The sequence below is a fragment of the Topomyia yanbarensis genome, chromosome 2 (genome assembly GCF_030247195.1).
Source record: "Topomyia yanbarensis strain Yona2022 chromosome 2, ASM3024719v1, whole genome shotgun sequence".
Classification (NCBI taxonomy): Eukaryota; Metazoa; Arthropoda; class Insecta; order Diptera; family Culicidae; genus Topomyia; species Topomyia yanbarensis.
In genome coordinates, this window is record NC_080671.1 from 72,803,660 (window position 1) to 72,947,838 (window position 144,179).

General features: G+C 39.2%; 2 protein-coding genes across 3 annotated transcripts; both read left to right on the forward strand.

Moving 5' to 3' along the window:
* The first annotated feature begins 9,042 nt into the window (after positions 1 to 9,042).
* Positions 9,043 to 14,160, forward strand: LOC131679525 (uncharacterized). Its single transcript, XM_058960265.1, has one exon. It carries the CDS (start codon positions 9,043 to 9,045, stop codon positions 14,158 to 14,160), a length of 5,118 nt encoding a protein of 1,705 aa, XP_058816248.1.
* Positions 14,161 to 14,805: 645 nt separating this feature from the next.
* Positions 14,806 to 110,637, forward strand: LOC131678428 (titin-like). 2 transcript variants are annotated; one of them, XM_058958582.1, is made up of 5 exons: positions 14,806 to 15,152; positions 108,589 to 109,146; positions 109,204 to 109,323; positions 109,385 to 109,679; positions 109,880 to 110,637. In XM_058958582.1, exons 1-5 carry the CDS (start codon positions 15,060 to 15,062, stop codon positions 110,329 to 110,331), a joined length of 1,518 nt encoding a protein of 505 aa, XP_058814565.1. In that variant the 5' UTR covers positions 14,806 to 15,059; the 3' UTR covers positions 110,332 to 110,637. The 2 variants fall into 2 exon arrangements, with proteins under 2 accessions (XP_058814565.1, XP_058814566.1); XM_058958583.1 differs by lacking the exon at positions 14,806 to 15,152 and adding an exon at positions 91,774 to 91,869.
* The last annotated feature ends 33,542 nt before the right edge of the window (positions 110,638 to 144,179 follow it).

The window sequence follows — 144,179 nt, forward strand, 5'->3', positions numbered from 1 at the left end:
CCTCAAACATTGCATCCAAGCAATCAGAGCACAGTTATACAAAGCTCGACTCAAACAGCTGTGTGAGTACATTGCACAATACACGTGTCTAATTCGAATTATTGCGTTTTAAATTGTACATAGAAGTGTGCTTGAAACGAGTACAACACAAGATAAAGCATGGTGTTTGATCGGGCAAGCTCAGTTGCCTGTTGAACGGCTCTGCGTAGCGTACTTAAACAGACTTATCAGTATGGTACACTGGCTGTGGAGGCAAACAGAGAAGTTATCTTCTCTGCTTGTCGTTCAACAGGCAACTGAGCTTGTCCCACCAATTCTGTTCTTTAAGTAGTCGACGATGACGTCATTCATAGAAGCGTAGCGGGGTTGGTATATGAATCTGTCGGACAGACTTGGAAAGCGCTAATGCTGTGATATCAAAAATCTACAGGTTTATCCATTGGAATCTGTTTTTAGAATTATTTCTGAACGGTTTGTTCAAAAATTTCGAAAATGTACTTTAAAATGGCTGAATTAAAAGCATTTAAAACCTAGCCACTTTTCGTTACATACCAACTTTGTTGAATTTGCAAAGTATAATGAGGGGAGGGCACTGGCATGAACCTTGTCCTAAAGTCCTAAAGATTTTTTGGAATATCATTCGCATAAATTCGTTCTTGTGGCTTATAGATATAGACCCTATTCGTATCGTTCCGGATGATCCGGAACTGGCTCTGGAAGTATATGGTTTCTTCGGAAGTATTTTTTTGAATTATTATTGCATAGAAATTGTATGCGTGACCGGAACAAAGACCCTATTTGTGAACTGGCCAATTCTATTCCGAAAGGTCTCTGTCTCAGTCACAAGTACGAATTTTTGCGAATGATGTACCTTTATATGTTTTCGAAAATATCTCAGAGCTCTAGGATAAGTTTCATTAGTAGACCAGCTGCGCGGATGTTCCAGAATTTCCGGAAAGTCATTAAATGGCCAATTGTAACTACGAAGTTATGCCAACGCAACAAATATTTTCGAAAAAAATTCAGAGCTCTAGAACTAGATTTATGAATTGACCAATTATACGGATGTTGCGGATTTTCCGGATGATTTTCACGTAGAATCCAGGGTCAATAGTTGAGTCACAGTGTTAATATAATTTTGGACGAGATTTTATATAATTTATGGGATCAGTTTCATTGATTGACCACATTTTTTTTATTTCGTTTATTTGACACGGCTCATAGCGGTAGCTTAACGGAGCCGTGGATCTTTTGTGTGTTTATAATATGTAAAAAATAAAAATAAAACAAATATTATTGATTGTCTGTTGGATCTCGTGCGCGCAACTTTTCATTGCGAGCGGAGACCTTCTTTCGCAGCTCGCCTACTGCGTCATTGGGACCATTTAATTCTCTCCTGTCCTCCACATCAAGGTCATCATCGTTAAAAGAGCCTTGGAGCTCGCGTCCAGATGTTCTTTCCTGCTTCTTGCACTTACGGGTGACCAATGTAAATCCGTCGTCATTGCTATTATCTTCATCACCGATGTTGCTTACAGTGGTTTCTGGGGTCAATATGGACTGAACAGCTGCCACAAATTTGGCAACCGTTTGTGGTTCAGGTATTGGTATTGAAAACTCTTTTTTGGGTTGGTTTACCGTGGATTTGTTGGCAATCGGTAGAGATGCATTCTCCTCTGTATCTTCCGCGCAAGGTTGTCCGTGGTGTGCTGTTTGATTACAATACTTGCACGTGGGAGTTTGCCCCTCATGCGTGCATAACGTAGTTTGATTAATAGTAGCTTCGTGGGTTTTGAGTTTTATAGTCAAGTGGGAGGGGATAGGTTTTTCGATCCGCATCCTCACCACAAGAACACCGTTAGGTGTACCCGGGAAGAAATTTCTCCACGTATCACGGGTAACTGATTCTACTTCGCCGTATTGCGACATGTGTTTTGCGATTAGATCAGGAGGGGGACGTGGTGATAGGTCATGTAACTTTACATCTACATAGTCTTTTTCTATATACACGGGAATCTTAATTCCAACTTTATCACTTTGAGCCACGTGCTTTAAGTTGTTCTGCAAAACGAAACGTTCGGCTTATGCTAACGTGTTGAATGATATGAGTACGATGTAGATACATAACCTCCTTGAGCTTAAACTTCATCTTCACCTTCAGCAGGTATTCCACTTCACGAAAACTCAATCTTATTGAACAGAATTTAAAGTCAACGACCGCTGCGTTGGGTTGGAGCAGAGATTTTTCGTCAACTTTACTCATGATGGCAAGAATAAATTAAAAGTTTCCTTTGTTCTCGAGACAATGCACACAAGACCGAGAGGTTGCTAGTTTTTGTTCACTTGGTTCGATTGTACGTCTGACTTGGGCAGAAGTAGAAAGTAGACTGATTGACCACATTGTCACTCATTCAACATTATGGGATATACTATTATTCCGCCGGAATCGAAATCCGTAACATCCAAGGTCAGTCGTATCATGTACAAATTTGGTACATATATTCTTATTTTTGCTTTGTTTGTTTTTATTGTCAGTATTTTGTCACTAAACCTGTGATTGATGATGACTGTTCTGCATACATCTATGTATGCCAAACATGACCTATTTTGGCACCGATTCCCACTGGCCAACCTGGTCAAAAACGGTAATATTTACCAGAAACTGAAAATTGAAACTCTACCACACAATTTCGGTACAGGTTCAAATAGATTTGACTGAAAATGAAATGAAAAAAAAAACTGAGTTCGAAATCGGGGTCAATATGACCCGCTAACACCTTATTCGTTACAAAAAGTTAACACCTAAAGAAGGTTAATGTAATGTACACTTATTACAGCTCTTCTGAACACAATTGCTTGCATTCCGAAATTTTCACATGTTGACGTGAGAGGTCGTGAAGCAGCTGTCCCCGCTCTTCAGACAGGTGTTCGCGCTTCAAACCCGGTTCAGAGACAACGCCATCGATCTCCACTGTTTTTGAAGGCACGTATACCACATGCTATTATAACACGTATCTTATTTGCGTGTTACTGTTCGTATTCGAACACGTATTATCTGAGTTACAGCCGGGTAGTGAGCAGTCAACTGCCGTCGGATCTCTAAATGCATGAAAATGTATAACCTCACTTTTTTGACAGTTCAGAGAGCTTGTTTACGTGGACTTGGAAATTTTTTGTTTTTTGTTTTTTGTTTTTTTTTTGAATCTTGACTCGAATTCTAACACCATGTAAACAAGCTCGGTGAACTGTCATTTTTCAGGCATTTTTACTCATATGACGTCATCTTGCAATATCCCATGTCCCATCTGTTGAAAACGAACCTAAATCGTGGAATAGCAAAATTGGAAACTTCTCACCGCGTATATCAATTGATCCACCAAACTGTGTGTAAATATGTGATCGTTTATTGAAGCATCTTGATTATAGAATTACAAACAATGATTCAAAATCTTTGTGAAGCTTGTTTCTCTGAATTCCACTTAACTACTTAACCCCCTCGAATTATACGTGTTCGAATTACAAGTGGTTTTTTTCATCAATTTAAATCGAAATCGTTTCAAACCTCAATACGTGTCGTATTACTTTAAAATGAACAAACAATAGTGAGTTTTTATTTTCAATATTAAAAATGAAAAAATACGAGCGTTTTTTTTTGTCCTCCTGTAAAAATTGCAAACGGCGGTTATACGACTTTGAATATTCACCCTTCATTTGTAGTGTCAGTAATCAAAAAACACATTTTTGCTGAGCCATCGGTCATACAGCCCGCTAACAAAGGGTGTTTCCAAACAGGCACCAGCTATTATTTTCATTTTCACTCACACGCACGCAATGTTTGAACTTTCGTCACTAGGGGTAGAAATCATTTTGAATCTTACTATCCACTTGGGGAAAAAAGTGTGCCGCCAACCCTGCTGCCGTTAAGGCTTTACCGCCCGTCTTTGCTTCAATGGGCACTGGCTAGATTTGGTTAAAACGTAACTTTACCATCATGTGACTAAATTAAGAACGAAATTTGTTTGTTATAACAAACAATTTTTAACACTTGCAAATTCGAAAACTCAAAAACGCTGGTTTACTTGTTCTAGAAGCAGATCTCAAACTTGAATCTGCCACGAAACTTGTCGCGAACAAGAATCTCGTAGAATTTAGGCTACAAGATTTTTTTTCAATCGGCTTTCACCAATGGTGCATCGTCGACAAGGACAAATCCATTGAGCTTCATGAGCACCTAGGCCTAAGTGCTCAGATTTTTACCACTCTTTATTGTTTAGGGCTTTGGTTGGGTTGTTTATTTTCTCGGTAACATGGACGTAACGCATTCGTTTCCCACAATCATGGGAAAATCGCATTGTGAACGGTTCGTTCTCGATTCACCAGAAATTGTTCTTCACCTACACAGAAAAAAATATTTTGTAATTTTAAATTTATTTTCATGCACATATTTGGAGCATGAATATAAATGTAAAATTAAGTTCCACCAAAAATCCACACGACTTGTCGTGCTTTCTTCAACGAATTTTATTATTATTCTACACGTCGATTGAAAATTACAGTTTCATCAAACGGAGAACCATTGCACTTCAATGTATTTTTTACACGTTTATTGCTGTAAAATGAATGACATGTAATATTACACGAATGAAAGTGTAAAATTGTATGCTTTTTGATGCTCCAATTGAGTGCATTAATTTTAATGTAATTTTCAATCAAAATTTTGATTCAATCTTTGTATGTTTACATGTCGTTTAAATTTCATTATTTTTTTGTGTGTATGAAGCATTCCACTTGCATAGAATATGAAGCAAAGCAACTTGGCGCAGCGAACGTACCCTAGCCGAAGCTGGACGAACAAATAAAAAAGCAAATAAATTGCTGTTTTGTTCAATCACATTCCAACAAGGATGGCTATTCTCGAATGGCTTGCGTTTAGCATTGGGTTTTCATCAAACAATTATATTCTATTTTGTTATCATTTTCCCACATACAAGAAATTATTGGATATTCATGTATCGTTTATTGAATATCTGATAATTGTAGAGAGGAATGATGTCCACTAGGAGGGTTATGTCACTATTATCTTGCTCAGTACAAACCCAATCGAAAGGCCGTGTGGCATCCGATGAAAAAAGGGAATAGAAAAGATCCACTGGTTTCCTGCTTACATGTCATAAGAGCAGGTATTATAATTCTCTCTAACTCACGCGAGAAGAAGCTTATCCGATGTCCAACTTTTCCGAGATAAGATGAGTCGCAAAATTCTCCGTCTTCCCAAATAGCGTGAGAATAATTTTCCGGATAAAATTTATTTGCTTTTTTGCTTCTCACCGGAGAAGGTGATAATATTTTAATTTCGTGGAAATCAATAAAAGCGTCAAAATGTACACTTAATTTCAAAGAAAAGCGGCAAAGAAATACGATAGACTTTTATTTTCGTGTTTTGGAATAGCGACAGCAAGGCAGCGAGCGCAAAAAGGATACCGTGATAAACTCATTCGCTCATTCTCCGGCGGTTTTATTTATCCGGAGAAATAACACGTATTTATCTGGAGAAGTGCCAATAACTTTTCGTGTGAAAATGTGAGTTTTTATTGTCACAGTAGCAAATTATCCGGACGCATTTACTCATATGAGCGATAAATGCAATGCCTGCATAAGAGGCAACAAAAATAGGACCCTGTATTTTTTATCTGCAGGAATTTATTGGGCATATTTTTTCATTTATTCTTTCGGATCCTGCACCTCCAAATGTAGTACCGTCTTCTCAGTAAATCAGTCTGTTTTACAGTCCCGGAGCTGATACTTTGTCGTATTCAAATTGCTAGATCAAGGTATAGACATACACGGATCCGCATAAAAACCGCATAACTGTTCACAAGGTCACCAAAATTTCGCATAAAATCGTATAAAAAACGTTTCACTGTGTATCGAACCATCGTTTCTGCTAGATGTTTTGAAAATCGATATTTCACTTCAAAACGCTTGGGCTTCTCCCGAATTTTTTTTCTAACTACGCACGTAGTTAGAAATTTTTTTTGCACATGTTACTAAAAAAGATCGAATGCCTTAAGAAGGGCGTCTGGTGTAAATTGCTCAAACCGAAAGTTATTTTGGTTTACGGTTTTGAAGGCAAGGCAATAATAAATCTTTTTGTAATGTTAAGATCTTTTTATACATTCATTGTGCCCGAAAAAAAAATATTTTCAGTTACGCTGAGACACACATACGAGCAGTGGCGGATCCATGGGGAGGGTCCTGGGGGTCCGGACCCCCTCCGAATTTTTTTAACTTGTTAGGAAATGTTAAAATAATTTCAATTTTAAATTCGTTCTAAGCTCAAAATCATTCTAAGTCAGATTTAACCACCAAAACTTACTTGAGGTTATTATATATTACGTATTGTACACTGAACATTTCAAAATCGAAATTTCAGACCCCCTCCGAAATTTTTTTCTGGTTCCGCCGGTGCATACGAGCGTTCCAAGAACAGACGTCTAACCATTTCCACGTCGAGGAGCGCCGCGGCGAACACAATAACTCTCGGGAAATTCAATAAGTTTTGTAAAGCTTAGACTTGTAGTTGGTCGACGAACCACAAAAAAAAGAAAAAAAAATCGAGTTTCGGAAAATGGCTTCTTGAAAACTGAAAAATCTCATATTTTACTGTAAAATTCTTCAAAATAATAGGGAATTTTTTTTTATTAGGTTTTCTGTGGTTCACCGACAGGCTACACATATTGTGCATTCTCTTAACAAAAAATCAAGTCAATTCGTTGATTAGTTTTTCAGTTATCATGTTCGCCAATTTGAAAAACGTGGTTTGAGCTCAAAGAAATATACATCTACTGATCGTGTTCGCGAGGAAGAATACCCCTAGCCTACAACCCTGGATAATAATCCTCTCAACATGTGATGATCATCTCTCCTGTACCATCAGCATGTGGATACCGATCATCATGATAATCCGAAACAGAACGAGAGACTGGAGTGAGAGATTACTGCACATCACGCGAAGGAAGATCACCGTCAGCACCATCTGTATCGTTGCCCGTGCTACTACCCCGGTGGGGTGATAAGGAAGGCTGATAAGAGCGTGATCGATACTCAACCCGAGATAAAACATCGCAGGAGAGCGATCCCGATCGTGCTACACTGGTCTGCTGATGACGTGCTCGGATCAGTTGCGGCAGTTGGAATTAAACCAGGTCACGGACTAGCACGGTTCACTCCGCTCGTCGGAATTTTAAATTGTATAGTCTTAAGTGTAATTTAGTCATAAGAATAAATTGCATGGAGTTTGTGTTCGTATAAATATATTGTTATTAAGAATAAAAGTGTTGTTCGGAAAGTAATCCGGTGGCCGTTTTAAAAGTGCGTTTGGTGTGGTTCCTGCGGAGAAACTCTTGTCCCTTTGGAAGGATTTGGCACTTGGAGTGACACAATTGGTTTTGCATGCTGGATGCATGCCCCTTTTCCCATCCGCCTGAAGCTTCACCCGCTCGATGTTGGTTTTGGTGATTGCCTGCGCACCCGCTATCGAAGACCCTGCCAGGTAAGGGACTAGAACCCAACATTTTGGTCCTTCGAGCCGGATGCTGGACCATATTCGCATCCCGGTATTCCCAATCGTTAGCACAGGGCTGACGCTACTGGGTGACCCGACGCTTCAGGACGCCATCGCACTTTCAACAATAGGCTATTGAAACACTCCTTCGCGCTTTGGGTTAGGCGTCGCTTGGGTTTGATACGCCATCGCGGTAGAGGTTGGCTTGGACTTTGCCACCTGCTGCTCGGAATTTGGTCGTCATTTCTGCATGCTAAATCGCCAGTGGGTTATTGCATGATACTTACTGCATCGCCAGGATTACTTTTGGATCATCAATATTCGGATTTTCCTGGAACTGGAAAGGACCTTTCTCATCATATCCCTGGATCGCTGGACCGGCGCAACATTTTCCTTCCGAGGTAAATATTAAAAGTTCAGTGTATGTCCAGTCGAAGCAACCCCCCAATATACTAACGCAAACATTCCGACGTTTCTCTGGCTACGTGACCAACATTTAAACGGCAAGGGAAGCCGATTCGCTAATCCTGGTTTGGCGCCATTGTCATCTGCTTTCGCCATTGTGCTGGTGGCAACCGAGGATCATCGAATTTCACGGAGATAATTCGCTGTTACACCATACTGCCCTGCTGATGTGCTGGAGGGATTTTTCGCTTGCATATCGTTTTCCCAAGGATCATCACAGCACTTAGTGACTTTCGACGCATTACGCTGCTGTACCAGCTGCAGTTTGCTGGGCAAACCATTCATCGGATGATTGCTGGCAAGAAGAGGGAGCTTCACAACAGTTTTGCTTTGGTGAGTGAACATTTTAGTATACTGCCGAAGCTAGGATTACAGAAAATACACATTTTAATTGGAATTCCATCCTCTTCGACTTTGCCACCAATTTTACTGAGCCCTGATTGCCCGTTGGGCTATTCATATCTTCGATTGATTTCGGTTATTGGATCGATTGTCGGCGCCGGGTCTTTGGTGCCGCTGTTGGTTTCTCTGGGTGAGTTGCCACAGTATATGCCCGGCCGAAGTCGACCATATTTGGTTATTACACCACATCCTTTTCCTCTTCGCTGTTTTATATTTTGTTGTTCGAGCCTTTCCTGCATTTGGATCGCTTTGCTGAGCTTATATCGCCTGTTAAGCAACAATTATCATTATTCTGAGAATTTTGAGGTGTCTTCGCTGGGATTTCTCGCCGCTGCTGGTTTCTCTGGGTGAGTTGCCACAGTATATGCCCGGCCGAAGCCGACATTTTGGATATTACACCAATCGCTTTCCTCTTTGCTTGCTGCCTAAACTTTCAATCGAGCTTACCAGCTTTGGACAGTTTGCTGAACACCGCGAGGATTAATCACTGTACTGGAGTACAGTTACCTTTCTGTCGGGTAAAATAATACAGTATATGCCTAGCGAAGCTAGGTCACCTTGCAGAGCACTACACCGCCTCTCTTTCTTCCAATTTACTGTGACGAAATACCATGCCTGCTGCCGGCACTACAACTTCCAAGAAGCCACCGTCGATGAGGGCATTGACGGCCAGGATGAAGGAGATCCAATTGTCCTTCAATGACATCTGGCGGTTTGTGCAGGTGTTTAAGGAATCCCATACCGCTACTGATGTCGATGTACGCCTGTGTAAGTTAGACGAGCTTTGGGAAGGTTTCAGTGAAACTTTGGTTGAAATCTTTTCCCATGACGACTACAATGCTGAAGGGAACTCGTGGGAAAAGGAGCGTATGGAGTTCAGTGACCGGTACTACGAGGTCAAGTCCTTCCTTATGGACAAGGCCAAGGAGCTGCAGGAGCCGAACCTGCTGGAGCAGTCCCTCCGAGCTGGTGATCCGTCAATGCGGGGCGGTATCGATCATGTCCGTCTACCACAGATTAAGCTGCAGACATTTAACGGCGATATAGACGAATGGCTGAGTTTTCGGGATCTGTTTACCTCGCTCATCCACTGGAAACCGGATCTTCCTGAAGTGGAGAAGTTCCACTACCTAAAGGGATGCTTACAAGGAGAACCCAAGAATCTGATCGATCCGCTTCAGATTACTAAGGCCAACTATCAGGTGGCATGGGACTTGCTGTTGAAGCGGTACAACAACAGTAAGCAGCTGAAGAAACGGCAGGTGCAAGCCCTCTTCAACCTTCCCACCCTTCCTAAGGAATCCGTTACCGATCTGCATGTTCTCATTGAAGGTTTTGAGAGAATTGTGCAGACTCTTGACCAGATCATTCAATCAGCCGACTACAAGGATCTTCTGCTGGTTAACATCCTCACTACACGATTGGATCCGGTCACTCGGAGGGGTTGGGAAGAGTTCTCAGCTATGAAGGAGACAGATACACTTGCAGATCTGTTTGACTTCTTGCGGCGTAGACTCCAGGTTTTGGATTGCTTGCCAACCAAGTCTGCTGACACTAGGGGTGCTCAGCAGCAGCAGCAAATTCAAGCGAAGCAAAAGCTTCCACCAGTGAAGACAAGTTATAGTTCAACCCATATGTCTGGAGGACGCTGTGTAGCTTGCTCATCAAATCATCCGCTTTACCAGTGCAGTGCATTCCAGCGCATGGAAGTTACGGAGAGGGACGGCCTTTTGAAAACTCATTCCCTCTGCCGGAATTGCTTCAGAACGGGACACCAAGCAAAAGAGTGCCAATCCAAATACTCTTGCCGGAGCTGCAAGGGTCGGCATCATACTCTTGTGTGCTTCAAGTCAGAAAGGGATACGGATAAGGACACGAAGGTTGCGGCAGTTGCTAGGGGCAACAAGCCTTCTCTTCCCACTGAATCATCAAATACTTCATCCCAAGTGGCTAACGTGGCAGCCACAGAAGTTTTGGTTGCTGGTGCGGCTCACCAGTATTCATCCCAGGTTCTTCTGGCTACAGCAGTCGTCGTGATCGAGGACGACGATGGCAATCGGTTTCCGGCGCGTGCGCTGTTAGATTCGGGATCGGAAAGCAACTTCGTGACTGAGCGATTAAGTCAGCGCATGAAGGTTACTCGAAATCGAGTGGATATTTCTGTCGTCGGAATTGGACAAGCAGCTACCAAGGTCAAACACAGGATACAAGCGGTTTTACGGTCTCGAGTGTCTCAATACTCACGAGAATTGAGCTTCCTAATCCTTCCTAAGGTAACGGTAAACCTTCCAACCACCACTATCAACACCGATAAGTGGGCAATTCCGGACAATATCCAGTTGGCAGATCCTGCATTTTTCGAATCTAAGGTGGTGGATCTTGTACTCGGGATCGAAGCGTTTTTCGATTTCTTCGAAACCGGAAAGAGAATTTCCCTGGGGGAACAATTACCGACTCTTAATGATTCCGTATTCGGCTGGGTCGTATGCGGAGGATTTTCGGTTCCTAGTCGATTACTGCACATCAACTGCAATATGTCGACAACGAAGGATTTGGACACGTTGATGTCTCGATTTTGGTCATGTGAGGAAGTCGAGTCTGGCAACACATTTTCTCTGGAAGAGAAACGCTGCGAAGAGTTGTTTCTGAACACTGTTAAAAGGGATGAAACCGGTCGGTACACAGTCTCCCTACCTAAGGATGAAGACGCTATCTCAAGGTTGGGCGAGTCAAGGGACATCGCACTCCGACGTCTTCAAGGAACCGAGCGTAGGTTGGCTAGGGACGAAAATCTACGGAAGCAGTACACTGATTTTATGGAGGAGTACCTGCATCTAGGTCATATGCGGAAGGTCGAAGAAGTTGCTACAGATTCGGTTAAACGGTGCTATTTGCCACACCATCCAGTGGTAAAGGATTCCAGTACCACCACCAAGGTACGGGTGGTATTCGACGCTTCCTGCAAGACTTCTTCCGGACTATCATTAAACGACGTGTTACTGGTGGGGCCGGTGATACAGGAGGACCTCCGTTCCATTATCCTACGCAGTCGGACAAAACAAATCATGCTCGTGTCCGACGTGGAAAAGATGTTCCGACAAATCAATGTTTGCCCAGAAGATCGACCGTTGCAGTGCATTCTCTGGCGAAACTCGTCTGCCGAGGAGATATCCACCTACGAGCTCAACACGGTAACATACGGTACTAAGCCAGCGCCATTTTTGGCCACCAGAACGCTAAAACAATTGGCGCTAGATGAGGAAAGCCGGTATCCACTAGCGGCCAAGGCAGCCATCGAGGATACCTATATGGATGACGTCATCACAGGAGCAGACGAGGTAAAAACTGCAATTGATCTGCGAGTGCAGCTAGAAGCAATGACGTCAAATGGAGGATTTCGTCTACGGAAGTGGGCGTCGAACTGTCCCGACGTACTGAACGGAATCGAGGAGGAAGAGCTTGCCATCCGATCACCTGAAGGCATTGTTTTGGATCCAGATCCTTCGATAAAAACCTTGGGACTGACCTGGATGCCAGTAACCGACACACTTAGGTTTCAGTTCACCATCCCCAATTTGAACACAGAAGTTCCTCTTACCAAACGGTGCGTGCTTTCGGTGATTGCTACACTGTTCGACCCATTAGGCCTGTTGGGCGCTGCTATCACTACAGCGAAGATCTTCATGCAGCTGCTGTGGACGTTGCGAGACGAAAATGACCAACGACTAGATTGGGACCAGCCGTTACCTCCAACGGTGGGTGAGGCCTGGAAAAAGTATCACGAGCAACTTCCACTGTTGAATGAAATCCGTATCGACCGCTGTGTTATCATCATAGACACGGTATCTGTGGAGATCCATTGTTTTTCGGATGCCTCGGAGAAGGCATACGGAGCATGTCTGTATCTCAGGAGTGAGAATGCGGTCGGGGAGGTAAAGGTTAGGCTTTTGACCTCAAAATCAAGGGTTGCCCCCTTAAAATGTCAGACGATTCCTCGGCTGGAGTTGTGTGGTGCACTTTTAGCAGCACAACTCTACGAAAAGGTGGACAAGTCAATAAAAATCACGGTAAAATCATTTTTCTGGACGGATTCAACCTGCGTCCTGCGTTGGCTTGCGGCTAATCCAACGACCTGGACCACCTTCGTCGCCAACCGAGTGGCAAAAATACAGTCCATTACACAAGGATCAAGATGGAGTCACGTACCTGGTATCCAGAATCCGGCAGATCTTGTTTCGAGAGGGATTTCGCCAAATGACATCGTTCTGAATACGTTTTGGTGGCAAGGACCGAGCTGGTTGGAGAAGACGGAAGAGCATAGGCCTCTCTTACCAGATAATCTACTGACAGATGAGGGAGACGAGGAGAAACGACACACGGTTCTAGCTGGAACGGTTTCAACAATCGCCGAATTCAACCAATTATACCTTGGCAAATTTTCGTCGTACAGTGACCTTCTTCGTCGAACTGCCTACTGGCTGCGTCTGATTAAACTTCTACGAACCCCGCGGAAGGATAGAAAAGCCCCTACGTTCCTGTCTACTGAAGAGCTAAAGGAGGCGGAAAACACTCTGGTTCGATTGGTTCAGAGGGAGGTGTTCGTTGAGGAATGGAAAGCGCTTTCCAAGGAAAATGCGGTTTCCAAGAGCTCGCCGCTTCGATGGTTTAATCCGTTTGTCTCCCAAGACCAGTTGATCAGACTTGGCGATCGTTTAAAGCATTCGATGGAGTCTGAAAACACCAAACATCCGGCCGTTTTACCCCCTCGGCACATATTTACACGCTTGCTGTTACGGTATTACCATGAACGACTTCTGCACGCTGGACCACAGTTGCTGTTGGGAGTTGTTAGGCTTCGATTTTGGCCGCTGGGAGGCAGGAGTGTAGTTCGGCACATTATCCATCAGTGTCATATATGCTTCCGATCGAAACCATCGACCGTACAGCAGTTTATGGGGGATCTACCAGCTTCACGGGTCACCGTATCCCGTCCATTTTCTCGCACAGGTGTCGACTACTTTGGACCCCTCTATGTGAGACCAGCTCCAAGGCGTACGGCAGTTAAGGCTTACGTTGCTATATTCGTGTGTCTGTGTACCAAGGCAGTGCATCTCGAATTGGTCACAGATTTATCCACAGATCGATTTCTACAGGCACTACGGCGTTTTGTTGCCAGAAGAGGACGATGTACGGATATATATTCCGACAACGGCACTAATTTTGTCGGCGTTCGCAATAAACTGCAAGAATTCCTGAGATTGCTTAAAGATAGCCATCATAACGACATTGTGTCCAAGCAATTAGCCAAGGAAGGGATCCAATGGCACTTTAGCCCGCCGAGTGCGCCACATTTTGGCGGTATTTGGGAGGCCGCAGTCCGATCAGCAAAAATTCATCTGCTAAAGGTGGTAGGCGAAACTCCTGTGTCCCCAGAGGACATGAACACGCTATTAGTCCAAGTTGAAGGATGCCTGAATTCTCGCCCGCTCACACCCATGTCTGATGATCCGAATGATCTGCAGCCACTAACCCCCGCACATTTTCTGATTGGAGAATCTCTCCACGCTGTTCCCGATCCAGATTTATCAAGCATTCCAATGAATCGTCTCACCCAACCCAACAAAGACTGCAGAACTTCTGGAAAAGGTGGCGCAGAGAATATCTGTGTCAACTTCAAAGCAGAACCAAACGATGGAAACCGGCTGTTCGTATCGAGATTGGAAAACTAGTCGTCATTCAAGATGATAATCAACCTCCAATGCGATGGAAGATGGGTAGAATCGTGCAAACTCACCCTGGTGACGATGGAACCGTGCGAGTAGTCACACTGAAAACCGCTACTGGAATGCTAACTCGTCCGGTCGAAAAGCTTTGCCTGCTACCCACTTCGGATGACAACGATGACACACAGCCAACAGAAGTTGACAATCAGCAATCCTAGCTCCCTTCCCTATCCCTATCCTACCGAAGAGGATTTTCTTTTATTTTCAGAAATATACGGTATTTCTGGGTGGGTGAGGATGTTCGCGAGGAAGAATACCCCTAGCCTACAACCCTGGATAATAATCCTCTCAACATGTGATGATCATCTCTCCTGTACCATCAGCATGTGGATACCGATCATCATGATAATCCGAAACAGAACGAGAGACTGGAGTGAGAGATTACTGCACATCACGCGAAGGAAGATCACCGTCAGCACCATCTGTATCGTTGCCCGTGCTACTACCCCGGTGGGGTGATAAGGAAGGCTGATAAGAGCGTGATCGATACTCAACCCGAGATAAAACATCGCAGGAGAGCGATCCCGATCGTGCTACACTGGTCTGCTGATGACGTGCTCGGATCAGTTGCGGCAGTTGGAATTAAACCAGGTCACGGACTAGCACGGTTCACTCCGCTCGTCGGAATTTTAAATTGTATAGTCTTAAGTGTAATTTAGTCATAAGAATAAATTGCATGGAGTTTGTGTTCGTATAAATATATTGTTATTAAGAATAAAAGTGTTGTTCGGAAAGTAATCCGGTGGCCGTTTTAAAAGTGCGTTTGGTGTGGTTCCTGCGGAGAAACTCTTGTCCCTTTGGAAGGATTTGGCACTTGGAGTGACACAATTGGTTTTGCATGCTGGATGCATGCCCCTTTTCCCATCCGCCTGAAGCTTCACCCGCTCGATGTTGGTTTTGGTGATTGCCTGCGCACCCGCTATCGAAGACCCTGCCAGGTAAGGGACTAGAACCCAACAGATCGCTTGATATCAGTTAATTATTAAACGTTATGTTTGGATTCGGTAAATTCGTCTGATTTTAACCATTTTTGACGCCTTTCGTTGAATGTACTAACCCCGGTTGCGGGCTTCTGCACAAACTGTGTACTGTAAGCAAACATACTCACCTTCACTGCACCTGACCGTAGAGATAGGTAGGAGGGCAACTGTTTCCCTGTTTAGATGCAACTTTGCTACGGCACAGATAACCATTCCCGAACACTGTTGCTGTCCGTTGAACGCCAGCAACACCTTTCGATGTGGTTCAACTTTCCGGGAGGGATCTCACCATCCAGGGGCAACTACAGTATGTAGAAAAAGTTTATCCACCTCCGTAGAAAATTCAGTATTTTTAGATATTTTTGATATAATCGTTCAAAGGAACAATTTTATTAGCATAAATGAATGTGTCTGCATCATATAATTAAATACGTTACAAAATTGCTTGCATTGTTCTTTTTGTGAAAATAGTTTTTGGTAATAATACGACGCAAAAAAGTATATCTACTACGTTTTAGCGTACATATTCAAGTTGCTATTACTTTCTTAAATGTAAACATTGTATCATCACAGGAATTGTATAAACACAAAAAATTACTATGAATTCGGCAAAGAATCCATATAAAGTCCAATTTTTTGAGTATTCTAAAACAATATTATAGAAAACGGAAACGAAATTTCAAAGGTGGTTCTATTTCATAAGGATTCTATTGCAAAAGTTATGCATGATATGACTGTTTTATACAGTGATTATATTGAATAAATTCCAATTTATTTGGTACGCTAAAACATAACTAGGTACATTAGGGTGGACGCCGTTTCATCACGTACTACTATTTCCAGTTGTACAGAGTCTCACAAAAAAGAAAATGCAAATATTTCTGTTATAAAATTGATGAACAAACATGCAAATTAAAAAGAACCTTTTAACAATTTTGTCAAAAATATTGAACAAATCCAGGGTGGATAAACTTTTTCTACTTACTGTAGAGTGCGCCCTGAATGGAAAGCAGTTGCCGTTTGGACCAACCGCCACTATATTGCTCCTATGCACAAGGGGGTATCGAACCGAACTGCAGAAACTAGCAAATTAGTTTGTTTTTCTCCGACGAGGAAACCATACAAATTTTGTATATTGAATGCGTTTTGTAGTTCAGCGGTTTGACAAACATGTGCATTAATTTCTCTGCATCGTTCGCAGAAAGTGAATAGCTGGGACAGGGCTTTGTTGGTGCTCGACAATGGAGAAACCTTCGCATCAAACATGCTTTTGAAATTATTACATGGTTCTAGATTCAATTTGGATAACTTTTTATGTGAGATTAATTCAAATGTGAACAAACTGGATGCGATATTCAGGAAATCTAGATCTTTTAAAACCTTTGGAATTCTTTGAATCTTCTCAGTCCCATGAGCTTCCGGAAACTTTATTTTCTTCGCAATTCTTCCTGAACTTCCCGAAATACGATAAAGTCAATCGTTTCGTTTATGTATGCGATTCAAACTGATGGCCAAACAAAAGAAACCTCCGCGGGGTGGCGGGTGCGTTGTTTAGTATGCACAAGAAATCGCAGCATTATAAGCACTTCGAAAGCAACGAGCTGTGAACATCCCGAATTAATTACAACTTTTTCTTTGAGTTTCGGTTTTGCTTTTGCATCCCCGTGCAGGGTTACCACTGCTCCTTTCCCGCGTGTTGCCATTGCACATTCAAGCATCAACGTTCCTGTCGGCGCACAGCGAGCGAGTGAAGATGCTCCCCTATCGCACGCCAAGAGCAAGTTTCCTGGAAAATCCGTGCCAACGTCACTCAGCACGTTGTGGATTATTTTTAATAGAAAATAATTTACTTTCCCCGGACGAACTTTCGTACTATTTCCGGTTTGGTGGTTTAATTTTTTTTGTCTCCACGACTTTTCGTTCACTCGATGCATTCCCAACCTGAGAGCGTGGGGTGGGGGGGTGCGAATGTCGCGGAAAAAGAAACAGCAGCGTACAGTTTCAGAAAATTTTCATTTATTCATGTTGCATGTGGGATAACTCATTATGACTACTTCTCCGACCCTAGCGTTTTCCGAGAGTTGTTACTACTTTATTTTAAATGCATTGACAAGTAAACCGAATGGAATGCAAATTTAACCCTTTAGGGACATGAGCTGGAACGTAGAATCTGGCAGAAATAGAGCGCAGTGTTTTTCCGTGACTAACGTGGCTTTTCAATATTTAAAAACGCTTTTAATCCACCTAACAGTGTGATGAGACATTTCTTATAACTCATCACTCTCTTCGGATATTATATCGTTTGAGAACATTTAGAACTTGATGCTTTGCGATGTTTTTGATAACACATACTACATGGGATAGTGGCAGGACTCAGAGAATCACTCAAATCAGCATAGGACAACATCAGTGCTAGAAATCTCAAACCAAATCAATGGGAAGGCGAAAAAATGGCCCATAAAATAGACATACAAACGAATTATTGCTAATGCTCTGTTAATAAAATATCTAAATTCCTCAATCAATGCATTGTGGTGGGAAAACTGATTTTTCTAAAGGGGTTATGTATATTGTACTGAGCCAAAAAAAATCGATTTTTTTTTAATCGATTTGAAGTTTATACTTTACTCAAATTTCCAACGCGACTGAGAATTAAGAAATCAACGCTTTTTCTTTAAAAAACCCACCATTCCACTATGGGCCACAAGGGCGGTTTTTCGGTACAAAAATCAATAACTTCCAAACCGTTCATTTTAGAGAAATTATGCCTGAGAGAATATTTTTGGAAATTAAATTTTCTTACTTTTAAAGCAAAATGTAGCTAGGGTGGTCCTCTCAAACATTATTTTCGAAAAATTATGTTTAGAACTAAATGGTGTAGCAAGGTACTTACTTCAGCAAAGTTGTAGAAAAATGTTTTTCAAGTAACATTTTCAAATGCATCAAAGTTATAGCATTATAGCATTATCGGTTTTCATGTTATAATTATTTTTCTTCTTTATCTTAGGGTGTCATTTTAGTGTTTCTGAAAAAGTCAGTTTTTTAACTATAACTTTTTAAATAGTTAGTCTATCTTCATACTCTCTATGAAGCAATTTTAGTACTTTTCATTGTGCATATTTCTGCTGAAGAATGTGAATCGATATCATTTTTCGTTATCGAATTACGATCATTTTTTTAAATAAAAATGATAGTTTTCAATGACCTCTAACTCAGAAGGTTGCAAAAACTAGCAGCTAAATTTGTACTCTTTCGAAAGTGCATCAAAAATACTGTAAAATATCTCAAAATCAACTTTTGCTTTTTTGTCATTCAGCGAAAAATGTTGACATCAACATTATGATTAAATGACATCAGCATACGGCTGTTTTTAAGGGTCTGGTCATTGCCATTTAGAACCTGCTTTACTAGATCAAAAAGTCGAGTTGTTAAATGATTTTTTGAGCTTGTCAAATATATGTACACAAATATTGAAAACGTTAGGCTCAGACAGATATTTATTTTACTATTCTACGTAACTACTTTATTATCAACGTCATCCTCATAATTATTATAATCACAATCATCAACATCATCAGCATCGTCGTCGTTATAGTTATCTGAATCGTGTCTCTTTTCTCAAAGTGCTAACTCATTTAATATTGAACTTATTTCAGTGCGTTTACTGTATCGGGATCTTCTAACTGCAAGAACCGGATTAGACGAGTCCATTGCTCTAAAGAAAACATCTTCCATGTTCGCGACTCTTGAACAATTTCTACCGTGACTCAGTCGATCGTTCCGAGCCTCAGCTCCTTGTTCGCTCATGAAACTTGTTGGTAATGGAAGTGTTGACATAATATAAAATGTAGCGCATTTTGCCTTAAAAAGCAAATGAATTAAGGATTACCCTTCATTCTGTTCTAAGTAAGTGACGAACTTCTGTGAATGCTGGTTTGGGAGGAAGTGCAGTTTGAATCTTTTGTAGGAACTGTTAACGGCTTCTCAAAATATTTCGAATTTTTATCGAGCACTTTCGTCTCAATCGATTACTGTCTTTCCAAAATTGATCAAACCTTTTACATGTTTTAATTGTTACAGCTTTTGCATTCTGAGTGAACTTATTTTTTTCATTTTGTCCCACATCAAATTATCTCATTATTACCTCAAACACAACTTTTATTTTATTTTTATTTTCACCTTTGGCCACTTTCCAGAGATCGAACAACTTTATTTTATCCATTTTAACAGCACTAATAATACAAAGCACTACACGCGTTGATCAAAGCAGTCGGCGGCTACTGCGATTCGATTCATGAATGAGATTGATACCAATTAAACTGTCACGACTCGTGGTGTTGTTGTTTATATTTGACATCGAAGGGCAAAAATGCTGACTTTGATTTTGAAATATTTTATAGTATTTTTGATGCACTTTCAAAAGAGTACAAATTTAGCTGCTAGTTTTTGCAACCTTCTGAGTTAGAGGACATTGAAAACTATCATTTTTATTTAAAAAAAAATGATCGTAACTCGATAACGAAAAATGATAGCGATTCACATTCTTCAGCAGAAATATGCGCAATGAAAAGTACTAAAATTGCTTCATAGAGAGTATGAAGATAGACTAACTATTTAAAAAGTTATAGTTAAAAAACTGAATTTTTCAGAAACACCCTAAGTTAAAGAATAAAAATAATTATAACATAAAAACCGATAGTGCTATAACTTTAATTCATTTGAAAATGTTAACTGAAAAACATTTTTCTACAACTTTGCTGAAGTAAGTACCTTGCTATACCATTTTGTTCGAAAAATAATTTTTCGAAAAGAATGTTTTGAGAGGACCACCCTAGCTACATTTTACTTTAAAAGAAAGCGAAGTTAATCCCCAAAAATATTCTCTCAGACATAATTTCTCTAAAATGAACGGTTTGGGAGTTATTGATTTTTGTACCGAAAAATCGCCCTTGTGACTCATAGTGCATTCAAAGAAAATCAACAGTGCATATTTCCGAACTTGGTTTTATTTCCAATTTAGAACTATTGTGTTTTTACATCCTAGATTGCATGATTCAGTGATCGAAACCCAAAACTTCATGAAGTATTTGAAATTATTAAATTAAAATTTGTGTTTGCTATTGAAATTGACAAAATGATTGTATATATAGTATATAGTCCCTTTGGCGATTGTTTACTTTTTCGGTCCCACCTATCAGCATTGAAGTATCGCCCTTACGTTTTTTTACAATACCAATTTTACAATTGGTGGGGGTTTGGTGAAAATCGATCTTAATGTCTAAACGGCATAATTCCGAAAGCGTAATTTTTGAAGTTTTAAAATTATGCAGAATTAATTTTTCAGAAAATAGTAACAGAGCAAATAAGTAGGGGAACTGGGGGGAAGCCCGACACCCTGGGTAAGCCCGACACCCCACGACTTTTCCCAGATATCAAATTTTAAATCATACAATAATGACAGGATATTATTAGTACGATTATTTTTGGCATTTCGATACATATCGATGCCATATGGGTTCATAAACGTCAACAAAATAAACAAAACAAGCGAAAGCAAAGTTGATGCGCTTTTGGATGTTATTTTTAGTTGATACATTTTAAGGTTTTAATAACACAAAAGCTTTGAAAATGAACAGTTTTTTTGTCACACATTCTATTCTACTCCCCATATCGTTATTTGTATGTATTGAAGATAAGTTTGAGTATTTCAATACTGTTAATTGAGCATTTAACAAAAATGGGCACTGTTGGGGTAAGACCGACAGTTTTTGGGTGGGGTAAGACCGACACGGTGTTTAGATAATTGGGTTCGTTTATGATTCGATACAAACAACTGGGTATATTTGTTGTGTTCAATTATACTATAATTACGTCATGTTAATAATTGAAATACACGGAAACTATGTTTTTTGCATTTATTTATCAGTATTGTCTCCAGCCGACCAAAAAAATTAAAAATTCATTGAACGTGACTCATAATAATATTACAAAAAGAAACGAAAAGTATAATCTAATATGAGATTTTGAAATGACATTGATGAAAAATTTCATTGACCGTCGGATTGTTGATCAACAATGTTCCGAAAAATCACAACACGAACCGGATAGCTTTCTACGAAGCGTGCGTCACTTCTAAGTGAATTAGTCCTAGTAACAGCGTATATAATCTGCTTGCAGAACAGCTTTTCCTCGTTAGAATGGCTATACAAGTGGTAATAAAGTTCGAAAGAATTACTTGAGAAAACCTGTACCATAATATAAACCATGCGTTAAACATTATTTATTCATAACACCACGCATTCGAATGCTCTTCCTCTTGCTACGCGATGAAACTACAGAAAGTATGCGTTTGCATCACACATACTCATATACACATAATTTCACGTTATCACACATACACAATACAATTTTAATGGAAAAAATTGGACAAAAAGAAAGTTCAAAAGGGGGTCGCTCTTGCCCCTTTAGGGTGTCGGTCTTACCCGCAGCGTTTTTAAAATGACGTTTTTCTCCATTTTTTGGCAACCAACAATTTTTAATGAATTCAATTTTTTGAAACGCTGAAAAAATTATATTTTGTTAAGAACCACCTAAACAAGGATTATGCACAGAATATACAATTTTAGGAACTTTGTGGAATTTTAGAAAAATTATTGCGCTTAAGGTGTCGGACTTGCCCCGCGTTCCCCTACCAAAGTCCAAAAAAATCAATTTTTGTCAAACGTTATTTTTTCGAGTTTACATCAAATCTCAATGTTTCATGCATTATAATGTCATTTGGCATCAAAAATACAAATTTGAGTTTGAAAATTTTTCATTTCAGTTTATATGGGAATTTGTTGTGTGATTGCACTCTTCAACTCGTAACTCCGGAACCGGAAGTCCAATCAATAAAAAAATCAATAGCAGCCGATGGGAAGATTGTACCTTTCATTTGAGACTAACTTTGTGCAAATCGATCCAGCCATCTCTGATTAACAGAGGTCACATTTTTTCCACATACACACACATACACACACATACATACATTCACACAGACATTTTCCGATCTCGACGAACTGAGTCGATTGGCATATGACACTCGGTCCTCCCGGTCGGGATTAGATCGACGAATTTTAGAGTGAATGAGAAAGGCAAAAACATTTTAAGCAATTGTTGAAATTTATGCATTTTTTGTTGAGCAGTTCTATGTTTCATAGAATTAAATCAATTTTAACTTCGCTTCCTATTAAATAAAGACCCTTATTACAGTACATCTCTACAAAAACGAGATCAATTTGAAAATAAATCTGAGGATTATGATTGATTACAGAACTCTGGAATTTTCTATTGGAATGTTTTCAGACAGGAATTTGATATTGATGCTATTAGACAACTGTGAAATCAAGACCAAGAGATCAGTTACATATCAGGACCCCATTCCGACAATTTATCAAAAGTCCTCATGATGTTTACAACAACAGGTTATCAATCTACGGATCAGATAATTGTTATTGTAATATTGAATTAAATCAGTCTGCATCAATAAATTTTCAACTTCAATCCAATTTTGTTTGGGTGTTGTGGGGGGGGGGGGGTTGTATGGTGTTAAACCCCAAAACCTTCTCTTGGCTACGCCGTTGCTTGGAGTTATTTATTTCGCTTCTCATTTCCCGATATGTTTCAGATCGATCCGATGGTTATAAGTTAGCAAAATTGCAGTCAGAAAGTTCGCACAAATGAACATTTTTGTACTGATAAGTTATCAAGTTCCTTCCAGATAACTTGGAAGTGTTCGGTGATTATTTCTAGCGGTTGTAGATAGTAAAATGAAATACAAAATTCGTTTTATCGAAATAATGTTTGGCTTATTTCAATGGATTATTACTATATTGAACAATTAATAAGCGACAAAGAGTAATCAACAAACAACAAGCCATAACTTTTAAAGTATTCAAAATAGATATTTGAAGTCTTCAGTAAAGTTATTCGCAAAAGTAAGAGCTACAAATTTTCTGAAGGCATCATTTCGATATAATCACTTTCAAAAAAATTTGTAAAAATATCTCACTCATAGGGGGATTAATCAGCAAAAGCACAATACCAAAAGAAAGGGCATATTGCCTCCATTAAATTCTCCGAAGATACTATTGACCTAAAATAAGCCGTTTTGGCGTTAATAATAGATTACATGTTTTTGGTCATATTTCTGGCTATGGGAAATGATAAAAATCTTTCGTCCGCATTTAATGTTAAATATCTCTTTTGATAATAGTACGATTTCAACAATCTATAGCTTGTTCGAAAGGTATTCGTTAAAGCTGACTAAAAACATATAAATTGTTAATCTACATTGTCAATTTCGGCAGATAATTTAAAAAAAACTGCAAAAAACGCCATTTTTGCGCATTCAAACATTCATATCTTGGAAACTAAACATCAGAATCAAAAACAAATTAATAGCGTTAATACTGTTTTTTAGTTCTTTCATTTAAAATTGGTTTGGATAAGATCGGTTCAGCCATTGCTGAGAAACACGAATGAGAATTTGTCCGTTACATACACACACACACACACAGACACACACACACAGACATTGTCCCAAATCGTCGAGCTGAGTCGATTGGTATATAAGACTCGGCCCTCCGGGCCTCGGAAAAAATCTTGAAAGTTTGAGCGAATTCTATACATTTCTTTTATAAGAAATGTAAAAAAACAGAAGTGTGAGCTTTCCAACGTTTATATGTTTAATTTTTTTATTTTGATTATAGAGGTTTTAACCTTAGGGTCATTCACCTCTTTTCGGCTTAGAAAAATCTGTTTGGAAAAATTTCTAACCCTATGTGCGGGATTGGGAATCGAACCCAGGTGAGCTGCGTACAAGGCAATCGATTTTTTTTTGTTTGCGTTGCCAAAGTGACGGCTAAGACCGTGTGGTCCATCTTGCCGGACAATCGATTTACCAACAACGCCATGCCCGTCCCCACCATTATATATTTTATCGTACTGAACGCAATTAATCAATTTATTCGATTAAAATTACTGAAAAACTCGATTTTCAAAAGAGTCGACCGGGGATTATTCCTGTTTGTCTGTCGCTCATTTTAAGTTAATTACAGTCGCAAACCTTAAGCTCTAGAATCCTGAAATCAGTCGAAGCAAGGTGTTTGAAGACAACGGATGGAGCATCTATTCAAAAAACTAAGAACGTTTAACACGCCCACCGGGGCGCAATGCCCCACTTCTACTTCCAGAACTACTGAATTATCTGAAAAGTAAAACACGGTGTGTTTGGTAGAACAAGTTAATTCGAAAAAAATCGGCATCTGTAAAACTTCAGTATGTGATATAATGGATTTTCCCCTTTCATTTACAATCAAAAGTAAAATATTCTGTAGGGGGCGCCAGAAAAACTTTATTTTAAAGATTTTTTGTTTGAAAACGTCGGTTTTACAATGGAATTGTTTCACATTTTTGCCACTAGGTATTGCTATAGACATTCAAATATTACTAAAAGTTAAAATCGGATGGGAAATTTAATTGTCTACAAATATGTAGAGAACTATAAATCGATCTAAAATCGGTTGGTAGAGTTATTAAATTTTGCAAAAGTTTTAAATTCTCACGGGGCCCGTTCGTTGGTTAATAAGCCAATTTCAAAAAATATTTTCATTTGTGAAAAATGGTTTGCTTTCATTTAACCGTGTATTCATAGGAATCTGAGTGCTGACAAAGTCCCACCTGAAAGCAAAAAAAAAATGATAATTCCAAATTCCACCAGTTCTTACGTACAAATGATATCTTATGATTAAGGAGGTACATATATAGAAGATAAGATAACATTTGTATTAAAATGAGACTCTTTTCACAGATGCTAGTAAAAAGGAACAGTTTTTTCTGTCAAAACTATATTATTTCCTTTATTTTCAATTCTTTCCTCGTTCTGGAGGATGGCTGGTATAATCTTGAACCAACCTCCTTTTCCATCAATATCCTGCAAGGTACATTTGGCTTAAATTTAAACATTTATATTTCAACAAACTCGATAAGATATGTAGTCATTTGAAAATCCTGATTGACCGTTTCAAAATTAGTATAAAAATGTTGAAAGCAATATAATTTGATAAGATTTAGGCTCAACTTTGTTAACTTTTAGGAAAAATTGGAGGATTTCTATTAATCCAACGATATACCTACAAAGCTTTTCTTGTACTCCAATCACACTTCGACTTTAAAAGGAACACATTTCACATAACCTAGTAGAAAGATATCAAAGCATACTGTAATAATTCTCTTTAAGAAGAAATTGCGGAATCGTTATACGTTGAACGCAAATCGCAAAAGTCAATGATAAATAAAAATTTTGCCTATTGTAAAATAAACAAAATAGAAAATAGGGAGTTCCAGTTTTGGTGGTATACGGTATTCGCTCTTATCTCATATTATGCGAGAAATATTCAATAAAAAAACATAAATTACTAGAAGAATTTACTGAACGTATGTTTCAGCGAGATGCTTTCTTGTTCGTTTACTGTTTTGATCCGTGTTCTGCGAGTAACGTTTTCGGAATTTCTTCATAAAATAAATTATGTAACTTGTGTTTGATATCTTTTCCTAAGACTTCGTGAAATATGTTTCTTTTGGAAATAAAATGCAATTTGAGCGCAGGCGAAAACCTACCTTTTTACATTCTGATGAATGGAATCTTCCCCCAAAAATTATCAAACATATAAAACTCATTTTTTTTTCTCTCGTTTTTCTTTTGATATTGAAAAGGACTAACATAATTTTCAATCAAAATCTTATATTCATCTGAATACACTCATCAACAAAACCCAACAATTTTTTATGAGTCCCTGCAAAACGTTTTTAACCAGTTGGCCCTGTGCAAATCTAAAAACTGATAAAATGTTAATAACTTTCTCGGAAGATTTTATATCAATTTATATTCCTCTACAAAGTTGTAGACAATAGAATTTTTTATCATTTTCTTAATTTTAGTATTATTTGAATGTCCATAGTACTACCTAGTGGTAAACATGTGAATATATTTCATACCCTGAAGTTTCGCGGATGCCGATTTTTTTTGAATAAAGTTGTTCGACAAAGACACCGTGAAAAATAACTGATAACTGTAGGGTAAACGGTCTTATGTTGGAAAATTTGTCGTTTTTTATGCAGTATCGTCGACACATTTCTCGATTTAGGCATAAAATTAGACAAATATTTTAGCAAACACGTATTTGATATTTTGTTGGTTGAAATTTATATTAAACTGTGATTGGAACCAGAATATCAGTTTTACTGACTGAAGAATATTGATCATGATTGGACAATGTCCAAAAAAATCGTCATGGTGCTCAACCCTATAATGAAAGATAAGCACATTTTAAGCACTTTTGTAGAACAAATCAAGTTTCTAAAAAATCATCTAGAGGTTCCGCAAATGCGATTTATGAAAAATGGTCATTTTTGAGCAATATTGTGGTTTTCGCAACTTTTTCAAAGCCCAATTATTTTTAATATATTTTTTAATTTTTCTGTGGACCTCATTGAATAAATCCCATTTAAAAGTTTTTTACAAAAAGTCCTTATATTAATTACAGAACCTCTTAATCATGGCGAAAAAAATATTTTTTTGGTTAATGGAAAGTACTGTTCATTGCAAAAAAAAATTTTGGGACAGCCTATTGGACATGTGCTTATCTTCAACGGAACCAAAAATAATTTGGATAAGGACCACAATTTCTACCATCTTTAAAAGCTTTAACATGTTTCAAATGAATTACTGGTATCCCACATGGATGAAAAATATGTTTGGAAATGATTATATAGGTTTTTATGCTCAAATTTCTATGAAACATTTTAGCAAAAGCAAATTAGAATTTCTTACCCACATTGCATTTATTACCCCCGAATATAGATTTTCTTCATAACAAAATGCTACCAAAAATAGCTCCTCTAGGAGTGAATAGCTGAAACTGGTGGTCTCCATCACGATTATTTGTAGTGCGATTTACTATCAAAAAACCATAAATTATACTTTATTTAAAATTCAATTCTTGACATGTCGAGCGTTTTGTCTTACGCAAGCTTGTTCAACAAAGCTCACTCAAAACGACATAATGTATCAGAAAAAGAAGTAATTTCTAGCTATATGGAATCATGGAATTGGAATGGATGGAATGGAATGATTGATTAAAATATGTTAAATTTTGCAGTATATAATGGTTCTGGCGCAATACTTTATTTTAATATGTCTTGTTGCATATTTTTCAAATAGTCCCAATCTTGATCAGTTTCTCTATACTCCTACTATCATTTACCCTATCATTTCATGAAGTCAACGTACTAAGTTAGTTTGGTATTTTTAATATGCTGCACAAGTTTCAAAAGAGCTATTTCGATGCAATTTCCCACATTGTTTCTATAAGCATTTCAACCAATTAAAAAAAGTCGAATTTGATAGAACTATTTCGAGTAGCTTATTGGAATATTAAAGTTCCTATCTTAGATCTAAGAATGGCCTGAAACTATGTGTGCATGTCGAATCATACATCACAACAGCTCATCTCTGTACAGAACGCGTTCTGGATGGGATGTCTCATTATTAGCACAACTGAAAAGTAACTATTTAAACAATTTTGTATTTAAATAACAATAATACTGATCTTTTTCAAGTAAATCGAGGTTTTATACATAGTGTGACCTTTTTTCAGCATGACAAAAATTGCAATAATTCGATTGAGGCATTTAACTACATTGTTGTGTGGCATGACTTTTGTTGCCGGGCATATTACACTAAAACTGGGTGCATTCAGCCCTGGTCGAGCGAAGAAACTAGAATTTGAGCATCTTTCAAAATCTTTTAATAATACTTGTATTAGGATGTTGTTCATACGGCATGAAGCAGGAATTAATTTCTAACTAATAAAACAATAAATTAGAATAGTTGATGCGGATATCATAATGTCCCACGTTGAAATAAAGTTATTTTTGCTTAAAGGGGGCGTATTAGACATGTTTACCGTATCAAAACTGGTATACTGAGGAGATTATTTTTGAGGCACTGGTTGATAGATTGTTGAAAACGGTGCAAATCATTCGATTTGAATTTCCAGCACAAGTTCTCGGACAAGCTAGTGAAACGAAGATGCTTTTATGATCTGTTGCTATTAAAGGTTTGGTTTTTTGTCATCTACTAAGCACATTGGCAGCATCTAGTAAAGATAGGTGACCACACTTTTGCTTTACCATCCTCTACCTCATTTTTCAATTTCTTATATCTTAGTTTTTATTTTGCGCCCAACTATTGTCGAATTCGGCATCGGAGACTCTTACTTCCTGCTTAAAATCAAATACATTGAACTCAGTCGAATCATACCTGATCTTCTTTCAGATTACAGTTAATCAGTATTCTAAAGATTTCGAATGAACTGACAAAGAAATATTCATACGTGATATATATCTCGAAAGTCCAGATGAGCTCAGATTATGATAGTCTATCGAAAGAAAGCGAATTACATTACTGGCGTTAAGCATTTCATGAAGCACTACTGCGGCTACATACCCACCTACAAAGTTGTGATCGACGGAGTGGTCACCGATTTGAGTTTGTTATGCACGAATCTACTGTAGCATGGGGTCGACTGTTTCAAGGACTCCTTGCCTCTGTGGGCGAAGATTTTGATCGGCGATCGCAAAGGACGAGACAAAGTTATATGTCCCTTCCAACTCGTATCGACTATTCGTATTTATATAATATTTTTTTATTTATCATCTGATTTATTGAGAATTTATTGTTTCAAACACCATGGAGACTTTTGGTAAATTGTGGGAATGGGATCTTGTAACTGATCTCTTAGTGAGAAATCATGTCAATATCAAATAAAATACCTGCATGGAAACATCCACATAGAAACTAATGAAAAATGGCTTTTCCGTTGGCCTCTAGTAGGTAAGGATCAATTTTTATGAGCATTTGATTTTCTTTTGTGCTATCAATTTGAATAGCCACTAAGTAGGATTGGAAAGGAAGAAAATTAAAAAAAAAATGTCATGTTAGTGGCTATTTATGATATGCATTTGAGTACTGAATTACATGGCGCAATACAATTTCGTATACAAGGACTCGTTCTTAATTTATGAACTTTGATAGCGAAGAAAAGTAAAATAAATGCCCGAAAACAGTTTTTCGGTCACTATCACATAGCTTCGAAACCGTCAGAAATTTAGAAGAGTTTTACAACATAAAACATCTTCTGATAAAATAATTTTGGTGAATAATCTTCCAAGATAGATTCACTAATTCTTCAAATTTAATCTCCAAAAACTTGGTGTCTTCAGTAACCCTGCCCCTCTCCCTCTCCCCACATTACACAACACCCTTCCCTAAACCCCCCCCCCCCCTTAAGTCCCCCCCCCCCAATCAAGCCACCCCATCAAAGCTCTACAACAAATATCCCTCAAACGGCCACCTCATTCATCCTCTTCAGACCCACCCCTCTCTCATCCCAATCACCTTCTCCCAGTAGGCATACCAAGATAGGCTATAGGTTCGGCTATGGGTTATTCATCCCCTTCACACACACTAGGGTGTCCCAAAATGACATCATGTTAAAAAAGTCATCGAGCTCACTTCTTAAATGAAAGGTTAGGGTATTAGGAGCACTTTCTTCTTCGGAGTGAATTTGCTAAAATGCTCCCTACTGGTGGCGAATTTTAATCTTTTAAAAAATGGGCCGATTTTGGATAAAATTTCAAATGCATGCGTCTTGAAGCGCTCCTGAACGACCTTAGATTTTTTTCAGCTTTTTTTTTTATTTTCTGAAGGATGGAGAAATTTGGTTAGTTATTTTGTACAAATTTTGAATTGAAAGAGCGGCAGAGCCATTAAAACTTATTAAAAAGTGAAATTTTTGGTGTTTTCCAGTAGTTTTTCTTCAAAACTGGGTATCTGCAAAATTTTAAAAGTATAGAAAACACTTTATATAGTTGAGCCGAATACAGGGGCGTAATTTTGTTGAAGAAGGTGTATAACTACGGCCAATGGGGTATGAGTTATTTAAGTTTTTGTTAAATAACCTTTTGACATTTTATGATATTCATAAAAAATAACACTGTTCTACAAAATAAAACAACTTAAGTGTGCTCAGTCCGCATATTATTTTTCGAAAAATATAAAGAAAATGATGAAAAATGGCGTTTTTCGCTTGTCTCTAGTACATAAGAATCGGTTTTTATGAGCATCTGACGATTTTTTTTAAATTTTTTTGTATACTAATAGCCACCAGCGGGTTTGAACATCACTAAAATTAAAAAAATATGTCGAATTAATGGCAAGTTATGGCGTATATTTGAAGGCTGAATTGATTGGCGTATTCACATTTTATATATAAGGTCTTATTTCCATGTTAGGAACTTTAAAGTGGAGAAAAATGCAGAAGAGTGAGCTGAGTGTTGAAAAACTGATATTTACTGTTTAGATCAGATAATTCCGAAATAGTCAAATTTGGGGCAAATATCCTCGAAGAAGTTTTACAACAGATAACTGCGCATTTTCTGACACAATTATTTTGTTGAAGATTCCTCCTAGAAGTAATTATGGAGAATTAACTCTTCAAAAAAATAATTAGAGACTTGGCGTCATTAGCAAAGTTATCATTATTTTTATAATTTAATTTACAAAAAAATCCTCAGATGTTCATTAAACCTCGTCCGGACATACTAAAGACGTACAGAAAACGTCATTTTTCATCATTTTCTTTCTATTTTCTGAAAAACAATGAATGGTCAAAGCACATTTGAACTGATTTACTTTTTGGAACAGCATTATTTTTGATGAATTGCTAAAAATGTCAAAGATTATATAAAGTGTTTTCTATGCTTTTAAAATTTTGCAGATACCCAGTTTTGAAGAAAAACTACTGGAAAATACCAAAAATTTCACTTTTTAATAAGTTTTAATGACTCTGCCGCTCTTATAATTAAAAATTTGTACAAACTAACTAACTAAACTTCTCCATTTGGAAGACCAGAAAAATAAAAAATGCTGAAAAAAATCTAAGACAGTTCAGGACCACTTCAACAGGCATAAATTTGAAATTTTATCAAAAATCGGCCTATTTTTCAAAAAATCAAAATTCTCCACCAGTAGGAAGCGTTTTAGCAAATTCACTCCGAAGGGGAAAGTGGTCCTAATACCCTAACCTTTCATTTAAGAAGTGAACCCGATGACTTTTTAACATGATGTCATTTTGGGACACCCTAACACACACCCCCTCATGATAAAATAAGTTAGCCGAAAGACGACATTGAATTAATGCTGATTAAGCTAATTAAATATTATATATTTTTGTTTCCAGCTCGGGCGGATCCAGAATAAAATTTCGTATTGGGTTTGAAATTTCGATTTTGAAATGAGCACATTACGTAATACGCAATAACCGCATTTATTAAAAACCAATGAAAAATTTAGTTTGAAATGATTTTGAGGTTGAAACTACTTTAAAATTGAAACTAGTTTAAAATTTCTTAACAAGTTCTCCTCCTGAATCCGCCTCTAGTTTCAAGTGTTTCAGCGTCGACACATAGCATCTCAAGTTCGTGGCTGTCGATCCATTGTATGTATGTGAATATTCAATATACATTTCCACCATTATATTAAACATAACCAGCCAGGGAATCATAGTTTGGACAAATGAGAAAGGCACAATTGCACCACTAGGTGGATTAAAACAGGTTTTACATATTGTAAGTTTATGAAAGACAGTAGTCGCGGATATATTCTTGGGAGTAACAAGTTTTAAAATTGCGAAAAGCTTTCATACCGGTTTTAAAACTTTTGCTACGCATAAAACTTCATGATCTTGTAAAACAAATGCATTGGAAAATATTCTGAGGGCTTTCGGTCGGATTGGCCCGAAGTATTCCGCGAACCTTGTTTCGTCCAGCACTTTTCGGCCGGTTATAAAACCCGTTTTGTTTTAGTGTAGCAACAAAGTTGGCGAAATTGTTGAATGTGGCCAAATCAACTGTCACAATCGTAATAAAAGTGTTCGGAAAATATTTGTCGACAGCCAGAAAGATGGGATCGGAGGGAAATCGACAACCGGCGTAGCCTGTGGTTTCAAGCGAAACCCCAATCTTTCCGTCCGAGATGTCGCAAGAAAACTGGAAGTGTCGTCTATAGTCGTACGTCGAGCTAAAATACTAGTCGGACTGCCGACTTACAAGAAAGTTGTCGCGATACGCAGAACAAGTTGGTCAGAGAACTATTACGGAAACTGTACATGAAAATGCTGACGAAGTTTGATTTCGTGGTATAGGAAGGCAAAACCGACGACAAGACATACGTCGAACAGTTTCCTGGATAGGAATATTATACGTCAACTGGAAAGGGAATGGCGGCAGAGATTTCCAAACACATTAAATTGTCGAAGTTCGCAATGAAAGATCTCGTATTACAGGCCATCTGTTACTGTGGCTTGAAGAGCGACGTTTACGTTGCAACCGGGACCATCAACTAGGAATTTTATGTTATAGACGAAACGATTCCGTAAAAGTCCAAAAATTTAACATTTATTGCATTTTCTGTAGGCAAACAGGTTAAATTGACAATAACTTGTTTTTGGAACAATTTTGCATCTATCCACCTATCAGTGCAGAGGTCAATTTTCTATACTCATTCGAAAACTAGTTATCTCGAAAAGATCTTTGTGAATATATTTGTTTTTCTAGTTGCATAAACAAATGATCAGTGGAAAAGGAAGAGGGGAAGGGACGTATGAGTACGTATTCGTAGAGATACATTTTTCCAAACATAGTATTTGGCCCTACAGCATTTCGGTGTACCCCAAATAAGCAAAAAAAAATTCAAAATTTTCAAATCGCTTGAAATTTGTGGATCGGACAAGTCCGGAAGAGTTCTTATGTCTTTTGGATAGCTGGAATCTTGTTTTGTAATACTGTTTCAGCAACTTTGCCGGATCTAGCCGTTTAATGTAACTTTTTTATCATTCAAGTTTGGAATACACCAAATTCTTTTTTTGCACGGGGGATGCGTTCCGTGAAACAAAAAAAAACGTGTAAAAAAATCCGTGTTATTTCGAGAAACCGTGCAAATAATCCGTGTTATTTTGAGAAACCGTGTAAAAAAATCCGTGCTATTTTGAGAAACGTAAAAAAATCTGAAATTTTTTTTTAATTAACAGCTATTTTCTTATGGTATTTAACAATGAATACTGTTGGACATTTTAAATGCACAAGGGGGCTGTCAATGTGCCCAGTAGAAGTTTTTTAATTTTTCGAGGAGGTTTTTTTTTAGAAAAATGTAAGTTTTTTTTATTCGTTGTCCTTTGAAAAGCTATAGTTAAAATGGTAAAATGTTTCAATATTTAGAGTTTGTTAACTTTTTGTAGATTCCACTGTGCTACAGTGATTTTAAACTTTTAAATTGAACTAGTATAGCAAATGCGATACAAAGTAATGTACACACGAAATTTTGAAGCAAAAAACATTTTTTGGGACCTTAGCTACGTTGTCATTTTCAGCCGATTTTCGGTTTTGTAACATTTTTTGAACGAAGAAAACTAGACCTTTCGAACAGTATGCGGTCATATACAGTTTAGTAAGAAACATTGTTCGATTCTGGGACAACAATATCAAAATTGTTTTTGCGATTTTTTCATGTAAATGGTTACCTTCTCATTAAAAGAATTTTCATGAAAAGTAAAAAAAAATCATTTTGATGCAAAGACTCTCTTGCGCATTTGAAATGTCAGAAATTGTCAATTTTCAACGGCCTATTGATTGGCTTTTACTTAATTAAATAGTCTTTCCTGAAAAGAGGCAGCATTTGCTATTTTCCAATGTTTGATTAAAAATTCTTTCCTGAAAAGTTGAAAAATTCGCTATTTTTCACTTAGCGAATCTAGTTTTTTCAACGACTGCAACCTATGCCTTGGTGGATATCGGTCCGTCCCGCGAGGCAAACTTTGCGAAATCGTACGAAAAAATGCGACTATCTGCCAATTAAACACCGATCTTCAGGAGGACGATAAAGTTTTGTGCGTGTGTGCCTCAAAAAGTGTGATGTCCTCTAATTTGTCTACTTCTAAAAAATATTCTCCTGGCAGTGCGTTTGAGTCGTCTATATCTATAATAAACCAATTTAGAATTAGAACCGCCTTTTGTCTTGTTCCTATTCTTTTCTTTCGTCTCCTAGGTCTGAAGCGGATCAATCGACTATTAATAAATATGATAAAAGATGCCAGCAGTATTGGCCCTTATTCGCAAATACTTTATTCACTACAACTGTGCTATATTTCTTCTCGATCTTATAACAGAATTTGAAAATCTCTGTTCTAAATAGTCGATATTGGTAGTTGTTATGATGTACAATACATTAGGAAAATATGCTAGAGTAGTGACAATATTTTTCAGTTCCACAGATACAATCTCCCTTTATTGGATACTTCAGAGTTATTAGCATCTGATCTCGGAGACCACCAATCCTCCAAACACATTTCAACCACTGAGCATTCAACTCGAGCATATCACACCGAGGAAGCGATTTATTATTTCCAAGAACCAAAGCTCGAGTGAAACAATCAACATTCTCGTAGGTGCCAGTCCGGCACATCTTCTTGGAACCAGCTAACATATCCAAGCTCGACAGCTAGCAGAAGTCACATATATCTCCATTCAAGCGAAGAGATCAATTCACTTGTAAGTAGGACCAGTCATCCACAAACCAGTCATGAACACATCCGTACCAACGAGAATTGATCATACCAGACGAAGGCCACAGGTCAAGCACCAACTTGTCCCATCTCAGTAAAAAAAATAGACTTGTGCCTGTCCCTAACTCTTTGAATGTTCTATTTAATCAGAGATCACTAATTGGTTGATAAAAAGAAACATAAGTCGTTATCTACTCAGACCAAACAATACGTATTGCGTATCCCTGCATATTAAAATCTCCGCTATCAGTTTCTAGCGTATCAAACTGAACGAGCAAAATTAATATACTTTGTGTAGTGGCACTACCCGGGGGAACTTGGCCATATACCAATTGCTCCATTGCCAATGCGATGTGATATATGAACCGGAATATTATTCGATGATATCTAAAAAGCATACAATCTTATAAAAACCATTGCCCAACATTATTGATTTTCAACTACCATAACTTGGATTTTGAATAACAACTCATTTCCTAAAATTGAAAAATACGCGATTTTTACACATTGGCAGATCATCCCCATTTGCGTTGCAAATATCCAATGCCATTTATTTTCAGCTGCCGTTACTAAATGCCTATTAAAAATATTTTTTTGCACGGTTTCTCGAAATAACACGGATTTTTTTGCACGGTTTCTCGACATAGCACGGATTTTTTTTGCACGGTTTTTTTTCACGGGATGATCAAATCATTAAACTAGTATATCGAAATAGGTATTTTAAACATAAAAATCGTGTTATTTTGCAAAACCGTGCAAAAAAAAGTCGTGCAAAAAAACCGTGCAAAAAAGTGCGTGCAAAAACAGAATCCGGTGTAAAATATTTAAAAAACGTATTTTTAGAGTTGGTGCAATGCACAGCAACACTACTATTTTCAGTTAATTTTAGGCTGAAGTTATACAAATGGTTGTGTTCAACTACGTTTGTAATAATATTGTCTTATTTGATACAGTCATCATCACAAGAAAGCGATATTGCTGGATAAATGAAAATGAATAAAAAAAACCCTTAACCCATTCATGCCCATGTTTTTTGTGGACAGCAACGTTTTTAAGCAGCTATAACTTTTGATTGAGGTAATATTTGCGCACAAAAACAAGTAAGGCTAATAAATGTGACTGTTTTCTTTCATTTGAGTAATAACAGTTACAAAAGTCAGCTCTAGAATTGAAGTTATTGCAATTGGTCTGATTGGACTCCGATGGAGAAGTTCTACCAGAAACAACGGAAAATGAATTTTTCATATATCTTCGTTATGTTGCAATAATATTGAAAACTGATAAAATTTATCAACTAAGACCGTCTTTGGCTACGTTTTCCACGCAAGTGGACTATTGTAAATATTCTAGGAGAACTGCATTGAGCATTGGAAGGTAAAAATTGAACAGCTTCTAGCACTGCGAGGGAAGCACCTATCTTTATAAAAAAGGCTTTATGTGTTTCTTAGCCCCACCGTTGTCAAAGAAAAATAGTTTTGAAATCCTACATGCACTAGAAAAAAGTTGGGCATGAATGGGTTAAAATATCACAATTTTGCATCAATGCAAAAATTCTTTAACAATTTTCGACATATTCATAATTTTGCCACAGTAGGCTTCTAGGTATGTAAAAAAAATCTAACGAAATAAAAAAATCGAAAAAAAAATATTTCGGTTATTGGCCAGGAATTTGTTCTAGTTACTCCTCTGTACACCGGATAAAATCCCACCCGTCAGGTAAGGGATATGTCTTGGAAGGGACACCAACATAGATAAGTAAATGAAAGGATTCAGCTTGCGAGCGAGAAGTTACGTGCTGTACCGAAGTTCCACTTACGATTGAGAGAGTTTAATAATTATACTCAACTTTTCGTTACGCTAGCAGAAAGTTTTGTGTATATTTCAAACGTAATAATAATAATAAGCAAAATAGAAAAGCAGACGGACAGGGAGTCTCACTGCTGCAAAGCTGTTCCGCTCCAAACAGTGAAAAGATAACATCATTAAAGCTTTCCCGGAAGTTTAGCAACTTTCCGGTTGGATTCAATTTTCACAAACATACCGTCCTCGGTACATTAATGAACAACATTCCATGACTATTTGTCGTATAGTAATGTGGGGAAAAGTCTTGAAAAAACTTATCCAGTTCCATTATAACATGTGTTCACCCTTTTAATCTGATATTCCCATGACAAACTATCACAAAGTTTACTGCGTATCGAAATGCAGCTGATTTAGTCGAATTCTAGCCATTCGGTATATTTGTTCACCTGGAATTACTATCGTCAATTACCGAGTAAATCCCATTTTCCAGCCGAGCTTAATATTCCGGGACACGTTCGTGAATCGCCGCACACTCTGGGGAGGGTGTGGTTTCTGTTTGCATGCTCGATCTGGCTCACTGGCGCTTGCTGGCCGGTCGCCGCCGTTTGTGGCACTGACTGCCAGCGCTCTCTCTCCCTCTGTAAACCAGTGCCAATGATGAAGGCAATAATGACAACGACTATTAGGTTAATGTATATCATATTATTGCTTGTGTTACGGCTGTTGCCTGTGTGCTGAGGACGGCGTTAATTTATCGTCAACACACCGACCGGCCAGTACAAATACAAAGTCCGTTTATACAAAGTATAGCTCGGTTTTGCTGCGGGGTGGGTGGGTATTCGGCTTTGCGATGGTGCCAGCGGGGTTGCCAGGGAGGGAAGTCTGGGCAATGTTGCGATTGTGCATGAGCTTTGGAAAACAAATATTATTGAACCTGGGTATTATAGGAGAGCACTAGTTTTCACAAATTTTCAGATTTTCGGATTGAAACCCGATCGGACGATGTTGGCGCTTTGATAACGATATACATTCCAATCAAATATTGTGTGTTTTGAATTCGATACAGGGGGTTTACGCTAATGCTATATCTTTAGTCAGATTATACTAAACTAGAATTTGATCGATCCCCGTAGTTCAATGTGAAACTGATACGAAAATATATTGTGATATAAATTTCCTATTCATAGCAATAAACCGTCCGAACGAATGGTTTATTAAGTTGTCTTAACTTATGTGAGTGATTGATTTTAGTTATTGATTTACGTATAACGTACCTTAACTAAGATTAAGTTTTCCACCACTTTACATAAAATGACCACAGATATACGAATTTAGAAGCAATCGCTATGTCTGTGAGTCTTTACAGGTAGATCCGATTTTATACTCGCATTGTCCTACTGATTACAGTAAGACACTACTCAAAACAAAAAAAATACTAGTAACCGTAAAGCTCAAACCACATTTCCATCGCAGACTTGAACTTGATCCCTGCTGAAACCCAGATCCGCTCCATTATTCAACATCCCTCGCCCTAATAGTTCGTCAAAACCAGCCAACAGCTCGGCCACAACAAAACTGCCAACCTTTCCGAAAGTGGTGACACCGAATAACTCATTTCCACCATAGCCAACGGTCCCAGCAGGACGACTCTTTCCTGGGCTTGGGAGAAAATTTCACCACTAATACGTACCCTTCAGCCTCAGCCTTCAGCTTTCAGCCAGCAGCCGCAGCCTGCAGCCACCGCCCGCCGTCCTCCAGTTTTAGCCATTTGGAAAATTATGGCAGGCATTATATGCTAGCAAAATTATTAAATAATAAACCGGTCTCATGTGAAACGTGAACACGCTCAGCAGTTTTCCCGGCTGGTCGAACTGGGCCCTTTTTGTTGTAGCCGTGCCAACTAAGCCGAAAGAGCTGAAAACTATACTAACTCTTGACTCGAAAGCCCCAAGCTCCGATGGGTCACACTGTTCCCGAGGACAACAACCATGGATGCATACATTCCTATATATAGAAGCTTGGCCAAGGTATTCACCGTACAGCCGAAAATATGATAACAGCTCTCCGAACGAGTAAAGTGGAAATCGCTGTTTCTGGGCTAATAAAAATGGATAGAATGTGACTTTTAGAGGGAAATTAAAAGTTTTATTTTAAGTTTCCTGCCAAAGTTTAGCATGCCTCGCTGGGAATGGATGTTCCTGGCAGAGGGACAAAAATTAAGGCAGACACTATTGGCTTACTGGAAGTGAGTTTCGAATTTTTTTTTCTGTGTGTGTGTGTTTGTTAGAATTTCGCCACCGGTTGTCTAGGGCACTAAAAGCTGGTGTCGAAAATTGTAAAATATTCCAAGCAATTTGCCATTTTATGTCAGTCAGCGTAAAGAGCGATTTTAATTAAACTCGAAGCGGGCTGCAATAGTCGCCATTCCGGCTGCAAATGGGATCGAGCGGTGTTGGGTATTGCTTGTACAACATCGATCTCAGCATGGGGGTGGGCGCGCACTATTGACTAGAGATGGTCGGGTTCGGGTTTTTATACCCGAAACCCGGACCCGACCCGAACCCGACGGGTTTCGGGTCGGGTTCGGGTTCTATAAATTTAAGCTTCTCGGGTTCGGGTCGGGTTCCGGGTTTTGAAATTCTCGGGCTCGGGTCGGGTCTGGGTTTTTAAAATTTTGAACTTTCGGGCTCGGGTCGGGTTCGGGTTTTTCAAATTAGAAATTGTCGGGGTCGGGTCGGGTTCGGGTTTTGAACAAAACAACCCAACCATTTCTTGACGCTGTCCATACACAAAACCAGGCTGGGTTTTTTATACTTCGTGATACGAATGGAAGACACATATAACCGTACCAAATGGTAGCACCATTAAATCGCTAGAATTCGTCGTATTTTCTGGTTTCTCAAATATAGTATTTTTTCATTCTTGTATAAAATTCTGTCTCTTCAGATTCGCAAACTGATAGAATTATTTTATGTTTTAGAATAACATTCATGAGAGAGCATTCAACAATACGTGTCTCACATCTTAAATCTCTTTGCGATTTATTTTTAATGATAATTAGTAATAAATCAAGTCAACAGGAATTTATCGGAAAATATTGGTTCAACTTTCTGTTTTAAAATATTAATTTCGACAGGTATTTTAAAACCGATACGTAGGCCGCGGTCAGAGTAAACGCGTAAAACTCAGTTAAAGCGTACAGCAAATAGTGTCCAAAGAAAAGCGAGTAGAAATCTACGGAAAGTAGAAACAATAAAAACCAATCTATTGATCCGAAATCAAACAGTGGGTGTTGCGAGTGCACTTAATGGTAGTACTTTTTGCTACATATTGAATAATAATTGTCCATTAACCCTACAACGGTTTCGTGACTTTTTCTCTAAGTAAACGGTTTTTTGGGATACATTCGTAGTCAAGAACTAAAATCGCTCTAATATGTCTAATTTTTATTAACTTTATAATTAAATTGGATAGTTTTATTCTAAAACATACAATTTTTCACAAGTTTTTCGCTTACTGTGTATCGATGTTTTGCTTTTAAAAAAAGATAGAATAATGTCTTCGGAATTATGCAAACATGACAAAATATTAACGTAAATGGTTTTGTTGGGTACATTTGTACCCCAAACAAACTTTAAGCGGGCACTGTTAAGTTGGTCAAATGCAACAAATAGGTTGTACCTGCTTTAATAGAAGTTTAATAATAATCAAATTGGTTTATGATAAAGAATGCTTGCAGTTAAAATAAACTGTAACCATTGACTAAAAAGGACGTTGTAGCCCGGGGACGATTTCACAATTCCCATATTTTGAAACCACAAATTTGGTGGTGCTGCTCTGGTAAATTACCATAGCTAACATGTGATAAATTATACAAAACTGCCTTGCCGGAATGGTTTTACATTTCCTAGAAAAGAAATGTATAGAATTCGCTTTTGATACAAAATTAGAAATTTTGGTTAAGTACAACGGGTAAGGTTGTTTGAAACTGTCACCATTAAGTTTTTTGTTTCCCCATGAGTTTGTGACCGATTTATTCTACATTTCAGTTAATATATCGACAATTTGTAAGTTTCTCATAACATTACATATTCGACGTTCAATAATAGCAAATAAAAATGCGGATTTTACTCGCCAGTAATTCATTTCGCCATAGGCAGATATCACTCAACGCGTATGGTGCTACTTCAGATTCGAATGATTCTACTATTCTAGGATGAGCCTAGGGTGCCTAAAATTAAAAAACTTCGAGATCTCTGGTGGATTCTCCATATTAGCAAGTTGGGTTCGGATCGGGCTTCTCAAATTAAAAATTTTCGGGTTCGGGTCGGGTTCGGGTTTTCAAATTTTAAAATTCTCGGGGTCGGGTCGGGTTCGGGTTTTACAAAATTTTCATTCTCGGGTACGGGTCGGGTCCGGGTTTTCTTATTTTAAAATTTTCGGGCTCGGGTCGGGTGCGGGTTTTTCAAATTTTATAATTTCGGGCTTGGGTCGGGTTCGGGTTTTTCAATTTTCAAGCTCTCGGGTTCGGGTCGGGTTCGGGTTCGAAAAAAATGAAACCCGACCATCTCTACTATTGACCGTTCGACTAAACGATGACTCAAATTTTACGATATTAATTTAAAACATTAACCAAGCGTGTGGGATACACAGACGGTACTGGCACAAATCAAATATATTAATAATACCGGAAAGTGCGATTTAATTAATTTTGACTCCTAGCAATTGATTACCATCCGGAAAATTTTCACTCATATGAAATTTCAGAATCATATGAATAATCATATCCGATCTCCGAATAAATGAAAAGCAATATCATTAACTCCAACTGAGAATTAATAAATGGTAATATCACACACTTTCCTCCTTTTATAATTGCGGCATTTCCGGCATTCAAGGTGTTCAAACCAAAACCGAGATCATTTATATTCGTTGCTGTAATTTATGTCAATGGAATGGAAGATTTTTTATATGTATCGGAAAAACCGACTTAATCCACCTAGTTGTGAGATAAGGCATTTCCTTCACATATCACTGTCGAACCATTTATTAGTTTGCATGCGAAGCCGAATGGGATGAACGCAGTTTATAGTCCTGCATGAATAAAGCCACGAATAAACTGAATGAATTATAGAAAATTAATAACACAAATGAAATTAAAAAAAAATAAAGCAAAAAAATTAGCATGAGCCTGATGACCGAACAATTCGTAGTTGCTACTCCGTGATTGACCAGAACAAGCGAAATTGCACAGAGAATCAACGAATGGGACCTTGGAGTAGCTATGTATACAGAATGTGCACGTTTCAAGAGCATTATACTTTGAAATGCCAATAACGGCACCGGCCACGTCCTTACTGCCATCGGGGATGGAAAGGAATGTTAGTTTTTACCAACGTTGTTATGGATACCGTGTATACCTATGTATCTCCACGTTTGCCACGGGAAGGAGTTTTTTAGTAGGATGGGGTAGAATTACGAAAATCTGGATTCACCTTGATGAGTGATTCGATCTATGCAACTCTCAGAAGTGTTATCATGTGTTTATTGCAGCCGGCTGCTGAGAATTTACGATAGATTTATCGTTTATTGAATTGATTTTGAAATGCTCTGTTTGTAAAAGAGTAACTTTAGCTCCGGACAGCCGACAGTTGTTGACAGTGTTGCATATGTTTAATTGAATCAAACAGCAGGTGAAGGATTTTATTATTCCTTGCTTCATTCCGGAGAAAAACAAGGCATTCCTAAAACAATACAATATAATGAAAAGTGATTAGTGTCTTGAGACATTTGTAGATATATTTATGTTATTAAAAGTTTAGTAATACGCGAATTATTTATCGTGTATAAATTTTGGAATTATTGTTAATGACAATCATGTATTGACTTCTTTTTCCGCGGACGATTGATTCTTATGTTATAATTATTAGCACGCGTTTATATGCTATCTAAGGCACATTTTAAACGGTATAAAATAAGCCCTGCCGAAATACCTGAAACGACTAACTTTGTATGTCGGATATTACTAAGACGCTAATTACTAGTACATGATTGAAAACAAATAAGAACGCAAAAACTAACTTTTCACCTTTTGCGCCAATAATCAAGCTACAATATTTTTATACTCATGAAAAAATATGGCTAGCGTGACAGCAATATAGTGCATGTACTACTCCAAAGCATATGAAAGTACTCAATACAATAAGCACAATTAATATAATTTATTGATGATACTATGGTCTAAAAGTAAACAAATGAAGATGACAATAAAACATTTATTCTTCGTGCTGATATGACTGCCGAAAATTGGTAACTGGTTTTGAATTCTTCTTGCAAATTGTTAATTCTCAAGCTTCATACATATTTCAAAAGCCATCATTCTCTCAGACAAGACCATGCGTATTCCCCACGCGCATTAAATACCCAGTGGACTAGTCTCCTAGTCTGTTAAATAAACACTAAACAAACAAAGATTTCAGTTTGCTCAGTCTAAAGAAATGTTTACTCGAATGGGATTAACCGACAAATTCGCGCTCCCTTACAGTGTCAACAAATCAAAGAACAATATGCAATTCAGAATATAACGACATGAAGAATGCCTAATTAGTTGCATTAAAATAAGATTAAAAAAAATAGTTGCATTACCGAGGTAGATCATTTGAAAAGATAACACTGCTAATGAATCGCTTTATAAAAATAAGTGATAGGGGACGCGGACGAAAATAGCTGACAACCGCCTTTAAAAAATATAAATCAAAAAACTAAAGAAAAGAGTTACCAAATCCATAAAATGGGTATAATTAATCATATAAATTAAATCACATTAGATCATTGAATGAAAAATAAGGCAATACTTGAAAATAGTTATAAAACTAATAGAATTAATAAAATAGACTGCACATGATATGAATAAAATGAATCAGATTAATCAAATTAATCAAAATAATCAAATTATTCAAATTAATCAAATAAATCAAATGAATCAATTGGATCAAATGAATCAAAAGAATCAAATAAATCAAATGAATCAAATGCGAAAAACGAAAAATTAAAATAAAATACCTGATTCAATCTACCAATTGGATCAATTGTGCCTTTCTCATTTATCCAAAATATGATTTAATAACTGGTTTCGTTCAAAATAACATTGGGAAAATATCTATTACATTCTCATTACACTTGATAAGTACATAAGATCACGACTGCCACGAAACTGATCAGCAACATCAACTTGAAACAAACGAAAATATAATATATAATTATCTTAATCAGTGTGAGTTCAATGTTGTCTTCGTATTAAAATTTTTGGTAAGGCAGGGTGGTGGGGAGGAACTGAATAGTTGCTGGGAGGGGGACGATGCGCCGGGAATCACCTAACTCATTTTGGTATATGAGGTGGATGTAGGAAATGTGGCTGTGAGATTAGTTTGAGAGAGGGGGAGAGTGTGTGGGCGAGGAAAGTGAGAGAGCGGGGGGTGAGAGAAAGAATGAAAAAAATTTGGGTGGGAGGTGCAACACTTAACTGTATACTATACCTTCCATTCGAGACTTGGTTAGTGAAAATAGGTTCATCATCACCGAAGTGGCTTTAATTATGGAATGTGCGCGGAACCCGGACTTCCAGAATTATGGTTAGTGGGCAATGTATTTCATGAATCTTTGATTGGCCAGCAGTGATGTAGGCCTGCGAATCGAAATATTTTGCTGTTTTTTCAAAAGATTTTGAACCTATGAGTTATTACGATTGTAACGGTATATATTTGAAATTCCTATGTGACCGTACTAACCAATCTATAACTCCGGAAACAAAATTCAGATCTGAACAAAATTCAATAGCAGTTAATGGGAGTGTCATATCTTTCATTTGAAATCGGTAAAAAATTCTCTGAGAAATAGATATGAAATTAACTTAGACGTTTGGCAAGTTCGCCGGGGACATCAAGAACCGTCATAGGCGGGCAATGTGTTCATAGCTACTTCGATTGGTAATTAGTGATCTAGACCCGCAAATCCAAATAATTTTTCATACATTTTAATGTGTATTGCATCATTTGGTCACCATGGTGGTATCAGTTTATATGCGCATTTACTATGTCACCGCACTCTTCAACGCGTAACTAACACCAATCCAAATAAAATTCGATAGCAACCTATGGCGATGCTGCACTTTTCATTTGAATATAATATTGTTGAAATCAGCTCAGCCATCTTGGATAAAAATGAGTGAGTTTATTTGAAACATACATACAACCATACCTCTATATAAAGCAGCTCAAAAAATTCGTTGCTTTCTATCGAGTTAAGTTAATATAAAAAAAACCTGTTTTAATCCACCTAGTGGTGCAATTGTGCCTTTCTCATTTGACCTGTGTTAAACCAAAGAGGACCAAGCGCCATTTGGAGGGAGCTACCTAAAAATCGCTATCGCATCCAATGTAGCAGTATAAACACCTACATAAATTTATTTCTGAGAATTCAAATAGTAATCGAAAGCGAATAAGTACCCCTAAACTTTCTATGATAATGGTAAATTACCGAAAAATGAATGTTTCCATTGAAAATACTAGGAAAAAATCATGGCGCTCAGTTCGCTTTGGCTTAACGCAGGTCATTTGTCCAAACTATGATTTCATGGCTGGTTATGTTCAATACAATGATGGAAATGTATATTACATATTTAGTACGATTTGCACATCATTGCATGCATGATCGACAGCAACAAACTTGAGATGCTATGTGTCGACGCTGAAACACTTGAAACCAGTGGCGGATCTAGAAGAGGGTTCGAGGGGTCCGGACCTCGCCAAAAATATTCATCTTGTTAAGAAATTTTAAATTAGTTTCAATTTTGAAATAGTTTCAATCTCAAAATCATTTCAAACTAAAATTTTCACTGGTTTTTATTAAATGCGGTTATTGCCCATTACGTAATGTGTTCATTTCAAAATTCAAGTTTATTCTAGAGGCACTAGTAAATTATAACGGGAGCGGCTTGATGAGAGGGAACTTGTTTGGTGAGTAGGGACTTAGGAAATGGTGGTATGTGATGTGTGGGGGAGGGGGGGGGGGGTGCTAACCTCTCACCGCATACCCCTAGCTACGCCGCTGTAAAAATACAGAAAACCTATATAAGTCAAAAAAATAACCGGGTAAGTTTGACGATGTTCAGAGTGATTGCATAACCTTTCTATAGGAGAAAAGCAAAAATGTGAATTTGCTGTGTGGCTACACTCTTCAACCCATGACTCCGGAACCAGAAGTCGGAATTAAATGAAATTCAATAGCAGTCTATGGGAGCGTTGTATCTTTTATTTAAGACTAAGTTTGTGAAAATCGGTTTAGCCATCTCCGGGTAGCTGATGTGCATTTTGTTGGTCACATACATACATACACACACATACGCACACACAGACATTTGCCGAATTCGACGAACTGAGTTGAATGGTATATGACACACGACCCTCCGGGCCGAGATTAAGCTGGCGATGTTCAGAGTGATAGCATCACCGTTCTATAGGAGAAAGGCAAAACGCTTTTAATCCACCTAACAGTGTAATTATACATTTCTTATAACTCTTATCGCTTTCTTCGGGTATTATATCAATTGAGAACATTTAGAGCTTGATGCTTCGCGATGTTTTTGACAACACATACTACATGGGATAGTGGCAGGAATCAGAGAATCGTTCAAATTAACAAAAACAACACCAATGCAAGAAATCTCAAAGGCTAAACCAATTTAATGGAAAAGCAGAAAAATGGCCCATGAAATATACATACAAACGAATTATTGCTAATGCTCCGTTAATAAATTATCTAAATTCTTCAATCAATGCATTGTGTAGGGAAAACTGAATTTTCCTAAGGGGTTATATATGTTGTGCTGAGTCAAAAACTTTACTTCGATATCGACTTTTTCTAAAAATTACTTCCCAGTAGCATCTTTGATCAAAACTATTATCCCTAATCCTAATGCCAAAGAACAAATAAAAAAAATCTCGTAAATCATTATCATTATCATTACTGAAATTTTCTTTTTCACGAAACTTTCCGATAACCTTCCGTCACTTCTAATAAAAAATTTAAAATACTTTATAATTTTCACAATCTTATTAGGGAAGGTTGTATAAGAAGCTTTTGTAATATTGTGTAGGAAAAAGCTAAAAATTTATGAATCTATCTGCAACATATAAACCAAATGCAAATATATGCAAATTAATTAAGGATACCCTTTTAACATAAACTATCGCTTGAATAGGAATAGGTTCGCCAAATTTTAGAAGAAATCGATAAAATAAACCCTTGAAAACTGCCTAAAAATTGGTGTAGTTCGATGCAATTGAAAGAAAATATCCTCAGAAAATGCGATGTACCTCCGTTTTTATCAGCTCCATGGTGTATTTTAGGCTGACAAAATGGGGACAAAATTGACTAAATCGGGACATTTTCTTCTTCATAATAAACTGAAACTGTTAAAATATTCTTCCCTTCTCTTGATGTAGTCTAATAACTATTTTTGATTATTTAATATAGCCTTCTAACGCAAAAATTAAAAAAAGATTTATTTTTTATTTTTGCTTATTTGCATCTAAGGAAAACATGCTCAAGAAAGTATTTACTCGAATTCAGCCTTGTTCGTCTGCTAGAGCTCATCAAACATATTTTCATATGAGGCTGACAAAATTAAGGGCTGACCAAATCGGGTCTTCAATGTATTATAATAGATAGGCAGTATTTGAAGAAGTTTCTTGTGGACGAGTGTAAAACGACATTATGCCTACTGACTTGGAGTCAGCGGCGTAGTAAAAAATTCGTTTTGGTGGGAGTTTGGTAAAAATCTAACTTACTGTCCCAATGGCATAATTACGAAACCGCCATCTTTGCAGTTTTAAAATTATTGAGAATCAGTTTTTCAAAGAAATGTTACAGAGTTCCTATCTATAGCGAATTTGTTGAGACTTTCATTTAAAACAACTTTATTGTAGGCATTATATTACGTATATGGAGTATATCGAGTTATAAAACTATATTTACGAAGTATTCCAATCTAGTTTTTTTCTAAAATAACACAATAGAGAGCTTCACAAACTCAAGCTTTGGATAAAATGTAAATTTTATTGTTCATAAACAATAGAAGAGATGTATTATAAATAGTAACATCATAATAATTTATTTCAAAATTAAACACACAGAGCTTAAAATATTTTAATACCTTAAACACATGGAGCCTTCATGTCTTCAACTAAGTAGTTTGTAGTAGCACTCCCCAAAAGCTTTTAATACATGATAGATTGTAATTATTCAGTCTTCCCAAATGAACATCGAACACCATGTTCGCTCTAGTTCTGTGCTCATCCTACACCATCATTTCGTGTGCAAACTTGAACGCGCTAATGCGTACCAAAACACGAGCACATGTTCGTCTGCACAACCGAACCCCATGTACGTACGCGGTGTTCGTACACACAAGTTCTTGATACTAGTTTTCTCTTTCTCTCACCCATCATCACTAGCATTGACTCATTCTGTTTTTGTGTGTGCCTTCCTTATGTACGTACACGGTGTACGTACACGGTGTACGTCACGGTGTTTAAACCGAAGTTTGCACATCGTTCGCTTGGATTCGTTGTTCGATGCGAACCTGTACACAAAGGCAACGTATGTTTGAGGTTGAACGCGTTCACGAAATTTTGTACACGGGTGCAAACTTGTCGATGTTCATGGGAAGACTGGTAATTATAATTGATAATTTAGAAAGCTGTTTTAACAAAATTATTGAGGAAGTGTAGAGCTACCCGGTGCTTGTGAGCTAGTAAAAAATTGATAGTTAAAATAGAAAAAATTTCAACAATATGGCAATACGTTTTTTTTTTGAAGAGCATTTTGTTGGCAGATGAAAACTAATTGTTTTGGACTTTTCAAATGCACAGGGGGCCGGTGTACGTCAATGTGTCAAAAAAGAAGATTTTTCGACTTTTGGAAATGAATTTCGCATTGCAAGTCAAATTGTTGGCAGTTGAAAATCTATAGTTTCGGACATTTTCAATGCATAAGGGAGTTCGCCAATGCGTCAAAACGGATAAATTTTCGCCAAAGTGATGAAAAAGAATTTTGTTCAACATTTTGAGAAAGTTTTATATTAAAATGCTGATATTGCTGCTACCACATGAAAAAGCATCCATTTGGACACATTGGCGTACCCCCATGTGCATTGAAAATGTCCAAAACTATTGATTTTCATCTGCCAACAACTTTCGCTTTAATATGAAACGCAGTGCTAGAAATTTTCCATTTTGGCACATTGACGGACCCGCATTAAAAATGTTCAAAACTATTGATTTTCAACTGCCTTGAAATATAAAGTTCATTATCAAAATATTGAAAAATTTTCTTTTCTGATACATGAGCGGACCCATCTGCGCATTACCCTTCACAATAAAACTCATTGCTCAACTCATTTGAATATAATTTTTTTTACTAGCTTACAAGCGCCGAGTATCTCTGCACCTCCTCAATAATTTTGTTAAAACCACCTTTCTAAATTATCAATTTTTTGGCCTATATTACAATCTACCATGTATTAAAAGCTTGTAGGCTTACTAGCGCCGCATAGTGAGAGTACCATAAACTAATCTTTCCCCATCAGGCAGTCCTTAATATCTCGAGCAACTTTACTGAAGACATCACCCTTCTAAATTGCCATCATTTGGAGATACTGAAATAAAAAGATGTATGTTCACTAGCGCCGCCTAGCGGACGATATCCACGCCATTAAATTATCAAACAGCCATTATTAAACTTTCGTGACAAAATATCACCTAACATGTACTGGAAGTTGTATTTTCCCTAGCGCCGCCTAGAAGCTGAGTTCTGAAATTATCTATTCGCCTTCGGGCAGCACTCGACCCGTTGATGCATATTGCCGAAGACACCACACTACTAAAAAGTATATGCTCACTAGCGCCGCCTGGAGGATCTATTTCAATTTTATTTGTCCATAATTGTGCGTAGCCCTTGACCTCCTCTAGAACTTTGCCGAAAACGTAATCCTTCTCAGTTATTAGACTTTTGATATGTATCATATTTTATAATGTGCTGAAAGGTAGTAAGCTCACTAGTGCCACAAAGTGAGAGTATTCCAAACTAACCAACCACCATCTGGTAGTCTTTGATTTTTTAGGCATCTTTACTGAAGACAGTACCCCTCTAAATATTCTCGTTATTGAGATAAAGAATGCTTTTGATATTAATTGAATATTTTCATTCACACAAGCACCGCCTGGTGGGACAATTCCGAGTTATTTCCACCATCCAGAACTGACTTTCTGACACTTGACTTTCTGTACAAATCTTCTCAAAACACTACCTTTCAAAATAATCAGTGTTTCGATATATTCCATGTTGAACCCATTCAATGCTAGTTACATTCACCATGAGAAGTTCGATTTATTTACTCACTTTTGAAACACCCCTGGCGGCACAGTTCTCAACTAATTGGATATCCAATTGCGCTTAATTATAGGTCTAAGTAAGCACAATAACTTTTCCAAAAAAAAAGGATGGCGCTAAATGTTAAGGCAGACGAAATATTCAACCACAGCCCCAATTGGTCAAAATCCCATAATCTATGCGATTCCTATTACGCGAATTCCTTTTTCGCATTCCCAGTTATTCGCGTAGTAGGAGACCCGATTGTAAATGAGTAATTCACTCTGGCACACGATGTACGATATCGGTAATATGCACTGAAAATGTAAATTCGTAAAAATAATGAAATTGCAATGCACGAGTTCATTGGTCGTTTCCTGCAACGAAATATTTTCGTGCATTGTAAACAGTTGGTTTCGTTTATTTCATGAACTAAAGAATGGCCGCTTGCTAAACGAAAGTTTTCGTAAATTTTACTTATTTAGTGTACATTGCACGAATGTCATCGTTGATAACGACACTACTTTTCGTGAATGAAACGAAATGTTTCGTTTATTTTAATAAACGTTTGCGTATATTACGTTTTGATTTCGTTGATCGCACGAATTCATTTCGTTTATCTTAGAAAAGTTTTCGTAATTAATAGCATATTATTTTGACATTGCTCCAGCAGCATATGGAACGAGCCCGGTTTCTCAAACTTATTCATACAAAACCAACGAACAGTTCGCGATGGCTCAACTGAATCCGACCGAATCCGCACTGCTCCGGATTCTGGATCAACTGGAAGCGAAACAGGTTCAGAAAATGTTCCTGAAACCGGCGGACACGGATACGGTTATTAAATAGTCAGACCGAGACCGTCGTGATGATCAACAATTGGCTGACGTATAGTGACAAGGACACCATATTCTACCTCTATTGCAGCTCATTTAACGTTGACGGTTTGACAAATGGTACTCGTAAATATTATGAAGACTTTCGTATATAGCAGCGAACAATTTGTTTGCCTAATGAAGCCGTTTCGTAGTAAGCCAACGAAAGTCGCTTCGTGGTTTTTACGAAAAACTCGTAAAAAATGTAAAAGTGTTTCAATAGAACTACGAATGATTCATAATATGTACAAATTCGTAGCGATTTACGAACAAATTCTATCAGTGTGGTCTAACTACTGAACGTGTGCTGGGTCGGCATAAAAGTTCTACCACCAAGTAAAAAAACACACGCAAACACATACAGATATTGTCCCAATTTGTCGAGTTGAGTCGATTGGTATATACGACTCTACCCACCTTACCTTGGAAAAAGATTTCAAAGCAAGCGAGCGAATCTTAAACATTTCTTTTGTAAGAAATGCGAAAACGACTGTTTATCCATTATTAGTTTGTAGAACATTGCCTATATTTTATCATATTTTCTACTGAAGCCGACGAGTTCAAACATGTTGATGGTTTTCTCCGCTGATACAACTACCATGAGACCAAAAACTAATTAGACCGTATTCGCGTGCTCTACCGGAATTGCAGCCACCGCAATAGATAGGAATACTTTCACTTGATCCCAAATTCTAACATAAGTACACAATCCGCCAAAACAGAGGCTCACGAGTGCTGCCATTTGCAGCTGCTTTCATTGTTCGACCGGTGGCATTCGGTCTCCATGATACCTACAAATTCACGTTACAATTGATTTTCCAAAATGGTCACAGCACAATCGCTCGCCACAGCCAGGCAGGATTGCAACCCCCGTCACCCGCCGGTCGTGAGTATTTAGCGACTACCATTAGAGTGTCATCGACAGTATCCAACCCCTAGCGCACGCCACCACACCGTGTCATTCAGTCATCCGTAAATTCGTGAACACTTCGAAACCAGCACTCACTGCTCCGTTGCTCACGGGCAGACTGCAATTTCCTTTGGTTCCCGTCGTCCCATGTTCAGCTGAAGGTGTGCTGTGCTGTGATATGTGTACCGGCAGTCAGCAGAGTAGATTGCTAAGCAGCTTTGGCTTAAATATGTGGTAAATGCAGCGAGTCGGAATATTTCCAGCAATTTGATTAAAACTAGAGTTTTGCTATTATTAGTAAACATGGGAACTGGTTTGTGTTCAGCTACGTGCATTGGATCGCGATTGATACCTATACCTACGATTGGTAATATGTAGTCTGATGGCGCAATTATTATAGGATGATGTTAATAAATTTCGTATCCTTCATCATCCGCTAAACATTGAGGTACACTAACTTGGACATACAACTTGTCGATAAGTCTAGTTATATTTGCAGTGACAAACAGCGTAGAAATGTTTTCAATTAAAGTTATTCTTTTCTGATTCCCAGTTGAACTTGATGAATGTCATCAATTTTAAACTGACATTCTTGCGGAATCGAATGTACGAGATGAAAATTAAACAAAATTATATTTGAAACTGACAAATATCCAATGCATTTGATCAAGCTCTATCCGCAGGTATCCAGGTTGAAATGAATACAAAAGTAGCTATACCAACTCAATATTGACCTATTTTAGTTATTTGCAATTCGCCGAACTGAATTCATTAAATTTCAGCGATATCGTTCGAAAGTATCCTGCCTCTGGCTGTGTGAAAAAGTTACGAAATGACATCGTTGCTATGGAGCAATTATTTCATGCCAGTGCCATTGACTCTTGCATCATTTATGTCGCTCACACGCACGGCACACAGAACAAAACAACACTCCGAGTCTGGTTGGCGCTAAAATTTAATGAGCTCCGATCCGTGTGCACTCATATGGCTCATAATGAACTGCTCATAGTTAGTTGTAGCTTGGGTACGTATACAAACCAGGGAACCTCTCCCCCACCTCCACCCCCTGCTCGCTAGGAGGATGAGGTCCTCCTACACCCTATGTGCAATATGCATCGAGTCTGCTCAGTTGCTTCTGCGATGATGAGTGAAGAGATGGTTTTGATTGTTCTATGCACCACTCATCGGCAGAGCTTAAGTAGCACAGCCGGAGTAACAGTGTGATAGCAGCGTCAACTATGCTGTGGAAATGCTGCTGCAACATATCGGCTGACTGGCAGCCCATATGGAATCAAAACCAAGGAATACGGTGATGGCTGTAACAAATACCCCATATGTATATACGATACAGAATCGACGATAATAGTTGCAGCATACAATCAAACGGCAAAACATGCTCACAGTCAGTCAATGTTTTAAGAGAGATGGTCGTTAATGAAGATGCGATTCTCGCTTCACTGGGCTGCTACTGCTGATGCTGTTTCTGCTACTGCAGGAGAACCGCTGGAGCCTTGTTTACCGCGATGTGTACGGCTAATGGTAATGACACTCTGACATGGTGCGCAGGATATTGAGTGGATTTGAAATCAATCCCTTATGGAAACTGTAAATAAATGAAGGCACGAGTTATTTACATCGTTGCACTGATGATGCTTGGTAGGAAAGGTAGAGAATTGCTATTATTCACATCAGCTTTTGATTAGGGGAAAACTGTTCCATTTATTTGTATTAGTATTACAAGTATAGTATTAATGCGAAAACGCCTTGTCAGATACATATTTGACAAGCGGAACTGGTTCTCTAGTCTAGACAACGCAGATCGTATCTCATCCCGATCAGAAGGGCATAACTGATTTATATCACCTGAAGTTATTTATTTCAAAAATATTTTGAAACAGAACCTGTTATAAATCCGGCTGGTTAGTTGTTAAAATAACAAAAAATAAAACAAAAAATTGGCTAATGATAACAAAATTGTAACAAAATTTGATATGATTTTATTAAAGTTAAAACTAAATGAGATATATATTTTTTTTTTCAAAAGTAGAAACGTCCTCTGTAAAAGAACTGTATTAGATATAACCATCTAATGACAGCGACCTAGTAACAAACCATAAATTCTTAAATTGATCGTTTCATAATAGATTATGTTATAATATTGATAGTATGTATAGAAAACTGTCCGCAATCCATTTTACATTCCGTTATCCGAATATAACTCCAGTTGTTATAAATATCAACCATAGTTTTAATAGTATTATTGTTTTGTTATGCTCTTCTGATCGGGATCGCTTATTACATTTTTCTTATAAAAGAAATGTATAGAATTCGCTTAAGATTTTTTCCGAGGCCCGGAGGGCCGAGTCTTATATACCAATCGACTCAGCTCGAGGATTGGGGACAATGTCTGTGCGTGTTTTTAATTGTTGTTTTTTTAACGTCTGTGTGTGTTTTTTAACTTGTCTCAGGCAACGGGTTTGGGCTGCCATCAACCGACCCGCTAAAACAAGTGCTCTTGCCCAGAACCTGATTCCTCCCCGGCACTACCTTACGGCCTTACTTCGGGGAGGGATTTTTATGTGCGTAGCACCCACTCTAATTCAACTATATAGTAGTAGTCCCCTACGAAGACAATCTGGGCGGCAAACTTCACCAAACTCTTGGGCTCCCTTATACCATTCAGCACCACGACCCGGCTCCCTTGTGCCAGTTAACACCGCAACTCCCTTCTCGTACAATTCAGCGCCATTTACTCGTTGAGCTCCCGACTTGTTTGCGAACTACTCGGTATAGTCCCCGACGGTGGTCTTAGCCTACTCCGACGGAGAATTCCCCGGCGAGTAAAGTTCTCCCGAAACCGAGCCGACCAGCCAGGTGTCGAGGTTAGTTCGACGATTCCGGTGGAGCAGAGCGTCCGGTTCGCTAGTGCCCTGACGACCCGCAACTGGTGGTGTCTAGTCGCGGTCTACTCAGTCTAGTCCCCGGCGGTGAATCTAGCTTACGCCGACGGAGAGTTCCCCGGCGAAGGAAGTTCTCCCGATACTGATTCTTCTTTGGTTTTAGCACCACAATTTCTTGAGCCCTTTCGCTCCATCTCGTTCCATTTCGCTCTACTTTACCGATGAGCTATTCAGCTCCCGCCCCCACTTGTTCGCGACTTACTCGGTCTAGCCCCCAACAATGGATGCAGCCTATTCCGACGAAGAATTCCCCGGCGAGGGAGGTTCTCCTGAAACCGAGTGGTAGATTTCTCCTGATACCTACTCACGAGCTACCTGGTAGGGTGTCGACGTCGGTCGGGCGATTCAGGCGAAGATTGACGTCCAGTTCACTGGCGTCCCGACGACACAAACCCGGCGCTACTTCGCGTACTATTCCACTGGTCCCCGGCGGTTGGCCTACTTTACACCGTCGGAGACTTCTTCTGTGGCGGAATTTCTCTCGAGACCCGATTTGTCGCTTCTTGTTGGTCCCTTCGCGACTTCCTCTGCAGCTCGGAGAGTATGCTCGTGACCACTCTGTTGACAGCGTCACAAGTATGTTCGTCGTGGCACATTTTGTCGACGATATTGTCAACTGTCACACCAGGTATACCCCAACGAACTTCTTCGAACCTGGGGCATTCGAAGACCACGTATTCCGGTGTCTCCTGCACAGTCGCACACTCCGGGCAAAGGGGTGACGAAGCATGTCCCAACCCATACAAATTCTTCCGGAAACATCCGTGCAAAAACTGCGTTAAATGGAAGTTCACCTCTGCATGCTTCCTTTGCACCCAAGCCGACACATTTGGGATGAGTCGGTGGGTCCACCTTCTTTTCTCCGCTTTGTCCCACTCCTGCTGCCATTTAGCCAACGAGTCCGTTCCTTGCGTTACGTGCATTTCTCTTCTGGTAGCATTCCACATCCCCGCCAGGGCGATGCAGATGGGGATCATCCCGGCGATAACGCATACTGCCTCTGACGATATTGTTCTGTAGGCATTCGCTACTCGTACGGCCATCAGCCGGAATGTTCTGTTCAGCTTTTCACGGCTCCGTTTGGTTTTCAGCGCAGCACCCCAGGCAAGAACCCCACATCGGGCCCTCGATGACGAAACAGTACATAGCAGACATTAGTGACACGTCGTCCGCGAAACCCACGATTTTCACTTTCCTGGGCAGCTGCAGCGTTAAGACCCCATCGTGCATCCCGTTCCAAAGAGTTGGACTGAGAATGGAGCCCTGAGGAACGCCCGCCGTGTGTGTGTGTTTTTATTTATTTTTATAGTAAGGTTTAAAAATGCTTCGAAAGCCTGCACCTGACCCTCTTGTCTTTATATATTACAGCTGCTTAGGTGCTGATTCCTTGAGCCATTTAGGTCAAGTTTCGTGAGTCATTCAGCTCCCGGTCTTATTACGATCTACATGGATAGTCTTCAACGGTGAACTCACCCTACTCCGACCGATAGTTCCGCGACGGAGGAATTTCCCCCGACACCGATACTCGCTTCCTTGAGCCATTTGGCTCCCAGCTTTATCGAGATCAACTCGGATATTACCGTGACTTCCCAGGCGGTAGATTGCTCCCGATACCGATATATCTTTCTGTGAGCCATTTAGCTCCTCGCTCCGTCTACTCGGTCTAGTCCCCAGCGGTGGACCTAGCCTACTCAACGGGCTAGCCAGTAGGTGCTGAGGCGATTCCGGGTTGAGTGTAGCTTCCAGTCTGGCGCCCCAACGACCTCGGTGGGTCCACCTTCCTTTCTCTGTATTGTCCCACTCTTGTTGCCACTTAGCCAACGAGTCCGCTGGTAGCATGGGAATCATTCCGACAATTACGCATGCTGCCTCCATAGATACCGTTCTGTACGAACTCGCGACACGAACAGCCATTAAACGAAACGTGCTTGTCAACTTCGTCCGGTCCCGCTTTGAGTTCAGTGCAGCAGCCCAGGCCGGTACGCCATACCTCAGTATTGGGGATGAGACACCCCCAGGAGACGTTTCGTGCTGCATCTTGCTCCCCTGTTATTCAACTTGATCCTTGCCAATGCGTTAGTTGTCCTCGCAGCCTTCTCACATACATAGTCGACATGGCTGTTGTAATTTAACCGATCGTTGATCATTACACTCAGGTGCTTCAGTGCACGCATCGATGGGATGGATTGTCCCCCCGACGCTGATCTCGACACGCTGGATTTTTTACAGTTGCTGACCAGCACTACCTCGGTCTTGGAGTGAGCCAGCTGCAACTTGACGTCAGCCATCCAGGTTTCCAACGATGCCTATTGTCTCTGCTGTCAACATCTCAACCTCCTCAAGGGTCTCGCCGGTTATCGTCAGGACAACATCATCTGCAAAGCCGATCTCAACTCCCCTGGGCAGTTCCAGTGTTAACACTCTGTTGTACATTATATTCCAGTGTGTTGGGCCGAGTACGGAGCCCTGAGGTACTCCCACTGTGACCCTAATCGACATCTACCCCACGTTCGTTTCGCAGACCAGTACTGGGCTCTGGAAGTAATTTTTCGGGACCTTGCATAGATAGTCCGTGTTGGGGCAGGATTTCTGGTTGGGACGGGATTACCTTCTTATTTTGCAGATCTCGTTTTCGGGAACAGAGAATCATCGGCGGGACGGGAGCACTCAACTTTCTTCTACCTTTAGCAGCCTATTTATTTCAGGAACAACGGATCATCAACAGTAGCTATCACTGAGTAAGTAACCTTTCTTCTTTCAGGAACAGCGGTCAATGACGGGACGGGATTAACCAACTTTCTTCGTTTAGCAGCACTTCTTTTCAGGAACAACGGATCATCAACAGGAGCAGAGCAGCAAACGGGTAAGTAACATTACGGTCTTCCAGCGCGGAGCACTGGCACGGGTAAGTATGCAGTATGGGGCGATAAATATTACTACAAATTTATCTTTAGGGATTTCTGCACTTATTTCGATTCGGTACGATTACTACCACTTGACTGAATGTCTCAAAATTACTTTATTACGTACGGGTTTAAAACTAAACTTGCAAGAATCGGTACAAAACGTTGTGATGTTCGTCTAGCGGGTTTATTAAATTTGAACTGTGAAAATGTACTGTGCTGGGATTCTTCTTCCCACTACTATTTATGCACTTATTACTCGGAAACAGTCGAAATATAATAATTTTACTTAGCAAGAAAGCGAACTGTTTCCGTAATGTAAACAAAGCAGCATAAATTATGCTGCGCAAGATTTATATACTGCAGGCGACACTGGTGGGAAATAAAATATGTATGGCTGCCATGCTGTCTAAAAATTACACCAGGGCAGACACTGTGCTGTTTCTACACTGAACCAAACATAACCGGCCACCTTGAAAAACTATTTTTCAACTAAACTGCCTAAAACTACTTTGACTGCCTTTATCGTGATGGTTTACAATATTGTTTAATTTAATTTTCTGCTGCGTCTGACTTGATTTCTGCTCTAAGATGAATTCATCAATCTACTTGGTACATGGTAGCGGGCAAATTTTGGATACAGATCGCTTCAACGTGCCAGATGAAGTGCGTAAAGTTGCAACGCGGGTGACGCCGTCAGGTCCAGGATGAATTTCTACGATGCGGGCTAACGGCCAACGCGCCGGCGGGAGCGATTCGTCTTTGAGGATTACTACAGAGCCGATGTCCAGGTTGTACAAGTGGGGGTTGGTTGTATACTGCGACTGAAGCTGCTTCAAATACTCGTTCCTCCATCTATGCCAAAATCGCTGCGAGTAGGCTTGGATACGCTGATATTGGCTAAGGCGATTAAGCGGTACGTTTCTGATGTCTGGTTCTGGCAGCGGACGGATCATGTTCTTGACGAGGAAGTGCGCTGGAGTAAGAGCTGACAGATCGTTGGGGTCATCTGATAACGGTGTGAGCGGGCGAGAATTCATACAGCCTTCGATAGTTGTTAGTACGGTGGTAAGTTCCTCATAGGAAAGTGACGAACTGCCCAATTGGCGAACCAGATGCGTTTTGGCCACCTTAACTGCTGCTTCCCACAGCCCACCGAAGTTTGGAGAACGGGGAGGAATTAGATGCCATTGAATACCGTCCTCAGCAAGCTGCCTGCAGATTCTGTCTTGGTCGGGTCCGGACTGAAGCATAGTGTATAACTGATGTAACGCATTCTTGGCTCCGATGAAGTTGGTACCGTTATCAGAATACATGTGGGACGGTTTGTTCCTTCGCCAGATGAAACGGTTGAGGGCCATGAGAAAGGTGTTCGTGGACAGATCGCCCACCAATTCTAAGTGTACTGCTTTCGTTGCGAGGCAAACGAACACAGCGACGTAACATTTCCGTGCTGCTGCTCTTCGGTGCGTTGGTTTCAAATAAAGAGGACCGCAATAATCAACACCGGTGTGGGTAAAAGCTTCATTTGCGGTAACTCTTCCAATTGGTAGTTGTCCTACGGGTTGTTGGATGGGACGGGGGTTGACTCTGTTGCACCTGAAACATTTACGGATGACACTTCGAACTGCTCTTCGTCCATTGAGCGGCCAGAATTCATCACGAACGACGGCTAGCGTCATGACAATGCCTCCATGAATTATTTTGCGATGGTGAAAGTTTATAAGCAGCTTGGTGAAAGGATGGAAACCAGGGATGACGATTTGATGCTTGACATCATAGGATTCGTCGGAAAGCCGTAGCCGGCCACCAAGGCGAATTATTCCTTGTGTGTCCATGAACGGGTTAAGTAGACGAAGTTGGGATTTCGTGGACACACATACCTCCCGATGCAGCGATTTTAGTTCTTCGGGAAACGATTCTGCTTGCACCAATTTTACTAAACCGAATTTTGCTGCTTGTAGTTCTACCACGGAGAGTACTCGATCAGTTATTCTGTTATTCTTACTGCGAGCGTTTTGAACGAATCTTAGACAGTATCCGACGACATTCAGAAGACGTTGGTACGATGAAAATCTCAGGAACAAGGGATCGGGTGATTTCTGCTGGGCGACAAGGACGGTGACAGATTTCATCTCCATTTCTTCTGCAGGGGGTGGGATTTCAGATAACACTTGCTTCGGCCATTCCTGTTTCAGTTTTGATAACCAAATTGGTCCGCCTTTCCATTTTTCGCTTACTATCAATTGATCAGGTGATAGTCCGCGAGAAACCAAATCCGCAGGGTTGTCAGCACCAGCTACATGAAGCCAACTTGAACCGTGAGTATTTGACTGAATCTCCGAAACACGATTTGCGACGAATGTTTTCCAGGTTCGGGGAGGCGACTTGAGCCACTGCAGTACCACAGTTGAATCAGTCCAGAAAAAACATGCGTCGAACTTCATGTCTAAAGCTGTTACAATCTTGGTATACAAACGGGAACTGATCAGTGCAGCACACAACTCCAATCGAGGGATGGTTATTCGCTTTAACGGGGCAACTTTGGACTTTGAAGCCAACAGAATTACTTTGACTCTACCATCTGTTGTCTCCGAACGCACATAAATGCAGGCTCCATAAGCTGCTTCTGATGCATGTAGATTAGGTAGCTGCTCACAAAACTGGAACCATTGTTGTCGAAAGTCAGGGGTTACTTCGTCATCCCAATCCAGGGAAAGCAACCATAAATGCTGCAACAGTATTTTTGCTTGAACAATGACGGGAGCGATTAGACCCAAAGGGTCATACAGCTGAGCTATGATTGAAAGAACACTGCGTTTGGTTACAGGCTCATCCCTCAGGATTACGGAAACGTCGAAACGGAACATGTCGGATGCTGGTTCCCAACTGATACCAAGAGTCTTTATTGTCTCTTCGGGTTCAAACTTTCGGACTGTTTGTGTCCCAAGAAGCTCTTGCGGGAGGTCAGCCAAAACCTCTAATGAATTGGAGCTCCACTTTCGAAGACAAAAGCCGCCCATACTTAACAGAACGTTCAGTTCATTACGAAGCTGGATTGCTTGCTCGACGGAGAATTCGCCGCAGATCAAATCGTCGACATACAAACATTTTTTCATTGCTTTGCAAGCATTGGGATACGGTGCGCCTTCATCATCTGCCTGCTGTTGCAATGCCCTTGTCGCCAAAAACGAGGATGGCGCTAGTCCGTAGGTAACGGTCGACAGTTCACAGGTGGTAACGGGTTGCGTGCTGTTGAATCTCCAGAAGATTCGTTGTAGACGGCGGTCTTCGGGATGCATCGAAACTTGGCGGTACATTTTTTCGATGTCTGCCACCAAGGCGATCGGAAATTTACGGAACCGCAGAATGTTGCTGAGCAGCTGATCTTGCACGACGGGTCCAACTAATAAGGCTTCGTTCAGCGAATGTCCGGTGCTTGTTTTCGCCGAACCATCGAAAACGACGCGCACCTTTGTGGTTGAACTTGAAGTTTTTACAACGAGATGGTGGGGAAGGTAGCAGGCGTCTGGACCATCCAGACCGTCTTCTGGGATGGCATTCATATGGCCCAATGCAATATACTCTGCCATGAACTCGTGGTATTGCTGCTTGAGGTCGTTGTCTTTCTCCAGCCTTTTCTCCAACCACTTGAATCGTCGTAGAGCGTTCACCTTCGAAGTTCCAAGCAGTTGCTGAAAATTTGGCTCCTTTGGTAGGTGCACAATATAACGTCCTTCGGGATCACGTGAAGTACTTTCACTGAAAAGGTTCTCACACTGCTGTTCTGTCATAGAATAGTTGGACGTGCTGACTTCCTCTATGGCCCAAAAACGTTCTAGCAACTCATCGACAAGAGTAACTGTCGCCACATGACAAGCTACAGGGGGTTGACGGTTGTCTTCGTTGGTTACTAATTGCCCGGTGACTAGCCAACCGAACACAGTATCGACTAGCAGAGTATTATTGGCTAAACGAAATCGGCCTTCAAGCAGGAACGTGTAGAAGTGACCTGCTCCGATGATCATATCTACCTTTCGAGACACGTTAAACTCGGGATCAGCGAACTGCAGATTTTCGGGAATTTCCCACTTAGGGACGACGAATGAAGATGGTGGTGTATCACTGGTAACCTTCCGCAACACAAGAAAATCTAACACTTCCTTAAAGCGGGAAACTCTGGAGCGAACTTCAGCACGGACTTGATACTTCGAATTGGTAATAGTACCATCTACACCTGCGATGGGAACGTTGACTATTTTTCGAGGAAGGTGCAGTTGCTGACATAGGCGCTCACTGATGGCATTCGGTTGTGAGCCAGTATCCAACAGTGCTCGTGCAATATGCTCCTGACCATATGCATCGACTATCAATAAAACGACGGTCGACAAAATGACGCCTCCACTTCTCACTTTCACAGCTGCATTTGATGGGACGGGATCACAAGAGCGCGGGGAAATAACAGCTGAGATAATCTGAGATGTGCTGGGAGCGAGATTAGCACCGTTTGTACGATTGTCTGTAGAAGACTGATTTGCTGAGAATGGTCCGGGATGAATCATCGAATGATGACGCTTGTTACAGTGTTTACAATGGTATTTGGACCGACAGGCACGAGCGAAATGATCGCTACGAAAACAGTTACTGCAAAGACCTTTATCAGCTACGACCTTCAAACGTCCTTTAACATCGAATCCATTGAATACAGAACAATCCAAAATTGAATGCTTCTCTTTCTCACAAGCAGGGCATAACGGGAACGGTTTTTGCAAAGCTTCGGTCATGGCATTTGAATTCACACGAGTTTGAAACGGCTTCTTGTTTCCGGAACTGTGGCTTGCAGATTTTTGATGGGCATGTTGCGGGCGGTTAATGAGAATAGTTTCCAGCACACGGGTCCTTTTCTGGAGGAATTCTATCATCTTGGTGTATGTGGGTTGTTCATCTGACGAGACTGATTCTTCCCAAGCATGCAGTGAAGCATCGTCCAATTTGTCTTCCAGTAGCTCCATCAAAATACAACTGAAATGTTCGACGGGTTCACCTAGTTGCTGTAATACCTTTGTATGACGCTGGAAATCATCCACTATCTTATGCAGAGCATCGACGGAATTGTTGGGGATTTTCGGGTATTTCAGCAGCGCGCGAATATGTTTCTTCCGAAGAATAGACCTATTGGAGTAGCGTTTGACGAGCGTGTCCCAAGCTACGGAATAATTAGCAGCAGTAATTGTAATCGACTGGATCAAGTTTGCAGCTTCTCCCTTCAGTGCTGCACGAAGATAATGAAATTTCTGCACGCAGGAAATCTCTGTCGATGAATGTATCATGGAGACGAAAGTGTCGTGAAACGTCAGCCAATTGTTGAAATCTCCATCAAACTCTGGCAGCGTGATAGTCGGTAGTTTCACATTAGCCAAACCAGATGGGCCGGGATGGATTTCAGCAGTCGATGTATGAGCAATCGGAACGGGAACGGGTTGCGACATCTTCGACAGTAAACCAGCTTTGATATGAAAGTACTGCTCTTCTACGGCTGCTCTGCATTCCAAGTTAGCGGTCACAAACTTTTCACTATCGTCGAATTCTTCATATTCCGATTGAATCATCTCGAAGGTCTCGATCAGCTTGTCCAAACGTTCGAGACGAAGGGGGACTTCGTGTTGATGCTGAACAGGATCAAAAATTCCCAAAAATTCGTTCATCCTCTTCAATGCTTCCACGACATTTCTCCGCTTCAACTCCTTTGCCTTCATTTTCCTCTCACTAGGCATTTTTGTTGCTTGCATCTCGGGAACAAATAAAACACGTGCGACTGGAATCAAAAAAGACCCAGGAAGTACCGCAAAAAGGGGTTTAACGTTATTGGAATGGTACTCACCTGGTACCTCTTCCAAAAGAGGCCTTGTATTTTTATATGTTTCAGCAGCACAGGAATAGCGATTGAAATTATTGTCCAAGCAACAGCAGCAACGATGTTCAGCCAGGGGTTGATAACGTGGTTTGAGGTTATGTCAACTCAATCTGCCTTTCGATGAATGTGTGACGGGACGGGCGGTACAGAAATCCTGGTCACGGCACCAAAATGTTGGGGCAGGATTTCTGGTTGGGACGGGATTACCTTCTTATTTTGCAGATCTCGTTTTCGGGAACAGAGAATCATCGGCGGGACGGGAGCACTCAACTTTCTTCTACCTTTAGCAGCCTATTTATTTCAGGAACAACGGATCATCAACAGTAGCTATCACTGAGTAAGTAACCTTTCTTCTTTCAGGAACAGCGGTCAATGACGGGACGGGATTAACCAACTTTCTTCGTTTAGCAGCACTTCTTTTCAGGAACAACGGATCATCAACAGGAGCAGAGCAGCAAACGGGTAAGTAACATTACGGTCTTCCAGCGCGGAGCACTGGCACGGGTAAGTATGCAGTATGGGGCGATAAATATTACTACAAATTTATCTTTAGGGATTTCTGCACTTATTTCGATTCGGTACGATTACTACCACTTGACTGAATGTCTCAAAATTACTTTATTACGTACGGGTTTAAAACTAAACTTGCAAGAATCGGTACAAAACGTTGTGATGTTCGTCTAGCGGGTTTATTAAATTTGAACTGTGAAAATGTACTGTGCTGGGATTCTTCTTCCCACTACTATTTATGCACTTATTACTCGGAAACAGTCGAAATATAATAATTTTACTTAGCAAGAAAGCGAACTGTTTCCGTAATGTAAACAAAGCAGCATAAATTATGCTGCGCAAGATTTATATACTGCAGGCGACACTGGTGGGAAATAAAATATATATGGCTGCCATGCTGTCTAAAAATTACACCAGGGCAGACACTGTGCTGTTTCTACACTGAACCAAGCAGTCCGGAAACCGCATTCTGTGCAGCGCTACGGCGATAGCCCCCCAGCTATTACCCCTTCTCTTTTGCTTCAATGCTTTCTCCGCGCTCGCGATGACTGTGCGGATGGCGTCCACTGTCGATATCCTTTTCCGGAACCCGAACTGCCTCTGCGATAATCCTTTCTCACTATCAGCGTTGGTCGTCAGCCTGTTGAAGATGACCCTTTCCAGAATCTTGCCAAGAGTATCCATCAGGCATATAGGCCGATACGCTGCTGGATCTCCTGGTCATTTCCATGGTTTTAGCAGCAACACCAGCATCTGGATCTTCCACCTGTCCGGGAAGTAGCAATCATCCAGGTATTTCTGTAGGACTAGGCTTTCTTCGCTTTCAGCCCTTTTGCCACAATAAGGAGATCCTCGTTGGAAACTCGATTGTTGCCAGCATTTCCACCATCTGCATCAACGTAGACAGTGTAGACGGCCATGCGGTTGGGTCGTGCTTCGGGAAAAGACCCTCCACGGTAATTTTCAGTTTGTCGGCGCACGTTTCGACTGGCGTCATTGGACCCTTGATCCTGGCCATAACGACACGGTAAGCATTGCCCTAGGGGTTGGCGTCTACTTCTCTGACAGCTCCTTGTAGCAAATGGGCTTGCTTAGCACTATCTCATGTTTAAAAGCGGCCCCAGCCGCACGGAATGATACCTTACACACTTCTCTGACTGCCTCAGATCTTGCTCTCTGAACGCATCTTCTGGCTTTTGGCAGGCAGCTCGGAGGAAGCCAAGACAATCGCTCCACCAGTACGCCGGACGCCGGTAGTTACTCGGCTCCATTTTCCTCCGCATTGTAACATCACATGCCCTCGCTACGGTTTCCGACAGCTCATTTGCACTCGGAACTGGAGTGACGCTGTCAGCGCGAAGTGGTTCCACAAAAAATTCCTTGTCGATGTTCTTTATTTTCCACATCAGCTCGCCAGTCCTCAGTCTCGGTGTTACCGTACAATTTCGCCGACCAATGGTGTAGTGGATCGCTTGTTGGTCACTATGTGTGTACTGCTCACTAATTCACCAATTCATGTTATCTATCAGCGAAGGGCTGCAGAATGTTAGGTAGATGATGGATTCTCGACCGTCTTTAAGAAATGTCGTAGCGGAACCTTCGTTGCACAGTCTCACATCCAGCTTCGCCAAGGCTGTTACGTTGGTCAGCCTGCTACTCTATTCCACGACCCAAGCGTTAAAGTCTCCTCCTATAACAACCAGCGTTCGTTCTACTAACAAGTCGGTTAGTGCTTCCAGCATCCGATAGTACTGCTTTGGTGTTAATCTCGAGGGAGCATAGCAGCTACAGACAAATACGGATCCTGGCGATTACGAAGCCTTCGTGTGTGTTATCCACCACCTCTTGGACAGGAAAACCGCCCATTACTTGTATTCCAGCCATCCCTGCACTTTCCACCACCCAGTTACCGTTATAAGGAGGCACACGATACGGCTCTGCAATAATTGTTGCGTCGCATTTCGTTTCTGTTGTCGACTGCCACAACAGTTGCTGTGCAATGTCGCAATGATTGAGATTAAGCTGGGTTATCTCCATCATCATTGGCCTGCTTTCGCTTTTATGTACGCAGGGTATTTGAAGCCACCCGTCATGTGGTCGTTTCCGTCCTTCGGTTTGCAGATCATGAATCTTGATTGCTTCGTACAGTCTCTAGCAATGTGCCATTTTTCTCTGCATTTTCTACACAATGCAGACCTGTTCGGGCCCTTGAAGTTCCTCGTCGGGTGTCCGAGGTCAAAGTATCTGAAGCATTGCTCCAACTGCTTGGAAGCTCGCGGAGTGATTCTCAGCGAGCATACCGACCATCCAACTTTTATCTTACCGGTCTCCGTCAGTTTGTTGGCAGCGGCCACCGGTAGTCGAATCACCGCCGTTTGAGTTCCTCCATAAGATTTCCAAGTCCGGATAGCCGCCGGTACATCCAGTTTGCACTGCTCGATCAGTGCACCATTCAGTTCCTCAACGGTCATTATCTCATCTAGACCCTTGCACTCGACTACTGCTTCCTGCGACAGGGCTCTAGCGTTCGCTTCGCATCCCAACGATTTAGCAACGAGCTCGCGGTAGGTCGAGCTCTTGACGGAAGGATCCTTCTTTAGCTCGAAGATCATCTCGCCCTTCTGAGTGCGCCTCGTTCTGACAACGTTCTCTCCCAACTCTTTTAGCTCTGAGTCATCTCTCACTTTATTGAGAAGAGCGGCGCAGGACGTCGTATCGTTCGCTTCGACTCTCAATGCATCTCCCTTTGGCGCTTTCTGACGAGCCGAAGGTTTTCCTTCCTTCTTCTGTTCCATTTTTTGCTCTTCCAACGGTACTCCAGCTTTCTCCCTGTTGGGTGTCGTATTTTTCTTCCGCAACGGCTACAGAATCCTCGAGCGTCTGCATTTTTGGTCCGCCTGGTCTTCCGTCCTCTGGCGAAGATCTTGTCCGCTTTGGAGTCACGGAAACTGGCGTGTTCTCCCCATCAATCTGCTTCTTCTTACCCTGATTCGGAGGAGCTAGGAAGATATTAGCCTTCGCCGACGCCAATGTTAAGGTACAGCCTCAGCTCTCAGCGTTGCCGTGTCCTACTCATTCAGGGGCAGACAATAGCGCCTTTCGGATTCTGATGACCATCTCTTTAAAGTCCTTATGGACATTGTTTCTCGCATTCACAAACTTGTGAAGCTCCTCCACCAAGTGCTTCGCTGCCATTACTTTTGGCTTCTGTGGGGTGTAGTTCATCACGCTCTGCTCTGACTGTTATTGCTGCCGCTGCTGTTGCTGTTGCTTCTCCACCTCCTGCTCTTGCTGAATGTGTTCAGCTGCTGCTGGTGGCGGTGGTCTCACCAACCCAGCTGGCGAACGGATTTGCCGTGCCTACTCCGTATATGTTAGTTTCTTGTTTTTTCTTTATTTTATTCTCGTGATCTCATGATTATCTATGCTACTATGCTACTAACATCTTAGCAGCGGGAAGGTCATGCAAGGGTTGACACTATCCTTCATGGGGAGTAGTGTTCAGAGCCGGATCGTCGTAAATCGGGAATGCTTCAACCGAATTTAGTACCACCAACTAAATGGTGACGAGTTTTTAACGTACCCGGAGACCTGCCAGGGTTTTATTGGGACGAAGGCAGCCGTGCTGTTAGCCAACCCGCCATTTCAAGTCGGTGTCATCCTTATTCAGCGAGTAGAACAGCATGCCTGTCAGCCCAAAGTCGCCGTCCAATTCGTGATCCGTGCCCTGTCCGTTGTCGATCGCCATGGCCAGTATGCCATAATCAGGATGTTACTGGCGTCGATCCTGATGCACCGGTTGACACTCCGGTTGGGCTAGAGTGATTTTATTGCTAAGGTTTTAGATTATTGGAATCTTGGGATCTTAGCAGAAGCGGCAAAGACTCGCTTCGCCGGAGCTGCCTTCTTAGTTATTTCTTTTTTTAGAGGTTTAGCAGAGCCCAATCCAAACCCCACCATATCCTAGCAAAACTCCTCAACTCGCGGTAGGGTTGTGGAGGGGGGTTCGTTAAGCCCCTGGACTCCTGTCATTTCTGTCCCTGCTGACCCCCCCCCCCCTGTATGCGTGTATGTGTCTGTGTATGTATGTGTGTAAGTGTCAAACAATATCACACATTTTCACAAAAATGGCTGAACCGATTTGCACAAACTTAGTGTCAAATGAAAGGTACAACCTTCCCATCGGTCGTTATTGATTTTTTTTTTTATTGATTGGGCTTCCGGTTCCGGAGTTACGGGTTGAAGAGTACGATAACACAACAAATTCCCATTTAAATTGGTACCACCATGACATCAAAATCAAAGGGGGAGTAAAGAAAAAAATTCAAAATCGAATACATATTTTCAATGCCAAATGTCTTTAAAATGCATGAAACGTCGAGATTTTATGTAATATAAAAACAAAATTGACTTCTTTGGACTTTGGCACTCTGAACATCGACAACCTAATTCCGGCCATTTTTTTTTGATTTATGTAGATTTTCAGTTATTCGAAAACGACTGTCTCAGTCTTTTAGAGCAAACCGATGGTTGTTTACTGCCCGACGTTTCGGCATTGTGGTGTTGGCCTTTTTCAAGGGAAAAAGGCCAACACCACAAGGCCGAAACGTCGGACAGTAGACAACCATCGCTTTGCTCTAAATGACTGAGACAGCCGTTTTCAAATAACTCAAAATCTCATCATCCCAGTCGTTTGGACATAACCTCAATTATAGATTTTCTGTATTTTAACAGGAGCATAGCTAGCGGTATGCAGTGGGAGGTTGTCCCCCTCCCAATACACACCACCCTTCTTGAAACATCCTCCCCTCCTGAAGTCAACCCTCAAAACCCACCAATAGATCCCCCTCAAACGAGCACCTGATCCACTCTCTTCAAACTTACTCCTATCTTATCCCAATCACCTTCACGACTTGATTAACAGTTATGTGTCCAACAAAAACACCTTTAACAGGCCAACGAAGGTACCCGGGTACCCAAAAATTGAAATGCTCATAACTATGGTTTGCTTTAACCGATTTGGACACTTTTAGATGTTTTGGATTATGAAACTCGTCCACTTTTTGATTCTGTAAAATAGAACCGGATGAGCGGTTCTTGGTAATGCGGATTTTCCGGAGTAGTGCTCCGGTACTAGGATATGATTCGTAAATTTTAATAATGTCCTAGCAATATGAGTATCAAAACTCTTCAAATTGTCTCGGAAGCCTGTTATTTATTGTTAAGGGACTCTGTGGTAATATGAAAAGTGGAATTGGAATGGAATGGCCACTCACGACCCCACGGGAACCTGCTCCGGAATGTCTGGTCCGGGGTCAAATCACCAAATGGTTCCAAAACCGCGAGATACAGCCTACTGAATTCCAAGAATTTTGATACCCATATTGCTCGTATTTCATTGAAATTCACAAACAGTATCCCAACAAGCTTCCAAAAATCCGGATTCCCGGGAACCGAATCAAGTAACCATATTCATTTCCACCAAGTCTAAAAGTGGATAAGTTCCTGAATCCAAAACACTTAAAAGTATCAATATCGGTTGGAAATTACCTCAGTTATCAGCATTTCAGTTTTGTGGGTACCCGGGTACCCACGTCGGCCTGTTACGTAGTAAAAAAATTCAGCAATCCCTCCTCACTCCCCCCCTTACTATATCAACAATATTATTAACCCAAAAGCTTAACTTAGTGAAGTTCTAAGATGTCACAAAGTTTTAATTTCCAACTGTGGATAAAACATGAGAATTTCATTAATTGAAACCTAAAAAGGTACTTGAGTACCGCGTCGGACACATAACGGTTAAAAAGATTTTGCCAGATCCCAATTAATAGACTCCTTACGAGCCAGAAGAAAACCACCCTATGTACCTATTCGTGATGTCCTCGCTTTACGAGATCTTCCATACATGGGCCATATTTATCATTTCCTGAAAACAATAAATATTCAAATATAATTATCCCCACAATGTTTCTAGTTTTTTCCCTTGCTACCCACAAACAATTTAGATTTCTTCGCAGTTAGTTAAGTTAGATAAAACGATATAAAGAAAAAAAAATAAACAAAGATTACAGAAAAACTATCAATAGGTTTACAATGAAATTCAAGAAAATAGAGTATAATTAAAAATATTCAAAATGATGATTATCCTCAGTGTTAGCATTAGAAAGTGATTTTTTTATAACGTGATAGTCTTAAGAATTTTTGTAACATGTTATGTAAAAAACCCCGGCGTAAAAAAGCTTTTGCAAATGCCGTGTCAAATAAACGTTATATGAAAAAAAAAAGATTTTGCCGTGAAACGTAAAGAGATAATGATACGGACTCAAAGAAGGGGATGTAGAACTTTGTACATCTTTTCGATAATAATAATGGTGATCTTTGTAATTTACTATCTATTTTGAAGAAAAACGCTAATAATAACACTAACTTTGAACTAATTTATTTCTAAAATAGTACCAAATTCTCTTCATTGAAAGATATTAGTATGATTTTCTGTGTAAAATTTTCATAGCTTTCCTTTGTAATCAAAAAGTAAGATGATAAAAGGCATACTTTAAATAGGAAAATAAGATAAAAAATATCCAAACGAAACACGTGGAAGCTAGAAGTGATAGGCATAAGACATTAAAAAATAAATTATGCAAATTTATCGGACGAACGATTCAAGTGTTAAAATAATTTTGTTAACTGTTTCTGTTTTCGAGAAATGTAGGAAAATTCGATAATTACGCTAACTTTTAGACACTTTGCTTCTAAAATGTCACTGAAACTCAATAGGTGAAAGATATGAAGACACTAATAGGAAATTTTCTCACTTTTCTAATGAAACTAAAAAAATTAAAATGGAAAGTATACTTTTTAAGTTAGAGGCAAGCAAGTCAATTTCATAAAAAGTACAATAATTCTGTAACAGCCAAGATTTGAAGGTGTGTGTAGAACGATGTTTTCCCCAAATATGATCCTCTATCACCCCTCGAGAGATGCTTTGCCATGAACCAAACAACCTGTGCACATACATACAACATACATATAATATTAGTTTAATATTAATGCAAGCAAATAATTAAAAAATGGCAGATGCTTAGTTTCCCAGAAAAATATAAATTAATAAAATGAGACCGTGCTATTTCAGTATACGAAAATTGAGCATTTTTCGAATGACGGTTGATAGAAAGAAGAACAAACAAATAACATCGATGTTACAAGACATTTGAATTTATATAAATCCGTCACCTTTTAGTGCCGGCGAGAAACGAAGCCACCGAAGTCTACCAATCTGGGGCGTAGACCCGGCCACTGCTTCGATAAGACCACTGCACTGCTACGAGATGAGATTTTTTCTCTCTCTATCGAAGAAACGACGAAAGGAAGACGGAAAAGGCTCGATCGGTTCGCTGTAAAACGTTTTATGGCAACAGCTTTAACCCAATTGCTTCACTCAATTGCTCAATGACATAAGATCGAAACAGTTGAACCGTAAAACACCTACTCCTCACTTTGCTTTCGCTTGATTTTATCGGTCGATAATCGTCAGCTGAAGCCCCGGTGCATCAAATTGATAATGAAACCGTACCGGCCAGCCGGCAGGGGAGTGGCGGAGCAGCGTGAAAAGATTCGCTTCAACACCGCACCGCGGCAAACAAGTGCTGGAAATGGTGCAGCGTAACTTTGCCCGCGCGCGTACGTACGTACTCGGGTCGTAAAAACCCTGGAGAATTTGATAGCCTTTCTGACCGTTTGAACGTTGGAAAATGATTACGTACACCGGCCCCTGACGGTCGGATTGATTACACTGGCACCTCCTCACCGTTGGCCCTGAAGTTCACCAATTAAGTCAGAGGAAAATGAAATCATTAATATGAAATTTCGAAAAATAACAACTCGCGCGACGCGGATCACTTCCCTAATAGCAATGGCTTGGTTATGGTTGAAAACGAAACGTTGAAACAGTTTCGTTTTTAATGTGTCTCAATACATCGGTCGCAAACAAAACTAAGGGTGTGCAAGATGCGCATCTTCTGCGCGTTGTAGTGAAGTAACTTCCATATTCGTAGTCGATTCAAATTTTGGATTCGCCCGAAAATAGGTATTAAACAATTTCAGCCATGTTAGCACAAAGTGTTTCTAAGGAACGGAGCGAGATATTGAGTTCTTACCGCAATTCGCAATTTTTTGATTGCAGGGCAAAAATCCAATAAATTGGACCAAACAATTTTAAAACGAGCATCGAGTAGTTCCCTGAACGTGTATCTCACATAGGGTGATGAGCCTATTTTGGCACCATTAGGGAGAGGGTCGCACTATTTTTTGTACAACTTTAAAAGAAGCCATATTATCTATAACCTTTCTCAGCATAAAGTATCAGTGTACTGTTTCTTAAACATCTATATAATGCTTATTTAGCAGAATTGCCTCAATTTTCAGCATAAATGAAAATAAATGTTCCATTCTGTGCATCTATTCCCACCTCAACGATCCAATTATCGCCTCATGGGTGTGCCAATTTCCACCGCATCGAAAAACAATTTAGTTGAAACGCAATGCCTCATATTCCATTTGCGTCGATTCTAACTAGCTATCCAGATCATGGACGCCAACGTGTGATTTGTAAAACGAATCATTCTGCTTTTTTCAGCCGATCAAAACAAACGTAAACATCACGCACATCAATGAAACTCATCAGCTGTTAGTAGAAGAGCGCCCAGAATTGCGCACGCAGAAAAAACCATTCGAAGGTTAGCAACTGGAATGACAAGTTTCACACCACACATTGCTTTCTCACGATCCGAATTGTATGTGCAGATGAAAATAAAATATCTGCAATCAACAATTAGTTGAATAACTTGAAGTAATTGATTACTTATACCTGAAATTGCATTACATTATATTTATAAGTTCATGTTTTGGTTTGGCCGCACTGGTGATTCTTTTCTGTATGATGGATACAAAAAGTTGGTTTTGATTGTGGTAGTGTATCAGCAAAACATGCCAATAATAGGAACCCCCGTATTTAGTTTTATCCTATTATAACACTAGGCCTATTCTAGTGTTTGACGAGTGATTTTAAAGTGAAATTATCGTAAAAAGATTCTCCAGCTAAAATAAAGGTATGTATCAGTGCAATGTTTAGTATATTTGTGCTGGAATAACGAGATATGAGGCGGTAAATGCTGGCTCGTAAGTGTTTATTTTGCTAAGCGCCGTTGCCTCCAGTTGCGGTTCACTACGTGAGTGAGGCGGATTAGTAGATATTTCTATAAGGTGATTTTGTTTTAATTAAAAGTTGGATTTAGAGGATAGTTCTAAATACATATGTGCACAACAAATAAAGAACATAACTTGAGCTTATTTTTTCTCACCTGCTTTAGCCAAATCGATAGTGTCATTATCTCATATGCTTGGTTCGAAACCAAGGGGTACGAAATAGGGTAACAATAGGCTCTACTGCCATAATAGGCACATCACCCTATATAAACAACAAACTACACATTACACTGACTTTTTTTTTGGCAACGAATCGGATCCAATCGGCTGGTCAATTAATTGGTTTCGGTCCATACGCAAAAAGTAACAGGCGTTTTAGCTTAGGTGCAAAAACCTCCTATTTTCCGGCGCTTTAATTATACGCTTTATGGCACGCTTTAGTCAGACCGCACACACCGATGGGGAGCGGCGCTAAAGTAAAGCGGCACACGTGAGCCAGTGACCCTTGCGAGTTACAAAATATGTTCGTTTTTGTTTCGGCAATACAGTAAAAGCGAAAAGCTTGAACTTTCCAACGAAGCAAAAATCGACCGACTTCTCTGCGTGCATCGTACAGATGGACCCAATTTTAGTTTACGTAGTTTGGTCTGTTATAAGATGATCTTTATGGTGAATCAGCTCCAACCTCAGCCATGTTGCTATTGGAACGAGAAATATGCGTTACATCTTTGTTTGAGTTTACATTCTCTGTGCATTTTTTTACATATTTTGGTCAGACACACCACTAGAGAGTTAGGTTTCATCAGAACTAACAAGGTTTCGATCATCGTCAGCTTACACACTGCAAACTAACCCTGTAATGCTTTATTAATTTAAAGGTTATGATTTTACATTTCTGATAAAAGAAATGCATGAAACTATCTCAATCTTTCAAGATTTTTTCCGAGCCGAGTCTTAGATATGTCTATATTTCTCCATGGTAGAAGAAAAGTTTGTCCAGCCGCCATCTTGTGTTGAAACAACTTGATAATTTTATTTTTGGCGCATCAAAACTGGTACTAAGCCTTCGGTTGTCCTACTACGCGGATTTTTACAACGCAGAGTCCAACTGCGCGGCACCCGCGTTGTAGGAATCTCATAACTATTAGAATTTGGACTAATAGGGGCTGCGGCCGAATATTTCGTCTGCGTTAACATTTAGCGCCATACTTTCTTTGGCAAAGTTGTTGTGCTTACTTAGACCTACAATTTGGAGTGATTGAATATAAATTAGATGAGAACTGTGCCACCAGGAGTGCTTTTCTTGAACGAAGCATAATTTCCATGTGATAGTCAAGACTACATCTACAAACTCACGTAGCGCTGCCATCACCGAGACACCCGTTATACTGTACTACAGAAGCCTCCGAGCGCTCCAACGCAGTTGCAGTCGTCCCGGCCCTTCGTTCGGAGGTCGTGAGGGGATCTTCCGATCTCCCTCCTCAGGCGAGTATGTTGCTTTCAATGATAATCCGCTTCCTGAAAACTGTTTTATTCATAGCACACCGTCGCATACATCACCAGAGATGTAATGCTACTTGATACTTGATGGGCAACAATTCGCTTCGTCGAACCTACGCCGAGTGAAGAATTCTCTTCCACTGGACCCGGTCCAGGGCCAATCTCTTCCAGTCACCCTGGACATTGAGTGCTGTTAGGTCCTCTTCCACTGCAAACAGTCATCGTGTACGCGGCCTGCAACGGAGTCGTCGGCCTCTTCCCGGTTCTCTACTGAATATTATCTTTGCCTGTCGTTCTTCCGGCATTCGTGCCACATGACCAGCCCAACCGCAGCCTGCCGTTTTTTATTAGCTTGACAATATCCACTCCTTTAAATACTTGGTATAACTCGTGATTCATGCGACGCCGCCAGATGCCATTTCTTCTTTACCAGCGTATTGTTCGCAGCACCTTACGTTCGAAGACAACGAACACTCTACGATCAACTTCCTTTAACGTCCACGTTTCATGGTCGTACAAGGTAACCGGAACTATCAATGTCTTGTACAACGCGAATTTTGTCTTCGTCTGCAAACTACGGGACTTCAGCTGGCTACGAAGTCTGTAAAAAGCCTTATTTGCAGCTGCAAGACGCCGTTTCATCTCGCGGGTAACATCATTATCGCACGTCACTAGAGTTCCAAGGTACACAAATTCTTCCACTCCTTCAAATTTATCATCACCTAACACCACTTCACCACCAACATCACTATTGGACCCACGTATTCTTCCAGCTATCATGTACTTCGTCTTGCTGGTGTTGATTGTGAGACCTATTCTTGCTGTCTTGTCCCTTTTAAAAGGCACGAATGCCTCTTCCACGGCTCGGCGATCGATTCCAATGATATCAATATCGTCCGCAAATCCTAGGAGCATATGCGACCGAGTGACGATGGTACCGCTCCTTTACACGCCTGATATCCTGATGGCACCTTCAAGAGCAATGTTGAACAGCAAGTTTGACAGCGCATCACCCTGCTTCAATCCGTCTAAGGTTACGAAGGACGTCGAAATCTCATCCGCAACCCGAACACTTGATTTCGATCGATCCAGCGTTGCACGAATCAGCCTAATCAGTTTCGTCGGAAACAATGTTCTACCATTATCTGCCATAACTCGTTTCTTTTCACTGAATCGTACGCCGCTTTGAAATCAATAAACAGATGGTGTGTCTGCAAGTTGTATTCCCGGAATTTATCTAGGATCTGTCGCAGGGTAAACATTTGATCCGTTGTTGATCGACCTTCACGAAAACCACCTTGGTATTCGCCGACGAAAGACTCCTCCAACGGCCTTAATCTGTGAAACAGAATACGTGACATAATTTTGTACACCGAATTGAGGAGCGATATTCCTCGATTATTGGCGCACTCCAGTCTGTGTCCCTTTTTGTATAAGGGACAAATGAGGCCCTCTAGTCAGTCAGCAGATAGTTCTTCTTCTTCCCATACCTTCAAAAGAGTACGGTGAAGTATTTCGTGCAGCTGTTCACTACCGTGTTTGAAAAGATCGGCCGGGAGCTCTGTTACTGTTTTGCGCCTCAGTGATGACGTTCTCCTCATACTGCTTTTTCTTTCTGTGGTGAATTCTTTTTTCGGCTCTTCGTGCTTCCTTGTACTCTCTGTTCTACCGGGTACCAGACTCTAACATCCGGCTTCCGGCAGCATTTTTCTCATCCTTCACTCTCTGGCACTCTTCATCGAACCAACCGTTTCTGGGTCGTCTCTGAGCAGTAGGTACCTATTACTTCTCGCACTACTGTGCTCGCCGCTCCGTGGATTGACTCCCACAGATTGTTGAGGTTGTCGTCTACGTTGATTCCCCTTATCCGCTCATCAAGCTTCTGGCGGTACTCGTCCGTCACACCTTCTGCTGAGAAGCGCTGGATATTGAAACGCAACGGTCGCTGAGTTCTTGAGTTCGCTACGGTTGATAACCGTGCTCGAATCTTACTGACAGCGAGATAGTGATCAGAGTCGATGTTTGGTCCTCTGAAGGTCCTCACATCTATAACATCCGAGAAGTGTCGGCCGTCTACCAGGACATGGTCTATTTGATTGCAAGTTTCGCCATTCGGGTGCATCCAGGTGTGGTTACGGATGTCTTTGTGTGCAAAGTGCAGCTGATGTAATGCACTTCAGGGCAAAAAAGAGAAGAATAAAAAACGCTCTTTACACTTTACATGCGAACCACCGCTCTTCTCTTTAGCAATAAACCTCTTCACTCCAATATGTGATGCTCACATACGTGTATTCTACTCCGTGACTGCACACCTCAATGAGTAGAAATAAAGAGGCTCTTTAGTGTGAACCTTGGTCCCACGCGCACAGAAGCAGAGAAGGCAACCAAAAAACATATTAAAAACGTGCTTCCGATCAAACATTATTTGAATTGTAGTTTGATTCGCCTTCCCTCCTGCTTGCCAGTGAGGGGAGGCACAAAAAAGTGGCTCTTCAAGATGACTCTTTGCGCGAAATTGTGCAGCTCTTGGTGTACAAATCTCTCTCTTTCTGGTTTTCAAGTTTCTCTTTGTGCGACCGTTCTGCACATCGCAGTGTTTTTGTGCTACTCTATTTTTCATCGGTGTTTTTCGCTCTTTGTGCACATAGTGTGAGCAAACAACAAGCCTGTACAGCACATGATTTCCTGTCCCCCTACTACCAGAACATTCGCGGAATGAAAACTAAATGGAGGCTTTCTTGCTTGCCTTACATCCTGCGACTACGATATCATGGTTCTCACCGAAACCTGGCTACGTGATGATATATTAAACATTGAGCTATCCACGATCTATGCAATCCACCGATGCGATCGAAAATCTTCTATCATTCGTCTAAGCCGCGGAGGTGGTGTTCTTATAGCGATAAAGAAAAATCTAACTGGAACTGTACTATAAAGTTACCTGGATGTGAACATTTGTAACAAGTTATCGTACGCGTTTCACTACCAGGCCGATCTTTATTTGTTTGCTGCATTCATCTGAGACCAAACAGCGATCTTGACATGTTCAACTTTCACTCCTTTGCGGTCCACAATATTCTTGATTCGGCCAACCGACAAGACAATGTACTTGTTGTAGGCGATTATAATCTCCCTCATCTTCGTTGGATCCTCAATGACGATCTCAAGTGCTACATTCCTGAAAATGCAACATCGGAACAAGACTTGACAGAAACGCTGGTCGCTGGTGGTTTGTATCGAATCTGCTCTCTTAGCAATGTGAATGGACGGACCCTTGATTTAGCTTGCGTCAACGACACGGACGGGTTCGAACTAATTGAGCTTCCGACTCGTTTTAAGATTTGATACGCGTCCCGATAATAGTGACGCTTTGAATACAATCAACGACGATCTCAACTTTGACTTTACTCGATGCAACTACGACGAACTCTCCACGGCCATTGGTGCAGTTAATTGGCGTAATATTGATGGAAACTATTTAGATCTGGTAGTAGCAGCGTTCTACGAGGCAATATATGAGATTCTTCACCGCATATTCCTAAAAAACGTATCAACAGAAAAGCAGATTATAAGTTTCCGTGGTGGAATCCTGAGCTTGGTCGCCTACGCAACGTACTCCGGAAACAACGAAAGCGATACTTACGTCGTAGGACAGACGACAGCAAAATTTTTCCTCGTGAAATGGAGATGCAATAACAGTGCATTCGGTGAATATCTGAATCAAGTTCAACGCAGCCTTCGAAATAATTCCTCGACATTCTCGACGTTTATAAATACCAAAAAACGTTCCGGGTGTTCAAGCACGTTCGAAACGCCAACCGGTATGGCTCAAGAAAGTCACCTGGGACCACTTATCTTCATCTTATTCACCAACGATCTCTGCACCCGCATCAAGTCTGGAAAACTACTCTACGCTGATGATCTGAAAATCTTTCGCGCAATTGCCTCAGGACTCGACTCTGGTGTGCTTCAAGATGATATAGACCAGCGGTTCTCAACCTTTTTCGTACCACGGACCCCTGAGAAATCACCCTGGGTTGCTGCGGACCCCCACGAATAAACATCGATTTTTAATGCTATCACCATGTTATTTTCAGTTCGTTAGGAAACAACTTTCTATATGAGAAAGGCAAAAAGAATATGATAGTTAATATATATATATATATATATATATATATATATATATATATATATATATATATATATATATATATATATATATATATATATATATATATATATATATATATATATATATATATATATATATATATATATATATATATATATATATATATATATATATATATATATATATATATATATATATATATATATATATATATATATATATATATATATATATATATATATATATATATATATATATACATATATATATATATATATATATATATATATATATATATATATATATATATATATAATGGCTACTTTCACCTCACACATCACATTGTCCCGAGCCTAACTTTATGTGCATATGAAAATAATATCTCTGAAATCAGCAACCAGTTAAATAACATCAAATATTTGATTACTTATACCTGAAATTGTATTATAATACATTTCTTTAGGTTATGTTTAGTTTGGCCGCACTGCCGATTCTTTTCTGTGTGCTGGATGTTAGAAAGATTGTTTTGATTGTGGTAGTGTATCTAAAGCATACATGACGAAAAATGGTATTTCCAAATCACGTATTATAACACCAAAACCTATCCTAGCGTTTATCGAGTGCTTTTATAGTGAATTATTCAAACATGCTCTCACAAAAAGGTACGAATAAATGCAATAACGAGATGTAAGACGGTAATAAACCGCTTATATCTGTGGTTTTGCCAAGCGCGGTTGCATCCTGTTACGGTTCACGATGTAAATGAGGGGAATTTGCAAATATTTCATGAAGGTAATTTTATAATAGTTGAATTTAGTCCATTGTTCTACATAAACAAGTGCAAAAGAATGAAAAATATAAATTGAACTTATATTTGCGCATATCTTTTATCCAAATTGATCTTCTCATTTTTTTCATATGCTTGATTCAAAACCAAAATATACGAAATAGGGTTACAATAGGCTCTACTCCCAAAAAGGCACATAACCCTGTTTTCGGAAAATTTTATATTGAATATGTGTCTAATTGTTGATTTCTTCATCTTCGCTTAACTTTTAAACTAGGTTTACCAGTATGTTTAAATCTGGCTTGAGCGTTAAGCGAGGGTAAATAAATCGACCATAAGTGAAACGCAACAGTCTGCGTTTTATCCTTATAAGCAACTGTGTATATGTACAATAATAATCGAAGTTGCCCATTTTTGCGGAAAAATGCTCACTGCGAAGCTAATATATTGCACAGTTGTCCAGGAAGCGAAATTAGCAGGAAACAATTGAATTGTTGGCGTCCAAAAAGGGCCAACCCACATTTTTTCCGCAATCGACATTTTTTTCATTTTTTGATAGTTCTATATAATCCACGTGTACTGCCTTTTAAGAATTTTGAAAAAAAAATTAGATTTTTTGCTATTAGCTGTCAAAGTTGACCATGGAGGTAACCCCAGTACTAGCTGGCGTCCAAAAGGGGCTAATCCCAAAGTCTTATGGAAATTCAAATTTTCTCGTTCGTTTTCCGAGGTTCAAGGAAGAGTAGTCAATCGATTCGCAATCAGTAAACTCGATATAATACTGTTTTAGTTGGATTGCATTGTATGTTGACGTTTCGGCCCAAACAGGGCTATTTTCTATCTAATATATATTCCTTGCACAAAAATGTATTATTGAGAATATTTTTTCGAAAATTCCAGTGAAAGTGTTATGTCTCTACAATGTAGTCTACATTGAAGTTCACCGAGCAATAACGGATTAAGGGAAAAACGGTACATTGTGGTCGAAAAGCTAAAAAAAGTGGAATCAAGTATTAACTTTTGTTATAGAGTTATGGTGTCTTCGGATATGTTAGATAAGGATGTATGGCATTCAGTGCTTTATTTGGTTGAATCACACTAGTTCGGAATTCAGTCGCTAGGGCGGCGCTGTTGTCAACTTTTTAATGAAGCTAGATAGAAATGTGGTGTCTTCAAGAAAGTTGTAGGTCTTATCGTTTTAAACATATCTTTTGACGATGTAAACTTTGTTGGTCCTGGATGTTTCGAGATAGAAAGGTTTTAGTAAAATCATTTACTTACAGATTATGTTTTCAAAAATGCGCCGTATTTAAAAATCTGTCGGACCTACAAAGTTAACCCTCCAGAAGTCGCGCAAATGGCTCACTGAACGAGCAGCCGCAGCTGCTCTAAGACGATTCCGCTAGATTTTCAGAGCAGCGTGCACTCAGTGCACTAGCGCGACTGCCGGAAGGTTAATGTCTTCAGAAAATATACTTATAATCACATACAACTTTGTCGTAGACACCAAGCCGTGTGGTGTCCGGCGGGCTGAAATCTTTTTGCACTATTTCAACCAAGAATAGAACCTCTGGGAACTGCTCTCATGTCGTAAGAGGCGACTAACAACATGCTAGGAGTTCCTAGGCCGAGGTTTTGCTCCGTACCGAAGACTTAATCTGGACGGACCTTAAGGTTTTCTATATTACCCTCTTTCCAGTCTGTATTTAGTGAATCACTGACATATACCTTTTCTGATTCGCCTTTGTTGATTGTGTACCAACGTTTTAAGTTTCTTCTGGCGGTTGTATATTAGCCGTAAATGACGAAATCTAATTCTACACTAAGTAACAGAATATATTAATATACCGGCACTTCCACGCCAAGGTTTAACTTCCAAAGCTTTGGTTTAAAAACCGTTTTTAAAAAATGGAAACTTTCATGTAGGAAATTTATTGAATTGGCCTAAGATGGAGCTGTCGAATTTCACAAAAAGCTTTTTATGTTGCAAGTGATCTGTAGTTGTGTTAAATTAGGTATTTTTCTATTATATTTGGAACCGTCTACCGACAAGTCTACATTTACGAATACCTCCAAAAGTGACTTCTTGAGGTCTCATGAAGGCCTGACACTAGCTTTATGATACTTTTGCTTTTCTAAACAGTAATAAAAATCTCAACATTCAAGAACTTCACTTTGTCAGAAAATGTAGGGCCATCGGAAGCTAAAACTTCGTAAAATCGCACTCCTGGTCCTTTTTTCAGTGCAGTACCCTACGTCACTCGTTCAAATTTGTACCGCTCTTATGGTAGTCGGTATTTGCTAGTATTACTGTTCTCCCATCCATTCTGGTAGTCAAACGGTGGGATAGCAAAATTCTTACAAGTTTCCTATCTCATGCCTCCACGCGAGTCTAAGTCTATTGATGACATTTGGTCCTTAGACCGCAGAATGAGAGGGTGCGAACAGAATGAGAGGGTGCGAACAGATCTAGTCGAGAAAACATTGCCGTAAAAATGAATAGTTGATCGGAAATTAGCCCCAATACGACTAATCTGACTAGTATCTATGAACACGGGTCAATACGTATTGAAAATTCGCCGCGTCTGTTTTTATGAACCTAATTTAAAGCTCCGTTATTGCTAACAAGCCCGTGCATCAGGTTAACAATCCTTTATATTTCCCTTCAGTGTTCGGTATTATCGCTCGTATACTTGTATTCCACAAACAATCCGATATGGAAAATAAGAAATACTTTCCTTGATTTATAACATCTCGCGCTATTTTTGCCAGTATAATATGCTGTCACTTGGTAGTTTTCAAGCCAATAAATATATCGTAGAGAAGAAGTAGCGAGTTCTGTCCAAATACTGTTGCAATAAATAGTGATCCGGCCCATTACGCAGATAAGATTAGCTTTTCCAGGCAATACTCCCACGATCGGCTGTGTGGAGTTCAAATTGTTTTTGTTTAGGGAACATAGTATACTCTCGGTAGCCGGCTGCCCAGAGTTTAAAAATAACCAAAAACTAAACAAGATCATCTCTTTTTCGAGTGATCGTGCACTCGAAGACTAACTAAACAACTACCTAATAAAATATGCTTTACAGGTCGCATCGTTTGCTTGGAGCGAATCCTAGATCTGATACCCTTCCAAACCACCAACTCCGCGACACCTATGGAAGAGTCTGATGAATCGTCGTTCTTCCGTTAAGTAGGTGGAGCATCAACACTTCCCGTCTACCTTATCCTTTATCCTTCCCCGTGAACGATGGAGATGGGGGCGGCCGGCAATGATGGCTATCATGCTGTTGAGGTTTTAATATGGGTCGGATTGGTATGAATTCCTACTTACCACTTCCTAAGCAACTCTTATTAGATAATCAGCAGTCAAACATGATGAAGTCAGTGTGCAATCCGCCAAAATCATCGTCACAACGTTGCGGTGTTGCATATATATATATATATATATATATATATATATATATATATATATATATATATATATATATATATATATATATATGTATATATATATATATATATATATATATATATATATATATATATATATATATATATATATATATATATATATATATATATATATATATATATATATATATATATATATATATATATATATATATATATATATATATATATATATATATATATATATATATATATATATATATATATAAACTCAATGTTTGTATGTATGTTATTTATGGACTCCCAAACGGTTTTACCGATTGCCGAAAAAAGTATATACGTAGTTGACATTTGTTATGGAGCGTATTTGTGTGCTATTGATTGGGGATTATATGTCCTTCAGATGGCGCTTCGGAACAAATTGTGTTTTACTCCTGTTTCGTTGAAAGCCGCAGCCACACGCGACGGGCATTAGCTAGCATTTTATATTAACGCTACGCTGTACTATACAAAAATGCTTTTAATTCAAATTTGATTTATTTGAGAAGGAATAAAAAGCTTGCTTCAATATATTATAGACAAAAGTGCAATCTTCCTAGTGTTATTAAAACTATTTATTTTCGTTTGCCCCCTTCTGAGATGTCAACATTTGAAAAGAGTGTATTTTTGAATGAAAATCATGTACAACTTTGGAACCAGAAAAGCTAAAAACCTGCTTCTTCCAATAAAAATTGCTTTTAATTATGCTCTTGAAGTCCACAGAAAACTATTTTTATGAGAAAAATTACATAAAAAATCACATGAAAAAACTTATTTTTGGGAGACACCTTAAGTTATGTGAGGGAAATCACTCTAAAATGAAAACGGCTTGAGATACAAAGTTGTTATATTCAATAAAGTTGATAGGAATTGATTTTTCTAGAAAATTGTTGAAAAAAGTAATATTCTATCTCAACTAGAATTTTAAATAATTGTTGTAACATCAACTATTTTAGGGCCACCCTAGAAACACTTCAGCAAAAGGAAGAAGTTTGGCATACGCAATAAATGTTTCTAAGACATCAAATATCTAAATACTACGGTGAAAGCGCGAACAATGGAATGGCTGGTGTCCGAAAGGGGCTAACCCACATTTTGAATTGTTTACAGGAAATGGAAAAAAACTTCCGCATTTCCAAATAAACATTGTTTTTATTGTAAAAATACATTATTTTATTAGTAGTTCATTGACCCATATTGAATAGAAAAAATAAGATCATTACATGTACTACTTTTTTTTATTTCGATTATAGAGGTTTTAACCTTAAGTTCATTTGCTTCTTCGGGTTAGGAAAATCTCTTATAAAAATTACTAACCCTATATGCAGGGTCGGAACTAGGGTTGTGGTACCGGTACCGAAAGTCCGGGAATACCGACCTATTTTTGGTACCGCAATACCGGTACTGAATTAAAGCCAGTACCGGTATTTTCGGTACCATACAATTTTTTTATGAAAAATATGTGGACTCTCTAGGTCGACCTGTATAAAAATATCGGTCTGCAAGATGACTTTTAATTATATTAATTACCTTCTATAAGTTAAACATTACTAGCTCCCGTTGTACTGAATGGTATGTTTAAATTCCTGCTTTTTTGTCCAAACTAAATTTTAACGATCTTGTACTAAATTTCAAAATATTCACATCTAGCGTAAGAGACGTAAAAATTTGCTACGATTTTTTTTATTAACGACATTCTAATTGGTTTCCATTATTCACTGGGTGGCGCGTAATAAAACTATGGTCTAAGTCATGTCTTTGGTTTGCTCTTAAACTTTTATTTATAAAAGAACGAACAGCGATTTAGTAGCTAACAATTTTAGACTTGGTGAACTACTGCGATTTGTAATCATTGGTGATCGGAAAAATCAGCAAAACTCCATAGTTTACAGGAAAGCAAGGAGCCGTGGTACGCAGGTCGAAACCAATTTACAGAAAATTAGGAGAAGAAATGCCAGCAACCTGCTCGGATTTACTGCCATTCTCGCTTTGATTTAAAGTTGTTAATAGCGTTTCTTACGTTTACCATCTGTTGAAGTCGACAAAAGTCACCCCGCTTAGCAGTTATTGATTTCAAAGTGGCCTAGATTTCGAAATAAAAGTAAGTGCCGCATTCAAAAAATATTTTCTGCTGAAATGAGTCACGCCATTCCGAATTAACTAAAACAATAAACATGTTTTTTTGATCAGCACAAATCAATCATCTGAGAATAAGGTCAACAGTTTGAGCATTTAATTTCACTTTGAAGCTTTCTTCGATTTTTTTAAAAAAATATTCGAGTATCAGTACTTTACCGGTACTACCGGTACTGAGGGCTTCAGCACCGTAGTACCGGGTCCCGCCAAAAAGGGTCGGTACTGCGAACCCTAGTCGGGACTCGAACCCAGGTGCGCTGCGTACAAGGCAATCGATTTACCAACTACGCTACGCCCACCCCCCATGTACTACTTTTAATTCACGAGCACTTTCGTAACCCGGGGGGCTAACCCCAGGGGTACCTAGCGTCCAAAAGGGGCTAACCCACAATCGATACGTCCTTTGCTTACCTTTCGTTTTATAGATATGGTGTCTTTGGAAAAGTTGTTGTGTGACATCTAGCGCTTTATTTAACCATTTCACATTAGTTCGGAATTCAGTCTCTAGGGCGGCGCTGTTATCAGCTTTTTAATGGAATGAGATAGAAAGATGGTGTCTACGACAAAGTTGTATGCGTTGCGTTGCGTTGCGTTGTGACGATGATTTTGGCGGATTGCACACTGACTTCATCATGTTTGACTGCTGATTATCTAATAAGAGTTGCTTAGGAAGTGGTAAGTAGGAATTCATACCAATCCGACCCATATTAAAACCTCAACAGCATGATAGCCATCATTGCCGGCCGCCCCCATCTCCATCGTTCACGGGGAAGGATAAAGGATAAGGTAGACGGGAAGTGTTGATGCTCCACCTACTTAACGGAAGAACGACGATTCATCAGACTCTTCCATAGGTGTCGCGGAGTTGGTGGTTTGGAAGGGTATCAGATCTAGGATTCGCTCCAAGCAAACGATGCGACCTGTAAAGCATATTTTATTAGGTAGTTGTTTAGTTAGTCTTCGAGTGCACGATCACTCGAAAAAGAGATGATCTTGTTTAGTTTTTGGTTATTTTTAAACTCTGGGCAGCCGGCTACCGAGAGTATACTATGTTCCCTAAACAAAAACAATTTGAACTCCACACAGCCGATCGTGGGAGTATTGCCTGGAAAAGCTAATCTTATCTGCGTAATGGGCCGGATCACTATTTATTGCAACAGTATTTGGACAGAACTCGCTACTTCTTCTCTACGATATATTTATTGGCTTGAAAACTACCAAGTGACAGCATATTATACTGGCAAAAATAGCGCGAGATGTTATAAATCAAGGAAAGTATTTCTTATTTTCCATATCGGATTGTTTGTGGAATACAAGTATACGAGCGATAATACCGAACACTGAAGGGAAATATAAAGGATTGTTAACCTGATGCACGGGCTTGTTAGCAATAACGGAGCTTTAAATTAGGTTCATAAAAACAGACGCGGCGAATTTTCAATACGTATTGACCCGTGTTCATAGATACTAGTCAGATTAGTCGTATTGGGGCTAATTTCCGATCAACTATTCATTTTTACGGCAATGTTTTCTCGACTAGATCTGTTCGCACCCTCTCATTCTGTTCGCACCCTCTCATTCTGCGGTCTAAGGACCAAATGTCATCAATAGACTTAGACTCGCGTGGAGGCATGAGATAGGAAACTTGTAAGAATTTTGCTATCCCACCGTTTGACTACCAGAATGGATGGGAGAACAGTAATACTAGCAAATACCGACTACCATAAGAGCGGTACAAATTTGAACGAGTGACGTAGGGTACTGCACTGAAAAAAGGACCAGGAGTGCGATTTTACGAAGTTTTAGCTTCCGATGGCCCTACATTTTCTGACAAAGTGAAGTTCTTGAATGTTGAGATTTTTATTACTGTTTAGAAAAGCAAAAGTATCATAAAGCTAGTGTCAGGCCTTCATGAGACCTCAAGAAGTCACTTTTGGAGGTATTCGTAAATGTAGACTTGTCGGTAGACGGTTCCAAATATAATAGAAAAATACCTAATTTAACACAACTACAGATCACTTGCAACATAAAAAGCTTTTTGTGAAATTCGACAGCTCCATCTTAGGCCAATTCAATAAATTTCCTACATGAAAGTTTCCATTTTTTAAAAACGGTTTTTAAACCAAAGCTTTGGAAGTTAAACCTTGGCGTGGAAGTGCCGGTATATTAATATATTCTGTTACTTAGTGTAGAATTAGATTTCGTCATTTACGGCTAATATACAACCGCCAGAAGAAACTTAAAACGTTGGTACACAATCAACAAAGGCGAATCAGAAAAGGTATATGTCAGTGATTCACTAAATACAGACTGGAAAGAGGGTAATATAGAAAACCTTAAGGTCCGTCCAGATTAAGTCTTCGGTACGGAGCAAAACCTCGGCCTAGGAACTCCTAGCATGTTGTTAGTCGCCTCTTACGACATGAGAGCAGTTCCCAGAGGTTCTATTCTTGGTTGAAATAGTGCAAAAAGATTTCAGCCCGCCGGACACCACACGGCTTGGTGTCTACGACAAAGTTGTATGTGATTATAAGTATATTTTCTGAAGACATTAACCTTCCGGCAGTCGCGCTAGTGCACTGAGTGCACGCTGCTCTGAAAATCTAGCGGAATCGTCTTAGAGCAGCTGCGGCTGCTCGTTCAGTGAGCCATTTGCGCGACTTCTGGAGGGTTAACTTTGTAGGTCCGACAGATTTTTAAATACGGCGCATTTTTGAAAACATAATCTGTAAGTAAATGATTTTACTAAAACCTTTCTATCTCGAAACATCCAGGACCAACAAAGTTTACATCGTCAAAAGATATGTTTAAAACGATAAGACCTACAACTTTCTTGAAGACACCACATTTCTATCTAGCTTCATTAAAAAGTTGACAACAGCGCCGCCCTAGCGACTGAATTCCGAACTAGTGTGATTCAACCAAATAAAGCACTGAATGCCATACATCCTTATCTAACATATCCGAAGACACCATAACTCTATAACAAAAGTTAATACTTGATTCCACTTTTTTTAGCTTTTCGACCACAATGTACCGTTTTTCCCTTAATCCGTTATTGCTCGGTGAACTTCAATGTAGACTACATTGTAGAGACATAACACTTTCACTGGAATTTTCGAAAAAATATTCTCAATAATACATTTTTGTGCAAGGAATATATATTAGATAGAAAATAGCCCTGTTTGGGCCGAAACGTCAACATACAATGCAATCCAACTAAAACAGTATTATATCGAGTTTACTGATTGCGAATCGATTGACTACTCTTCCTTGAACCTCGGAAAACGAACGAGAAAATTTGAATTTCCATAAGACTTTGGGATTAGCCCCTTTTGGACGCCAGCTAGTACTGGGGTTACCTCCATGGTCAACTTTGACAGCTAATAGCAAAAAATCTAATTTTTTTTTCAAAATTCTTAAAAGGCAGTACACGTGGATTATATAGAACTATCAAAAAATGAAAAAAATGTCGATTGCGGAAAAAATGTGGGTTGGCCCTTTTTGGACGCCAACAATTCAATTGTTTCCTGCTAATTTCGCTTCCTGGACAACTGTGCAATATATTAGCTTCGCAGTGAGCATTTTTCCGCAAAAATGGGCAACTTCGATTATTATTGTACATATACACAGTTGCTTATAAGGATAAAACGCAGACTGTTGCGTTTCACTTATGGTCGATTTATTTACCCTCGCTTAACGCTCAAGCCAGATTTAAACATACTGGTAAACCTAGTTTAAAAGTTAAGCGAAGATGAAGAAATCAACAATTAGACACATATTCAATATAAAATTTTCCGAAAACAGGGTTATGTGCCTTTTTGGGAGTAGAGCCTATTGTAACCCTATTTCGTATATTTTGGTTTTGAATCAAGCATATGAAAAAAATGAGAAGATCAATTTGGATAAAAGATATGCGCAAATATAAGTTCAATTTATATTTTTCATTCTTTTGCACTTGTTTATGTAGAACAATGGACTAAATTCAACTATTATAAAATTACCTTCATGAAATATTTGCAAATTCCCCTCATTTACATCGTGAACCGTAACAGGATGCAACCGCGCTTGGCAAAACCACAGATATAAGCGGTTTATTACCGTCTTACATCTCGTTATTGCATTTATTCGTACCTTTTTGTGAGAGCATGTTTGAATAATTCACTATAAAAGCACTCGATAAACGCTAGGATAGGTTTTGGTGTTATAATACGTGATTTGGAAATACCATTTTTCGTCATGTATGCTTTAGATACACTACCACAATCAAAACAATCTTTCTAACATCCAGCACACAGAAAAGAATCGGCAGTGCGGCCAAACTAAACATAACCTAAAGAAATGTATTATAATACAATTTCAGGTATAAGTAATCAAATATTTGATGTTATTTAACTGGTTGCTGATTTCAGAGATATTATTTTCATATGCACATAAAGTTAGGCTCGGGACAATGTGATGTGTGAGGTGAAAGTAGCCATTAGTCTTCACATAGTTATTTCCTGCGATCGCAAATTCTAGGAGCCCTTCTTCTCACAGCTGATGAGTTTTTTTCATGTGTGATATTTATGTTAGTTTTGATTGGGTGAAAAAAGTAGAGTGATTCGTTTTATAAATCGTTTTATCCACGATCTAGATATCCACCTATTTTTTTTGGCGCGATGGAATATAAGGCATTACTTTTCAATTAGATTTTATTTCGACGTGGTTGAATTTAACGCGCCAAGAAGGCGATAATTGTATTGTTGCGGTTAGAATAGATGCACAGAATAGAACATTTATTTTCATTTATGCTGAAAATTGTGACATTTCTGCAAATAAGTGTTATATAGACGTTTAAGAAACTATACACCGATACTTTATTCTGAGAAAGGTTATAGATTATATAGCTTCATATAAAATTTGTTCAAAAAATAATGCAGCATTTTCCGTAATAGGGTTCATTATCCTACTAGCGCTCATGGCAATTGCAAGGCAAAGTCAACCACACAATGGAAACAAAGAATTCGGCCTAGAAGAGAGTCGAATTTTTGGCGGCATGATTTTAAAACACCGCATTACTCCTGGTACCGCCAGACTCCTTTACATGAGTTCAAGTTTTGGTTCATTCAAGTTGATGCATACGCAAGGAACAATTATAGCGCTAATTACAATTCTATACTTAATATTTCAGTGATTTGTCTTCGTAAAATTTGAAAAAAAAAAAAAAAGAACAAAGATCCTTGAACCTGTATATCAATCTGCCAACATTATTTAGCGTGTTGTATCATCAACATTAAATGAAGTGCACAATACATTAGACCTCTCCACATTTTGAAAAAGTTTTGAAATATACATGGGTCAGCTCAGATTTTTGTTCTAGGTGTGAATTTAAGAACTTTCGTCAAAAATGACTTAATTTGGACATGATTTTGAGGTGTCTCAAATCAAAAATCGTGTTTTTGCTATGTTTCCATAGGAAGATCACTTACATTCAGATTTTATAGGCCTCACATGCTCACATATCATCAAAGGTTGTTCCTTACACGTATCTTAACATGTTTTAACAGGTGAACATAGCTCTATTCGCAATAGAAAATTTGTTAGCTGGATTTTTGTATAGAAAAGAATATCAAAACCAAGGAAAATTAATAGTATTTTTTCTTGGCTTTGTTATTTTTTTCTGTATAAAAATCCAACAAACAAATTTTCTATTGCGATTAGAGCTATGTTCACCTGTTAAAACATGTTAAGATACGTGTAAGGAACAACCTTTGATGATATGTGAGCAAGTGAGGCCTATAAAATCTGAATGTAAGTGATCTTCCTATGGAAACATAGCAAAAACACGATTTTTGATTTGAGACACCTCAAAATCATGTCCAAATTAAGTCATTTTTGACGAAAGTTCTTAAATTCACACCTAGAACAAAAATCTGAGCTGACCCATGTATATTTCAAAACTTTTTCAAAATGTGGAGAGGTCTAATGTACATCCTATTGCCACTTCATTGTACCGTCCCTCCAAGATATGTTTAGCAAAATGTTTCCAGATTGTATAGATATGCAAGTTATTTACGCTGCGTTGACCGATCAAATTAAGTTTACTATTATTAACAACAATCCCCCTAATTATTGGCATCAATCGAAGGAAAAGCCCCTTCGAAAAATTGGAAATGAAAAGTGACCCCCCGTCCAAAATTCGTTGCATTTTTCATGCGTGTGTCTTGCGTCGCTCGCATCTTCTTCGACGAATCCATTGTTTTTTTTTCTCGGACAATGTCTCCTCCATCTTCGCGCGGTGTGGGTTTTGTGGGTGAATATATAAGGCTGCGGTGGGACGAGTTTTTGAATCAGTGCCGTTTCTGGTCTCGCTATCTCTACAGGTGTGCAATTTGGACGAAAAACCGACAAAATTTGATACGTGATTTCAAGTGCAGCAAAGTGCAGAATGCGAATGGTACGTGAAAGTTTTGGGGGGTGTGATTTTGACGCTTTCGAAAAGGATAGAAAAACGGTGAACTGTGACTTCTGAACAACAAAAAACTATCCGTCGGAAATTGGCAATCCTAACGTGGACAAAAACAATATCCACCTGGTGGTTCAGTGCAGTTTTTTCTACTGGGTGAATGAGAGAGATCGAAAAAGCGGGGAAAATTAAAATGCTCCTGGGACGATGATACTAATTATCTACAGCACATTTTGGAGTGTTTGCCTTGTGTCCGTGGAAAAAAGTGCTATCAAACCGAAAACATACCTATAACATTCAAACTGTGTTGCATAAATCTATTTTCTAACGCAAAAACGGTTATATTTTGGCAAATTAATTGCTGGCTCTGGTAAGCGGATTACGAGTCTGCATTGTTGCTGGATGGCGATTATGAGAGAATTTGGCACTGCAATTATTTCTTATGTAGCAGTACACAGCACTCATACGGAATGGTGTTATCAATTAGTGATGTAATCTATTGCGATGTGATGTCGTTGAAATGTTGCCTGGCCCGGTTGAGATGCATCGATGCGGAAATGTGTATCTATGTCAACTGGTGATAATTGCACGAGAGCTCCAAATGCAGCTGGTGTCTGGATTTTGGATGTGATTTACAGCGCGCCATTCCTCCTGTCGGGTTACGCTTATCGTGAATAATATCTTCATCTACGAATCTACATTTTCAGCAATGAGCCTGCTCTAAAACCATTTCGAATTTCGTACAGTGAAAATTGTAAAATTGTTCTTCTGGAATCAAAGCCATTCTCCTGCAGCATCCGGCAAGCCTGTTTGGTTGGCTGCTGCTGCTGTTGGCACAAAGCTAATGAGTATAGAAGCGGTATCCTTCTCGGAACAAGCTTGGTGCAGTTGAGTGCAACGTCATTCGGATTACTATTGGGATTGCAAACTGTAACACCTTCGGCTGGGGGGGGGGGGGGGGGGGAAAATGAAAACGGTTCGGAGGTGTAGCTTCGTTTAGAATAGATTTTGTTCGCTTCTTCCCCTGCTACTGTCACGGATCTCATTGCAATAAGTGGTTTTGGGTGTATATTTTTGGATGCTCAGAAGCTTCATCCCAGCGAACAATTTGCCACTTGCATATAATTAAATTGAGTTTTAAGATATTGGATAGCGAGGGGGAGTGCACAAAACTTTTTGTTGAACGGGACGAGTGCGACGAAATAGTAAGAAAAGGTATTTCTGCAAATTAGGAAAGCAGGTAGTTTTCCAAAATCCGCTCGATGTAGAGATGTAGCTAATCTCACAACGCAGCGAAAAGTTTTACATCGCGGAAGACTTTTGAGTATTCCTTTGTGTGACAGTGAAATACTTCACCAGTTTCATGGGAAACGAGGAGGCACGGCCCCGAGGGCTCGCGTTTTAGCTAACTTATTTGAATTCAATACTTTCTACTATGCGGATAGATATTTAAAAAGTAGTAAGTGTCGATCACATCATAGACTCGTTTTAATTTTTTTTTTGCAGAAATCATTCTAGCAGAGCTACAACAACGACGTGGATATTTAAACCTATTTTTAATTTTTTGGGGTGTTCTGGAAAGAAGAAGAAATTATCTTTCCAACGGTATGCTATGTTATGTTCTTCTATCAAAGATATTTTGCGGTTTTGGGTCAACAATATGAAAACAACCATAATTTTGCAATTTTTCATGAAAATTACTCAACGTTCTTCTAAAGAAGCGTCTTTATTCTAAATAAATTTTAGAGAGAGCATTCAATTTCGCATCCAACGACATAGTTATCATCAAAATCGGTTGAAAAAAGACAGAGCTATTTTTTCCCAAATTAGAAACTTGCTCGCGTGAACTCTTAAGGGGTTAGTGAGGTATTGTCTCGCACTATAAAATGCTATGATTATATCTTCCGTTATTTTTTCCAATTTGACGCTCAAAGTTCACACACAAAAATTTTTCGTTCTGAAAATCTTTAAAAATGTATTTTATGCTATAAATCAAAATTTCGAGGGTATATTAAATTGATCAAATATGTTTTGTGTTGTATTTGACGAGATCTACAACCTTCAACAGACCACTTTAAAAGTACATTCAATTTTTTATTTATTTTGTGGCAGCGTGTTATTACTTTTATTCATAACTTCATACGGTGTTACCAAACATGCAATATTTCCAGATTAAAAGTAAAACTGCATGTTTCCCGTAATAATCTATATTCCATTTGAGAATTATTATGCCGTTGTGTTCCTTAAAATCATCTGAAGCTTCAATATAACTTAATTCAATCCCAAGGTAGGGTGTTTTAAAGCAAGAAACTTGCAATGTTTCATCACTTTTCTTGCTTCATCTCAGTAACCAAGCAGAATTAGAAATTCTGGAAACACCACTTTGTATAGATTTTTCAGACAAGAAATGTGGCATATCTAACTCATTTTACTCAGGGGTTTGACATAAGATAGCACAACAGCGACGACATGTTAAGATTCGTTTCCTTAATGTTGAAGTAACACCACCCACCGCAACGTTGGCGTCTTTTAGGCTGTCTTCTCTCGTGTTATCGTTCACATCCATGTCGTCATCGGTACGGCTGATCACGGTAGGATGTTCCTATTTGTTTCTTTTTCTTACGAATCGCTGTTAAAAATTCGCTTTCATCGGCGTTGACTTCTTTATTGGTGGTACTGGTTGTTGATTTTGAGGCACTAGATGCAATGAGTGTTACTACGCTACTGGTAATGGTTTCGTGGTACTGGACGCAATCGTTGATAAGATAGTATTTGTTACTGACTGAGTAGCAGTTATGTGAAAGCTTTTCGCTACACATTGGATTAAAATTAAAAGAATGTTTCTTTTCAACATATTTTACCATTTAGTTCACTTCCGCATGTCAACGTATACGCTATTTTAGATGACAGGCCAGGACCGCCTTAAGGAGAGGTTATCATATAAACGGTAAAAATCATACTGATTCTTTAAGCGTGGTTGAAAGCTTATTCTATTTATTTTGAAGACTTCATTATAAATATTTATTTGAAGACTTCATGATAAATAAGTTAATTTTTGACGTAGGACTACGTCTTTGTTTTCGATATGGGGGTGCACGTTGCAAATTCAACAAAAATGGTATGTAACGAAAAGTGGTCCAATTTTAAACGCTTATAATTCAGCCATCTTACGGTAAATTTTCAAATTTTTTTCGCATATCGCTCAGAAATACTTCTAAGAATAGATTCCAATAGATAAAACCAAAGATTTTTGATCTCATGGCATTAAAATTTTAAATAATGTTCAACATAGTTAAAATACCACGCATTTGCACACAGAAGGCTGCGCTTCCCTAGTCTGGCACGACAGATTTATGTACCTAACGCGCAACGCTTCTATGAATGACGTCATCATCAACTATTTAAAGAGCATATTTGGTAGGGCAAGCTCAGTTGCCTCTTGGACAGCAGGCAGAGCAGAGCACAGCGCTGCATTCTCCCACCGCCAGTGTAGCAGAGGCTAGCGTCGTGGTACTAGTTGTCTCTTTCGCACCACCCATCATCACCAGCGTTGACTCATTTTGCTTGGTGCGTATCTTCCATTCGTGTACGGACACGATGTACTGGCACAGCTTTTTGATTCAAGCACGGTAAACCGTTCGCTTGTGTAGGTATATCCAAGTGTTGCGTGTATGATAGAAATCTGAGCTTTCGTTGCGCGAAGCGAAAACCTTCGGGTTTTCTTTGCATTGTCGTCTCCATGACAGGCTAAGAAAGTGCAACGAAGGCTTATTATTTACGTTTCATCAATTTATTGATTCCACGAGATTCATTTCCACTCAACCTATCCCACTTTGATTCTACCAATACATAGGTACTACAAAGCCTATTTATGAATGGATGCACTGTTACTCAAAAAATCGCTGCAAAAAATGCATCTAAGTCCATCCATAAAACTATTTTCGATTCTTGTATATGTTTTGCTTCGATATATGATTAAGACCACTGCATTCGCTACATTTATGTGTACTTTAGGAAAATTACAATAACGGCAAAATAAAACTATAAAGCTTGTCCTATAGAAGATAGAAAACTTTTTAAAATTTTAAAGCAGTTCCAGATATTAGTTCGGTTTCCCATCGCAGTTTTCTGTCTGCTTTCTTTAATCGGATTCGATCGCTCATTGTAAATAAATTGACCTGATGAGCAAGACGGTTTGATTCATGAAGTGAACTGTAGAAAGAAATGTTTGATTAATTATTAATCCAAATGTAATAAGAAATTAAATATTTCACATATCACGTCTACAATTCGTACAACCCCATAGGGCTGTCCCTTGTAGTTTTTTTTTTGGAACAAAATGTGTTATCATTCAGCCCTTCGCTATGCAAAATTACGATATTATGACAGATGGGCTAAGCGCGACCGTTCCTTTCAATCGGGAAAGGCCGCGTGGAATTTTGGTGAAATGCGCTAATAGTGTCGTGGTGGTACTAGTTGTCTCTTTCGCTCTACCCAACATCATCAGCGTTGACTCATTTTGCATTGTGCGCTTGGGTTCAATGTTTTGGGGCGAATGTGTTGGTAGGTACGGGAACTGGCGGTAAAATGAACACGTTAAGCAAAGTCATTATTTTCTAACTAATAAGTGAATGAGATATTACAATCACCTTATGTTTCTTGTTAGACATGTTTTGTACATATCTGGTAAAAATACTTCGTCATAAATACATTTTTTCAAACATGATTCTTGATTTCTAAACATGTCCAAAAATGAGACATGTTTATAGCGAGTGGGTAAAATGAACATATGGCGGTGGTAAAATGAACAGCTTCTGGTAACCTGAAAAATGTCCTGTATGTATGCAATGCGAAGCGTTGGAAAGCATTTTCCGATCAATGCTAATATCCCAACAAATCATGAGCTTTGCATACACACATTGCATTTTGCAGGCAAAAAAAATTGTCACGGAAGAAGTGAATTTTCATGACGTAATATTAACCATTTTACAATCCTGTGGCATCGAAACACATCTACAAACTTGGGGTTATCCATGGGTGTTTGAACTTTTAGGATCTGTTCGAGAGCAACTAGAAAGCTTGTTCTATACATGAGATGTGATTATATTGTCTAAAATTTGATTTTTCTTCACCGGTCCGGGAGTTTTTTCCCGCACACTAAGTACTAAGAAAATAAATATGTAAAAACATTAAGTAGTGTAGTCCTACGTCTACAGTTCGTGCAACCCCATAGGGCTGCCCCTTGTAGTTTTTTATTTGTTTAAGTATATTTGGGAGATTTTAACGCTCAAAGTCGACAAGTTTTTCAGTTGGCTTCCAAGATTGCAAGAGAACGGATCAAGCCGTTTTATTGGAATCCGGAACGCCAACTGGAAACCATGTCGACTTTGGGCTTTAGTATCTTCCAAATGAACGAATACAATTTAACGAAAAAGATAAAGTCTTCGAAATAAGAAAAAGTTCAATTATTTAATATGAAAACATTTATTTAACCACGCGCAAACATTCAGTATGATTTTGTTCGTTTATACGATGATCCCCCACGAGACAAAACGAGATCGCTGGGCACAGGTTATATATAGATGCTTCTTCTCGCTACTCTAAGGCTCTTCCCAAATTTAGCCAACAATTAAGTTTGTAGGGGGAAAAATTATCAGAATATATAAAGAAAAACCGACTTAATCCACCTGGCAGCGAGATTAGACATTTCTTACACATATCACTATTGGATCATACATTAGTTTACAGAACTCATGCAAGAGCAGATCATGAGGTTCCTGAAAAGTTTCAACTTGTTATTAAGTTTTAAACTAGTTTCAATTTGAAGTGTCTTTCAAACTTGGAGCAGGTAAAGGCGATTTAACCTAGGCTGCTTATTAGCCAGGGCAAAGTGTAAGTACCTCTGCCTTATCCAAACGGACCAACGAAGTGAAATTAACCTTGTTAGCCAATTCCCTCCCAATGTATTATCCCAACCTCCTATAATCAGAAACGGTCGGTATGGTTGTTGGTTCCTCATTCAAAGTTCAAAACAATTCGTTAGTTGAATTGTTCATTAAATGAATAATTCAATTGCCATGTAATATTGAAATATCTTCAAATTTGGCTCTACGCAGTAGGCCTGGCCTTTTTAATATTTGTGATATATTGATGTTGACGGAGACAACACTAAAGAATGACTTCTGTGTTTTCCAGGACGCTTTTCAAAACTGGCTGTGGATAGGTTAGAATAGAATACGTTTCTTTAAAAACTTAAAGTAATTAAAAACCACCTGTTTTAATGATTTCCATTCAATGAGATTAATACGTATTAAGCATAGAGTGCGCCATCTGGATGTATCCTATTTCAACATTGAACAACTTCGCCATTATCCAGCCGATTTTGACAGATAAACACAATTATGAAACGTCATTTGGTGCCATTTTAGCTATTAGTCGATTTGCATCAAAAGAACGTGCTGAAATCATAGCGCTTTACATTGAAAACGATCGTTCAATAGTGAAAAACGTGCGTGCTTTGGACCAAAATTTGAATGACGGTCGAAGCTCAGTTCACCCTTTCCGGCGGTATAAATAAACAAACAAAATTGTCGAATTTGGGAGACACAGAACCCACACGTTATACATCAAACACCACTGCACAACCAGAGAGTAACTGTTTGGGCCGGAGTGTGTTCCAAAACAATCATCGGTCCTTATTTTTCAGAGGGAGAGACCATCGACGTCGGCGCACGCTACCGTTGGATTTTGGCGCACTTAATTTGTCCACAAATCTAGAAAAAAGGTCTGAAAAACTTTTATTTTCAACAAGACGGGGAACCTTGCCACACCACAGCCGCTACAATCAAGTTCTTGCAGAGCAAATTCCCAGGACGCGTTGTCCCAAAAAATGGTGATTTGGAATGGCCTCCTTGTGCTCCGGATTTAACGGTACCAAACTTTTTCTGTGGGGTTACTTGAAAAGTAAAGTTGATTCTAGCAAACCAATGAACCTTGACGAACTCAAAGCATTCGCGCTGAATTACGAGCTGAAATTGCTGCGATTAAGCCCGAAATGGTGTCCTATTTCATACAAAATGCCCTCAAAAGAGCTACTTTTTGTGTATCAAATGGAGGTGGTCATTTAATCGATGTTGTATTCCAAACCTGGTTTATAAGAAAAGGCATAAAATATCCTAAAAAAAACTGTTGACTTGTGAAAATCGGCTGAAAAAGGTGGAATTGTTTAATGTTGAAAAAGAATGCATTCAGATGGTGTACCTGTACTGTACAATATTCACTTTAAAATGGGAAGTTCAACCCCTCCCAGCATTTTTTTTTCTGGGTCCGTCCCTGAACTCATGCGATGTAGGTACGCACCTAGAGATGGGATGAACATTATCGAGCCCTGCACGAATCAAAACTTCAAATTAACTAATTAAATTGCAGAAAATCAAACAAACAGATCAAACTAAAAAATTAAGAAAGCAAAAATATGGAAAAGTAGACTGATTAATGTAAATCGAATTATTAAAATGAATAAAGCATATTAGATCAGCTCATTGAATGAAAAACTAGAAACAATATAATAAAATATAAGATTGATATAATAAGTTAAGTGAGGTTACAAATTGGATGTAATCAATAAAATGAATGAGCATAATTAATAAGATTAATAAAATGGAGAAACTGAATCAAATGTGCTTGAACAGAAAAAAATTTAATAAAATAAATAAAATGATAGAGAAGAATTAACTGAACAGTATGAAAAAAATAATATAGTTAATATAGTTAATGGAATGAATAAAATTCATAAAAAAAACAAAAAATGACTGAAATGTTATACTCTTGTTGAAAAAAATGGATGGAATGAATGAAATGAGGAAAATGGGTGAAAAGTGGAAATTGGATGACAAACTCGAATCAGTGACACCACCATCGATCTCAACTTAATAGGCGGGAATGTAGACGCGGTTGCTCTTCATAAAATACATGTAGACAGTAATGTCATTTGCTTACTTTATGGAATAAGGGTTAAAGTTTTTAGGCTCTAAATGAAAAATGAGGAAATATGAAGTAAACTGCATTGTAAATATATTTTTATTGATGCTACTAATTCACGAATGAACTATGTTCCACCGAAGTAAAAGCCCTGCTCATTCAGTTTACAATTTTGCAACTTGTTTATTCGTTGAATCCGAAGCCACCGCAGCATATTCGTTGAAAATGCTGCTAGCGTTGACAACTTTCAACAATTTCAACTCACCTGGGTAGGACTTAGGAGAGTGCTTAAATCTTGATCTGCTTTATAAACTTAGTGCGAATAGATCATCAAAATTAGTCAAAATAAGTGCGCCATTCCAATGAACACCTTCATTGTTCGAAAGTCAAACTGAATAAGAAAATCAAAGTAAACACCAAAGGGAAGCAAAACTGAGACCCTGCTGATGGCGCTAGAAGACCACGCTATGGCCCTGCATATACCATTTACCGATTGCAACTCTGAAGATAGTTAAAACATTCATCTTTAGAAACCGGGTGTACTCCAGTATGCAAAAATACGTTAGACATACGAACGTTTGGCAAATATACGTTAGGCATAGTGACCATTAGGCATGTTAAAAAAGTTCTTAAGACTATCACGTTATAATAAAAATTTACTACTACTACTAACACTACCCGAGCAGAATGAAATAGCAAGATTATATCAGAACACAATTTTTGTATCATATTGTGTTATAAATAAGGTCTCGTTAGTAGTTAAAATAACAAAAATTTATAACAAGTAACAATGCGAGATATAGTTTTGATATATTTCTGTTATGTGTTTCTGATCGGGTAAGAATAATCATCATTTCAAAACTTTTATTTGTATTATATTTTCTTGAATTTCACAGTAAACCTATTGTTAGTTTTTCTGTAGTCTTTGTTCATTTTCTTTCCTTTATCTATATTGTTTAATCTAACTTAACTAACTGCAAGGAATTCTAATTTGTTTATGGGTAGCAAGAAATAAAAAAAACTAGGAATATAGCGGGGACAATTATGTAATATCTCGTTAAGCGAGAATATCACGAGCAGGAACATAGGGTGGTTTTCTTCGGGCTCGTAATGAATCAATTAATTGGGATCGTGGCTTCGCGATATTCAATGCAAGACCAAACAACATGTTCAATGTCTTGGTATCCCGCTCCGCAAGCATATTTATTATCTTCTGCGAGCCCAATACGGTGAAGATTCAACGTACAATGATTGGACATGAGCCTAGATATCACACGAATAAAGATTCGACTTACATCAAACCTTTGAACCATGCCTTCGTTGATGCTTTAGGTATTAGGTATTCTCGTATCTTTTTCAAAAAGAACGGAGCGTGATTATCAAGCTTCATTGAGCGTAGTTCCTTAATTGTGCTGAGGTTATGTCTGAGTGAGGATGAAGTAATGGCTCGGGAGTAAAGTATCAATGGCTTCCAGGCTATGGCGAACTGCTACTAGTTTCGCTGTGTAAACAAAAGCAGATTCTGCAAGCTTCAGAGAAATCGAGGCGTTATTATTAAAAATAACAAAGCCAGTGGCCTCATTGGTTCGTGACCCATCAGTGTAAAACATTTTATGGCAGTCAATGTTTTGGTATTTATATTTTAGGTATTTATATTGATCTCTAGTGTATGCTGGTGATCCGAGATTCCACGAGTCTCCTCTTGCATGAACGTGTTGAAAAATAAAGTGAAATCGGGAGTATCTAGTATATTGGTACATGTCGGAGCTACTACAAAGCGTTATTTCTTGCAACATGTGATTGAAATGCACTGGTTGAATCTGGTTTGAGATTCATGCTCGACAAGCTTTCAAAATTTCCAATTATCAGTGGTTCATTACATTTTTTATTAATTTCGTATATTTGATTGGCTCAAACCCATTAGCTTGGCGGTGCAAAATTATTTTGTTTTTTATATTTTGGATATCTTAAAACTACACGGAAAAATCCGTCCGTGAATTTAAAGGTGGGAGCAAAGGTCACGATTTCGTGAACTGAACGATTTACGAAAACCGTGATCAAGCTCCTGAAATTATGAATAATAAACCTTGTATTCATGAAGCTTTTTATGTTTTCTAAAATAATATATACATGGCGTTACATTAGAATGGTTGGTTGGGTTACTGTTGTTGTGCCCTGGACATGTTTAGTTTTTGTTGTGATTTTTGTTCATGATTTGGGAATACACAGTCGACAATCAAACGTTGTTCATGATTTCAAGAGCTTATTCGCGATTCATGACGTTAGCGGGATTAAAGTTCATGATTTCAAGATCTTAGTCGCGATGTTCGTAATTTACATTCACGTTATCGTGATACTTTATTCATGAGTACAGTGCTTCATGTTCACGATTTCAGGATCTTTGCACGATTTTAAATATTTTCGTCACGAGTTGTGTGATTTAAGTTCAAGATTTCAGGATCTTAGTCGCGATTTTTGTAATTTCTGTTCAAGTTATCGTGATATTTGAGTGACGAATAGATCAATTCATGTTCATGATTTCAGGATCTTGGTCACGATTTTAGATATTTTTGTCACTAGTTGAGTGATTTGTGCTCATGATTTCAAGATCTTAGTCACGATTTTCGTAATTTCTGTTCATGTTATCATGATATTTTATTTTAGAGTTTACTTTCAAATAGTAATGTAACTAATGTTCATGATATCAGCAGTTTTATCATGGTATTCATAAATTCTCTTAGCCATATCGTGATCTATTACTTTTTGGTTACTAATTGTTTTTTTTACTCGGAATAACGTGACAATATGAACTGGATCATTAAAATAAGACTCATTCGCGATATCTGGTTCTGTGAACTATATCACGCATACTATTTTGGGTTCTCAGTGCAGTTTTCGTTTTCTGTCCGGACATCACAATGAACCTTACCAAATAAATAACGATGTTCGAGGTTCTTAAAGTTTTTTTTATATCTACTGCTCGTACCTATTACTGGTCGCTAGCAGCTGGATATTTCATAAAAAAGTACATGGAACAAATATGATTCCTCGAATAATACTCCAACTTTTGTGATAGAGTTCACGTAAAAATTTCATTACCATGTAGCATGAAATTGTAAATGATTAGGGATATCTTCTAAATATCACAAGCACGCAAATAGATACTAGATAGATCGTAAATCATGTACTAGGAACCATGAACCACTTCATGAATACATGAACAATATTTTATGATTTCGTGAGCTTTTTCACGAAAACGGATGATAAGTTGTGACTATTAAACTTGGTATCATGAATCAGTTCACGAATATATGAATAATATTTCATGATTTCGTGAACTATTTCACGAGCACGGATATTGGATCGCAACTAATATATTAGGAATTATGAACCAATTCACAAATTCATGAATAATATTTCATGATTTCGTGAACTATTTCACGAGTACGGATATTGGATCGTGACTAGTATGTTAGGAATCATGAACCAGTTCACGAATACATGAATAATATTTTATGATTTCGTGAACTATTTCACGAAAACGAATGGTAAGTTGTGACTATTATACTAGGTATGAACCGGTTCACGAATACATAAATAATATTTCATGATGTCATGAACTATTTTACGAGCATGGATATTGGATCGTGACTAATATATTAGGGATCATGAATTAGTTCTCGAGGATTAAATAGATTCATGAATTAAATTCCGAATTTCGTGAAATAGTTCACGAAAAAATAGCCAGGATATTTTGATTTTGTGAACTATTGTTCCTATAACAATGAAAAAAAATCATAAGTCAACCTTTGGTTTTATGACTAATGTTCATAAAGTTGTGAACTAGTTCTTGGCGGAAACCGTGACTGAAGTTCACAAAACAAAATGAAATATTTCCACTAATGAAAGCGTTATGCAGGCGTTACTGGAGGGAAATTGAACATAATTATTAGACCTGTGCGCCGCCACGCCACGCCGCCGCCGCCGGTAAATTTTAACAAACGCCGACGCCGAAAGGTAGACCGGCGGCGCGCCGCCTATGCTTTTTTCCCACGCCGACAATTCGCGAACTCGACAATCGTTGGCTCATAATTTTAACCACAAATCTAGAAACATTGTCTATGGTCCGAATATACGACGTTAACTGATTCATGATTAATCACATATTGATGTTTATTTGGTATTAGTGGTTGTGAATTAGATCACAAAATTAACAAAGTCTTGATATTTTCTCGCAAATCATTACACGACACTCGGAATACAATTCATGGATCCATTCTTGCTTCGTCAACTGGTTATGATTGCGAGCATATAAGTTACAATTCACCATTCGTGCGCGTGGAAATGTCCACAAATTAAAAAAAAACTTCCACTTTCAAGATATAAGTAATGAAATTTACGATAATTTGCCTGATCTTAATCTTTGCACGTAATCAATTTCACTGGAATACAGTGTATTATTCATCGATTTTTTAACCGATTCATGATTCCTAGTATGCTAGACACGATTACCCGTCGAGCTCGTGAAACTGTTCATGATATAGTTCATGAAGTAATTAATTTTCCACATAATCTTAATATACTTACGAAAACAATTTCAAGGAACTCAGACTATTATTCATGGATTATTCGCTATGCTCTTTGGTTTTGAAATTTCTATGTGAGATATTGTGTATAAATGCTAGCAACCAGTCTCATAGGCGCGAGCATTAGATACAAGGAAACTACCAGGACCTGTAACCCTGTTATTCTTTTGCGCTGCGCTAAGCATCAAAAATACATTACTTAGCCACAATTCAAGTCCGTGAAATAATTAAGAAAACTATAAGACACGTGACTCTGTGTAAAAAATCCGACGATAAACTCAAGACTAAAATATCACGTTGACACAAAGAGAATTTACGAAAATCGTTGCACATAATTCAATTCTTGACTTTTTTAGTCAATAAAGTTAATACAAATCAATGTATCATCAAGTTATGAACTAGAATCATAAAAATAGTAAGCATATTCAGACACAACCACCTACTAAACATTTGAGTATAATGCCATCTTTTTTGCGTGAACTAGTTTTTTGAAAACACAAAAATTATTTTCAATACGAGGTTTACTTATCATTGATTGAATCGTGACCTATTTTAAAAAAAATTTCTCGAAGAATAGTTGGACAGAATGATCTTGACTTTTCGCGACGCTGGTGCACTGATGTGGCGATGCAGAGGGTAAGATTTCTGGTCTCAAAAATTATTCATCGTGTGATCTAGCCCCACTCAAGAAAGATTTTCAGTCTCAGTTGCATCAACCCGGTATCACAGACAAAAAAAGACGTAACACGAGATGAATTTTCATCACTCGTAGAAAAAACGGTCGTTTTAAATTACAAAAAATGCGCCATATCAGCGAGCGTGGTGTTAGTGAAGAGATTTTGACACAGAGCTAAATGCGTTACTTAGTTTCCGCACCCACCCAAAAACGTTACCGTCTTTTTAATCTCAGGCAAACCAAAACAAACAAAATGGGCCGGAAATGTGAAATTCATTCTTGTCGAAGTGCCCAAGGCTGGAGTTTTTCACAATTATTTCTTAAGTTACAACACGATGCCGATCGCCGAGTAAGCACTTAATAGGATGTTAGTAATTTAATTGATTCGGTGTATCGAATCTGACTAGATGTATGCAATGGATTCGAATTTGTTGGTCCCCGGATCTGCTAGAGCAATTGGCGGAGTGCAGGTGCTACGAAAACTAGAGATACGCTCAGACCATTTTCAATCAGACTTGTTTAGTAATCAGTTTCAACCCAACATCAAGTCGTGGAATTATTATGAATGATAGTAACTGTATATTTAGGTTTCGTTATGGTGTAGATCTGTATGACTCCAGCACATCGAGCATACTTTGCACTCTAGATAGAAGCAAATCTTAAGTTGAAAGAAAATGTGGTGTCACGGAATCGTATGCGTTATTTTGTACTTACAAGAAGTAAAAGTAAATGCCAACCAGGAAAATGAAGTAAAAGGTCCTTACATGACCATTAAAAGTGACATTTCTGCGCAGTAATGCCATTAATGCCATTAGTAACGCCTCGTGTTAGGGTACCCGATATCTGTGGGATTCTTAAAGAGCGACGATAAAGAAGACTAAAATGAAACAAAAAACAATGAAACGACAACAAGAATTAATTTCCTCAAACAAAACAAAAACTATTTTACCGTTTTAATTTCCCAAACATAGAACTATAAATAATTATTATGGGTTATTGAAATACAGTCGTTACTCTGCATTCTTTAAAAAGTCCATTGCAATCATTATTTCATGCGAAGTCGTAGTATGCGACATCGACAATTTTTCTATTTCGTTCTTTAAATTTTGCAACTGTAAAATAGTCCCGCCATTCATTTATTATCTTGCATTTGGCAAGCAGGGTGGGCACTTGTGACGCATCAGCGAAATTAAATGCATTTCTTTCCATCAAAATATAAATTCATAATGCATTTTGCGTTGCAAGTAAGACGTCAAAACCCTACAAAAAACTAGCCCTACATTCAACAAAACATCTAACAAAGTGGATCTGCGTAGGACGATTGTTAAACAATCTTTTCTGCGAAGGAGTGCAAAGTTTTTGCAAAAATGGAAATTAAATGCATTTTTTCTAATTTGAAGCAAATTTGTAATACATTCTGAAAGTGATCTGCCCCTAGGTGGGCACTATTGGAGCTTCAGTTGAAAAAAAAAAAAACTTGATATGATTGCGAGAATTCCATTTTGTGCAATGTGTTCAACAGATGTCGCTAGTACATCGTGAGCGATGATTTTTTTTTAGAATTTTCTTCAAGCTGGTAACGTCTGTTTGTATGTGCTGCGAAGTCTGTTACCAATTTGGGAAAGGAATTTTACTGCCAAGAATTGTTTTTAGTTACATAGGCGTCAATATTCGTCACGCCGACACACGCCGGCACGCCGCCGCCGATAGGGTCCAACGGCGTGACGCCGCCAACGCCGCCGCCGCCGGCCAAATATGTCGCTTACGCCGCCGCCGATTAAAAATGCATCGGCGCACACCTCTAATAATTATAAAAGCCATGATTTTTGGTCATGGTCCTGTTTTCGTAACGTAAAAACGTTCCAGAATTCATGGCACTTTATTTACGATTTTGGGAACAATTTTTTTCCGTGTAGGAGGTTACAATGTTGAAATAATTTTTAATAAAAGAGGAAACTTTTTACAACTATCCTAATACTAGAAATAGGATTCGATATACAAGAGAAAGGGCAAAACAAAATTTTATGAAAAATTTTAAAACTAGGAATGCAGTTTGATATACAAGAGGGGAAGTAATAGTTTTTTTAAGAAGCCTTCATCCGCAAGTTGCCTTAGAGTGCATGGGCAAATGCAATTATCAATGTCATTCACGCATAATAAATGCATGGGCTTTTCTGACAATAAGTTGTATAAATAATTATTTAATATTGGTGAAAGACCACATTGATGTAGTTTCAATGAAAGAACATCAATGGAAACAGAGTCCTTTTATGTCTAAGAACAAAGACGCCATTTGCATTTTTTACGAAATTGAGCTGCGTTTCTGACGAAAGTAGTACCGCACAACGGGTTTCCGATAGAAAGCCATTCGCCTCAATCCAATAGTCGAAACGTCGTAGGATATTTATTTTTTCAACATTTTCTTGATTCAGAATAGCATTGCAACCGGTCGATACGAGTTATGATCGGAGGCTGGTTCTCCCGGTTTTGGAATTGCGATGGCTCTCACCTGTCCCCAGTCACATGGGACAATATTCTGCTTGAGAAGCTTGTTGAATAAATCCAACAACCGTCTTTTGGCAAGATCAGGCAGATTCTTCACCAAGTAGAATTTAATTCTGTCTGGATCCGGAGCATTATTGTTACGCGAAAGGAGTGCAACAGCAAATTCCAAATTCGCGAATGATTTTCTGCGTAGGAGCAGAATCTGGACAAACTTTTTTTAGCAAAATGAAATATCCAGCGATTCGAAAAATATTTACTTTCATTAGTCACGATTCGGGTCCTCATTTTTCAGGATGTGTTCGAAAGAGTACTCATTGATGTTTTTATTAACAAGTCATCAACGAAGCGTCTCAAATAACTAGACTTTTTGGCAAATTTTGTCAAATTTGTTTTGAAAAATCGTATAATTTTCAATGTTCTTAACCCTTTCCGTCTCATAATTTATTTGTAAGTAATTTGTTTAGATCCATATACATCATAGTATTCTTTGTCACACCAAGTACCAAGGCCGTCTATTTATTGTCATGCCAGGATTGCATTTCGTTTGGGCTTGTTCTGTTACCTCAATTATCAGATCCGCTAGCAATTCATATTCTTCGTGGGAGTTCTTCCGCCGAAACAAGAGAATAATGTAATTCGTGTTTTTTCCAATCAATATTTCGTGTCAAGTCCTAAGGAGTATTGAATGAATTTTTGAGACATAATTAGCTGTTGATGGAAAGAACGACTGACAAATGATCGCTACCGTGAGGATCAGGTAATATACTAACAAATGACGTGACATTATAAACAAACTATTTTAAATTTAGTAGTGTAGTCGTACGTTAATAGTACAGCTCGATAGGGCTGTTCCTTGTTGTTTTAATGCCGTTTTTGCTTGCTCCCGAAACTGCGTTAGGCTGAAACCCAAACCGTTGTCATACATCTAATCATTTTTGTTTTTTATTGAAATGTTTTCGCCAGTTTATCGTCCCTTGCTGCCTAGCTCTGCTAGCAGCTCTGGCCACTGCCGAACGCAGTGACGCCAATGCGGCAGTGGAAAAGAGAAGCGCAGAAGCTGAGCAACCCGCGGCGAAGGAACTGGGCAAGCGAGAAGTATCCGCAGGCGAATGGACTTCCGCACCGCAGTACGTGGAGGAAGCGACGGCAGCCAATGACTTCCATGCCTATCAGCCACAGTATCAATCGCAAGAGTCCAGCTACCAGCCGCAGATTCAAAGCCCGGAAGCGCAGGCTCACAGCTATCAGCCTCAGGTTCACAGTTATCAACCCGAGTATCACCAGCAGGAGACCCCGATCAAGACGGTGACGATCGAGAAGAAGATACCGGTACCGTACACGGTCGAGAAACATGTCCCGTACACGGTTGAGAAGAAGGTTCCGTTCGAGGTGCAGGTGCCGATCCCAAGTCCTTATGTGGTCGAAAAGAAGGTTCCCTACACTGTGAAGGAATACGTCAAATACAACGAATATGTTCCAGAACCGTACACTGTATACAAAAAGGTTCCATATGAAGTAAAGGTTAGATTAAACTAAGATTACATCTTTGCAATCCGATTGAGACATGTTTCATCGTAGGTCCCAGTTGATAAGCCTTACAAGGTTGAAGTTCCCGTACCAAAGCCTTACTATGTGGAGAAGAAGGTTCCATACGAAGTTAAGGTGCCCTATCCAGTGCCTTACACTGTTGAAAAGAAGGTAAAAGTTTATTCTTTAAAGCATAACCTCTTTTTAACTCACATAAACCCCAAATCTACAGATCCCATACGAAGTCAAGTATGAAGTTTCGGTCCCAAAGCCCTACACAGTGATCAAGAAAGTGCCCTATGAAGTGAAGGTTCCCGTCGACAAACCGTACAAGGTCGAAATTGCCAAGCCATACGCTGTCGAATACAAGAAACCATACCCAGTTTATGTGGAGAAGAAGGTTCCCTACGAAGTCAAGGTCCCCGTCGATAAACCGTACAAGGTTGAGGTGCCCAAACCGTACAAGGTCGAAGTGAAAGTCCCGGTGCCAGCCCCGTACACCGTTGAGAAAAAAGTCCCGTACACTGGTAAGCCCTTCATTGTTTCAGTTGTAAGTTAACTCGGAAACCGTTGAACATCCAAGTTGTTTTCCTAGACCTTTGGAGTTACTAATTTTATGGTTTTTCCACAGCTCAAGGTTTTGTGAGTTGAGATTGTGCGACCCCACAAATTTAAACTCCTAATTAACTTTTTTGATTACTGCAATAATTGATGTTATTTTCCACAGTCGAAAAAGCCGTCCCATACCAGGTGAAGGTCGAAATCAACCGACCAGTTCCAGTGTACAAGGAGATCAAGTTTGCCGTCACTAAGGAGGTACCGGTGCCAGTCAAGGAGAAGGTCTACGTACCAGTTCCAGTCCAGCCGGAACATCACGAGCATCAGCATAATTACCACGCAGAACCACAGTACCTGCATCAATCGTCGGATCTGCACGTACAGCATGTGCAACCAGAAGTGCAGCAAGAGCAGGAACAACAGCACTATCAGCATGAGCAGGCAGAGCAACATCAGCCACAGCAGCAGCAGCAGCAGCACTATCAGCATGAGCAGTCACAACAACAACATTATCAACATGAGCAACCTCAGCAACAGCAGCAACACCAATTCCACTATCAGCAAGAGCAATCCCAGCACTATCAACAGGAGCAACAACAGCAGCATGATCAGCACTATTAGGACTAGTCTATCCCATAGACCGTAGGAAGCACGCTTGACTGCTCTAACCTAACTAAACGGAGTTGTTCTAGCTTTGTGATAAATAAGCTTATGTTATAAAGTAGTATTAAAGTCTTAAAATCACTCGACCACTCAAACAGCCATGATGACGGGACTGAACACTTGAAAATGCTGAGTCTTGAAGGTCGATCGAATTCATAACTTTCGATCGAATCAATTGCATATAAACCACAATATTGAAGTTCAGCTTTTTCTAGTCTAATAAAAAAGCCAAATTTTTTGTTACGTTTGTAGAAAGAAGCTTTTGTGCGCGTTGTTGAATAGTCATGTAATTTGATTGAAATACATTGATTTGTAAAGAAAAATGAATCGATTTCGTTTGACGTCCGGCTAATGACAGACCCCATGTTTCCTGCCAAATTACCCGACTACCAATTGGGAAATTGACCTGTGTAGTAACAGGACACACAATCACTCCCACGAAGCGATATCTGGCATTCTCGCATCGAAACTTTCAAAGCCATGACAAATATCGAACGAGATCCATCTGGTTCCTGCTGCCGGTATTTGTTTTGCTATGTAACCCTTGTCTATCACCTTTCGATTTCCCTCGGAAAGGCAATCTCTTTTCAAATCAAATCCCCGCCTCGTCTCGTAGACGATACATACCTACTTTGGAAATCCTTTCGGGAAAAAGTGAAGATGGGAAAATAAATCCATCCGCAGTGACAAAGCACATATACAGAAACACACACAGACAGATCTGGCAATTGGGACAGCAAATGATACCGAACCAATTCTGCCGAACTCGGACTCAGGAAGGAGATATTTTTCTTCATCGTAGGAGAGGTTTGTTGGGCACTGTAATACCAGAAAATTTCAAACGAACAGCACGATATTGTTGGTTGTAAAATTTAATCTGATAAGGTATAAGAAATGGAGATCAATAGGCTTGAGTTCGTGTTTGTTCAGGAAATCGGTCACGGTACCAAATCAGAATTGTAGGTTGATTTATTGCCAATTACAGATAATAATAGTTTATTCAAATTGTTATCAAGTGTTTTGATTGAAATAATGAAAAGGGTGCATTTATTATCGTTCGAAACCATCCCGTATCAATTATAAGCATGATTGAATCATGTTTCTCTGCTGACCGGCATTATAGAATAAATAGCTTGAAAAAAAAAATAATATTACTGACTGTAGTCAGCAGTGCGATATGAACATTTCTGTTAAGCATTCAAAGCCATTCAAAAGTGATATTAGAATGAAACTAATCAAAACCACTTAGGCTCCCAACCATACGCTGCAAATCCTGAGTTAAGCCCTAATGGATTTGTTTAATTAGGAACACCGGCTAATTCCCCCGGCAACAAAGGATTCACAACAGAACCATTCACCGCCACTGGCCCATATGATTGGAGGCTACCGTCGTCGTCATGCTCGGTTGAATATTCAAAATTCCTCACTGCCTGAGCATCAATTAGCCATGAAAGAGCTTCTCTTAACCCCTTTTAACCCTTCTCCACCAACCAGTCCGTCCGTCGGTCCTGCTGAGATCCGAACACATTCAAACCAGCAGTCTGCTGCCCAGCCGACTGGGGCAAACTTTTGTCAGCCAGGGATAGCATCTTGGAAATTTATTAGAAAGCTCTCGCCGAAAGCATCTGTCGCCGCTGCTGCCGCCGGGGTTTGTTCGCCCATCCATTCTAGCCGGCCATTCTAGCGAACAAAGGAACGAAACGGTCCCCGGGTTGGGTGTGTGTGTAGTGTGTGATACCACGGTACCCTGGGAACTCTACCTGCCGAGCAGGTAGGACACACTGTCCCAGACACAAAAACTCATTCGACGTAATTAACTTTAATAATTTCACTTTGTTATGAATATTAAATTTTATGTACAGCATCAGGGAAAAACAACTAAATAATGCAGCGTACACGGAAAACCTACCGACTCACGTACGTAGTTGATGAAACACGTTCGAGAACTTGCCTAGAATTTGGACCAGCATACACGAGGAAAGAACATTCAAACTGCACTATAAATTAGCTTTTTTCAACCGGAATTTTTGAAAAACACAAAGGGATCTTCCTTTTCAATATTAACCAGTATCCGTTGACATCCGAAAAGATTTAATAGCTCTCTACCGACAGGAATACCGATTAGAGTGGCACAACATATATAATTTCCCAGCACAGCACTTTTTAAGTTCTTTTGAGGTCCAAATGACTGTGTAAATTTTGAGGGCGATTGGTTGCTCCCCGAATTTGCGCAATGCGCTAAAAGTTTGGATGAAAATTAGTATGGGAAACACTAATGTTTACATATCCGCACGTTCAAATAGCTATTTCATTGATATTGCAAAACCAACCTTATAAAAAGTTCGTCCAGAATGTGTTTAACAACTTTGACAAAAACTGTTACTAGCTAAGACTTTTTATGTTTATGTTTATTACCTTCACCAACCCTTGGCCCCAATGCACAGTGGCGGTTTTCCCTCAAAACCTGGCCAAAAGTCAGAAATAGTTTTGATTGACCTGCAAAAGTACATACCACGGTTTTTTAGGGAGCAGATTACGATTTTGATGTCAGATTTTCAAAATTCCAAACGGCGGATACAAAATGGCCGACATTTTAATATATATATATATATATATATATATATATATATATATATATATATATATATATATATATATATATATATATATATATATATATATATATATATATATATATATATATATATATATATATATATATATATATATATATATATATATATATATATATATATATATATATATATATATATATATATATATATATATATATATATATATATATATATATATATATATATAAGTAAATTTTCACGAATGAATGGTTTTAATGGTTTCAGTGTATGCCCAGGCCCGTGCGCAGAAAATGCTCATGGGGAGGGTTTTGATTTTTCTACGTTTCTCACAAAAGAAAGGTTAAACTTTGAAGATTCTTATGAGACCTGGAAGGCCGAGTATTGTGTACCAATCGACTCAGTTCAACAAATTGTGTAAATGTCTATTATCAAGAAGGAATATAATTGGTTGGTGGTAGTGTCGGATTGGTTTGAAGTAGTTAATCTGACTGAACTTAAACCTCTTGTATCTTGCCATCCTCATCCATCCGGGGCCACTGTTACACTGAAAAACATTGTTCCTAAAATCTTGCATAGTGTACCATGAATTCTAGAATATTCACATTTTTTCGTTCCGAAAACAGGACTATGAACCAAAATCATGTGTTTTATAAAAATGAAATAGTTCCCAAAATCACTCGTGAACTCGTTCATGATTTCTAGTATAATAGTCACGACTGACAATGCGTACCCGTGAAATAAATCACAAAATTATAAAATGTTATTCATGTCATGAACTGGTTCATTTTATTTAGTATAGTAGTCACAAGTTACCATTCGTGCTTGTGAAATAGTTCACGAAGCCATCAAACATTATTCATGTAATCGTAAACAGGTTCAGGATTCCTAATATATTAGTCACGATCCAATATCCGTGCTCGTGAAATAGTTCCCAAATTCATTACACATTATTCATGTATTCATGAACTGGTTCATGATTTCTAGTACATCATTCTTGTTCAGTGCACTTTTTCATAAAATATCCAGCTGTCAGCGACCAAGAATAGGTACGAGCTGTAGATATAAAAAAATATTGGAACCATTATCGTTATTCATTCGATGCGATTCAGTGTGATGTCTGGATAGAAAACGAAAACTGTGCTGAGTGCCTCAAATCGTGTTCGTAATATAGTTTACATAATAAGATCCCGCGAACCCTTTATGGTCCAGTTCACCTTTTCACGTTACTCCGAAAAACCGATAGTAACCAAAAAATACCAGATCGCGATAAGACGAAGAGAAATTACGAATACCACGATGAAACTGAAATCATGTCAGATTACTTTACGTGTCAAATTCGAAAGTAAGGTCTAGAATAAAATATCAAGGTAAGATGAACAGAAATTACAAAATTGGTGACTGAGGTCCTGAAATCATAAACATAAATCACACAACTCGTGACCAAAACATCAAAATCGTCACTAAGATCCTGAAATCATGAACATAAATAAACACGAATCCCTACTCAAATATCACAACATGAACAGAAAATATGAAAACCAAAGTTCCTGCAATCATGGACATAAATCACATTACTCGTGATTGAAATATTCAAAATCATTACTAGGATCCTGAGATTATGAGCATGAATCACTTTACTCATGACTGAAATATCACGATAAAGTGAATAGAAATTACGAAAATCGTGACGAAAATCCTAACATAGATCCCGCTACTCTGACAAAAGAATCCTGAAATCATCAAAATCGGCTGTGTATTTCCAAATTATGAACAAGACTCATAACAAAAACTAAACATATCCAGCGAACAACAGTAACCCAACCAAACATTCAAGTGTAACGCCATGTATACAGTCGGAGCGAACTAGTTTTGTAGAAACACACATAGTTTCATGGATACGAGGTCTAGTATTCATAATTTTAGAAACTGTCACGGTTTTCGAGAATCGTTCACGAAATAGCGATCATTTTTTCATGAATTTATGAACGAATTTTTTCCGTGTAGGCACAACTTCAGTGGGGAAGAGTACATCTTGCTCTTTTTATTTTGTGTTATTCGTTCATGTTTTTTTTCAATGATTGCTTACTGTCCAACCTTCTCGGTATATATAACCTGTGGTCTGTCATTATCTAACTTTTATACGATGGCCGCCTTCTGCACGACCAAAACAAATCGACACACCGCCTCGGTGCATAGCTCGTCGCTGTTGCGCTATCTTATGACAAGCGCCATTTTGCACATTTCGAGAAAAACGATTTTTAAAGTTTGAATTGAATCTTATACATGGTGTAAACAATTCAAAGAAGAAAATTTATGCTTCTATCTATTCTGTATTGATCTCTCAAATATTACCAAGATCGGTTGACTATGTTGTGAGTTTTTACTATAAATGTAAACAAAAGTCGCACTCACACGTGTTGTAGGTGTGTATTGATGACAAAATTTGTATGGCGTGTCATAATCGTGCATGAAAAATTTTCCATAGAAAAAAAGTATCAATTATTAACTTTTATTCATATCTTGGGTTTATTTGGTCTATAAACAATCGGTGAGATGCATTTTGAAAGAAAATGAGCCAGGGAATCTAGAAAAAATAGTAATTTTTGGTTACAGTGTTGCCAAATGTGCTATAATTCCAGTTTAAAACTTAAAGTGCATTTTTCTCACAATTCGTGCATTTTTGTTTTGAAAATGATTATGCAATCGTGTTTCTCAGATAGTTTTACATATAAATACATGTTATACATTAAAATAATTTCAGCCAATCCTCAGAAACAGTCATTTGAAGCAAAAAATTAACAATTTCTCAGCACGTTTCTCGCTATATCTCAGGAACCAAGCAGAATGTCAAAATTCTGCAAATGCCACTTCGTAGAGATTTTTTAGACGAGTAATGTGGCATATTTAACTCAGTTTACCCCAAAATGGCGTTTGTCGTAAGATAGCACAACAGCGACGAGCTGTCATCTCCCTTGCAGCATAACCAGCAACCAATTCAACAGCAAGAGGAGAGCAGTGACCTACCTAAGCCCTATGTTATTTATACAGAAAAATGAAACAAATCTATGTTACATAAATAGTACACTCTACGCAGAGAGTACGTACAAATAGGTATATTTCCACCCAGTGCTAAATTGTTACCCTGACGGGTTACAAGTGGCATTTCCAATCGTTGCGGAGTTTTCTGCAGGACCATTGATGGGCCGGGTTGCATTAGAGAAGGACATGCTTCTTCTGAATGCGGAAAAAAAATCAGTCGGCGGGCTCCAAATGTTCTGGGTACGGCTGTCCTCAAATTCCCTGAACAGTATGCCTTGCGGCCATGTGTCAGGGTTATGACCTGCATCACGGTACTTTGGGTGAACTCCAACTTTGAAGGAAATGAAGTTCAAAGTACTGACGTCTATGCCCTTTTTTAACAAGCGAAATAACCTTTATCTCCTTTTTATAATTTAGTCATTATTTGGACATTTTTTCGACAGTCTCCTTGCTAACGCTGGGATGAAAGCGGGAAAGATATAGCCAGAGCAACAGAGCGGGAGGTGAAACCATAACTATGTTGCTATTATCGACTAGCTTTCGACCGCCAACAAGAATATTGCTCGGATCAGGGTCAACCTGGCGACGACGTTTCTGAGGTGGTCGAGAGGTACCGGAGTTTAGCCGGACTGGAGTAGCTGTTGAAACTTATCTAGCGAAACGCGAAATTTTCGTAAATGACACCTTCTAATGCCAAACTTTGCTAAAGAGTTGGAGCAATGAGAGGGGACGCAAATAAAGGTAATCTGGTAAGATTTTCCAGATAACGTACATTTTCCCCAGAAAATGCGAAAATTGCTTTTTGGGCTTCATCACACAAAGAACCTCGATAGAGGCTATCCGAAATGATGAAATAGTGATCTGTCGGCAAAGTGTCGATGATCCCAAGAGTATACAGAATAGCAGCTAATTCTGTGGCGTAAACTGAAGCAGGATCATTGAGCTTGTATGAAGCGGTGATATTAGCATTGAAGATATCGAAAACGGTGGATCCATCAAGATTTGGTCCATCATTGTAGAACAATTGCCACAGTCGACTTCTCAGAATTTATTACAAATAATATTGGGGATCACTTGCGGACGTATATGGTCCGAGGTTCCACGAATCTCTTCCTTCAAGGATGTGTCGAAAAATACTGTTGCATCAGAAGTATCTAATCAACGGACACGATCTGGATTATACGAAGAAGGATTGATGCTCTGTACCATGTAGTCAAAGTACAAAGACATAATTCGGATTTGGGAATTGAGCTCGACGAGCCTCTCGAAGTTTTCAGTCACCAACCGGTTCAACATGTCGCATCGATATGAGAGTTCCCAAAATCAATTTATCCGCGGGAGAACGCCCGCCAACACTTTAGGCTCATTGTATGAGTCGAGTACATGCAACCCAAGGTAATGCGCAAATAACGATATTGGATTCTCTCCAGTTTGATGAAGTGTATGTTCGCAGCGGAGTGGAAACAGAAACACCCGTACTCCATCACCGACAATATCGTTGTTTAGTACAACCCGAATAAGTCTCCTGGGCGGAAACCCCACCATGTTCTGGTCATTTTCCCGAGAAAATTGATCCTTTGTTGGCATTTCTATTTCAGATACCTAATGTGGCATCCCCAGGTACCTTTAGAGTCGAACCAGACCCCGAGATATTTAAATGTGAAAACCTGATTAATCGTTACACCCGTTAAAAGAAGCTGGAGTTGCGCCGGCTCACGATTCCTAGAAAAGATGACCAGCTCAGTTTTCTCCGTGGAGAATCCGATACCCAGCTGAAGAGCCCAAGCAGACAAATTGTCCAAAGTATCTTTCAATGGTCCTTGCAAATCGGCACCCTGTATCAGAGACCACTCAATTGGAACGATAATCGTCAATGTCATTCACGTAAAATTTGTAGAGTAGGGGACTTTCTATTGAGAGCAACGCAAGGCAATCGTTCGTCACTTTGCCTTTATGGAAGCCAAATTGTGTATCTGACAGTAAGCCTTCAACCCAATTGTCGAGACGAAACAAAACCATTTTCTCGAACATCTTCCGGATACAGGACAGCATAGCGATCGGTCGATACGAATTGTGGTCGGAGGCAGATTTTCCTGGTTTTTGGATGGCAAGGACCTTCACTTATCTTCAATCGTGTGGAACGATGTTACCCTCAAGAAAAGCATTAAATAAGTTCAACAAGTGTCTTATGGCAGAGTCTGGCAGATTCTTCAACAAGTTAAATTTGATTCTGTCTGGCCATGGAGCTTTATTATTACATGATAAGAGAGCGAGCGAGAGCACCACCATCGAAAAAGTTGTTTCGTTCGCGTTATCGTTAGGGGACCCGGCACGGTAGATCTACTGTACCGGGGCGGAATCTGGACAAACCTTTTTGGTGAAATCGAATATCCCACGGTTTAAGTATTCAACACTCTCGTTAGTAGTGTTTCGATTTAGCATACGGCGGGCCGTGCCTCAAAGAGTGCTCGTCGATGTTTCTCTCGTTAGTCCGTCAACGAACCGTCGACAGTAGCTACGTTTCTCAGCTTTCATTAAACTCTTCATTCATGTTTCTAACATCGCGTAGGTAAGACCGGGGCTAGTTGGCGGTGTTTTCAGTTTTCATATTTTACCGCCTTGATTTAGGAAGATCTTGCAAAATAGAACACGTTGCATTAAAGTGTAGATTGTTAGCAACATCCCCGAATTTTATCAAAGTGTTTGTTGCGTTGTCTTTGTTTATATAGACAAAAATATGTGACGCTGAAAACCCGACAACTTACCTCGACCCCGGGGTAAATTGGCGGTATGTATGGATACGCTCGAAAATAAGCATCAAATAGAAATTCAATTACTTCAAGGGTCCTTATGGAACGTGCTGAACGTCTTTTCAAGAAAACTGTCTATTTAGCGACATTTGCTGTTTTATTTCAGTCTCAGTACCCCGGCATTTTGACTTCGACGCATACTCCATAATCAAATGCAAATCTTCGAAATTCTGCAGGCGATTGGCCGAAATAAATGTCCCCCGCATTGACGAGATACACAAGAAAAAGATTTTCTTACTTTGGAGTGAATTCCAGCAAATAACATTTTTGATGACTATTTTTGCCCAGTAAATAGTACCGCCAACTTACCCCGCGTGCATCACCGCCAACTCACCTTAACCGCATAATTTATTAAAAACTTAAAAAAAAAACTTTTGTTCGTGGATAGATATAATATCTATACGGATACTGAAATCTCTTTTAACGCACTATTGAAAAATATAATCATTTGGGAAAGAGATTGAAAATCACCATAAATAATATTAAGTGTTTGAAATTTAGAAAATTTACTTTGTATGCTCGAAAACACAATATCGCTCACAACTTCTGCAAAACAAAATGTTTTGCAACAAAAACACATTGGATAATGGGTTTCACATAACTTGAGGTACACAACGAGAGGTAGCGCTATATGTCTAATAGAAACAGAGAAAAAGGGATTCCGCCAACTTACACCAACCGCCAACTAGCACCGGTGTCCCCTACTGTCTATAGCTAGCGGGTAACCCGTCGTCCCGGAAGGTCTTAAACGTGTCGGCTTTCTCCACGTACACGTCTGAGTCTCGTTTTCGTTCGTATACCCCTCACATTCTAGTAATACACAGAAAGCAAGCGCAGTACGAGCCGTCGGTACTGAAACGAACTCGTTTGTCGATGTATCACATCTATTATCATCATAAGTCGAACGGTGATACGCAAACAGGGGATGATCGATATGAACAGGCGATGAAACACTTCATCCATCCCCGATAGTAGTAGGCCTGTTGAGAAGACCACAATCACATACGATATGATGAACACCTTCACCTACGCAATCGTATTGCTGCTACAGAGAGTTATTGACTGCAGGAGGGACAAAACACCGCTGGAATACTTGCCTCTTGCAGGAGACTGAGGTCTTCCACCATTCACTATAAAACGCATGAAGTTTAGTCCATTGATGAGGTTACTGCATTGGTTCTCCTGTTTTTTTGTTTGATCGATAAATTCTCGGAATAACAAATCGGCAGGCCACGATGAAGGACCCAAAGCTTGACTTTTTACTACAGGATCCAAACCGACTTTAAAAGACACGAAAGACATATGAGAAACATCTTGTACTTTGGAAACTAAATGGACAATACCTGCAGGTTTCATTGTAGATCTCTGTGGGCATCGAGATACGATTTTCTGCCGTCGCTTGTCAAGGGGTTTAGACCGACCAGTATAGCCAAAACTTTCTTGGTGCTGTGGGTGATATGATAGATGCAACTGAAAAATCGCTTAAATCAATTGACTTCGTTCCTCTATCGACAACAGCTGGCATGGTAGGGTTAGGATCAGGAAGTTAAAATTTCACTAGAAATTTGGGATTCAAATTCACAGTTGCTCTCGGTGATGCCACGAGTATAATATGGATATGAATTATATGAGAAATCTATTATCTCATTACTATCTATAAACGGCTGAACGCAACGCTTAATCGAAGGGGTAAAAACATCAACACTGAATTGTTGGAATACTTATTCCCCTGAAATCTGCATATATTTGATAGAGAAAATCTCCCTACATTTACACAGGTTGGTAAAAATTATGGTTTCATAACTAATTTATAACTGCTGATTAAACTTACATTGCGCTTTTAGTTTGCTATAAAACTACAATTGTTACTAGAGCGGTCTGGCACGGAAAAGGTGTTAGATGTAACTTTCCACGCAGAATGTAATGCCCATCTATAGTGGAATTAAACGGAAAACATCTGTCTTAACAGGATTAGTACCCATAAGTTAGCAAGCAGATTCATCCGAATGAGTTCAAACCATCTTCATTTTACCATAATTACTTCAATTTTTATCATTAAAACGTTTCCCTGGATATCGTTACAGATCGTGACCTCAAATCTACTGACTGGGGCCTCTTGAAAGAGAGCTTGGTGACTAGAATTTACGGCTATTTTCAACGATTGATACTCCAAGTGACTTGCATGTGCTTGTTCGCTTCGGATTATGAGTGCTTAGACTTAAAAAGTTTTGTGGATACTCGTCAGATGAAGATGAAGTATTCAATTGTTCGTTGACACACAAAGTATGTGTGGACGTACGTACGGGCGACTGCCACTGACATCTTTCTGGTAGTTCTAATTCTTGGACATTTGCTCGTAGAGTTATGACAATCGAATCGGTGAAATGGGCGATTGAGGTTTTGTGCCGAGTATTTATTATTCGTAAGATCTTGCTGAATTCGATTACGGAATTTCATATAATTTGATGTGAAACAGCCCCGCAGTAAAATAATTGCGCATCCTGATTTTTAGTTCTTCATACCTAAATTAACAGAGAGCTTGTAGCGATCACGTGTATCAGATTTTAAAATAGCTTCCTATTCAGTAACTCCCGTGCCCTGCTGTAAAGATAGGTTGTTCACTTCTTCCATCTCCTATGATAAAGAATGAATACCGGGCGGCTAGAACAAATGTTCTGCTTGCGTGCAAGCCAAACGACGTTTCTCTCCATGTCGTTTTCTCTTTGCTATAGCGCGGACGTTGAACTTACAGGCGATACGAGGTGCCGACTTATTTGTCATGTTCTTGTTTCCCCAACTGTTGGACCCGAAGATCACTAAAAATTGGGTGGATGAAATGGTTAGATGCAAATACCAAAGGAGAAACGAGAGGTGGTTCGATCCCGAACAGTTCCAAATGAGTTCGCAATGTAATTTCCGGTTTCAAACCCTCAAAACTCGTTTAATCTGAGGATTCACAGTTTCCCTGTTCAACCATTTCAATTTGTTCAGTGGAAGAAGACAGAGTGTGCTTGTAGTATCGTGATTTCGTTCCGAGGTTTGTAACCACATGAGAGCTCAGTAGATTAGGCTAATTAAAAAAATATCACTTTCATTCTAATAGGGCTAGCGCAATTAGGAGAAAATTTGAATGTGCGGAGACTTTGCGGGCAAGTGCGAGAAAAAAAAGGTAAAAAAAAGGTTAAATAAATAGGTCTTCAAACGACAAGCTCAAACCGTCTGCCAGCCGTGCGACGGCTTTTAATTGCAGATTTTGCGCCTAGCGAAGCTACTACCGCACCGTCAGCAAAGATCATCCCACCTCCTGCCACCACACTCTGCATCCACGTTTGCTGAGGAATTGCGTCCGTCGCAGTAAAAATTCGCACAAGGAAGCGTCACCACGTGCGTAATGCGGCATCACTAAACGCCGTCAGCCGGATTCGTAGATCCGTAATTTGTTGCTGGTACGCTGTCCGGAGGTCCGACACTACCAGCAGTTACCATCAATCCCTCCTAGGACTTCAACAATATCGTCGGCGCTAGAAAGCGCGAAACTGCCGCGTCAGTACCGAACGGCCCTCGTCGTATTTGGAGCAAGCAGCGCGGCACCAGCAGTCGTCGAAGCTTGATGGTGTGAGTGCGCATCGAAAGCTGCAGCGTGAGATGGTCAGCAAATAGACAGACTGTGAGTAAACGCCTAAATTCCCTGCGCAGGGTAAGCAAAAGCTTGAGCAAAGGCAGAGATTGTAGCTAGTACAAAAATTTCCACCCGCACATGCTAGGGCCCTGAACCGGTATTAGAAATGTAGGATTAGCGAAATAAGTGTAGTTTTGGAATAAATGTAAAATTAGATTGTGTGTCCCCTAAGCGAATGTTTAAGTGATTTGAAGTAATATTTCGATAGTTATCTCGTTGAAGGGTCTCATGTTTCGCGTTCGTTCCTTTTAGTTTTTTTGTTGTTTACTCCGGGTAGGACTGCTCGGGAAAACAGTCCACACTCTGGTTTTATTGTTTGGTTGTTTTTTTTGGACTCTGCCAGTGATGAGAACCACGAGTTGGTGAAAATTTTCGATTAATTAGTTGCGGACTCTTTGCGTATTGTTTGGTGTCGTCCCGCGAGACGGAGTACCCTTCGGCTTTTGCGTCTGCCGTTTCGCTTCCCCCAAACTTTAAATAAAACTAACCCGCCCTGGAGTTGGGTTTCTTGTCGGGCAACCTTGAACGTGACAAGCGGTCCTCATAAGAGATGGCGCTTAAATCGCTTGTTCAGTGATCCGGGAAACGCTATAGCAGACAGATACGTAGGTACGTTTGGCACGCGCTACAAGCTAAAATTCAAGCATATGTTATAGTTGCTAGCCCAGTGTGGTGAAGAGCTATAGCCTTTATCAGTAGGATTATTCCTTCGAGAGTGGATAGTTTAGGCTGTTTACTGTACCTTTCCTTTCCCATCAGGAAAGTGATGAGACGACATGGCAAGGACACAATTTGGCCAAGTGACATTCGGCCAATTGCTGTTCGCATGCAGGGGCATTTGGCCAAACGACTCATTTGTCCATTTGGCATTCGTCTAAATATCGTTCGGTCGAATGGTGTTCGATCAAATGACAAGAAAAAGCAGTGACATATATGTGCATACTTCTAAAATGTATAAAAAGATTGATTCATAAATTTTATTCGAAACATCCAAAAGTGTATATTCCATATTGAATGTAGACTTAAACTGCAAACGCGCTGGTTCCGCAAGTATCAAATTCTCATTTGCAGTTTTGCATACCAGAAATTACTCCAAACAATTTCTTTGGAAAATTCAACGGTTCTCGCCAGATTGACAATGAAACAGAAAGCTCTTTCGTACCACCACCGCTTTTCGATTATAACCAAGTTTCCAAAAGCTAATCCGAATTTACAATTAAGCTGACATTAGCAGGCAAATGGTTTCGAAAATGAAACCCTTTCCCCGTCGAAAGCTTGATTGCATTCCTCATTCGTTCGAACGAAAAACGGGAAGCGGCTCGACGCTATAGACTGTGCCACAGCCTAAACGACAACATCCGACTCTCGAAGTGTAAATGGTATCCCCCTCGGGAGGGACATAAAGTCACAAACTCAAAAATTCTTAAGCTTTGTTATTAGATTTGGTTTCGCTTGGGCTCTGGCTGCCGAAACCTGAGCCCATCGGTCTCGTGCGGAAAGGATTCACATTTGTCCCACTACCTACTAGAAGAAGAAGCAATGGTTTGGCATTCTGACCTCAGTAGCGCAGCTTTCTCTGTTCTGTGAGACGTAGTTAAAAATTATGCGATTTATCTTGATGGCGCGACCAAACAGGAAACTGATCCACCCGAAAGCGTACATAGAAGAGGCTGTGAGCTGAGCTACTGGTCGGACGGCCATATCTGCAGCTATTCATCACCATGGGAAGCCATGAAAAAGGACACAAACGTTCGTGAAAATCTGTTCCCAGCCCAGGCAGCGAAGTGAAATGATGAGCCGAGGAAATGAGCTTAATTATTGATGGTATCTCGCAGTAATCCAGACCATTACTCGGGATATTGTGGTTTCTGGGTAACGTCCGGGATGAGATTTATGCCTTCGGTTATGGTAGATTGCTTGAAGTTTTCGACCAGAGAAAAAGGGCGAATGATTAGTGGCAAATTTTCTGCTTGAAATAACTTTTTCTCAAGCATCTTTTTGTGATTATTTTTATGTCGAACTTTCTTTTCATTTTATTAAACTAGTAACGTCTCTATTGAAAAAAATATTCCTAAAACCAGGCAAACAAAACTCTCACCCGACTGATGAGATTACTTGACTTAATTGAACACAAATTCCTGCCTAGATTGCATCCATGTTGCAACAGAGCCATGCCTGCAATTTCTGATGCACACTTCATATAGCCCCCACTTGATGCACTGCGCGCTTCTTGAGTGTACAAAAATGCCTTTCCCAGGGAAAATTTATTGACATTCAAATGGAAAATAATTGTCTCTGGCTTCCTCCAAGATTCGCTGTTCCAGTTTTTCGCGATTCCGTTTACCTAACACGAGAAAACTGCCCGAACGCGTTTATTTATGCTCTTCAGCGAATGTTCTAAGCTAACCACTTTCATGAATGCCTATCCCTGAAAGAGAGATGATCAAAAACTGCACTCCGTTTGAGATAGAATGAAAAATGAAGAGTAAGAAATTAGGAATGTTTAGTGACACTTAACGAGTGAAAAGTGAAGAGCGAAGAGTGAAGAGTGAAGAGTGAAGAGTGAAGAGTGGAGAGTGAAGAGTGAAGAGTGAAGAGTGAAGAGTGAAGAGTGAAGAGTGAAGAGTGAAGAGTGAAGAGTGAAGAGTGAAGAGTGAAGAGTGAAGAGTGAAGAGTGAAGAGTGAAGTGTGAAGAGTGAAGAGTGAAGAGTGAAGAGTGAAGAGTGAAGAGTGAAGAGTGAAGAGTGAAGAGTGAAGAGTGAAGAGTGAAGAGTGAAGAGTGAAGAGTGAAGAGTGAAGAGTGAAGAGTGAAGAGTGAAGAGTGAAGAGTGAAGAGTGAAGAGTGAAGAGTGAAGAGTGAAGAGTGAAGAGTGAAGAGTGAAGAGTGAAGAGTGAAGAGTGAAGAGTGAAGAGTGAAGAGTGAAGAGTGAAGAGTGAAGAGTGAAGAGTGAAGAGTGAAGAGTGAAGAGTGAAGAGTGAAGAGTGAAGAGTGAAGAGTGAAGAGTGAAGAGTGAAGAGTGAAGAGTGAAGAGTGAAGAGTGAAGAGTGAAGAGTGAAGAGTGAAGAGTGAAGAGTGAAGAGTGAAGAGTGAAGAGTGAAGAGTGAAGAGTGAAGAGTGAAGAGTGAAGAGTGAAGAGTGAAGAGTGAAGAGTGAAGAGTGAAGAGTGAAGAGTGAAGAGTGAAGAGTGAAGAGTGAAGAGTGAAGAGTGAAGAGTGAAGAGTGAAGAGTGAAGAGTGAAGAGTGAAGAGTGAAGAGTGAAGAGTGAAGAGTGAAGAGTGAAGAGTGAAGAGTGAAGAGTGAAGAGTGAAGAGTGAAGAGTGAAGAGTGAAGAGTGAAGAGTGAAGAGTGAAGAGTGAAGAGTGAAGAGTGAAGAGTGAAGAGTGAAGAGTGAAGAGTGAAGAGTGAAGAGTGAAGAGTGAAGAGTGAAGAGTGAAGAGTGAAGAGTGAAGAGTGAAGAGTGAAGAGTGAAGAGTGAAGAGTGAAGAGTGAAGAGTGAAGAGTGAAGAGTGAAGAGTGAAGAGTGAAGAGTGAAGAGTGAAGAGTGAAGAGTGAAGAGTGAAGAGTGAAGAGTGAAGAGTGAAGAGTGAAGAGTGAAGAGTGAAGAGTGAAGAGTGAAGAGTGAAGAGTGAAGAGTGAAGAGTGAAGAGTGAAGAGTGAAGAGTGAAGAGTGAAGAGTGAAGAGTGAAGAGTGAAGAGTGAAGAGTGAAGAGTTAAGAAATCATAACCGAAATGGCTGAAACATAATGGAGGGAACTAGAGAAGAAGTAAAAGGAGAATAAGAAAAAGTAGAAATATATAACAATTATTTTTACAGCTATTTTGTTTTCTTTAGCTTGTGTGATTCGGTTTCCTTTTCGATTTAATCTTCTATCTATAGCATCTGATGCTGATTTTTAGATAGCGAATTAAAATCAGCATCTGAAATAGAAGATTAAATCAAAAAGGAAACCGAATCACACAAGCTAAAGGAAACAAAATAGCTATAAAAATAAATTAAAAATACGAAAAGGACATAAACTAAGAACTATAAATTATAAGTAATATACGGAAACGGAATTTATATAAAACTAACACTCAATGCTTCTAATATCTTTATCCTAGAAATTCCACTTATTACATTCCCGGTATATAAGTTAGATTGAAAATGTTGAACTATAATATTCTCGGATCATGTTAAAGGGAGTATAAAAAATATTACTGATTAGAATGGGCATTTCACAGCGGAATTCGATGAACCCGACTATACATTCTAGATCAAACGAGGAATTTAATTAGAGTTCTTGGAAAATATTAAATCAGGTAAAAAATATACGCATAAATACGCATCAATTGAACACGGGCAAGGAATTGAAGGGTTGATTGTAATATTGTTATAACTGTGGTACACGTACTATAATTGAGCGGTCTAGCAATTTACCACCAGGAATCTGTCATTCTGAAAAGGGTAATTAGGAAATCGGTAGAGCTAACACCTACTACATCCCGTGATTAAGTTGTTTTAAGGGATGATTGAACAATATGCTAAAACTTTTTTTTCACCGTACCACAGCCGGGGAATTCACAGTAGGGTAGATTCGCGCCGAGTACTACCCGACTATATTATGACCACCAAGGGAACTAATTGGCTCACGAAACGAGCTCCGGTACCGAGAGAAATTCCGCTGCCAGGGAAGTCTCAGTCGGAGTAAGGTAGTCCACTGCCGGATAATATTCGAGCAGATCTCGATAAAGCTGGGAGCTAAATGGCTCAAGGAAGCAGGAATCAGTGTTGAAGGAAAATTCCACGGTTGTGGAACTATCGGTCGGAGTAGGGTGAGTTCACCATCGCATCGGGGACAATCCGAGTAGATCGTGATAAGGCCGGGAGTTGAATGACTCACGGAAACAGGAGCCAAATGGCTCAAGTAATCAGCACCTAAATGGCTCACGGAGACGAGAGTTAAAAAGGCGACTTATTAGACGGAGATAGGAAGCAAGAGAAGAGACGAGGGTTAAATCAAAGCTCAAAGGTCACGCCATTTCATGAACCATGTGAGGCTCCGAAATAGAGCAGAAGAAAGGGGTACGACGAAAGAACAACGAGCCCTCTCCCACGAAGTAGGGGAAGATGGGGTAAAACGCATCCCGGGTCAAAATGCACCCCTTACTTATATAGAAAACTGCTGAAAATTTCTAGAAAAGGATAACACCAGTTGGAAGTACGTCATAGTAAACGTACACTGTCAAAGTTTGATAACCGTACATCAATAGCAACTCCAACAAAAAATAATAACGTGCTCTTCTCATGTAATTGTTGTGGCTCGTGCAACAAGGATTTTCAGCACTTATAAATGCTGTTGTACTATTATATCAGTGCCTTCCAGTTCTATTTAAACCGTTGTTCATTAATCTGTCGCACTATATATGAAAAATCTACTAAATAGTTCTCTTTTTGCTAAATTTATATGACTGCCCATTCGGGGCCTCTTCTTCAATTTTGCTGATTTTTTAATCGAAAACAGAAAAATCGTTCTGAAAACCTACTAATTGCATAACCTAAGGCTATTTAATGACACAATTTTGTGAAATCCCGTCAGAAGACAAAACTACTTTCTTGTTCACCGACCATTCTGCCACGCATCCACTTTAATAAAATATTCCACCATTCGAAGATTCGATCGCATTGCACAAAATTTGAAGCAGTATTTTTCGGGCAACTGCACTAATGACGGAAAGAATGAAGACGACTAGATTAAAAGACTGCTAGTAGGGGAATCGATGGTAAAATGAATACGTTAAGCAGACACAATTTTCTAAGTCATTAGTGTTTGAGATACTACCTCACCTTATGCGCTTCTTGTTAGACATGTTTTGTACGTAATTGGTGAAAATCTTGGTAAAAAAACTTCGTCATATACTAATTTTTTCAACTATTATTCTTAGCCTCAAAACATGTTCAAAAATTATTTTGTAAAACGGGTTATCTTTGATCACCAGGGTAACCATCTGCATCTTGCTTTCGACTTGAGAGTAACATGAAGGAATAGCCGAAGCAATTTTGGGCTTATTTGCGGAACAAAACATCCACCCGTGGTTTTCCTGAAAACGTGAACTACCGTGACAGGACCTCAACGATACCTGCGGAGTCAGCAAATCTATTCTCGTCTTTCTTTCAAAGTGTGCTAAGTAAGAACCCACCACCTTTGTCTGAATCGTACCTGAGTAGTCTGCCGACGTTCTCCTTAAATTTGCCTGTAACATCTTTCACCGAACGCGAAGTGTACACCAATCTACGTGGTGTTGACGGTTCAAAGGGACCAGGATCGGACGAAATACAACCATGTTTCGTCAAGGAATGCTCTTCATCGTTAGCTGTACCGATATCCATGCTTTTCAATCGCTCTCTCGGTGAAAGTATTTTTCCCGCCAAGTGGAAGAAGGCTTCAATAACACCAATTCATAAAGCTGGTAACGTCCATGACGTCATAAATTACAGGGAAATTTCAATCCTGAGCTGCCTGCCAAAAGTTTTTGAAAGTATGCTGTTAGATATTCTCTACCCTGCAGTAAAACATATCATCACTACAGATCAGCATGGGTTTGTTAGAAAGCGCTCAACAACGACGAACTTAATGAGCTATGTGTCAACGCTGATTGATAAATTAGAGAAACGACAACAAATTGATGCAGTGTATGTAGATTTCTCCAAAGCCTTCGATCGCCTTCCTCATCAGCTAGCTGTTGAAAAATTGAGGCGAATCGGATTTCCGAACTGGCTGACCAATTGGATCTTCTCGTACCTTACAAACCGCAGTGCATCTGTGCGACTTGGAACTGTACTTTCAGACCCATTCGACATCACATCGGGTGTACCTCAAGGGACTCACCTTGGACCTCTTCTCTTCGTGCTCTTTGTGAATGACATTTGCAGCGAATTGACATCGTGTAAGGTGATGTACGCAGATGATCTGAAAATTTATCGCATCATAATAACTCTGGTAGATTGTTGTGCACTTCAGATGGACATAGATAGGATCATGAGTTGGTGTGATAGAAACGGAATGACTATAAACATTCAGAAATGCAACATAATCACATTCACACGAATACTCTCGCCAATTACGTTTGAGTATGCAGTGAGCGCTGCCCCAGTAAAACGAGTTTCATCAATCAAAGACCTTGGTGTTATACTTGACCGTAAGCTACGTGTCATCGAACACTTCGATGCAGTAACTGCTAAAGCCTATGCAGTACTAGGACTCATCAAACGAAACACCCAAGATTTCAACGACGTCTACTGCATGAAGGCACTGTACATCAGTCTGGTACGCAGCATTCTAGAGTATGGAGTTAACGTTTGGGCCCCTGATCACACCGTACACATTAAGGTGAAGATATGTGGAAGCCAGCAACGCACGCTTGTTGCTAGGCACCGACGCGCTTGTTTACATTGAGAACAAATGGAACTCGAAGTGAAAATTCATACGCACAAATGATAGTTTTCGGACATTTTCCTTCGGTAATCTGCACATTGGCAGAAAATCTGAAGTTTAGTTAGTAAACGATTAATGTTTCGCGGCTGTTTTTTCAGTGGTGTGTGATTAAAGTACATTTGAAAAAGTGTTCTGAAAATGAGAAGAAAAATAAAAGCGTTTCGAAAAGAAACCCCAAGTGAAGAGGTTCCATATTTTCGCACAAAATAAGAGGTATAGATGGAATTTCGTCAAAAACTCGGGTTGATTGTATAGGAAAATGTTCTAGCTTCCTCAAGTACTATTTTGGTTTTTACCAAATTTTCCTCCTTAGGGTGAAATATAGCATAGTTCCTCAAGTAGCAGTTTCGTGGTACACCGGCAAGGTTAGTGTATTAAAAAACTCATTTTTATATTTGCTCATGTCAGATACATGGTTAGGCAGGGGAGAGGGGTGTGTGCGGCGTAGAAGCTATGTTGTGGCTCGCATGTATAATGTCCTTAATCGCATAGAACGGGTGCAAAAGAGCTTCGTCCGGTATGCCCTTCGACGGCTTCCCTGGCGAAATCGATTTCAACTACCACCGTATGAGCATCGTTGTGCTCTTATCAACCTGCCTACGCTACGAAACAGGAGAGTTTTTCTGCAGCGACTTTTTGTGTTCGATCTTCTCGCTGACAACATTGACTGCCCTCTGCTTCTCGCTAAGCTGGACTTCAACGTTCCTGGTAGGTCTCTGCGGAAAATGGACTTCTTTCGGCGCTCTACTCATCGCACGCAGTACGGCCAGAATAACCCGGTAGATGTTTGCTGTCAGTTCTTCAATAGTGTTTTTTTATTATTTTGACTTCAACTTAAGTAGAGAAATGTTCAAATTCAAAATAGGTTTAAGTTAGTATAGTATTTCAGTCTGTACGAAAATTTATTAATTCGAAGATAATATATTAATTAATTAATTAACCTTGATGAAATGAAACTTTTTTTCAGTAACGCTGGATGAGATGATTCCCTCTAACAAAATCATCAAAACAAAAAACAAACCATATTCTATCTTCAGTATCCATCGGCAACGATTATTTCATCATTAAACACAAATTTTAATTGAAAATGGCACAACTTTCCTGCGTCATTTCAGTCTGTTCAAACAATTCCTTGTATATTAATGAAATCAATCAACTACAACTGAACTGATCACTTTTGTTAGAAATCGTAAATATTTTTATCCAAAAATTTTAAAAATCCTAGATTTTGTTGTTAACTATTTGATTTTGACAATTTTCCTGAATAAGTTCGATAGAAGTCGGCTATATCCTTCAAGGCAATATCGGGCCATAAAATTACCTACGGATATGCAATTTACGCAACTTTTTTGGCGTTATCTCTCATTTCGATACATATATTTCTAGAGAAAATTTTTAAAAGGACGTAAGTAACAATGAGAGATTCTCTTTGGGGTCTTTCTCATCTGTTGCCATTTCAACATTTACTACTCTAGTCTTTGCATAATATTCTAGTAGTAGTGACGTCGTAATAAACGAAAGAGAAAGTAAACAAAGAGAGGCTCTCAATGTTACTTACGTCCTATTGAAAATTTTCTCCAGATTTGCAGATCAAAGGTATCGTAAAACGGGGTATCTTTGATCCCCGGGGTAAGTTTGATCAAATGAGACTTTTTTCAGTAACGTGATTCCCTCTAACAAAATCATCAAAACAAAATACAAACCATATTCTAAACATGTTCAGCATCTACCGGCAACGATTATTTTGTCATTTAATGTACCTTTTATGAATATAAATTCAAATTGAAAATGACACAACTTTCGCGCATCGTTTCTATCTGTTCAAACAATTCCTTGTATATTATTGGAATCAATCAACTTCAACTGAACTAATCACTTTTTTATTAACCGTAAATATTTTTGTCCAATAATTTATCTGAAAATTCCTAGATTTTTACAGCTAACTATTTAATTTCGTCTATTTTCTCGAAAAAGTTCGATAAAAGTCGACCGTATCTTTCCAGGCAATTTTGTTTTCTCACGAGACGACACATCGGACCATAAAATTGCCTGCAGATATGCAATTTACATAACATTTTGATGCGCATATTTTGCTGATCAAAGCTACCCAGAAAGCAACGAATAAAAATTTACAACAAATTTATTTTATTTTTATAGTAAAACGCAATAAATTACCAAACAATTTGGACGTTTTCAATCTACAGGTACCCGTACTTGTTTTAAAAATGCAAACAGTTGTGTTTACCTGAATTGAAGAAAGTTATTCGAAAAACGGTAAAAAAAAAATGATCAATGTTCCTCCGTTTTACGGTACCTCGAAAACAACAAATGAAAATTTACAACGAAGTAATTTTATTTTTATAGCAAAACGAAATAAAATACCCAACAATTTAAACATTTTCAATCTTTGATACCAGTACTTTTTTAAAAAATGCAAATAGTTACATCTATTTGATTTGAAGCATGTTATCAGAAAAACTTTAGAAAAAGTGTTCAATGTTCCCTAGTTTTACGGTACATATTTATAGCGTGTGGGTAAAATGAACACCTAGGGCCAAGGCTGGAAACTTGACTTTTTTATGAGCGTCAGATCGTAGATGAATATCGTTCAATGAATGTCAAGCATTTGGTGTGCGTAAATGTCGCCACACAGCAGCTTTGTTTCTGTCCACCAGGGCTGGAAGAAACCATTTCAAATGCAATTTTTATACGAAAGTACAAAAAAAACGAACACGACAGCCCCGGTGCAAGTTTGACTACGGCTGTTGTGCAAGTACACGGGCAAGAGAACAGCATAAATGTTCGTGCTGCTGACCGTGCCAGTTAAATGTTCGTGGAAGTTCGCTTATTCGGCTTGGTGCCGTAGTTTGGATGGATTAGCTAACAGTTGCAAATGTATGTGAATGGCCCGTTGTGTTGGAATTGTTGCAAACAAGCTTCATAACAGCGGTTCAAAATGAGTGTTGTGTACGACATTCATGGTATAGGGGAAGATGGGGTAAAACGCACCCCTAAGGAAATATGATCATAACTAGGGTTCGTTGCGGTTGCGGTAATTACCGCAACCGCGCTGTATTTACCGGACCCGCACCGCAAAATCTGCGGTGCGGTGAGACACTTTTTCCCGCAGATGCGGTGCGGGAAAGAGCTTTTACCGCGCGGTTTTACCGCAACCGCACCGCAAAAAAAATGATAAAGTGATAATTTTGATTATTCTAATTGATAATGAAAGAGAATTTAGCTGTGTTCGAAATATTTTGACGCCATTATTTTTACGACATATTTTGGACTAGTTATTTTATACTTCTAAGTAAAACTTCACAAACTAACCATTTCAAATACATAAAATGCAAGATCCAAATAGAGACAAAATTATTAGATAATTTAAAAACAATAAATTTGTACTCTTAAATCCAATTTAAAAGTGCATCACTTCTCCCGATTTCTCTTGGAAATCGTGGAATTATGAATCGTTTTCGATATAAACTTTTCAACTGTGAATTTTGACTAATTTAAAGGAATTAGAGATGAACTAATTATGCTGGGACTTAAACACAACCCAAAGAATATAATTATCTTCATCAAACAAAACGATTTTGGAGTAATTGGCAGTAAAGGATACAAATGTATGAAAGCGTCCATAATAAGGAGGGGTCCAAATTAGGATGATTATTCTATCATTCGTTCATCAATATCGTATTTCTATCTTCTTTGATTGCTGTGTTAATTTTTCTGCAGTCAATTTTATTGGACTCTTTCTCAAAAAGTATACTACATTACTTTTTTTCGTGTACTTCCATTAAAATTTGCTATAATTGCCTACCAAATTAAGTCCGAATATTCAGTTAAAACTATTTTGTAGCTTTTTGCCAAATACCACATAGTTTGACTCCCATTCACTTCAATTGAAGCTTTTGCCATTGGCTCTTTGGGAAAATATTAGAGAAAAAGATGGGTGGGTAATGTCTGCGACATAACCGGAGAGATGTAGAATACATAAGGAACACGTTCTTCAAATATGTTGATACTCATTAGGATTTTCGGACAAAAGCTGATTTGGGCGAGGAATATTTCAAATTATTCTTTACAAAAATGATGGTGGTCCTGAAAAGGACCGGTTTTGTTGGCGTTGTTGGCCTTGGTGAGGGAGATGGCTAACGATGAAATTAATTGTTAGCATGAGGAAGTCGCGTAGTACTGGCCAATGGAAGAACAGATAATAATTGATTCCTGAAAATCAATTTTTCTTTATTCATGTAAATTATACATACTTACAAATCTAACAGAAGATTCCTGATCATATTTCTGAATCATTAGTGCGAACATTGTGTAATTTGGTTAAGTACAATGAAAGTTACAAACTTTCCAAACTCGACCTTCTGTTCATTCAGAAATATTGAAATGGGGTGTCGTGGTCACAATAAAAAAAGATGGGTGGGTAATGTCTGTCACATAACCGGAGCGTCGTGATTTCAATTCGAGACGTTAATTTAAATCTAATAATATTCAACAGAATCACGTTTGAATGGGAAATTTTCAAATAATTCTCTATGGTAATAATGGTGGTTCTGAAAAGAACCTTTGGTATCGGCGTTGGTGTTGATGGTGATGCGCTGGATCGTTGGATATTTTTGGCATGATAGTTACGTGCCTGGCGAACTGTTTTGTAGCCTCGAACAAAACGACAAGACTGGCTTCTTCGGGTACCATTACGGCTGAACTTTATAAGCTTAGCTCGACTTTGAAATCCTGCACAATCTCACGAATCAGACACTGGTAGGGCCATTTTGTTTGCTACTAGCACGGAGCTGCACAAAAAATCATTTAATGAAGTTAGTTCACGGGGGCTGCCAAAAAGCTTGAATAGAAGCATGCGACTTCAACGTTTCTCTTAAACACATGCAACAACACATTCGTTTTGGTAATACTGATAATAACAGTAGAAAGGAATGGAAAAGCAGTGCACGAAACGAGCGAGAGGATAATTTAAATTTTTGTTCCGTGTGCAAGCTACTTCTTTCCACCCAACGTATTATGTTGCTTGTTGAAAATTTGCTACACACCTTAAAATAAAAGTTTCAGTTTAACTCTCACTAGAACACAATTGATTGGTCCTGAAAAGAACCGTTGCTTTTATTGTAATTTACGCCCACTCCCACAAACCGACCAAGTAGGCATCAGTGGCTTCATTACGGCTGAGTTTTGTAAGCGTAGCTCGACTTTGAAGTAATACACAACCTTACGAACCAGACGCTGGAATGTTAGCCAGCGGATTAGTTGCTCCGTTGCCCTTTAGTTGGGGCGAAATACTAGCATGGCGACAGTTCCTGATCGGTAGTTGGTTGCGATGGGCCACCAGTAGCTGGGCACTTTTGCGGACCGTCATCATCGCCAACTGCTTTCCTCCGGTGGACTGGCTGCTTGCTAGTGCTTGAACGAATACGAATGATGAGAAAAACCGACCGACCAATATTCATATATGAAAACACAAGAAAGCACTACTATCGCTCTCCCGCTCGTTTTCGTGCCATTCCTGTGCCTTTCCTTTCCGTTCGGCTACCAATACTAGCATAACCAAAACGAATATTCTGTCTTTCCATCGCCTTCAATCTAGTGGCCAGTGCTAGCAAACTTGCATGTTCAGTTTTTCAATAACAACATTCCAACAATATTTTCAAAGAATTTTGCAGATTTGAAAAGAAGGAAGGAGAAGATTTTCACAAACTTAAATTCTTTTGTTTTATTTGTTAGCGCTGATAAAGGCTATTTAGTTTGCTACTAGCAAGGAGCTGCACAAACAAATCGATTTATGCAGTTAATCAACGGAGGCTGCCAAAAAGTTCGAATAAAAGCATGCGACTAGTGTACTTTGCATGTTCTATATTTTATCAATACTAGAGAGGATCAATAAAATAATTCAAATTGTTATAGCGACATGCAATTGTGGCAACACTGGCCATGAGATGGTGGGGGAACACGCACATTCGTTTTAGTTATGATGGTAGTAGCAGCAGAAAGGAATGGAAAAGCAGTGCACGAAAACGAGCGAGAGAAGATAATTTAAATTCTCTTTCTTTCTTTCCACACATCGTATTTCTTATATTGCTTTCTGAAAATTATTTGTTATACACCATAAAATGTAAATTTCAGTTTAACTCTTATTAGAACACAATTAATTGGTCCTGTAAAGAACCGTTTATTGTTTTATTGCGGGAGCATAATTCAGACGCACTCCCCGCGGACACGGTGAGCTAGAAAGCACTATTTTGCATTCTCGAACAAACCGACCAAGTAGGCATCGTTGGCTTCTCGGGGCATCATTACGACTGAGCTTTGTAAGCGTAGCTCGACTTTGCAGTCCTGCACAATCTCACGACCCAGACGCTGGAACGATAGCCTACTCTGTTGCCCTTTAGTTGGGGCGAAATTCTTGCAGGGCGACAGTTCCTGATCGGGTTGCGATGAGTCACCAGTAGCTGGGGCACTTTTTCCGCCGTCGTCATCGCCGACTGCTTGTCTTCGGTGGACTGGCTGCTTGCTAGTGCTTGAACGAATACGAATGATGAGAAAAACCGACCGACAGATATTTATATAATCGCGCTAATATGCACTACTATCGCTTTCTCGCTCGTTCTCGTGCCGTGCATGAGCCTTTCCTTTCCGTCCGGCTTCTAATGGCCTAACCAAAGGAATATGCCGTCTTTCCCCCACCAAGTGCTCTCGTCAAGCAACCCAATGCGAATAACCATACGAACAAACATGTAATGGACCTATATATAAACTTTTCATTATTTTATTGTTCGGTTGGTCTACCATAACGACGGCTCTGTGCGGGATGGGCTGAAAATTTTCACTTTTCCGAGTCGTTTTCGAAAGATTTTTCAAAACACATTTTTTTTGTTATTAGTACATGTTATACATACTTCAAATTTTAATACAGCATAGAGGAACATATTTGCAACAAATTGGTCTAAAAATCAAATCATTCTGTTAAGTATGATAAAAGTTATTAACGTTCAAAATCTGACGCGGCGCCGCAGCCGATATTTTGAAACGGGACCCCTATATTGAAACCTTAAATGTATTCTACATTAAAATACATTAAAAGCTAGAACTTTCGAACTAGCCTTTAGAAAATTACACTTCATACATTTTTAAAAGGAGCAATCTTAGTTTCTGAATGAGAATACATCTGTTTCTTGAAGAATGTGGAAGTTAGAGTTTTGGGATATTTTGCCCGTAAAACCCCCTATTTTTAAAAATCATTTCTGCTGTATGCTATAAATCATACATTTTTTGCAGTTTTTCTAATGTTCAATAATTCTGTACCGGTTGAGACCGGACTCCTGATTAGATGTAATGTATAGAGCAATTTTTGTCAAATATGGCGTCGTTCTTATTGATGAAATACAATATGTTTTTATTTCACTGTATTGGAATATATGCGCTACTATATAAAAGTACTGGTATTTCGACTTTAATTTTTTGGTGAAATTCCTTTAAGAATGAAAGGTGATTTTTACTACGTAAATGCGAAAATCAAAAAAAAAACTATGCAACTTCATTTCTTATTACATTTTTATTCCACTTTTTCCAATTAACTGAAGGGTTGCTAAAACAAATTTTCCTATTACTGCAGTAGAACGCTTTTGAATGTAAAATGTTTGCCTTAAAATGTACGGAATTTTATTAACAGAAAATGCAAAAGTTGATCTTTTCATAAACTTTATATTCTGAGGAGTCTTAAAGTTAAATTTCGTGTGAATAAGAATAACATTTTATTATATATGGTTACAAAAATGAACAATTTTTCAACACTATTTTTAAAAATATAAAAATTTTACCGCATTTACCGCATTACCGCGCGGTGCGGTGCGGTAAATAAAGTGCGGTTGCGGTAAGCGGTGTGGTTTTATTATTTTTTTGCGGTTGCGGTGCGGACAATCCATTTACCGCCCACATCCGCACCGCGACGAACCCTAATCATAACTCAGTTATAGAACATCAATTAGGAGAATTTAATTAATGATATCGTCTAGCCAACATATTCCTCTGTAATCGCAATCATAACGCTTTGCAAAGTATTCAAAAGCACGAAAAATATTCAATTTTTCAAAATCATTGAAAATTACCTTTTCAAAAATAAGCTTAGCAAAACGCACCTGTGCGGGGGCAAAATGCACTACAACAACGGGGCATCATGCACCGCAACAACGGAGCAGAATGCTCGGTGAACAAGCAAGCAGTTTTGTTTTCTGACGGGATTTCACAAAAGTGTGCTATTAAATAGCCTTAGGTTATGCAATTAGCATGTTTTCCGAACGATTTTTCTGTTTTCGATTAAAAAATCAGCAAAACCAAAGAAGAGGGCATTTTGCCCCCGATGAAGCAGAGATGTAAATTTAGCAAAAAGTGAACTATTTAGTAGATTTTTCATATATAGTTTGACAGAATAATGAACAACGGTATAAATTGAACTGGAATGCACTGATATAATAATAAAACAGCATTTATAAGAGTTTGTTGCACGAGCCACAATAATTACATGAGAAGAGCACGTTATTGTTTTATGTTTATTTCTGGAGTTGCTAATGATGTAGGGGAATATGGGGTCAAACGCACCCCCTAAGGAAATATAATCATAATTCAGCTATAGAACATCAATTGGGAGAATTTAATTAATGATATCGTTCAGCCAACATTTCGCTCTGTAATCACAATTATAACGCTTTGCAAAACATTCAAAAACATGAAAATAATTCAATTCTTCAAAATCATTAAAAACTACATTTTGAATAAAATGGGGAGCAAAACACACCTGTGTGGGGGCAAAATGCACCACAACAACGGGGCATAATGCACCGTAACAACAGGGCAGAATGCTCGGAGAGCAAGCAAGTAGTTTTGTTTTCTGACGAGATTTCACAAAAGTGTGCCACTAAATAGCCTTAGGTTATGCAATAAGCAGGTTTTCAGAACGAAACCAGCAAAATCAAAGATGAGGGCATTCTGCCCCCGATGGAGCAGAGATATAAATTTATCAAAAAATGAATTATTTAGTAGATTTTTCATATGTATAGAATAATGAACAACGGTATAAATAGTATGTACTGAAATACTCTAATATAATAGTAAAACAGCATTTATAAGAGCTGAAACAATTTCCAATTATCAAACTTTGACAGTGTATGTTTACTATGACGGACTTCCGACTGGTGTTACCCTTTACTAGAAATTTTCAGCTGTTTTCGATATAAGCAAGTGGTGCATTTTGCCTCGGGGGTGCGTTTTACCTCATCTTTCTCTACATTTGCATGATTGGAATATGCGTCAGTTCTTTTTTTCGCTTGCTATAGAAAAGGACTGCAAGCAAAATATTCGCGGACACCTGGTATCGTTGAAGGGGAAGTTGTCGGCTGTTGAAAATCAATAGTTTAACGAGATGGGCTATCCCTGGCCTTAGCCTGTCATGGAGATGACAATACAAAGAAAAAAAATCAAAAGTTTTGGACATTTACAATGCGCAGCGGAGTCCGTCGATGCGTCGAAATGGATTTTTTTTCAACTTTTTAGTAATAAGTTTTATATTGAAGGGGAACTGGTTGATCGGAATTAAATCGTGTATCAATTGACAAGGCCGCATTGAATGTTTTGTTTTGTTTTAAGGCTTGTAATCTCGTTGTTAAGGTTGCAACCAACGGTGGTATTGTTATCAATTACTTTTTTGACTTCTACTATTGTATTCCACCAGCATCAAGCGTGCGGTTCACTATTTCGTCATTCGACATAAATTGGACGTTCACACCCAAAATGTATCTTCCGTGACAAGATGCCGGTTCGATCTTCAGGCTGATAAGTTTCAATAACCTTTCTTTTTTTAGTTACCTTCGAATATTCTCCGCTGCAGTGGCCAGGTTCTCCATCAAACTGTGTCCATTTATTTATTGTGAGTCCAACAGCGTCGCACACTGGGTCTAAAATCATGCTGAAACTGTCCCATTCCACAGCGGATAATGGTAGTTGTTGAATTGTTACAAGCTTTATAAGACCTTCAAGTACCGCTTGACGATTTACCGCTATTGGAATTTTTTTTATAGCACGGATTTTTTTTAAATAGCGGAATAGCTTTTGAAAATCTACGCTGGATAGCCGCTTCCGCATGCTCACCGCGAAAGTGCCTAACGAAATTTCCGGAATCATACATTGATTTTAATTGCAAATATTTACACGTTTTGATTTTCTCGATCTTACATAAAACCCTCCCGTTCTTCCTCTCAACGTATTCCTGAATTATATCACAAAACTTCCGTTTATTGGACACATTTTCATCCGCCATTTTTTTTATTTTGTTGTGTGAATATGTGAACTATGCTCGCGGGTTGGAATGTGAAATTGGTATGAGCAACCCACCTAATTCTAATTAAAAACTTAACAGCATTCAGCGTTGCCAATCATTATAACAAGAGAAAACAAATCAAAAGCAAACGGAATCGAAAATAATGCATAAAATTGACTAATGAGCATCCACGTCACATATAAAACCTAAAAATATTCGCTTACGAGCGCTCTATCGAGACGCAAGCGTTTTTTCAGTCCGTAAGTGTTAGAAAAAGAATAGTGCTAATCCCCTTTCAAGGTTATCTTGCGCATTCTCTGCCCCTCGAGGATTTGGACTTTTTTCTTCTTTGTGCGTGTGTTAACCGTTAGGCCGCATTCCTCAGCTTTTTCCCGCATAGTGAGAATTGAACAATAGCCAGCTATATAAGCTGGTCTGGTGCGTCGTGGGAAACAAATTTACAGATAAGTGAAATCTACCTCTTTGGACACATTTACGGCTTATTCCCGTCTGCGCGGGTGCTAACCCCATGCGTCGACAGTGGCGATGGCTCCCTCACCGGACAGCCAAATGGAGGTCGAATCGACTCCCAAGGTTCTCTCCCGACCCAAACAATATCCAGAGCTCTCGACCGGTCCCTTTGTGGTCTTCTTTCGGCCCAAAACAAAATCGCTGACTCTATTACAGATTTTAAAAGACCTGACGGAATGGTTCTTGGCTGTGACCGAAATAAGAAAGGTCCGCTCTGACAGGGTCAGGGTCGTGTTGGCTAATTCAAAGCAGGCAAACGATATTGCTTGCTGCGAGCGCTTTATGAAGGACTATTATATGTATGTTCCAGCTGTAAAAGTACAGTCTGAGCGTTGTCACCGATGAGAGTTTGACATGCGAGGATCTGCTGCAGTACGGAGTTGGCCGTTTTATAGACCGCTTACTTCAGCCAGTGAAAATATTTGAGTGCAAGCGTTTGCACTCAGTAGTAGTTGCGGGGGATGGTTCTAAAACGTACCCCTAATCAAAGTCTTATCGGGTGACCTTCGCTGGTACCGCTTTGCCAAATTTCGTCCTCTTGCACAATGTTCGTCTGCCTGTGCGTCTGTTTGTACCGCGGGTCATGAATTGCACAAAGTGTAAACAATTGGGTCACACAGCCACCCATTGTAGCAATAAGGCCAATAAATGCGATGAGAATCATGTGGATGATTCGTGCAGTAAGAATGCTGAGAAGTGTCCTTACTGTGCAGAGATTCTGCATGATATCTCGGCATGTCCCGCGTACAAACTACGCGGGGATAAACTAAAATATTCCCGATCCGAACGTTCTTTCGCAGAAATGCTAAAGCAAGCTACACCACCATCCTCAACCAACATCCATGCTCACTTGCCTCCTGACGAGGGCGAGGCTGATGACCCACAAGAGGGAACATCTACTAGGGTGCCTAGAAGTTATAGGAAGAGAAGGGACATTTCCTCTCCTAAAGTTCCTTGTTAAGGCCAGAAGGTATCCCTTGATGGGGCTCCGAAAGTGACATCTATTGGAAGTGTTGCAACCAAACCGAAGCAAGTAGCTCCTGGTCTTGGAAGATTAAACTCAGAGAAGGAGTTTCCAGCACTTCCCGGAACATCAAAAACCCCAAGAGTTCCTCTGTTTCAATTCGAGAATAACGCGGAACTGGAATTATCAAACTCTCGGACATTGTGGACTGGATAGCAGTTGACTGCGAAATCGCCCCTCCTTTCCGTTATTGTATCCTTCGATGACTAACTCATCGAACGAGGTCACGGATTTGATCACTGTTCTACAGTGGAATTGCAGAAGTATCATCCCTAAAATAGATTCGTTCAAATTTTTAATAAATAGCTTGAGATGCGATATAAACCCAAACTTCCACGATTTTAATATTATTGGATCGAGATACCCTCTACGTAGGAGTACTTTTGGGGATCAAAAAGTGCTATTCCTTCTACAGAATTAACCTTCCCCCGATACCAGGCATTGAAATTGTCGCTTGTCATGTAACAATCAAAGGCCTAGCTTCCATATATATTCACCCCCAACACCGCGATTGGGCACCGCCGGCTACATGGCATCATAGAATCCCGGCCTGCACCGCGACTAGTTTTAGGAGACTTTAACTCTCACGGTACGGAATGGGGTTGCCTTTATGATGATAACCGTTCTTCTTTAATTCACAATATTTGCGACAACTTCAAGCTTGATATGATGGAATTGGATAAAGGCAATTTCCGTCAGGCTTAGTTCTGAACATTTTAGCAAATGTTCCACATGGCGAATACCCGATTATTCACATTCTATTCAACATAATTGTAGATCTTCATACTGATCTCTAACTAAAAGTTTCTTTCGTTTTTCATTATAATACAAAACCAGTTGCAAACGCGACCATTCACATAATCCTACGCCCACGATCCAGCAATCATAAAAACGTACAAATTTATAAACGCTGTCTCAAGCGATAACACAAACGCCCGCTCTCGCGTGTTCATGAATCGTGCTCGTCTAGGAGCACTCACTCCAAAATACGGAACTTGTATACACTAGTACACTCAAAATTAAGCATCAGTATGACGGCCCGCGCAAACACTCTAAAACCTACGCAAATATGCAAACGGTTCCATGATTGCATAAACACATTCAAACACGCGAGGGCATGCGCGAGATAAAAACGCCTACGCGATCAAAAATGTCAACATAGAAACGCTTGTGCCATCCACAGTAACAAAAACCTCATAATGCATGAGAGCATGCAATCTTGGTGATTTGCGCATACCTAGCATGCCGAATATACTCCAGTTACCAAGTAAACATGTTAGTACTTACTATTTAATATACGCGGTCTCAAGTGTGATTATACCGACGCGATCACGAATCCATCTCCTTCGAAAACCCCTTTGGTCCTAGCAGCCTATGCCCATGCCTTCAGCTTTCTTTAAAAAACAACTCATACACATTAGAAGTCTCAGGGCGCCATGTAATGGGGGGAACTCACTCCCTTGTAGATGTGAAACGTACACTCAAAATCGCGGTTCCTATAAACATTTAAAAGCCTTCGCTAATATGCAGACGATTACACGACTTACAAATGAATTTTTTCACGAAATACACAAACGACTACGAGTAAAACCCGTTAAAATACAGACGCTCGAACCCTGCGCGATAAGACAACCCTGATCACCAGCGCGAACATGCATTTGTGGTAATCCACACAAACCTACGTCCGCAATCTCGCCAACATAAAAAGGCCCCCTGTCAGAAAGTGAACGTTTTAATACTCATGAATTAATACACGTGGTCTCATGTGCAGTACAAATGCGCGTCTCTATGCGACCATAAATCGGTCACGTCCGTACATGCCTTCAGTTGGACAATCCTCAAAAAATTGAATAGCGCTCATATACACTAGACAACAAGTTTCATTGCAGGGCACTCTAGTGATATAGAGAAACTCCAGAATATCCCGAATTTATACACACGATGCTACATACTCACTACTACACGCGACAAACGCCGACGCGATCAAACACGTTAACATACAAATGATCGAATCCTTCGCGATCATCCACGCACACCTACACTCGAGATCGCAAACATGAAAACGCCTTTTTGCCATCAAAATAATATTTTTAGATCCTGAGAAACTAGTTCGCAACGTTATTTGGTCTGCTTTTATATGTGGAAGAATTTGTATTGTTCCGGGAATACTTCTATTTCCACTGAGTTCTAAAATTCCGCACAAATTCCTGACAAATCCGTACAGTTACTTTTTCCGAACATGCCTCTGAAAATCTGTACAGTCCTCCCGAATTTCGTACGGTTAGTCAGCTCAGGCATTGCAAGCAAATATTATTGA

Coding starts and splice junctions, on each gene's coding strand:
- LOC131678428 (XM_058958582.1), top strand. CDS start 15,060: ATGCATGCCCCTTTTCCCATCCGCCTGAAGCTTCACCCGCTCGATGTT. Junction 109,324..109,384: donor CTTACACTGTTGAAAAGAAG/GTAAAAGTTTAT, acceptor CCAAATCTACAG/ATCCCATACGAAGTCAAGTA. Junction 109,680..109,879: donor GAAAAAAGTCCCGTACACTG/GTAAGCCCTTCA, acceptor TATTTTCCACAG/TCGAAAAAGCCGTCCCATAC.
- LOC131679525 (XM_058960265.1), top strand. CDS start 9,043: ATGCCTGCTGCCGGCACTACAACTTCCAAGAAGCCACCGTCGATGAGG.